Source organism: Hyla sarda, chromosome 3 (assembly GCF_029499605.1).
Source record: "Hyla sarda isolate aHylSar1 chromosome 3, aHylSar1.hap1, whole genome shotgun sequence".
Taxonomy (NCBI): Eukaryota; Metazoa; Chordata; class Amphibia; order Anura; family Hylidae; genus Hyla; species Hyla sarda.
Window position 1 is genome coordinate 246,513,473 of NC_079191.1, and position 130,692 is coordinate 246,644,164.

Below are 130,692 nucleotides of genomic sequence, written 5' to 3' on the forward strand. Positions count from 1 at the left end.
ACAGGCAATATCTTCTCTCATCAGCATCGTTCCTCTTGTATTTTATTTTCAATCTAGCTTCAACCACTGTGATGATTCCTTCCAGACGTTTATCGTTTCTGCAGAATTGGTAGGGAAACAATTTAGGAGCAGCAATCACCCAGCACTGCATTAAGTAGTACAGCTATAAGAATATATGTCATTCAGAAACAAGCAAAAGCTCTTCACATCTAGCTTTTCTGGGCTCCTGAATGGCATATCTGTTTATAATAGCTCAGCTATTATAGACAGATTTGCCAATAACATATAATCAAAACTGTCTATAATAGCTGAGCTATTATAAGCAGATATGCCATTTAGGAGCATGAAAAGGTGAGAAATTGTCATCTAACTTTTCTGGACTCCTGAATGGCATATCTGCTTATCATAGCTCAGCTATTCTAGACAGATTTGACTAAAAGTTATAGGAAAATCTATCTATAATAGTTGAGCTATGATAAGCAGATATGCCATTCAGGAGCCCAGAAAAGCTAGGTGACAATTTCTCACCTAGCTTTTTCATTCTCCTGACTGGCATATCTGCTTATAATAGCTCAGCTATTATAGACATATTTGCCTATAACATATAGTCAAAGCATTCTATAACAGCTGAGCTATTATAAGCAAATATGCCATTCAGGAGCATGAAAAAGCTAAGTGAGAAATTGTCATCTAACTTTTCTGGGCTCCTAAATGGCGTATTTGCTTATCATAGTTCAGCTATTATAGACAGCTTTGACTATAAGTTATAGGCAAATCTGTCTATAATAGCTGAGCTATTATAAGCAGATATGCCATTCACGAACACAGAAAAGCTAGGTGACAATGTTTCACCTAGCTTTTTAATACTCCTGAGTGGCATATGTTCTTATAATAGCTCAGCTACTATAAGCAGACATGCCATTCAGGAGCATGGAAAAGCTAGGTGACACATTGTCACCTAGCTTTTCTGTGCACCTGAATAGAAAGTCAGTTCATGCCTTGTGTACTAGTGATACCTTTGGGAGAAATTCCTGAGGCAGAGGCAGAGAGTAATGTGCGCCGGCAGCAGGACCTCAGGCAGGTGGCAGCTACAGCACACACAGTAGTTTTTTAAACTTGGCGGGCGCTGGCCGAATGGGGGGGAGGAGTCTCATACACTACCCTGATGTCATGTGGGGCACACAGGTCAGCAGGTTACGCAGCCACATCACAACCAGGACCGTAGGTAAGCCTGTGGTTCGGCCTGGGACATCTCAGGGCCAGCCCTCTTTTACTGTTAACCAGAGGCGGCTCTAGAATTTGTGAGGCCTCAGGCGTAACTGGAACATGAGGCCCCGGCATTATTTTCTGCAGACTTCACATAGTGATCCGATCGGCTGTGAGATGGCAAATTCTGTCCAGTACATCGAGACCACAATCACCAATAATATCAGTATACAAGGATGGCAAAATTGAAAAATACCATTTAGCAACTTTTGGGGTGCATCCGTTTCTATGCAGTGCACTTTTCGATAAAAAGACTCAATTTTTATTCTGTAGGTCCATACGATTAAAATGATACCATTTTATATATGTTATTTCTATTTACGGTAACTACTTAAAAAAAATTATTGGACAAAAATGAGTATGCTTTATAGTGTCTCTTCTCACCCCTATCACCCTTTAATTTTTCCGCATACAGGGCTATATGAGGGCTCATTTTTTTGTGCTGTGATCTGAACTTTTTATCAGGACCATTTTTTTTGATGACACCTTTTGACCGTGTTTTATTTTCCGACCAAAAATATGCACTTTTGGACTTTGATATTTTTTCACGCTTTTGCCTTTCACTGTGTAACTTAAATAACATTATATTATATTAGTTCAGACATTTGCACACGTGGCGATACCACATATGTTCATAGTGTTTTTTCTTTTTTTACATTATTTCATTTGAAAAATGACAAAAGGGGGCGATTCAAACTTTTATTATGGAAGGGGTTAAATCACATGAATTTATATATATATATATATATATATATATATATATATATATATATTTTTTTTTTACACTCTTTTAGTCCCCATGTATAGGACAGCGAGAACAGGGACATAATACTGCGGGGCTATATACATCGACTGTGCTGTACCCACTGCCCTGGTTACTATATATATATATATATATATATATATATATATATAGTAACCAGGGCAGTGGGTACAGCACAGTCGATGTATATAGCCCCGCAGTATTATATATACTTTATCAAGCATGATATGCTTGATAAAGGATTCACGCCGAAACGTTGCACTTTTATTCTGTGGAATAAATTCAGAAGCCATTATTTAATATCCCGGATCTCTGACGCCTCATTTTGCTGTGTCTCATTGATGCTATGGATTTCTTTCCAGCCATGACAGGCTGGTATTGACACGTGCAATGGTCAGATAGTGCCGAGTGCTGAACCTTAATTGTTTTTGGATTTTATATTTATATATATATATATATATATATATATATATATATATATATAGCAGCCAGGGCAGTGGGTACAGTACAGGGCAGCTGATGTATATAGCCCCGCAGTTTTATGTCCCTGTATATCAATGACTGTGCTGTGTCATCTGAACTGGCCAATACTACATCTATTATATACGTAATATGGGCCAGACAGGGCAGAGAACAAAGCACAGTCATTGATATACAGTGACATAATAATGCGGGTCTATATACATTAATCGTGCTGTACCCACTGCCCTGGCTACTATATATATATATATATATATATATATATATATATATATATTTATATATATATATATATATATATATATATAGTAAAATTTAGTAGCCGTATTAGTCCAGTGATGCAGATGCAAATCATAAAATGTTGCAGTATCTTGTAATACCTTTTTTATTGGACTAACAGCATTTTGTAGAAACGAGCTTTCAGGATCCCTCCCTTTATCAAGTCCAAAGCACTTGATGTGATTTGCTTTGGACTTGATAAAGGGAGGAATCCCGAAAGCTCGTCTCTACAAAATGCTGTTAGTCCAATAAAAAAAGGTATTACAAGATACTGTAACATTTTATGATTTGCATCTATGTATATATATATATATATATATATATATATATATATATATAAATCTATAGCAGCCAGGGCAGTTGTATATAGCCCAGCAGTATTATGTCACTGTATTTCAGTGTTACCCAACCAGGGTGCCTCCAGCTGTTGCAAAACTACAACTACAGCATGCTGGTAGTTGTAGTTTTGCAACAGCTGGATGAACCCTGGTTGGGAAACACTGCTATATATCAAGGAATGTGCTGAGTTCTCTGGCTGGCCCATACAGCATATACTACTGTTTTTGGCCGCAGATGGCCATTAATGAATGCAGCCTGAGCCAGGCCCGGCCACTGGGACTTAACTACAGAGCTGTCACCTTCTGACTTTCTTTTTCGCACTGATGGCTGCCTCTGCAGGTCGGAGACTGGACGGAGCTCCTCACATGGAGTGGCGATACAGACCGCAGAGGCTGTACAGCTGTGAGGCAGTGTCTCTCTCTCTCTCTGCCGTCTCTCTTCAGCTCTGCGGTGAGCAGCCGGAGGAGGGGCCGGGCGGGCAGGGACTAATAAGCTGCAATGTCTGTGGCACATGACCAGCCCCATCAGCCCCCTCTCTTAAAAGGGCAGCAGGGGCTGGTCGGAAGCAGCGCTGGGGCCCATAGGAAATGTTTTATTATTAAACTTCACTCCCAGCAGTCGGGGCCAGAGAGTAGGGAGTTACGGTGGTCTGTGTGGGCCGTTTGTGTGGCCCGTGGGCCTATTTTAACGCAGGGGCCTGGAGCTGCCGCTCCATCTGCCCGTACGTTAATCCGGCCCTGTGTACAGGGCCTGCTTGTCCTCAGTGTACATGGCCCCGCTTGTCCTCAGTGTACAGGGCCCCGCTTGTCCTCAGTATACAGGGCCCGCTTGTCCTCAGTATACAGGGCCCCGCTTGTCCTCAGTGTACAGGGCCCCGCTTGTCCTCAGTGTACAGAGCCCTGCTTGTCCTCAGTGTACAGGGCCCCGCTTGTCCTCAGTGTACAGGGCACCGCTTGTCCTCAATGTACAGAGCCCTGCTTGTCCTCAGTGTACAGGGCCCGTGTGTCCTCAGTGTACAGGGCCTGCTTGTCCTCCGAGGACAAGCGGGGCTCTGTACACTGAGGACAAGCGGGGCTCTGTACACTGAGGATAAGCGGAACTCTGTACACTGTGTACAGAGCCCCGCCTGTCCTCGGTGTACAGGGCCCCGCCGGTCCTCGGTGTACAGGGCCCCACTTGTCCTCAGTGTACAGGGCCCCACTTGTCCTCAGTGTACAGGGCCCCACTTGTCCTCAGTGTACAGGGCCTGCTTGTCCTCCGAGGACAAGCGGTGCTCTGTACCCTGAGGACAAGCGGGGCTCTGTACACTGAGGATAAGCGGAACTCTGTACACTGTGTACAGAGCCCCGCCTGTCCTCGGTGTACAGGGCCCCGCCTGTCCTCGGTGTACAGGGCCCCGCCTGTCCTCGGTGTACAGGGCCCCGCCTATCCTCGGTGTACAGGGCACCGCCTGTCCTCGGTGTACAGTGCCCCACCTGTCCTCAGTGCACAGAGCCCACTTTGTCGTCGGTGCACAGAGCCCCACTTGTCCTCGGTGTACAGATCCCTGCCTGTCCTCGGTGTACAGAACCCCGCTTGTACTCCGTGTACAGATCCCCGCTTGTCCTCAGTGTACAGAACCCTGCTTGTTGTCAGTGTATGGAGCCCTCTCATTGTACAGAGCCCTGCATGTCCTCAGTGTACAGAGCCCTGCCGAAGAAGTGCCCTGATCTCTCTGCCAGCTTTCTCAGTCAGCATCTGCATGGACACAAACAGGGTAGCCTGGCCAGGTGGGGGGCTTATGAATTGTATAGTTGTATGTACCTTCTACCTGCCTTTTACCGCCCCTTACATGATGGAACAGTCTAACTTAGTTATATGTGAAATATAACTTATATCTATGACTGTGCCATCATGTAGGGGGTGGTAAAAGGCAGATAGAAGATGGAGTAGGCTTCCCAGCAGCACAGAGTATTTCAGACAGTCTGCCTCACTACAGTTCCCTCCAGAAATACTCTGTGCTGCTGTGCTATTTCTGTAATAAATCTGAGGCCTCAGCCAAGCAGGAGGCAAAAAAGGTAAAGTGTGTGGCTTATGAATGGACTAGTTGCTATTTTCTACCTGCCTTTCACCGCTCACTATATGATGGCACAGTCAGAGATGAGTTATATATCTGACTGTGCCATTATGTAATGAGCAGTGAAAGGCAGGTACTCCTGTGGAAAACTTTTTTTTTTTTTTTTTTAAATCAACTGATACCAGAAAGTTAAACAGATATTTAAATTATTTCTATTAAAATGTTATAATCCTTTCAGTACTTATTAGCAGCTGTATACTACAGAACAATTTATTTTCTATTTAAGGGATTTCTTTTCTGCCATGACCCCAGTGCTCTCTACTGACACCTCTGTCCATTTTAGGAACTGTCCAGAGCAGAAGAAAATTTCCCAAAATGGACAGAGGTGTCAGCAGAGAGCACTGTGGTTGTGACAGAAAAGAAATCCCAAATAGAAGAGAATTTCCTCTGTAGTATACAGCAGCTAATAGGTACTGGAAGGATTAAGAATTTTTTATGGAAGTAATTTACAAATCTGTTTAACTTTCTGGCACCAGTTGATTAAAAAAAAGTTTTCCACCGGAGTACCCCTTTAAAGGTGAGTGGAGGCTGGAGCCAAGTTGGACTGGGTATCACAGACAGAGATCCCAAGTTGGCACAAAAAGGAGGAGTTCAGTGTTTTAAGGCACTTGGGGGGAGATTCATCAAAACCTGTCCAGAAGAAAAGTTGCTGAGTTGCCCATAGCAACCAATCAGATCATTTCTTTCATTTTGGAAAAGGCCTCCGAAAAATGAGAGAATCAATTTGACCGGTTGCTATGGGCAACTGGACAACTTTTCCTATGCACAAGTTTTGATAAATCTCCCCCTCGGTGTAGTTATGATGATTGGCATTGCCATCCCTCAAAGTACCCCATAGCCTCAAGGGCACTGCACCCCCTATTCTATGGCAAATATTCATATACATACTGGGCGGGAATAGGGGCGGGGCAGAGGTGGGGCCAGGGGTGGAGTCTTGCTGGGGGCCCTTGCTTTATTTGGTCCGGGGGCCCTGGGTGGTGTCAGTCCGCCCCTGAATGCATGCAATTGTTCTACCGCAGTTCAAAAATCAGTGATATTTATATAAATATATATATATATATGCCACTGGATTTACAGTGTTTATATTCTAACAATAAAACATTATAAAGGCATATTTGTTCAATCGCCCTGTGTTTAATGCCCACTGTAATCACTTTCATTAGATTATCTAGCAAGAAGTAAAGACTGCATCATTGACTCAGTCATGCGGGCTTAGATATAGAGTCACATAATAAACAAACATCACTTTGACTCACACGATCAGACAGGATTGTTCCAACTTGTTAATCATTAATGTCGCTACTCGCTGACCTGATCACTACCATTTTTTTCTATCTTTTTAAGACGAGAGATAACCTAATTCACTGCTGCTACGTCACATCCACAGCAATTATCTCTGCCCCTACTTGAGTTTTTGTCAATATAAAAGCACCTGGAATTGTAGGCACCAACCTGTTGATGAACAACTACCTTTCATTTGATAGGAGATTTATGCCAACAAAAGGGCGTGTTTATAGAAACACCTTTAAAATAGCAAGTGATGTCAAAGCATTCTGTATGGTCTTTGTCAGACCTGAAAAGCGAATAGCCCATGAAACTGGTGGAGGATTATACAAAGAGAATGCAGAGTCCCAGATAAATTTACGGGATCTTCTAGGAAACTATTTGCTTGCATTTATCACATGAAATCCAATATATTGATGCTTTCTTGGGATGATCTTTGAGCTCTATTCAGACTGATTTTTTGCTGTGGACTGTATTTATACATTTAATGACTGGGAAGCACTTGTAGCTCATAGAATGCCTATTGAACAGTTTTCTGAGTCTCATGAGGGAGAGTGTCCTTTCCAGAACAGCGAATCCCACACAAAAAATAACAACCCAAGGATAGACGACTGCTATGGAACAATGGTGGGGAAAGAGCTGCCATTCTCTCAGGGATTATGCACTGAAGACGGAGAAGATCACATAATGCTGACTCCAGAAGAAGAAGGGACATCAATTTGCATTGGAATAAAAACAGGTACTTACATTATTTATACATGTATTATATATTTTATTATCATTATAGGTTTTATGTGTATTATTATTAGTATTCGGTCACATGGCCAGATTACAACTCCATTTTTGACAGAGCCATAATCGGGTTTTCATAGAGGTGTTTGGACCTTCCACTGCACCTTTTCATGTCTTCAATTTCATGGTGACACATGGTTTATTTTGTCAGATTCTGTAAAAAATAAAAATAAAAAAAAAAGCATGGCATGTTCCATTGCATGATACATGTTTGGAGATATTCTTCCCCAAAAAGAACCTCTATGTATGGCTCTGTACTAAAGGAGCCGTACAGGAACCAGGCCAGTCTGCATGAGCACTATGAGAAATAATGTTCTTCTGAATAACAGCATATAAATCAACAAATGCTGAATAAATATGTTGACTTGGTGCTTTGGTTACTGTCTGTATGTAGAACTGCACGTGGCAAATGAAACGTTTTCATCAGAGGATGAAGATCTGGATATAATTTATAGGACAACCAGTACAATGTGCAACAAGGCATCTCAGAAGAAATCAATCACACAAATTATTAAGGATAAAAAGAAGCAGACGCAGCTTACTTTACAGTGGTAAGTCATATATACTGTTTACTTACGTGTGAACATCATTTAACAACTACTTTTTGGGGGGAAAATGAAACAAATCTGTAGAACTGTATAGTGATGTCTATGCTGATTTGTTGAGTTACAGGGTTGGACTGAGACTTACAGATGTATTAGCCCCATGTCCCTAAATGCCTTAATGATTATTGTGTTGTAAAATCTAAAGTTTAGTTGGAGGAATTTGTATCAGTTTATGATGTTTTAGCTCCCCGTGTATATTTGTAATGCAGATAATAATGTAGTATAAAATAGAAAGTGAAATGAAGTTAGAGATATCACTTACAGAAAGTTTGGTAATGTAATCAAATTGTTAGGGCCCATACACTCAGCTGGATTAACATGGAATATGATCCCTTTACTGTACTTGTATATGTCTTTAATGTCTTACAGATTTATTTTCCTGTCATAGAGACATCTTCCTCTAAAAGCACAATTCTATGGGATAATGGGGGAGATTCATCAAAACTTGTGCAGGGAAAAAAAGTTGACCAGTTGCCCATAGCAACCAACCAGCTTGTTTCTTTCAATTTTGAAAAGAGCTGTGAAAAATAAAAGAAACATTGTGAATGGTTGCTATTGGCAACTGGTCAAATTTTCCTCAGCATGAATCTTCCCCAATATGCCTGTACATATGGCATGCAACTGCTCCGGTATAAAAGCACATAGGGGAAATTTATTAAAACCTGTCTAGAGGAAAAATTGCTGAGTTGCCCATAGCAACCAATCAGATTGATTCTTTTATTTTGGAAAGTCCTCTGAAAACTGAAATAAGCAATCTGATTGGTTGCTATGGGCGACTCAGTGACTTAAATTAAATCTATACCATAGAGGCTATACAGAATATTTGCACTAGTGTACAGGCCCTATGTTATTGGCTCTGCCATGTGCAGGAGCCTTTCAGACAAAACATTTAAACAGTATAGAATATGGAACTACTGGTACTTAGAAAATTAATGATAGGAGCAAAATACTTACAGTATCTATCTATCTATCTAATATGGAGAATGATTCTGCAGCACTCCAAAGCATACGGTGAAAAAAATGTTTATTCCATCAAACAAGTGCAATGTTTCGGTCGCCAGTTGCAGCCATTTTCAAGCATGCTTGAAAATTCTTGAAATGCTTGCTTGAAACTGTTTGAAATGGTTGAAAATGGCCACAACTGGCGACCGAAACGTTGCACTTGTTTGATGGAATAAACCACATTTTTTCACCGCATGTTTTGGAGTGCTGTAGAATAAGTCTCCATATTGTCTTGAGTACCTGGGACCGAGTTTTTTGTCTTCTTGCACCCTCTTGCTTTTTCATTACTTCAGGAGAGCTGCTCCGCTACAATTTTGCATCTATCTATCTATCTATATCTCTATAGGTCAAAACCAGTAGTTATTTATATGGTTTTACCTACACATGCAGCAACCTATTACTGTCAGGGCTCCTCATGGATCAGTCCTGAGCCCTCTCCTCTTTACTCTCTACTATTTGACTTCTTTCACACTGCTGTTAGCACACGGCAGTGTGACGGCCGTCGAAGAAGCCCGGGGGAAATAGCGGGAGAAAATTTACTGCTTGTGCCATCTTTTTCTCCTGCTATTCCCTTCAAAAAATAACCGCGCCCAGCGGCCCCCATTATAGTAAATGGGAGCCACCGGGAACCGTTGTTGCCCGTTGCTTCCCGTCACGAAAACGGCCATTAAAGTCACCAAAAAAAGAAAGAGAGGCTATAAAATCCATTCTCGACGGGGCGCAATGGCAGTGTGAAAGTGGCCTTAGACAAACATTCACACTTATGACACCCAGCTATATACTGCTTCCCATGACATCACCCCTGCACTGCTATAAAACACCAGAGACTGTCTGCACTACTATAACTCCAGAGCAGATAGCCTGCTATCTTGGAGTTATGCTAAACTTAGATCTGTCCTTTACTTCCTATTTTCCTGTTTGTATTCTTGTCATTTGCACCTTAAAAAACATTTCCAGGATCCACCCTTTTCTTACTGTTTAAAGATTCTCACTGTTACCTTGATTTATTCTCACCTTAACTATTGTAACTAATTGGCCTTCCCTTCTCTAAACTCTCCCTCTCCAGTCCATCCTCAATGCCACAGCCAGACTCATCTTCCTCTCCAGCCGTTACACTAATGCCTCCCCCCTGTGCCAGTCACTACACAGGATACCCATTCAGTCCAGAATGGAGTACAAAATCCTAACTCTCACCCACAAAGCTCTCCACAATGCTGCACCTCCCTACATCTCCTCTCTCATCTCTATCTACCATCCTACACCTGCCACCCACTCTAATAATGATCTAAAAATAACATCTTCTATAATCTGCACCTTTCACTTTGCTTGTGCTGCACCGGTCCTTTGGAAAACAATATCTAAAACTCTCAGACTCATACCCAACATCTACAGTTTTTAACATGCCCCGAAGACACATCTTTTCTGGCAGGCTTATGACCTTTTCTTATTAGTCTTCCCTACAATTAGAATGCTTCTCCACTATGACCTGGCGGTGTCCCTCTACACTCTATGCACTTTAGACATTCAGAGATTGGTTGGTGACTGGTTCACTCGCCTTAAAATCTACAATATTTATTAAAACATGGCTGCACAATTGTATATACAAAGCTCCTGCTGCCTCTTGTCTCAATCCCATTCCTCATTGATTTTAAAGACCGTCACCAAACAAAACTTTATATATATATATATATATATATATATATATATATATATATGTTGTTCCTTGTGTAATTATAAGACCCTTTTCTATTTACTTGCTGTAAAAATTCTCAACCTTTATATGTTTTTAATATGACTGAAAAAATGGCCACTAGGTGGCTCTGTTCGGTTCCCTGCGCAAGTCAAACAGTTAGTTTGGTCTCCTTCCGGCCTGGCAGGAGATCAAACACAGGTGCGTGCAGGGAATGGTGAGGCACAACTCTCGCAGGCGTCAGTGACATCACGCCTGCTGGGGAACACCCACTTTCTCCTGCCGGGAGCTCACACAATGTGAGCAAGGAAAAGGTATAATACAAAGCTTTTTAAAGCTTGGAAAAAAACATTTAAGGGCAGGAGTGGTGTTAGGAATATAATTTGAGTAAGTTTAGAAAATATGATTTGATGACATCTTACTCTTGCTTAAAATTCTGTTTGACAATTGTCTCTATTTATACCCTCATAATTTTAACATGCTGCAGAATCTATTGGCACAATATAAATAAATAGTATTATTATAATTTAGTCTTTGAGCTGCATTGTTCAAATCATATGTCATAATAGAGCTCTGAATAATTGTTTGGATTTACATAATGTCTTACCAAGAAGTCTCTGTCCGAACCATATGTATACGGACAAACCTTTGTGCCTGGATAAACAGGGCTGGTACCATGAAATGTATAATTTTTTCTGAAAACCATTACGCAAAAGTCAAAAACATTGCAACTTAGAGACCTGCTATGTCTTTACAGGCTGGAAGAGAATTATATAGTATGTGAAGGAGTTTGCCTGCCTCGATGCATATTGTATGCACACTATTTAGACTTCTGTAGGAAGGAAAAATTGGAGCCAGCATGTGCAGCAACATTTGGAAAGGTACGTAAGGAGCTGTTTACTGTATAATCTCTGGACATATTCACAGGCTACAAAAATACTCTTGTGGAGATTCTTTGTTGCCCATAATAAGCAATAAGGGCACAGCTTTCCTTTCTCATATTCTTCTGGTAAAAGGAAAGTTGACGTCTGATTGGTTGTAATTTTGAGGAAACAAGGAGAATCTTACTTTAAGACAGCACAATAAATGTCCCCTATTGTTAGAATCCTATGTGTAAATTTAATAGATACCAAATGTTGACACAATTTGAGTATTAAATCACAGATAAACAGAATTTTTTGAATAGCCTTTTTTACTTTTAATTTAATCTAATAAATAATATTGACATGCTGTAGACCTACAGTGCTGTATATTTTACTAATTATTGATGGTGCATATGTGGTGTCACCATATTCCACTGTGCTGGAAAATGTCCCTTATTGTTTTTTCTCTTTGCACCGGAAATCAAAAAGGGAATCTGTCAGCTGCAAGTCACGTTCCAAATTGCTGATACAGATAAACAGCTGTTAGGACAAAGAGTCAGATAGTACCTTTCATGTATCTGTATGTGCTTCCAAAAGATAGAAAATGTTTTTTGTTTTTTTTGTAGTACTGAGTGTCAGAGGCATTCCCAGGCCCTTGAAGTGCTGAGAACTGGAACGCCTCCTTGCTTCCAGTCCCATCCCTGTCCTTATCAATATCTTGTTCCTGCATAAAATTTGTATGCACAACACAGGGACAAGATTTGGAAACCTGGCTTGGCTTCCAGATGGCTGTCAATCAAGCAGGAACAGGGAGGGGAGGAGAAGTGAGGAAGTGTTCAGTACTTAGCACTTCATGGGCTTGGAAAGCCTATTTTGACACTTTACTCCAGAGAATAAAAACATTTTTATATGTTACGGAAGCACAAAAAGATATTTTATGTCTTCCTGTCCTAGCAGCTATCCAACAGTGTCAGCCATTTAGAACATAAATTGCAGCTGAGAGGTTTTCTTTAACTTCTAATGAACAAACATGCATATCCTGTCAACATGGTACTTTGCACATCAGAATGTACATGGATATTATACACCCTTGTTAGTAGCCTCAATATAGCATCTGCACTGTTTTGCCAATCCAGACATAATACTGACAAAAAATGTTAAAATAGCATTGTATCTGTAAAAGAGAAGACGTCTCTCTTTTCTGTGGCCTATATTTACAAATGTGGCAAAAACGGTCCAGCCCAGGATTGCAGATAAAAGCAGTTTCTTTCTTTATTGGGTTGTAATCAGACAGAACAACAGCCGACGTGTTTCGGACCTGCACCAGGTCCTTAGTCATGGCATGACTTAGATTTACAAATCTAGGCAGGAGCAACTTATATTAACAACTTTTATATCATATGGAAAGGGAGTTACTGGTCAACGACTATGTTAAGACAGGAGTGTAATTCCTTTTCGTGACAGATTTTACTCATAATAAAACTTGGAAGGGTAATTCCATTTGAGACATTGACAGCATGCCTAACGTATATGTCATGAAAGCCTGATAGGTGTTGGCTTCATTTTTGGGCACCATGGAGCAGAAGACACAAAATGAGAGTTTCTGGGACAGGGAATGCCACTCTTATTTTGCCAATATATGGGACTCCCAGGGTTCAAACCCCCACCTTTAAAGGGGTACCCCCATGGAAAACTTTTTTTTTAAATCAACTGGTGCCAGAAAGCTAAACAGATTTGTAAATTACTTCTATTAAAAAAAACTTAATCCTTCCAGTACTTTTTAGGGGCTATATACTACAGAGAAAATGCTTTACTTTTTAGATTTCTCTGATGTCATGACCACAGTGCTCTCTGCTGACCTCTGCTGTCCATTTTAGGAACTGTCCAGAGGAGCATATGTTTGCTATGGGGATTTTCTCCTGCTCTGGATAGTTCCTAAAATGGACACCAGAGGTCAGCAGAGAGCACTGTGGTCATGACATCAGAGAAATTTAAAAAGTAAAGCCTTTCCTCTGTAGTATATAGTAGAATTATAGAAAACCTGAATCAAGGTTAGCAATAATATGAAAAACGTTTAATAGTATTAATACATTTTACACCTCACATCTGGGCAGGGCCCTTGCACCAGATGTTAGCATATAAAAACATATGAATGTAAGAATATATGAATACAACAACCACCTAAAAGATGAGTATATAAAGATGGCCTGAAAATGTCCGTATATATAGAAAAAAATTGTGAATATCTGTATATAAGAAAGTTCAATGATATGATATCACGGTAAATTGCAGTGTGATAAGTTCAGGGAGCGGTAGTTTACAATACGCTTGGTATATTCAATAGTATACTATTAAACATTGGTCATATTATTCCTAACCTTGATTCAGGTTTTCTATAATTCTACTGTCTGGTTAACTACATTATATTGAGTAAGTTTATTTTTTCTATCTTTTTCTCTTTTTCCCTTCCTTTTTTCTTTTTCTTCTATTTCTCTCCATCTCGATTCTCTTTACTATGCTTTGAGGACTGTTCATAAAATATATATTATATACGTATTTTCCATGTTACAAGGTCTTTCTGGGATTAAGACCAATCCAGTTAACTTCAGGATAGCTTACCCGAGTGAGCTACACATACCCCCATAGATTTCTACATATATAGATTTCTATTAAGCATGTTGTACTATAAAGCTTGTAGTACTGCAAAATCTTCCATTTGGGCTACACTGGCTCCAGTTGGCAACACTCCGAGCAGTTGATGCACCACTCATCCGCAGAATAATGGCGACATTTATGCCAGTGTGTTTTCTGTGAATGGCCCATCAACAAAGCCAAACAACCTCTATAAGCATCGGAATGACAAAACACCACTTACCATCTGATCTTGACTTTTCCAGGGCAGGTTGTAGATTATTTAAGAATATTAAAAGTGAAATAAATCCAATAATAATGCAAATGCTAATAATATGTCCTACTGTAATAAATCACGTGGATCAAATCCAGAACTTTAAATCCCACCATAAAGAGCCATGTGACAAACCAATAGCAAAATATTTTATTCAAGCTCTATAAGCATCTTTGAAATATCCTACTACTAAATTTTCAGAATCTGATTTTTAACATTTTATTTCAAAAAATCCTTTCTGCAGGGCATAAGCTGCTGATAAAGGTATTTGGTAGCAGCTTATTCCCCTCTCACCACTGACCGCACATGTTTAGCAATAATAGATGAAGGATATTGAGCGCTGCCAAGGACTTTAGGTGAAGATAGTCTGAATATGTCTGGGCCGTACTGGCCCCTTCACCGGCCTGATGAGGGTTCGGGACTATCCAGAAACACTTTGCATTTATAGTAAGAATAAAAATATTTCTGGATAGTGTTCAGATGCTGGGAGAAGCACAGAGAGAAGCAGCAACTGCAAGGAACTACTACTATCCCTACCAAATTGTGATACGCTTGATGAGCATTGTGCCTCAGATTACACAATATTCTCCAGTGGATTTTATCCGATTCATCAGGGCTTGATATACTCTATTTATATAAACTTGCTTGTTTGTCATGGATTCTGGAGAAATAACTGATGGTCGACCAACTGCTATCTCATAAGTACGGCTGCATTTATTTCCATTTGGGTATGATATCAGCTTTCTTATCATTACTGATATCCTTTATTAATGAAATTGAAAGAATTCCTTAGCTATCAGGGCAAATAGTCCTCATGTAATCACCTGGAGTGTATGTAGTCTGGACCATTGTTGTGCAAAATGTTTACTTGGAACGTTTGACTATTTAGATAATGATAGTCACTTAAAGTTATCTTTAGATAACATCGCTTGACATTATTGACTAGTCAAACTTAAAAGGAATAACAATTCAGAGTTTGTCACTTTGTAACACTGATTCCACAAGATGTTTCTATCATTCTAGGCCTGAACAGAATTTATCACACCCCAAATTATCACTTAATTACTGAATATTCACCATATTTTATGTATACAGGCTGCCATCAAGTAATTGTAGAGTGAGGCTGCGTTTCCATTTTTTTTTTTTTTTTAAAAACCGCCACTGAAGTTTTTGAGTCAAACCCAAAAGTGGGTCCAGTAGGAAGGAGAAGTATAAGTCCTTCCATTATATTCCCCGATCCTTTTGAATAAACTTCTGGCTTTGGCTCAAAGTGGCAGTTTAAAAAAGAAAAAAGAAAAAAAAACTGCCTAAGGGTCATAAACGCAGCCTAAGGGTCATAAATAAAACAGCTGAAAAATAGTAATTAGATTATTCTTTATTTTGCAGAACAAGATTTGTGATTTATTTATTTTCTCCTATACTTTAATGTGACACTAAGGCTGTTCACACCCTGTTTTTTAACCTAATTTTGAACCATAAATGTATTTTTCACTACATCAGTCAATTGAGTGAAAGAGTTGGATCGGCGGTCTACCACTGCTGCACACTTGCAATCGGACTTGCAGCTGGACTGAGACCGGGTGTAATCTAAACTTTTGACTTGTTGGGACAACATGTCAAAGTTTATATAAGTAACACTAATGCTTTAAAGTAACAACTGGTTGCAGAGTTTTTTTTTTCTTTCTAAAAAGCCGGAAAAAAAACAGCAAAAAAAGAAAAAACGGAAAAATGCAGCATTTGTTTAGTTTTTTGCAGAGATTGTAAATTAGAAAAAATGGCTGCTTTCTTGTGGGGTATTGCCGCTTATCCCCATTTACTTTAATGGAGACTAATACTATGTTCTCACTTTGTTTCTTCTTATATGTCTTGGCGCCTATTACACGTTAAAAATACAAGTCAAAATTCATGTCAATGCACAATCATTATTTTCAATGGTAATAAGTGCCCTAAGTCACACTGTAAATTGCAGTGCATATTGTGTTAGCATGCATTTCTAATAAACCAGAGCATGCTCATTGGATGTGCCGGAAACAGATTAGCTCAATTGAAATGAGACTAATCTGCATCCAGAAATATAGTAGTATACAAATATTCTGCAGAAATCCCGGGCCACCCTTGGCATTTCTGCTGTATATTTGGTGAGCATACCCTTACTGCAATGCCAAACGCAACCCATAGAAAGGAGGGGTGCTGTCTCTGGAAGACAAACCTTTTTTTTTTTTTTTTTTTCAACCTGTATAATCCAAGCTCTGATCATAATAACAATCTTACTATGATATCAAGTTTGCATCATGTTTGAAGATTTCCACTTTTGTGAATACATTTTTTTTCCAGACAATCCGTCAAAAGTTCCCACTTCTGACCACAAGAAGATTAGGCACCAGAGGACATTCAAAGTAAGACCAGTAGTATATGTGCCCTGTGTAAATTGTCTACCAGTCATTGTGTATAAATCCCTGCAATAAAGCCAAATCCTGTTGGGCAATAAAATGCAAAGATCTATTTTATGCAAGGAAGTGAGCGTGAACTTATCAACCACACAAAAAAGCAATGTTACAATCTCATAAAAAATACATCATCTTTACAGAGATGAAGACAGAAATTTTACATCAACCTTATTTATTAGTTGTGATTTAGCTGGGAGAAAAAAAAAAGAAACCTAATGACAGCTGGCCTCGTGATAACATGTTATTGCAGGCTTGAGATAGCTTCCTTATATCAATCTTCTTATCAGTCATTGTTTGTGGCGCTGCATGATAACACGAGGTCTTATGGGTGCACACACAAAAAGTGAACATATGTTGCAGGAAATGTATAGTATCTTGCAAATAAGGGAACCAAAAATCTGAAACATAAAATATCAGCCTCCTTTCAAGACCAATCAGTGGACAAATTAAAATAATATGTTACAAAAATGTTGCGGGAATTAGAAGAACCAGTAGACAGTAATAAACAATTAGAGTAATTGTTATTATTAACTACATTATGTATATTATTTGTATTAATAATGTCATCTACTTTTTGATTATCACGTAAATATACATTCTGTTTATTCTCTGTACTTATATGTTGAAATTCAAAAAGAGGTGTAATTTAAGGAATCTGGGACCCAAAAGGAAAATCGGAAACAGAGCGTCCCCCTCCTAACCTACCATCTGCCATGTACAGTCATGACCGTAAATATTGGTACCCCTGAATTTTTTCAAGAAAATTAAGTACTTCTCACAGAAAAGGATTGCAGTAACACATGTTTTGCTATACACATATTTATTCCCTTTGTGTGTATTGGAACTAAATTATAGCCACATTACCTCTTGATAACGCTGTCTCAACAGCGAAACATGTCGGGGGTGGCTGTGCTTATATTTTAAGTCGCACGTCATAGTGTTGCCATTGCGGCAGGCTGCAGCGCCGCTAAAACAGTTATACTATCAGATAGGGGCTCCCCCACTGGTTATTTCTCACTGTTCAAGCAACACTCTGACATTCATTTTTAATCAATTGAGTGGGAATATTTTATTATACTATTAAAAGTTATATTTTAGGGGACTTATCAAGAGGGGAGTTAGTGACTCCTGGGCTTCGGCCCTGGGGTTTGTAGTTATTGTGTCTTAGGACCCCTCATTCCCCCGTTGGGATTTTTTGAGTTTGATTAAATCAAAAAAAGGGAGGAAAAAAAGCAAATTGGACATAATGTCACACTAAACTCCAAAAATGGGCTGGACAAAATTTTTGGCACCCTTAAATGGGCACTGTCAGATACAAAAACTTTTGTTATGTTGTAAAACATGCAAAACCAATAGGTTTTGCAATTGCTTTCATTAGAAAATTTTCAGTATTTCATACTGAAAAAGCCAGTCAGACAACTGCCCCCCCTGCCTGCTTGGACACATACTAGTTCTGTTGTGTCCATACATCATCACCTATGTCATGGACACACTTCCTTGATTGACAGCTATGAGCGCAGGGCTCACAGCTGGAGGAAAAATCCTCCCACTGTCAGCTTGTGCCCCGCTACTGTCAGTGAGGACAAGCTGGGAGTTGCAGTTTTGCTAATGCTAGGGGACATGTGAGCAGACAGTATACTGAGGAGGGGGTGGAGACCTGCACAGTGAGGCCACGCCCCCTCCCTTTGAGAGGATTTCAGACTAGTGAGCTGAATTAAGTGTAATAAAAAAATAAATAAAGGTGCTTAGACACATAAAAATTATATGTACATGGCCAGGATTAGGTACTGAGTGATATATTTATAAAAAAAAAATTTTGTTGTTGAATCTGACGGGTACGCTTTAACTGAATATTTGGTTGCACACCCTTTAGAAAAAAAACTGAAATCAGTTGCTTCCTATAACCATCAATAAACTTCTTACACCTCTAAGCTGGAATTTTGAACCACTCTTCCATTGCAAACTGCTCCTGGTCTCTCTTAATGGAAGGGTTTTCCCATCCTTTTCCCATCAGCAATTTTAAGATCTCTCCACAGGTGTTCAATGGGATTTAGATCTGGACTCTTTGCTGGCCACTTCAGAACTCTCCAGCGCTTTGTTGCCATCCATTTCTGCTTTTTGACATATGTTTGGGGTCATTGTCCTTCTGGAAGACCCAAGACCTTGGACCCATACTCAGATTTCTGACACTGGGCTGACAGTGCGACCCAAAATCTGTTCTTAATCCTCAGATTTCATAATGCCTTGTACACATTCAGGGCACCCAGTGCCAGAGGCAGCAAAACAACCACAAAACATCATTGAACCTCTACCATATTTCACTGTAGGTACTGTGTACTTTTCTTTGTAGGTCTCATTCTGTTTTCGGTAAACAGTAGAATGATGTGCTTTATCAAAAAGCTCTATCTTGGTCTCATCTGTCCACAAGACATTTTCCCAGAAGGATATTTGGCTTACTCAAGTTCATTTTGGCAAAATGTAGCCTTGCTTTTTAATGTCTCTGTGTCAGCAGTGGGGTCCTCCTGGATCTCCTGCCATAGTGTTTCATTTCTGTCAGGATCCAGGTACTGTGAGGATACTGGTGGTGGATCCTCTGTGTCAGTGGGGTGATGACGTGGGCCGTACCAGGGGAACGGAGTCTAAAGGGTTACTGGTTTTCACCAGAGCCCTCCGGAAAGCGGGATGGACTTGCTGCGGCAGGTAACCCCAGGTCGTTCCACCCGATAGCGACTCAACCCCAACTGACGGCTGAGATAGGCGCGGTACAAGGGATTAGGCAAGAGCAAGGTCGGACGTAGCAGAAGGTCAGGGCAGGCAGCAAGGATCATAGTCAGGGGCAACGGCAGAAGGTCTGGAACACTGGCTTGGGACATACAAGGAAAAGTTTTCACTGGCACAAGGGCAACAAGATCCGGAGATGCTGGGAAGGGGAAGTGAGGTAATATAGGCTAGGGCACAGGTGAAAGCACTAATTGGGCCAGGCACCAATCAGCGGCGCACTGGCCCTTTAAATCGCAGAGAGCCGGCGCGCGCGCCCTAGGGAGCAGCGTCGCGCGCGCCGGGACTGAACAGACGGGGAACAGGTCGGGAGACTGGGATGCGAACCGTGTTTGGGGCTGCTTATCCACCATCCGGACTATCCTGCGATGACACCTTTCATTAAGTTTTCTCTTCCGTCCACGCCCAGGGAGATTAGCTACAGTACCATGGGTTGCAAACTTCTTGATAATGTTGCGTACTGTGGACAAAGACAAATCTAGATCTCTGGAGATGGACTTGTAACCTTGAGATTATTGATATTTTTCCACAATTTTGGCCCTCAAGTCCTCTAAGTGAAGTAAAGTGAACTTCTCTCCTTATTATCTGCTTTCAGGTGTGGTTTTTATATTGCCCACACCTGTTACTTGCCCCCGGGTGAGTTTGAAGGAGCATCAAATGCTTGAAAAAATCTTATTTTTCCACAATGTTGAAAGGGTGCCAATCATTTTGTCCAGCCCATTTTTGGACTTTGGTGTGGGATTATGTCCAATTTGCTTTTTTTCTCCCCTTTTTTTGGTTTAGTTCCAATACACACAAAGGGAATAAACATGTGTATAGCAATCCTTTTCTGTGAGAAATACTTTGTTTTCTTCACAATACAGGTATAACAAACAGTGATGTGTCTGCTCAGGACAAAACAAAAGCAGTGGTGTCACTGTGGAGATTAATGAAGAAAAACACCATTAATCATGACAAATTGCCAAAAAATCGATAACAAATAAATAAAAAAACAAATAAAAAAAAAACACCTCCAATTAATGAAAATATGCCAAAATATGCCAAAATTTTATTGAACACATAAAAGAGACAGACATATGAAACATTTAAAAATGACATGTAAATCAGAGTGGAGGAAATAAATGTTGTGCCTACTAAACTTAACCTATGGGTGTACACAATAATACCGACAGTGTCCTAAATGGCCCTGTACAAAAAAAATACTTGAAGCAAAGAACATGCAGGGATCAAAATAAATATCAAATATAAAGTGCCAGAAAAACAATACAAATATATATAGAAACTAAGTGCCAGAAAATGTGCTCAATCTGTAACCCTTTACAAGTAGCCCTGCATGGACAGCCCCTGGACAAGGTGTATAGAAAACATAAAGAGGGCACTGTCTGTCACCCACAGGGAAGGAACCCCACGCGTTCCGCTGCCTAACTGGGTGGCTTCCTCCGGAGTAATGACATTACAGGTGACATGGATTGTGCACATTTTCTGGCTCTTTGGCATATGGTATACATATATTTGGATTGGTTTTTCTGGCACTTTGACACTTTATTTATGTATTGATTTAGCTACTAGATAATGTGAGATGACACTTTGTGTTGGATATTTTGTGAGACAGCACTTTATATTTGATAATTTTTGACACTGTCTGTATTATTGCGTAGACCCATAGGCTTAGTGTTGTAGGTACAACGTTATTTTCTTCCTCTCTGATTTCCATGTCATTTTAAAAATGGTTTTATATGTCTGTCTCTTTTATTGTTAAATAAAATGTTGTCATATCTTCATTAATTGGAGGTGTGCAGGCTGCATAATTGCCAGCTTATCTCTGTGGTTAGGCTAGGTTCATACTACAGAATTTCCACCTCCAATTCCACTTTGAAATTGCAGGCAGAAATTCCACTTGCTAAAATGTATAGTGTAGTGAATGGGTTTCCGTTCACAAATTCACACTTTGGAATTTGTGAAGCGGAATTTGTGAACGGAAAATCTGCTTGGAAATTTCCGCCTGAAGAATGGTGTTGCTCATTCTTCAGGCGAAAATACTCGTGGAACACATTGCAGTCTATTGGAGACTGCAGTGTCCGCACAGTCCTAGCGCCGACTGAATCAGTCGGCGCTGGCCGCACTCGCAATCTCCGGGTGGAAAATTTCTGTCCGGAAATTCTGTAGTCTGAACCTAGCCTTATTGTTCAGATTAAGTCACAATATGAGACACACAGTGATGTCACAATGCAGAAAAATAAATACAATGATGTCACAATAAAAAAGTAAAAAAATAGTGATGCCACCATGATGTCACAATACAGTAGTAATAAACACTGATATTTCTACACAAGGATAATAAAGATGTGTCACAGTGATTTCTTAGTATACTGAAAGTAAACAGATAGGACTAGATAGAAAAGATAAAGACTAGATAAGGAATTGTGAGAGTGATATCATCATAGCACAATGTATGGACAAAGTACTCATAAATAAAGTACATAAATAAATAAATAAATTAAGTAAATGAAATACACATTTATGTCCCAGAACAGGGTGTCAGGGACAATAGACATACTATCATTAAATAAAGATATTTCACACAGTGATGTCACAGTACAGAGGAAATATAGCAACACTGAATGCTTGGTGCCCTACAGTCCTTGCCTGAGTAAAACCATTCTTATGAGCCACAGTTGTTTCTATGAGATAGTCCTCTCATTATCCAAAATGAACTCCTGTGCTATCTCACAATGTCATTCCCAATGACAGTAATGAAATACATATAAAGAAAACTAAAAATATATACTGTATATTTTACATCCCTCTCTTCATAATGATAAGTGCTGTTGTCTCTAATACCAGTACTTTCTTTTCTCTAGGTACCATTATTATGGCATTGGAATAAAGGAAAGCAGTGCCTATTACCATTCAGTGTACTCTGGAAAAGGGCTGACAAGGTAGACAATCTTTTATTAATTTGCTTACACTGATGGGGGGAGATTCATTAAAACGTGTGCGGAGGAATGGTTGACCAATTGACCAATCAGATCACTTCTTTTATTTTTGAAAAGACCTCTGAAAATTAAAAGAAGCAATCTGATTGGTTGCTATGGGCAACTGGTCAACTTTTCCTCAGCACAAGTTTTGAAGAATCTCCCCCATGGTCTCTTTACTGGCAGCCACATTTTAGGAAATTTACAATATCTAGGGAGTCACAAGTTGGAGACAGCTGATTTAAAATAAAGGCTACAAATACCACTGAAAAGCAATTTTTTATTCTTGCTTTATACTTATGATGGTAGAAAAAAATTCTCTTGATGTTGCACTTAAAAATGTGCTTACTTACACTTTTACAGCATCTGCAGTGTGCTGTGTGAGCTATAAATGCCTATATGACTCTCTGTAGCAGACTGCTGTGCATCTGCTCTCCTCTCTCTCTCCAGTCTGTGAGCTGTCCTTGAAGGGTTTAATTTCCCTGTCTACTATATGAGCTGCAGTGTAACACCCCAATCCCCCTCCCAGCCCGCTTTTATCTCTTAACACTGAGAGTGAGCAGAAAGTCCTTGAAACTCTGACAGATTTCTCTTTTTTTGAGTAGCAGCTAAATGCTAAAACATTTTCTAATGTATTGTATTCAGAAAACAAATCAACAATAAACAAATGATTGACAAATAGTTGTAGATAGTATGTTCAAAATAATGTAGATCTGTAAGAACCCTAAGGGTTCATCTGCACTCAGAGCTTTTGTTCATTCTGGTTACTGTGGTTACACCTAGCTCTCTGGGCTGGTCAGCTGACCTTGCTAGCTTTCACCTGTGTACTCCCTATTTAAACCTGCAGTTTACATCCAGGCTTTGCCTGCGAAAGAGTTTTCTCTAGTAGCTAGCATTGTTTCTTGTATTCCTGATCTTCTGGCATTTCCGACTTATTGGCTTGGCATTCTGACATTTCTCCTGTTTTTGAGACTTGACACTTCTGATAACTCCTGGTATTGACTCGGCTAGTGGACTGTGACTTATTTTGTGTGCTTGTCTGGATATTATTTCTGTTGGTCTGTGTGCTCCCTTACTGTATCCTGACCTGTGCCTGTATTGTAGTTTATTTTGTTGACAGTGACTTCCTTCACATATTTAGGGAGGGACTGTCACCGTGGTTGTCAATCAGCTATTTAGGATGGATAAGCAAGTAGGCAGGGATAGAGGGAGTGGGTGAGATTAGTACTGCACTCCTTCCCTGCCCATACATGATAAGATCGTATTATTTTATATGCTATTATATTATTATATTACTGGTTTATAGACCCTATTTTTTGTTTTGTATAAAAGGTTTTCTGGAAGCAAGCTGAAGAGTGAGGTAAGTCTTGGAACCTATATGTTGTAAGTGCATTTTTATTAGTATAAATATGGTCATCAGTATTTGGCCAATCAATCGTAAAAGGCATACATAGATTTGCATTTCACTTTTAGTTCATTTGCTTCTTATTGTAAATTATAATAAAATGGAAATCATAATAAAACTATATGTCTAGGTGACCCTAGCAGTGTTATACAGGGCTTTAGAGCGCTTAGGCAGTGTTATACACGTGGTTTCAGGCTTATTGCATTGCCGGTTCATGTAGAACCCGTTTGCCGCAAACCAAACTTTTTCGAAAAGTCTGGCGTTCCCAGCAAGCCGAACTTTTGAAAAACTCAGTCATCTCTGTTTAGAATAAGTTATCAACAGACTTTTAGTGTTTCCCATATGTTCCCCTAAAGTATAGCGATTGTAACAATAATAAAGTTGTAGCAGTCATCAGTCATATTAGTTTTATAGCATTTCCTTTTTGTACACATGCATAAAGTTCAAAAGGGGTAATAACAGGCAACCACACTCTGCTTCACTTGCCCTTAGTTCTGCTAACTGTTCTCACTAACATTGTTTTAATGGTGTGGTAGTAGTGGAAGCTGCTTGAATGCATGGTTTTATTTTGAGATAATGTATTGTTTTAAAAAAATATATTCATTGGGCAGCATGGTGGCTCAGTGGTTAGCAACCAAGGACAATATCTCCTTATGTTCTCTCCTTATTTGCATGGGTTTCCTCCGGTTTCCTCCCACACTTCATAAAAACATACTGATAGATTTAGATTGTGAGCCCCAATGGGGACAGGGACCAATTTGAGTGGACAGCGCTGCGGAATCTATGTGCGCTATATGTAAATAAAGAGTTATTATCATCTGGGTGCAACACTAAGCCACAATTATCTCTGACCTGTGGGCAAAGTTGCCGAGTCCTGTCATGAAGCTCCCATTGATTTCAAAGGGACCTTTAAAGCAGGAAAGCGTAGAGAAAAAGGGACAATTTTGTTCTGCCCAGTTCTACGTTCCCTTTTGGAATCAATGAGGGATATTTTTTTTTTGGGTAACACTGTAACACAGTTTATGCATCAAACACCGTATAGATTATAGCTTTATGAACACATCATTATGCTATTGGCTATTGCCTTCTTAATCCAAAAATAGTAAACATTATTTATGTTCGTGTAAAACCTAAAAGTATATTCTGGAAGCAGAAAATTGTATTTAAATAAACAGCTCTAAGAAAGTAACTTACTTAGTGTTATCACAAATTGAACTGGCTTCAGCATGTGTTTGCTTGATTTACTCCTGACAGGAAGTTGTGTAGTTCCTTAATTTTCAGTGTGGTATTGTCTCCAGCTTCCTGGCTCCCTCTCCCAGCACAAAACATAATCATCTGCTGTCTCAGAAGGCTTATCTGGATGTTGTCTCTGATCTTAACACTCACCCGAGTGATGCCATTACCTCTGATCAGCTTCCTCCCATCTGCTTTACCATTTCCCTGTCATATACACATAAACATGTCTCTTTTTATTGGGACAGAATGAGATGTGTTTACAGCATTCTTGTGTTGAACAATGCCACAGGCAGGGGAGCAGACAGGGAATGAATGAACAGCTTTTGTGGACTTGCTTTGTGGAGAGTCTGCTGTGTAGAGCAATGTTTTTCTGCAGCTCTGGGTGAGTAACTGGCAGGAGTGCCGTGGCAAAGGCGTAGGCAGGGTGGGACGGTTTTGACAGAGAATTAAAGAAAAGCATTGCATTCTGGGAATTTTAGTACTAAATAACTTCTCAACCAGGAAGCACAGTGCTTATCTGACATAGAAAGAGGGCTACAGACACACAAAACAAACAGATTTTTGCTGTTTTTAGAACTGAACAGACAGGTAAGTAATGCTTTATGCTTTTGCAACATTAGCGCACGCCATAGCAGGACCCATGGCTAATGCTGGAGATCACCAATCACAGTGATCCCCGGCATTAACCTCTTAGATACTGCAATCAATGTTGATCGCGACATCTAAAGTTTAAAGGAAAACAGTCGCCTGTTTACCCGCACTATAACCCGATAGACCGGGTTATAGTGCGGGTGAACAGGAGACCGATGCGGGGTCTCGGACTGCTATACCTACCTACAGTCCGGAGCCCTGACCCTCCAAATGTCCCCCTCTTCCAGCACTGACTGGCGATTTGAGGCGGGCCCTGCGGCTGGATTTAAATATTCATAAGCACTGGTCAAGTGAGTGCTCGTGCCTACTGAGCACTCACGAGACTGGCGCTTATGAATATTTAAATCTAGCCAACGGGCCCGTCTCAAAGCACAAGTTGGCGCTGGAAGAGGGGGAGTGCAGGAACCGGACTGCAGGTAGGTAAAGCAGTCCAAGAATAGTCTCCTATGGGGACTAACAAATGGTGTAAAAAAAAATGCTAATAAATCCTATTTAACCCCTTTTCTAATAAAAGTTTGAATTATCCTCCTTTTCTCTTAAAAAAAAAAAAAAAAAAAAATATATATATATATATATATATATATATTGTGACAAGGTGGCAAGGAAAGGGTGTATTTCCTTGCTCACATTGAAGAATCTCACCTGCTTCTTAAGTAATGAGGCAGCGGGGAAGGGAGGTGTATATAAGATGGAGACTCAGTCTAATCTGTGCTCTCCCTGGGAAACAGCATGTTGCTGTAGGGAGGAGAGACACTCGGACCCTGTTGAGGAAGCACACAGCTGGAATCTGTGAGTGGTCCAAGAAGTGATGTGAACTGTGATTAACAGGTTGCAGGAGTCACATGTTTAACTGGCTGAGGGTAGCTCAACAGTTAATAGTCAGGGCTTGCTGATATGTGTAGTCAGTGACCAGACGGTCTAGGATTTTATTTTGTTCCTGCGTTATGTTTGTTTTTCCCCTGCAACCTGTCTAAATAAAGCTGGCAAGGTGCCTGGCGTGCATGAATAACCGTTGTCTGCGGGTTTATTGAGTGGAAATGTGTCCCGTGGCAATGTCCAGGATGATTCCGGAGCTATCCCCAAGGAGGAATCCTTACAATATATATATATATATATATATATATATATATATATATAAACTGTCACGATTCGGCTGGCTGGAGGTGGATCTTCTGTGCCAGAGAGGGATTGGCGTGGACCGTGCTGGTGGACCGGTTCTAAGTTGCTACTGGTATTCACCAGAGCCCGCCGCAAAGCGGGATGGTCTTGCAGCGGCGGTAGCAACCAGGTCGTATCCACCAGCAACGGCTCAACCTCTCTGACTGCTGAAGATAGGCGCGGTACAAGGGAGTAGACAAGAGCAAGGTCGGACGTAGCAGAAGGTCAGGGCAGGCAGCAAGGATCGTAGTCAGGGGCAACGGCAGGAGGTCTGGAACACAGGCTAGGAACACACAAGGAAACGCTTTCACTGGCACAATGGCAACAAGATCCGGCGAGGGAGTGCAGGGGAAGTGAGGTATAAGTAGGGAGTGCACAGGTGAACACACTAATTAAGCCTGCTGCGCCAATCAGTGGCGCAGTGGCCCTTTAAATTGCAGAGACCCGGCGCGCGCGCGCCCTAAGGAGCGGGGCCGCGCGCGCCGGGACAAGACCGACGGGGAACGGGTCAGGTACGGGAGCCGGGATGCGCATCGCGAGCGGGCGCCTCCCGCACCGCGAATCGCATCCCGGCTGAGAGAGATACTGCAGCGCACCCGGTCAGCAGGTCTGACCGGGGCGCTGCAATTGCGAGGATGTTGCGAGCTCTCCGGGGAGGAGCGGGGACCTGGAGCGCTCGGCGTAACAGTACCCCCCCCCCTTGGGTCTCCCCCTCTTCTTGGAGCCTGAGAACCTGAGGATAAGACTTTTGTCTAGGATGTTGTCCTCAGGTTCCCAGGATCTCTCTTCTGGGCCACAGCCTCCCAATCCACCCCAAAAATTTTTTTTCCTCTGACCGTCTTGGAGGCCAGGATCTCCTTCACGGAGAAGACGTCAGAAGAACCGGAAACAGGAGTGGAAGAAACAAATTTGGGAGAGAAGGTCCTAGAAAAAAAACCACAAGTAACAGCATGCCCGGAAGAATTTTTTTGTAGAAGGACAGCTCCAGCTCCCACTGAGGAGGCATCTACCTCCAATAGGAAGGGTTTAGATGGGTCAGGTCTGGAGAGCACGGGAGCAGAAGAAAAGGCAGACTTGAGATGTTTAAATGCGTCTTCCGCTTGGGGAGACCAGGACTTGCGATTGGCATTTTTCTTGGTTAAAGCCACGATAGGAGCCACAATAGTGGAAAAGTGTGGAATAAATTGTCTGTAATAATTGGCGAACCCCAAAAAACGTTGGATAGCACGGAGTCCGGAGGGGCGTGGCCAATCTAATACAGCAGCTAGCTTATCTGGATCCATTTGTAGTCCCTGGCCAGAAACCAAGTATCCTAGGAAAGGAAGAGATTGACATTCAAAGAGACATTTCTCCATTTTGGCATAAAGTTGATTGTCTCGAAGTCTCTGAAGAACCATGCAGACATGCTGGCGTTGTTCTTCTAAGTTGGCAGAAAAAATCAGAATATCGTCCAGATAAACCACAACACAGGAATATAAGAGATCACTAAAAATTCATTAACAAAGTCTTGGAAGACGGCAGGGGCGTTGCACAGGCCAAAGGGCATGACCAGATACTCAAAGTGTCCATCTCTGGTGTTAAATGAAGTCTTCCATTCGTCCCCCTCCCTGATGCGGATGAGATTATAAGCACCTCTTAAGTCCAGTTTGGTAAAGATGTGGGCACCTTGTAGGCGATCAAAGAGTTCCGAGATAAGAGGTAAGGGGTAGCGGTTCTTTACCGTGATTTTATTAAGTCCGCGGTAATCAATGCAGGGACGTAGGGAGCCATCTTTTTTGGACACAAAAAAAAAATCCAGCTCCGGCAGGAGAGGAGGATTTGCGGATAAACCCCTTTTTTAAATTTTCCTGGATGTACTCAGACATGGCAAGAGTCTCTGGAGCAGACAGAGGATAGATTCTGCCCCAGGGTGGAGTAGTACCCGGGAGGAGGTCAATAGGACAGTCATAAGGCCTGTGAGGAGGTAAAGTCTCGGCTTGCTTTTTGCAAAACACGTCAGCATAGTCCATATAAGCCTTAGGAAGGCCGGGTACAGGGGGAACCACAGGGTCACGGCAGGGAGTACTGGGAACCGGTTTAAGACAGTCCTTGAGACAAGAAGTACCCCAGTTCTTGATTTCTCCTGTGGACCAATCAAGGGTTGGGGAATGGCGTTGAAGCCACGGTAATCCAAGAAGAATTTCGGAAGTGCAGTTGGAGAGGACCAAAAATTCAATTTTTTCGTGATGAGGTCCGATGCACATTAGGAGAGGTTCCGTGCGGTAACGCACGGTACAGTCCAATCTTTCATTGTTAACAGAATTGATGTAGAGGGGTCTGGCGAGACTGGTCACCGGGATGTTGAATCTGTTGATGAGAGAGGCCAAAATAAAATTTCCTGCAGATCCGGAATCCAAGAAGGCCATAGTAGAGAAGGAGAAGGTAGAGGAAGATATCCACACAGGCACAGTAAGGCGTGGAGAAGCAGAGTTGACATCAAGAACTGTCTCACCTTTGTGCGGAGTCAGCGAACGTCTTTCCAGGCGGGGAGGACGGATAGGACAATCCTTCAAGAAGTGTTCGGTACCGGCACAGTACAGGCACAGATTCTCCATGCGGCGTCGTGTCCTCTCTTGAGGTGTCAAGCGAGACCGGTCAACTTGCATAGCCTCCACGGCGGGAGGCACAGGAACGGATTGCAGAGGACCAGAGGAGAGAGGAGCCGGGGAGAAAAAACGCCTCGTGCGAACAAAGTCCATATCCTGGCGGAGCTCCTGACGCCTTTCGGAAAAACGCATGTCAATGCGGGTGGCCAGATGAATAAGTTCATGCAGGTTAGCAGGAATTTCTCGTGCGGCCAGCACATCTTTAATGTCGCTGGATAGGCCTTTTTTAAAGGTCGCTCAGAGGGCCTCATTATTCCAGGATAATTCGGAGGCAAGAGTACGGAATTGGATGGCGTACTCGCCAACGGAAGAATTACCCTGGACCAGGTTCAGCAGGGCAGTCTCAGCAAAAGAGGCTCGGGCAGGTTCCTCAAAGACACTTCGAATCTCCGTGAAGAAGGAGTGTACAGAGGCAGTGACAGGGTCATTGCGGTCCCAGAGCGGTGTGGCCCATGACAGAGCTTTCCCAGACAGAAGGCTGACTACGAAAGCCTCCTTAGACCTTTCAGTAGGAAACTGGTCCAACATCATCTCCAAGTGCAGGGAACATTGCGAAAGAAAGCCAGGGCAAAACTTAGAGTCCCCATCAAATTTATCCGGCAAGGATAATCGTAGGCCGGAAGCGGCCACTCGCTGCGGAGGAGGTGCAGGAGCTGGCGAAGGAGATTCTTGCTGGAGTTGTGGTAGTAGCTGCTGTAGCATCACGGTCAGTTGAGACAGCTGGTGGCCTTGTTGCGCTATCTGTTGCGACTGCTGGGCGACCACCGTGGTGAGGTCGGCGACAACTGGCAGTGGGACTTCAGCGGGATCCATGGCCGGATCTACTGTCACGATTCGGCTGGCTGGAGGTGGATCCTCTGTGCCAGAGAGGGATTGGCGTGGACCGTGCTGGTGGACCGGTTCTAAGTTGCTACTGGTATTCACCAGAGCCCGCCGCAAAGCGGGATGGTCTTGCAGCGGCGGTAGCAACCAAGTCGTATCCACCAGCAACGGCTCAACCTCTCTGACTGCTGAAGATAGGCGCGGTACAAGGGAGTAGACAAGAGCAAGGTCGGACGTAGCAGAAGGTCAGGGCAGGCAGCAAGGATCGTAGTCAGGGGCAACGGCAGGAGGTCTGGAACACAGGCTAGGAACACACAAGGAAACGCTTTCACTGGCACAATGGCAACAAGATCCGGCGAGGGAGTGCAGGGGAAGTGAGGTATAAGTAGGGAGTGCACAGGTGAACACACTAATTAAGCCTGCTGCGCCAATCAGTGGTGCAGTGGCCCTTTAAATTGCAGAGACCCGGCGCGCGCGCGCCCTAAGGAGCGGGGCCGCGCGCGCCGGGACAAGACCGACGGGGAACGGGTCAGGTACGGGAGCCGGGATGCGCATCGCGAGCGGGCGTCTCCCGCACCGCGAATCGCATCCCGGCTGAGAGAGATACTGCAGCGCACCCGGTCAGCAGGTCTGACCGGGGCGCTGCAATTGCGAGGATGTTGCGAGCGCTCCGGGGAGGAGCGGGGACCCGGAGCGCTCGGCGTAACATAAACAAACATAAACATATGTGGTATCGCCACATGCGTAAATGTGTGAACTATAAAAACATTAAAACCACACGTACAATGGCGTTTATGTAAAAAAAAAATTCAAAAGTTCAGAATTGCGTATTTTTATTCACTTTGTATACCCTGAAAAAGATTATAAAAAGCGATCAAAAAGTCATATAAAAAATGAGCCCTCACTTATTCCTGTATACAAAAAAAATTACATGATCATTTTTGTACAAAAAGTTATAATTTTTTTAAAGAATTAAAACAAAATAAAATGTATATAATTTGGGTATTGTTGAAACTGGATGGACCTGCAGAATAAAGAGAACATGTAATTTTTACTGAGAAGTGCACTGTGGGGAAGCGGAAGCCCCAAATGGCATTTTTTTCCCAGTTTTTCAGCCCTACAAGTAATTGTTTTGGAGTTTTGCCGTAGATTTTGTGATGTATTGATTGATGTAATTGCAAAATAAAAATCATGGCGCAAAAAAAAAAAGCCCTCATATGTATCTGTAGGTGGAAAATTGAAAGTGGTATGATTTTTAGAAGGAGGAAATAACAAAAGTGCAAAAATAAAAAAAACAGAGTCCTTAAGGGGTTTAAGAAGAGATCTCATGCTTAAAAACATATCCCCTATCCAAAGTATAGGGGATAAAGTTTAGATAGCAGGGGGTCCAACCGCTGGGACCACCTGCGATCTCCTGCAAGAAGCGGCGGCCGACACACTCCCTCCATATATCTCTATGGGAGAGGGGGCGTGTTGGCCACTTATTGACATAAGACGCAAATATTGTCATAAAACCATCCTAAACAATAGGGAAGCCATCTATATAATAACATTTGTACCAGCACATTTTCCTTAAGAATGGATTATGGATTGAATAAACATGGGTCCCCTACCAGCAATGCTCAGAATTTCTTAAAAACTTTTTGATCAAAAGAAATAATAGCTATTTTGTTAAACTCAATACAAATTCATATGATTTTTGTGTATATAAACTATACTTGTCATACTGTATATATTATACATGTAAATTTTATTAACATTTACAAACTTTACTAACTAAAGTGATATATATATATATATATATATATATATATATATATATATATATACACACAGTATATGCTTCAATACTGGCAAACTATAGGGTAAAACGATGGGTATAGGAGGGTGTTTCACCGGATGATCCCATGCCCATAGCAATCTTTATTACTACTGTATTAATCTAACAATATATTAAATAATAATCTTATCTCCCTGCACTTAAGTGAATTAACACATATAAGCAGATGGCATGTGACTTGCAGAAATCTAAGACAAGCTTTACATCAGATAAGAATTCAAAATGAATCCATTAGTTTTAGGAAATGATGTAAAAGTTTCCTTTTCATTAGGAAGACCATTACTACTGAGAGTTTTTTCTTCAGCTTTAATAGACTTAATGGGCAATAAAATAGTTTAATTGTACTTGCTATCAATAGAGTGAAAACACAATATTTACAGTCAATTGATCTGTTATAAACTATTGATCTAATATACAGATTTTGTTTGTTAACTGTAGTGTTAGTGCGATATGTGGCGGTGGTAGGACATAGTACATTTATTTAACGTTAGGCTACTAACTTTTCTTATCTCAAAGAATAATAACACATATGTATAAAGTAATCTAATGTGTATGTAAACATCCAGGAAGATATTGAAAGCATTGTGTAAGCTGAATGCTGCTGATATGTTTTGCATTTATGTTTTATATATGGCATACCATTATTATTAATAACACTTTGGTTGAGATGTTTACGTTTTATAAAATCACTTTTTTATTATGCTTTTAACTAGGGCTCAATAGGAAAATAGGAAAGTTCTGTTTCTGTAGTGTTTGCAGTTAGTTACATAATGGTGATGTCTGGAGATGTGATGCCTTGTGATATCATATGGGTAGTGTCCCAATATGGAGGGCCTAATAGAACCTGTATAGTAAATAGTCAGAGCTGGATTCACACCCACATATGGCTTACTTATGGGGTATTTGATAGGTAGAGTGTAAGGAACTAGACAATCCAGTACTGTATATAGTGCATATTCCTAGTACATAGAGTAATTCATGATACTAGATAATTCAAAGAATATTTACAAAGAGAATACAGTTGGCCAGATTTACTCATATCATCTGGTTTTCACAATGACACCACATTAGAATTTTGGGTTATCATCCTGCTAGATGTAGTATCTGTGTGCTGTTTCTTCTCCTATATATCTGTGCATCATTTTGTGTCATCACGTCACCAATGTGAAAACTGGCCACTTTAAAGTTTGTTAGCAAAGTAACTGATTAAAGGTTACTGGTACAAGGGCAGGCTAGTCTCCTATTCCCATTATGCAGGTTAGCCACAATGCTATATAAGGGAAGGTTGCACAGGTGCAAAATACTGATGAACAACCACACACGCCTACTATTCATGAGGGGGTAGTTGCCTAGTATTAACAATTTGCACACAGATAAGGCATATACAGGGGTGGGAGGGACATGATAACGTGTAATGCACCATGCAAGCTTATGACTCCCCGGGCTCCTCCAGCACCACAAGGCCAGACCACATCACAAAAAAATATATACACACACATATATATATATATATATATATATATAAATATATATATATATATATATATATATATATATACATACTCATATGCTAAACATGAGGTATAAGTTGTTATTTTGACCAAATTATGCAAGCTCGCAACCCACATCAAGGGTCCTCAGTCTCTTGCGAGTCTAAAACTAACATTATAGAAAAAAAAGGGACATAAATCATTCAAAAAAAATCACAAAAAAAGCCACACTTAGGCGGGGTTCACATATGTCCGGCTTCCGGCATAGTTTCTTTCTGGTGTGCAACGGAGGGAAACTGATGCTAGAACTGATCCCATTTGAATGGAACAGTTCACAATTATCCAGTTTTGATGCCGGATGGTTGAACATGCCAGACAATAAAAACTAACTTTAACTTACCTTCCTACGTTCCTCATTGCGTAGATATCGGCATCCCGTTCCTACGATGCTGCTGTCCTTCCTGCTTCTTGGGCTCGGATCATCATGCTGCAGTCAGCATATCGCCAGCCGCAGCGATGTCCCACCTCGGCCGGTGATAGGCTAAGCGCACTGTAATGTAAGGAGCCCGGGCCCCGCCTGCCCAGGCTCCTTACATAACGGTGCGCTCAGCCTATCACTGCCGATATCTACGCAATGAGGAACGTAGGAAGGTGAGTTAAAGTTAGCAGGAAGCAGAGCCGCACCAGAGGAATGGGACGCCAATATTGTCACAATGGGAGAACAAAGGAAGGTGAGCTAAAGTTAGTTTTTTTAGTTAGCCCAGGCACAAGGTAAGGGAAAAGTGTTGCACCACAGTTCTCCTTAAGGGTCTATTCACACGTACAGTATTCTGCACAGATTTGATGGGCAGATTTGATGCGCAGGATTTGAAGCTGTCTTCAATCATTTTGTTTACATTGAAATCTGCAGCAGAAAATCATGTGCAGCAAATCTGCACAGAATACTATATGTGTGAATAGACCATTAAAGGAGTACTTCTATTTAAAAATCTTAATCCTTCCAGCACTTATCAGATGCTGTATGCTCCACAATAAATTATTCTCTTTTTAAATTTATTTTTTGTCTGACCACAGTACTCTCTGCTGACACCTCTGTCCATGCCAGGAACTGTCCAGAGCAGAAAAAAAATCCCCATAGCAAACCTATCCAGCTCCGGACAGTTCCTGACATGGACAAAGGTGTCAGCAGAGAGCACTGTGGTCAGACAGAAAAGAACTATACAACTTCCTGTGGAGCATACAGCAACTGATACATGCTGGAAGATTTTAAATAAGATTTTTAAATAGCAGTAATTTAAGACGTTAAGATTTTTAAATAGCGGTAATTTACAAATCTGTTTAACTTTCTGGCATCAGTTGATAAAAAAAAATGTCACCCCATTAAAAGTTACTGATACAAGGGCAAGCTAGGTTCCTATTTCCATTATGATGCAGATCAGCCACAATGCTATTTTGTGTGCAATTTTTATACTAGATAACTACCTCCCTCATAAATAGTTGGTGTGTGTGGTCGTTCATCAGTATTTTGCACCAGTGTGACCTCCCTTATAAAGCTTTGTGACTGATCTGCATCATAATGGGAATAGGAGCCTACCCTTCCCTTGTATCAGTAGGCCTTGTGTTTTTTTTTTTTGGTTAGCAAAAGCACAAACAACAATCGCCAAAATCTGTAGGGAACTTAAACGAAATATGATGAATACACTGCAAAAACTTGAACCTTACTTGTGAACCTTACCCAGATGAAACATGCGAGTCCAGTCTATTGTATAAAACATGGATGGTTTATTCAGGCAATTCTAATACAATGAAACACATTTCAGGGAGCATTTATTCATAACTGTAATATCCTATTTGTACTGTGGTTTCACATTATAACTAGAGTCTAACAGTTATTATATTTATATCAGATCATTTAAGATTTCTATCACCTCCCTTGGCCCTTTAATGCCTTAGAACTGTTCTTTTTACTACTCTTCTGTTTCATATTGTTACCACTTACATTGAAGCAGGCCAGCTTAGCCCTTATATCCAGGTTGCCACTCGTATAATATTTTAACTCATTATATACTTAGCCATGATATTCTGTCTTCTGCTAATCCTTTTTCTTTATGAGCGAGCTATGTAACATGGGTCCAAAGAACAGTCACTTTCTCTGTACACCCTGGTTTCTTTCTACTATTGTTATGCTATTTATGCTAACCCAGGCTCTGTTCTTTGCTCAGCTCACAAGGGTAACCATAGTTACAGACACCGTTCAGGTGCTGTCATGTACCTGAGTGACGTCATGAAGCTCTGGTTATCATTAGTATTTCCAGTAGGAAGGCTGTGGGGTTATCCCCATCAATTTTTTATTGTCACTGAATAGGTTAAAATTTTTGCTGTGATACATTTTATTTTATTATGCTCTTTTGTGTATTTTTATGTTCTTTGGTGAATTTTCCCTGCTTTGAGTGCCACATTTATATTTCTTTTTAGCACTCATACATTATAATTAAGGTACACTGTACAGGTGCATTTACCAGCTATCGGTTTTATTACCAAAATGTATCACCAGAAATTTTACATTACCAATAATTTGTATGACGCAGCTTGTTGTTTACACCTTTTTATTTGTATTTATGATTTTTTTATTCGAATTAATCATGTGACCCAATGACCCGGAATTACTTCCACTTTTATTTCCTATTTCTATGCCATTGTGCAATGTTTCTAATGCCTGAGGAAGCGCCCACTCTGGGCAAGAAATGTGTTGTATTAATTTCCTTAATAAATGTTCTATGTTTTAAACAATACATCGGACTCCAATGTTTAATATGGGGACAAGTAAAGTTCTGTATGCCCCACAAATGTGGACCCACTGTGCCACAAGTGGCAGCAAGCCAGGCAGGCATAATGGGGAAAAAGATAGCACCAGATGCAGCAGAGCTGATTAAGGTGTTTATTAACAGATCAGGTACTGTGACAACAGCTAGCCAAGATGGCTACAGGTGCAGACTAAAACAAGCTTAAAACAGACAGGAATCGTGGTAGACAGTCCAAGTTCATAACAGGAGAGACAGGCCAGGTTCCAGGTAATAAGGCAAAGGCAAAGTCCAGTATACAGCCAAGGATCAGCAGGCAGCATAAGCAGGCAGACAGAGACCTTGCTGAGCCATCAGGCAACAGGTGTGGCTTCTTTATATAGGGAGTGCTTTGTAAGGATTGGAGGGGGAACTACTAGGGAGTGCATGCTAGCTCTATAAAACCCAACCAGTGCTCGTGTGCGGTCTCTAGTGGCCAGAGTGGAAAATGCAGCATAAGACACATCAGAGCAGGAAGTCAGCAGACACATGGCACATGTCGCCCAACGCTGGTAAGAACCCACGAAACATGGTACACTGGTGGTTGCCAGTAGCGTTACAGGTTCCAGTTTTTGTTGTGTATTCATCACTCTTCAAGTTCCTGATAACTGGTTCGGCTACTGTAGACACCTGTGGGACTACAAGACTGCTGACCACTGCTCTTTGCTATATGCTAGAAGGAGTTCCCATGGGCTTGACTAGGCTTGATTTTTTTGTGTCTCTTATACTTCTATAACTCATCTGTAGGTAAACGCATAATGAATGTGTTGGGAAAAATACATAGGCCATGCCCCCTTTTAGTGATTCTAAGTTGATGGTTAATGTAGGCGCACGGTCAGGAAAAAAACTGATGGAAACATGATAAGTCTGTGGGCAAAGGTGTGCGCATGCCTCAAAAAGAAACTAATGGTTTTGACATAAATCTGATACAGTAAATAGTCTTTTTAAAGGGGTTATACAACAAAATGTTGTTAATAAATTATATGAAGTCCGCTTGCTTCTTTTAAATAAGTTTTATAGACTTTTTTTTTGTTAAAATTAGAGATGGACCTGTCACTGGATGCTTTGTGTTGGTTGTTATCACTGTCTTTGACATGTTACCCTAGCTAATCCTTTAAAGAGTAGCTCCCACCATCTTTTTTTTTTCTGTCCCTGCCTAATGCTCATCTATCCCTAACCCCCTCCCTGCCTTAATTTTTTTTGTTAACATATTATAAATGCCTTTTTGTCTGCCTGGTAGTGTGCTCACTACCAGGCAGACTTCCCCAGCAGACACGACGTCACTGATGCCTGCTGGGGGGGGTACTTCTGCCCTTAGTTCACCTATACAGGGTGCCTCCAGCTGTTTCACAACTACAACTCCCAGCTTGCCCTGACATCTATTGGCTGTCAGGGCATACTGGGAGTTGTAGTGGTGAAACAGCTGGAGGCACCCTGTGGTGAAAACAATAACTTTGTTATGGCTGCGGCGCTACCCCCGCAAAGCAATAAATTTCATGGCCACGGCGCTGTATGCTCCAGAGGAAGTTTTTTTTTCTTTTTAAATTTATTTTCTGTCTGATCACAGTGCTCTCTGCTGACACCTCTGTCCATGTCAGGAACTTTCCAGAGCAGGAGCAAATCCCCATAGCAAACCACTCCTGCTCTGGACAGTTCCTGAGACAGACATAGGTGTCAGCCGAGAGCACTGTGGTTAGACAGAAAAGAAATTCAAAAAGAAAAGAACTTCCTGTGGAGCATACAGCAGCTGTTAAGTACTGGAAGGATTAAGATTTTGTAATAGAAGTAATTTACAAATCTGTTTAACTTTCTGGCACCAGGAGATTTAAAAAAAAAATGTTTTTCACCGGAGTACCCCTTTGAAATGTTGTGCCTTGTAAATAAAAAAAAAGACAGTACTTAACATGTTTTAATGTGTTTTTAACTAAAAATTCCACTGTATCATCTCTTTACCTTTTGGTACATGGATTGGATTATGTAATCACACACTGATATTTTGTACTGGCTATAAAATCTTGTACACATAATTGTACATGATGTATGTTAATGATCAATTAGTTCTGATTGATTGATTGATATGTCATTGCTTCATATGCTGGTCACTTTCTATGACTCGCTATTGATAAGGTGGAGAGTCCTTTTTATGGAGCGCGTGCCACCTAGAGGTAGACAACACATGCTTCTGACTGGGCGGGACAGGGTCCCGTTCAGGAGATTACGGGGGGCAGCGATCAGACCCATTTTGGTCAGCTACTTATTTTCTATCCTGTGGATAGGGGATAAGTTAATTTTGGCCACAGTACTCCTTTATTTTCCTTAATGCAGAAACACTAGTGCATGCCCTGCATAAGACTCGTATGGTTGTTGAGGGTGCATCTAGCCACTCTGCTGCCCGAGGCAAACAAAAATAACTACAATAATTCAACCTCTTCCACATATGTGAGTGCCACCTGATTTTTCTTACAAGGAGCAAGGATCAAAGTGCCCTTATATATATGGGTTACCTATACTGTCAGAGGTCACGACTTAGTACTTGAAACGACTGTTGTTGCATCTAGACCTGACTGCTTGTATAATAAATCAATTTCTTCCACACGTGAGTGCCACCTGATTTTTCTTATTCTTGACTATACACCTTAGCTCATCTTTATTCCGGGTTGAGTACAACCAGAGGCGTAGCTTGTAGCTTCTGGGCCCAGATGCTAAATCTGCAACAGGGCCCCATGTGCCAATTATAATACAGGTCTATTATGGGGAAGATGTGCTCTGGGGCCCCCTTAGGCACAAGGGCCACAATGCGACTGCTTCCTCTGCACCCTCTATAGCTATGCCTCTGAGTACAACTATGAGTGGAATACTTATGGGAGATCAAAGTTTCTAGCTGCATGTGCACAGTCTCCATCAAGCATATTAATAGCAGTGCAGGTTTCACGTTCTTCTATTTGCATGTCCAGATACTGTGTTGAACTGGTTTCATTAGAAACTGCAGTCCTCTACCAGGTTAGAGATAAGGTAAAAGTTGACAAATCTGTATGGCCAAATGTATCAAATGCTTAATGTGAAAAGAAAAAAGGGACAGGCACCTGCGCACCCTGTGCCTTTACCTCGTGATAGTGTGAGTATAAATAAAAAACTGCTCACCTTTGGGTGTTATGCTCCGAGCACAACAGCGCAAAACGCTTGTAGGGAGTAACGGCAGCAGTCTGTGTCGGTCCGCACCCAGGATTCTGGGGTGGTATGTAGATAGGTAGAAGACCACACAATAAGGGAGGTAGCAAAAGATAGACACTTGCCCGGCGTTTGCTGTTTGCAGAATACAGTTGTACAGATGTCAGACTCCAAGGTAGTTGCAGAATACAGTAGAGTTCTCTTTCAGATGTGACAACGCGTTTCGAGGGGACCTGCTCCCCTCTTCCTCAGGTCAGACCAAATGTATCATTTAACAAAGTAATTCCATTTTATGGCAAGACACCAACCATCTAAAACACATGAAAGGCTATTGAGAGACTTTGAGCTGATGCCCACCTAAGAAAATGTGCTCACCTTTCCTTTTTTTATAAATTTTTTTATTTTATTTTGCTTTATATGTAGTATGGTTGATTTTATCCATAGGTCATTATTTAAAATAAAAAATATCTTGATTCTTATGTTTTATTTTGCTCCATATAGTAATTGTATTCAAAAATATATATGTTTTTGTGTCTACAGGGTTGTTTCACTAGAAAATATTCTCTTAATTCGAAAACCGGGACGCTTCTTCCAGAATTTCCTAGTGCCCAACATCTGGTTTTACAAGGATCATTGTCCAAGGAGAAGGTAGAATTTCCAAGCTTATTTTTATAGCATATGATTTAAAAAGAGAAAAATTAGAAAAGTTCTAGGTAAGCGTCCAACCTTGGGCACTCCTGATGAGCCTGAGCGGATGGAAGCGCTGCTGTTAAAAAATAAATAAATAAAGCTGCATTTATGAAAGAGAACTAGCCAGCAGATTTTACCCTATATAACTGTTAACAATAGGGCAAAATAATCTTGCTTACCATATAGCCATGTCCTTAGGGTTGGCAGCGATAGTGACAAAATAGGTTTTAGAGTTGTCCGTTGCCGTATGCTAATTATCTCTAAGGAGTTTTTGGGAGCTGTGTGGTAGAGCCCTGTGTCCGCTCCCACTACATTTTTGACCATTATCGCCCGCTCCCACAAGGTGTGTGTTCCACTCCCACAACATATGTGTCCAATCCCCCCCCTTCCCCCTCCCTCTGTTCCCCTTGCTGTTTCTTACCTGTTCTGTGTTCTCCGGTGCAGGGTTACGACAGGTCCGATGTCCTCTGCACTGATGAGTGACACCCTGACGTTATGTGACAGAGCAGGAGGATGTCACTAGCCAGTGCAGTGCAGAAGACATTGGACCCGCCAAGACCCAGCACCTGAGCCTGTAGGAGCCCACCCTAGGACACAGGACAGGTAAGAAGCAGCAAGGGGATCAGAGGGAGGGGGAAGAGGAGGTGGGGAGGGGAAAAATATGATGGGGAGGGGGATTAAAATGTCAGTGCCTGCAGCCATGGCTTACTGCTTTAAAGTGGCTGCGGCCCATGCTGCAGATCCTGAACAGGCTGCTGACGCCCCAGCCACTTTAAATCACTGTCAGCACCAAATTTGCAGCCTGTCATAGAGGCTGTCTGAGTCATGGGATTGTGCCGTATTTGCAGGGCCCACAGGTATAGAGCCTGACTGCCCGCTCCTGCCTGCAGTAGCCTCCTCATTGCCCACAGCCGCATGATTTTTATTGGGTCGCACAGGATTCCAATCCCAATGCAGGCTTGGCATGCTCATGTAGTCACTGTGCTCCAAGCTGTATTCATACCTACTCTGCTGTGATTGACAGCCCGGGCACCCCTGAAATCACCTCTCGAGATTTCAGAGCAGTGACATGGGAGGTGATCTGGAATTGGTGTGAATACAGTCCAGAGCACAGTGATTATGCCCCACTGCCCCGGGGACTATGTATAGCTTATTAGCATATGTAGCTGCTTTCTTCCAAAAACAGTGCCTCACCTGACCTTAGGATATGTCTGTTATGACAGCCCAGCTTTATTCACTTCAATGAAACTAAGCTGCAGTACCATACTGTGGTGAGCTGGGCTGTTGCAATAGTGTAGCAGGGTCTGGTGGTACTATTAACCCTGTGGGGTAAGGTGTTATTAACCCCTGATTATTAGTGACGCCAGGATGTGTTTCTTCCGGTATGGTAACCGCCGTCAACCAACCCAATAACGGTCTTCAATAAAGGTATGTCCACAGCAGGAATTATGCAAGAACTGGAACTTTTACTTGTAATTCTTAAGAAACAGTCTTTACAGTTATGCAGTTTCTCTAGAGGCAACCGGGACACAGGATACCTCGCAGGCTTGCTGGGACTTGTAGTATTGAGAATATCTATGCAGGCCACTGTGCTACTAATATTATTCTTGAGTTGAGTAGTAGTCACTAGAATTGTAGATAGAGCTTGATAACTCACGTTTTGAAATGGCTGCAGGTACTTTAGGCTTTGGCCTAGCTGAGATAAATTTAGATAGTACAGGTATTGTGCTTGGCTGAAATCCAGGAGATAAGAGAGCGAGCTTAGAGACTACAGCCCCTTATATACTTAAGAGGCTGGACTAAAGCCCATTGGTTGCAAAGCCTGTGGGTCCTGTACCCAAGGAACTCTGGGTATGTCACACGACAATGTTTCACATGGCTAACACTTCTGTACACATTTGTACAAACTTTATACATATTGACAATGCATACACAATATATACAATGCATTTATATGAGACAATAGAAGGTGAGCAAAGGGGTGAACCCTGCAGGAGAGCCCTATGGACTGCAGGGACTCTTCCTGAGGAGACTTAGGGAGGGTACAGGACCATGTCCTGTACCGGGATACCACAATACAAAATCTAAGGACAAGTCTGGTGCTGGAGTGGTTTCTGGAAAAAAGCAGCATGTTTTTGTAATCCTGGATAAACATTTAAAGCGGAGAGAATTGTGCAGTTTCTTGTCATTGTATTTGGTATCTTTTCAGGTCTTTAGGTCACTACTGTTAGTTAAACACTGTTGATGTTTTCACATCAGTATTTAAGCTTTAAACATAGAGTATATTATTATATTCATTTTGGGATTACCAGTTTGTCCATAAAAGTTTCATCTATGCTTTACTCAAATTTACTTAAATTGTATGTTGAGCTGTAAACTTTTTTTGTATAAATACTTCCTCTTACAGGTGGATACTCTCATCATGATGTACAAAACCCACTGCCAGTGTATACTTGATAATGCTATCAATGGGAATTTTGAGGAGGTATTAATGAATTGTGATACATTTGTTTTTTACTTAGTATATATATGCATTCTATTACATCATTACATTTATGTATTTTTATATTCTATTTAGATCCAACACTTTTTATTGCACTTTTGGCAAGGAATGCCTGACCATTTGCTACCCCTGCTTGAAAATCCTGTAATCATTGATGTATTTTGTGTTTGTGACTCAATTCTTTATAAGGTATTTTTTGTTTGTTTGTTTACCTACCGTATATTTTTTTAAACTCCACATTTTTTTTCTTTTTTTTGTAAATTATGTTATTCTTCTTACTTTAGGTTCTCACAGATGTCCTTATACCAGCAACAATGCAGGAAATGCCTGAAAGGTGAAATTCTATAAGACCTTTGCATTAAGCTAACTACTTTTTTTGTTTTCTATATTTGTCATTTAACCCAATTTGTTTTAAGTTATCCAATTTGGAATTTATAAACCGTAAAAGAAGGGTAAAGAGCAGTAAGGTGTACAAATCAAATATAAAGCAAGATAACTACTTTTAATAAGTCTGACTCACACAAGGCAGATTTTTCGGCAAAAGTTTCTGCAATTGAAAATCAGTACTTTTCATTTAAAGGGTACCTCTCATCAAAAAAACTTTTGATATATTATAGATTAATGTATGCAGAATAACTTTACAATTGCATGTTATTAAAAAATATGCTTCTTTCTATTTAATTTTCCTCTTTGAAGAAATGACCACTAGGGGTCTCCCTACCAGTCCTGGCAGCAAGCATTTCAGACTCATGCTGGAGTCCTAAACACTACGAGCTGCCAGTCTGCTTTGTTCGCAAAGGATAACACTCAGAGCTGCCAGCCTGCTTTGTTCACAGCCTGTTTGGCTGTGAACAAAGCAGGCTGGCAGCTCTGAGTGTTTAGGACTCCAGCATGAGTCAGAAATGCTTGCTGACAGGACTGATCGAGAAAAATACAATAGAAAGAAGCATATTTTTCATTAACATGCTATTGGAAAGTTATTCAACATTCATTAATCTATAATATATCAAAAGTTTCTTTGATGAGAGGTACCCTTTAAATGTGGTTATTTCTGCAGCAAGCATGTGGATTCATGCAAGTTACATTCAGCTGAATAGAATAGTGGCCACGAGAGAATAGTCCAGATATTGCAAATTAGCAAAACTGTAGCAGTTTATAGTACAATACATGTGGATGCAATTTTCAAAAAGTCATTACATTGACCTCAATGGGGTCTTCTGTGGATTTTCAACAATTTTTGTAAAAATTTCCTCTGCAGAAATTCTGCTGCGCTCAAACATGAAGTGGGAAACACATGGGTAACCCACCCATTTAAACATACCCTGAGGGTCCACTCATATTTTGCAGCACATTTTCTGCAGCTCATTTTTTGCTGTTTAATTTTTGCTGCAAATTTTTGCTGATGTTATCATAAACTTATCAGAAAATAAGCATTGGAAAATAAGCAATGGAAAATATGCAGAAAAATCCACAACAATATCCCCAGCAAAAGGCTATAAAAAATGTTAACTCTACTGTTTCTTCAGGGGCTCTGCAACATGATTTTGTGAACTACATTTTTTACCATTCTCCATGACATAATGGCATACCAACACAGATACAGCTATTCCAGATTCACTTTATACACACACAGCACCGCTGCATATACCTATATACACACACAGCTATGCTACACTTACATATACACACTCTGCTGTGCTACACACATAAACACCACTCTACTATACCCACATACACATAGGTCTGCTATACCAACACACAATCTCGCTAAAAAATGTGTCTTGTAGTCTGAAAAATCTGATATTTTTCTAAAAAAAAACTAGTTTTTCATTTTCAAGGCCCATCTCTAAGAAATTCATCAAAAAAGAAGTTTGGATAAAAATGCTTATAGCACCTGTTGATTAATTCTATGAGGCAGTAATTTCTAAAATTAGGTCTGTTGTTGGGTGTTTCATCTGTATGTCATTTGTTCATATGTATAATAAAACCTGTGCAAACCTGCTGTTGTGCCTAAAAACAACAAAATGAAGTGATTTCTAGGGGGGCTTATAGTGGTATTCCAGGAATTTTTTTTTTATTTTTTTACTTCAACTGGCTCCAGAAAGTTAAACAGATCTGTAAATTACTTCTATTAAAAAAATCTTAATCCTTCCAATAATTATCAGCTGCTGAAGTTGAGTTGTTGTTTTCTGTCTGGCAACAGTGCTCTCTGCTGACATCTCTGCTTGTCTCGGGAACTGCACAGAGTAGAAGAGGTTTTCTATGGGGATTTGCTTCTAAACTGTGCGGTTCCCAAGACACGTGTCATCAGAGAGCACTTAGACAGAAAAGAACAACTCAACTTCATCAGCTCATAATTACTGAAAGGATTAATATGTTTTAATAGAAGTAATTTACAAATCTGTTTAACTTTCTGGAGCCAGTTGATATATATATATATATAAAAAAAAAATAGTTTTTCCTGGATAACTCCTTTAATATATAGGCTTCTTAATGCCACTTTAAACTGAATATTTTGGAAATGTTCTTGAAAATGTGTAAATTACTGATACACTAAAAAGCTTATATTCCCCAAAATTTCAAGGACTTTGAAAAAACATGTCTACATGCTATTTTGTGTGCTTGTGTTTATAACAGAACTGATACATACTCATATATACAATAGACAACTAATGACCTACAAAGTTGTGACAAGTGCTACATTATTTTAGTAATCTAATTTGATTTGTTAGTTTACTAGCAGACATAAGAAACTTTGCTAAACATTGGGAACAGTGGGTGATTTCATCATTGGAAAACCTTCCAGAATGTCTCTCAGAAAAGAAATTGCCTATTGTCCGAAGATTTGTGTCATCATTGAAAAGACAGACTTCATTCTTGCATTTGGCTCAAGTAAGTTCATCAACTTCATGAAAGTAAAGTGAGACCAGTGACCAATGCAAAGGGTGGAATCACACTTGCAAGTTTGATGCAGTTTTTGTACACTTTTTATGTAATTTTTCTAGTCAGACACAGGGTATTGTGGACGTAAGGTTTCCTTCAGTCTGGGCTTCCACTACAGTTTTTAAAGCCAAAGCCAGAAGTGGATTAGAAAGGAATGGGAAACATAAAGGAAGGACTTATACTTCGACATCCTACAGGATCCACTTCTGGCTTTAGCTCAAACTGCAATGTCAGTGTTCAAAAAAAAAAAAACTGCCATTCGAAAACCCTAAGACTAGGTTTCCAAGTTTTTTTCCCTGCCACTGATTTTCCCTGCATTTTTTTTTCTGCCATTTTTGCCTTTGAGTGAAAATTGCGTTTTTGTCCCCTTTGGCGTTTTTTATTAAATTTGTTGGGTACCAAAAAAAAATAAAAAATAAAAAAAAGGATGAAGGAGGGATGAAAAAAGATCAATTTATGTGGGTGGGCAGGGCACTAAAAATTTAACTGACAATAATAAAAATGTAGAAAGGGGCCATTTAAAGTGTTTAACAAAGTGTGTGTGTGTGTGTGTTTAACTTTTTTCTTTATTTTTAAATTTTTTGAGATAGTACTACTACTCCCAGCATGGAACACATTGTCACTCCTGACACCCGATGCGATCGTCCTATTGCAGAGATGTGGAGTGGCTCTATATGGCGCTCGCATCTCTGCTCTGAACTTCGAGCCAGCCAGTGATGTGAATAGAATTCATATTTCCCGCCCAGAGTGGTGATTGGCCGGATGGTGGCAGCCAATCCCAGCTCTGGAAATATGAATCAGTGATGTGAATTTGTATTCACATCACTGTCCAGCCAAAGTACAGAGCAGAGATGTGGAGCACAGGAAAAAGCCGCTCCGCATCTCAGGGATGAAGGATGAAGGACGATCGCAGCGGGTGTAAGGAGTGACACCTGCTGTGATCTGTCCTTAACTGCAGGTACTACTGCTCCCAACATGGAGCACACTCAGCTCTATGCTGGGAGCTGTAGTACCTGCATTAATAGACAGATTGCAGCAAGTGTCACTTGGATGTGCTCCATGTTGGGAGCAGTAATACCTGCAGTTAAGGAAAGATCACAGTGGCTGTCACTTCTGACACCCGCTGTGATCCTCCTGTATAATGTATAGATCCAGGCGCATGGCTGGCCGCTCTTCTATGGTTGCCTGCACTGACGTATATATTATACACATATTCATATTTCCCACAGAGAGTTGTGATTGGCTGGAACCATCTGGCCAATCACATATCTCTGTGGGAAATATGAATAGGTGTGCATATGTGGCAGTATAGGGGACCATAGAACAGCAGCCGGCTTCCCGCTCGCATCTATACATTATACAGAAGGATTGCAGTGGGTGTCAGAAGTGACACCAAGGGCGATGTGTCAATTAGTACATGTACTACTATTCCCATCATGGAACAGTGTTTTCCATGCTGGGAGTAGTAGTACAACCTAAAAAATGTAGAAAATAAAGGAAAAAAAAGTGAAAAAAGTTTAAAACACACACACACTTTATTTAACACTTTAATAAAATACATTATAAATAAAACATTTAACAAAATTAATTATAACAAATATATTATTTTTACATTTAAATGTCCTTTCTAAATTTTTATTATTGTCGGCTACATTTTTAGTTCCCTACCTGCCCACATAAATTGATCCCAGTTTAAAAATTTATAAAAATTTCATTTAAAAAAGCTAAATTTCCTTAAATACAATTTTTTCCACCACTACTGTATCTTTTTAGTATGTTTTTTTTAATGGTACCCTATGAAATTTTATTAAAGAAAAGTCCAAAAAAGAATAAAAACCACCTGCAAAACCCACATGTGTTTTTCTGAAAAACTGCCACAAAACTCTGTGTATGACACACTCCAATGAATGTTGTTTTATTCAGTGTTATCTGGTACAGTATGTGTCTTTTTCCTTGTAACTTTCATGTCTTAGAAGGAAAAAATGCAATTAAAAACTCCATACGCACAGCATGCTGTGTTTGGTAAAACCCTTTGGAGGGCTGACCCTCCTCAGGGACTAATACCCTTCTCTAGGGTCTCATTAAAACCACTCTTTTATTGGTATGCTTTAAAACCATATACTGTATTCATAAATGGATTGACAATATTTAAAACTTTCTGAGACTCTCTATGGTATACAATATGGAGATTGCAGTACTGAACTACTGGATATTACTCCTGAGCCATTACCAACCGTTAGAGGGTAGAGCCGAAACATGGCTCCTTAAACCACCTGAAGGATCCTATCCATGCGGACATTGTTCCGTATGTAAAGTGATGTCTAAAACTAAGACGTTTGACAATCCTTCGGACAAACGGCAGTATACATTTAGACTGTTTATCAACTGTAGTAGTCGTGATGTCATTTACATAGCACAGTGTTCTTGCCCAAAGTTATATGTCGGGAAAACTACTCAACAATCACGAAAAGGATTGGGAAACATTTAAGCACAATACGAACTAAAGCAGAAACGCCTTTGGCGAGACATATAAATTTGATTCATGGAGGCAATTTAGACAGGAAAAATTTTTGGGGGCTATGCCAATTAAAACTGGGCCCAAGGAAAGGAGATATTAACTCAAAAACTCTGGGCAATATGATATAAGTTAATGGGGAAGGATTATTTAATAGGGATAATACGGAGGACAAGTTAGACCCCCGAAGTTAAGAAGGAGGGAGAGGCCTTCAAATCCCATTATCCCTAACCCCTAATAAACCAGCAGTAACTGGTATAAAGATCAGGAGTAATACCCAGTAGTTCAGTACTACAATCTCCATATTGTATACCATAGAGAGTCTCTGAAAGTTTTAAATATTGTCAATCCATTGATGAATATACGGTTTTAAAGCATACCAATAAAAGAGGGGTTTTAATGAGACCCTATAGAAGGGTATTAGTCCCTGAGGAGGGTCAGCCCTCCAAAGGGTTTTGGAATTTATGTTTAGTCCACCCTGGGACTCATGAGGGATTAGTTGATAGTGTTTGGTAAAAAACACGACTATTGCATAAAAAACACCACCAAGCACCACAAACTGAAATGTAATGTAGTTTTTTGAGCCAAAGCCAGAATTAGATTTAAACAGAAAATATAGGGGAATGACTAGGGTTAGGAACACATGTTAAATATATACTGATGTATAACATCCTTTATTTCTCTATCGGCTCCATTGGGGGACACAGACTGTGGGCGTATGCTGCTGTCTCTAGGAGGTGTGACACTATGGTAATAAAAAAGTCAGCTCCTCCCAGCAGGATATACCCGCCTTCAGGCTCTGAGCTAGTCAGTTTAAGCTTAGTGTCTGAAGGAGGTGAACATGGTCTTGATTTATCCAGACCAGGTCTTCTGATTTTTTATTTTCCTAGTATAGGGAAGTGTTAGTTTTTTATTCCTTTTCTTTTCTGTTTTCAGGTGGGGGCTCAGGAACTCTGGTTCCCTGTTTCCCCATTGCGAGTAAGGGGGCACAGACATTGCGTATATGCGCTGTTCACCCCCCCTCGCCAACGGTCAGCGTCTGGGTTGGTACCTCATGGGTCCAGGTCCCCCTTTTTCTCTGCTCGCCTCGCTCGCGCATAGCAGCTAGGCGTGACACAGGGACAAAAAGCTGACTGAAGACTTCACTGAAGACTCCATTAGGTAAGTTCTTCTGACTGAGGTAAGTACTTCCCCACTTTTTTCTCCATAGGTATGGACTTGCAACCTCTGAAGACCCCCTGTTTTTGGCCCACCTTCAGTTTATGGGGCTGGATTATGCAGGGGCTGCACTTTATTCTGGGGGAGCAGTGGCACCTGAGGGGGCATATATTATAGGGCACTTTACTTTATGGGGCATGTATTATGGGGCACTTTACTATGTTGTGTGTGTGTTTGGTGCAACTACTCCAGCGCCTTATATGCGGCTGTCAGCCGAGGCGCTGTTTTTCTGGCCGGGCGCTCGTTTTGCCTGCAGCGCCTTATACGCGGCTGACAGTGGCGGCGCTGCTATGAGCCGGGCGCTTCAGCGCCGGCTTACTTTCACTTTCGCCGGCAGTTTCTGCTGGCGTTTAGGCCGCCCGCTCTATTCCCCCGAGCGCATATGTGGCTAGGCATGTGTGCTCGGGACAAGGAGCGGGTGCCATGACAGTTCTTCTTCGGCCGGTCTGTAGCTCGGCCCACTGGGCGGGAGCTCTGAGGCGCGAAGCAGCGTCCAATCAGCACCGTGGGCTCGATTTTCAATGTGAAGGGGTCTGTTATAGTGTGCCTTGCTTCAGGCACGCCCCTCCCTTCCTATTGGCTGGCCTGTTCACTCTCTCTGGCTGCACGGAGCGAGTTCTCCTCACTGCAGCTGACAGGGGACACAGACTAGGGTGAGAAAGTTCCTGTCTCCCTTTTTCCCACATTATGTCCGTACCCAGGGCTGTTCCTCCCTCTAAACAGAAACCTGGAAATTCAGTGACTTATTATATCTGTAAGCACTGTAATGCCAAAAAATGCCTGGCTCTGCTGAGCCCACTTGCCCTGCCTGCTCCACTGCTCCCCCAGACCCCCTGATGCCCCTTTGGTCCCGGTGGGTTCAGCCGTTCCTCCAGCCTGGGTTTCTTCCCTGACCCAGTATATGGCTGACTTGACCCAAGTCTCCCGTTCAGTGGCTGAGGCCTCCCGAGAAGTGGTGTCTGCCTTGAAGGGGTCTTCCCTGCGCAGGACCTCTGAGAGGGCCCGCTCCTCGTACTTCACGCTCTCACAAGCGTGCTAGGGGTGCCTCGTCTGACTCTTCCATTGAGTCTTCTGATAGACATGAGCGTTCCACTCGCGGGTCCCGCCCCCCTATCATCTGGCCACAAACGTCGCTCCTCCAGAGGACGTTCTCGGAGTCACCGCTCTGCCACGCCAGAGCCGTGTACCCGGTCTGGGTCGCCCTCCTCCAGGACTGCCTCTACTCATTCACATTCCCCTGGTGAACTGGTGGACGAGGCTTCCGAGCCGGCATCTGACTCAGAGGACCGCTGAGACTCAATTGCAATGGTGAACTCGTTGGTGACAGCCATAAGAGACACTTTTCACTTGGAGGACCCAGGATCTTCGGATGTCAATCCAGGAGTATCCTTTCATCGTGCTAAGCCAGCACTCAAAGGTTCAGCTCTCACGCTGACTTTAACGACATTCTGGAATCCGCATGGAAACATCCAGACAAGAGGTTCCCGGGAATCAAGACAATTCAAGAACGTTATCCATTTGACAAGGACCTTGTCGCTAAGGTGGTTTCCCCTCCCTCAGTGGATCCACCAACCTCCCGGATCTCTAAGGCAACTACACTGCCTCTGGCAGATGCCGCTGCCTTCAAGGATCCCATGGACAAGAAGGTAGAATCTTTAGCGAAGTTCGCTTCTGAAGCAGCTAGCTCTTCTCTTCTTCCCATCTTCGCCTCGACATGGGTGTCCAAGGCCCTGTCGGAGTGGTGCCAAAAGCTCCATCAGGATATCTTAGCGGGATCCCCCCCAGAGGATCTCTCTGATATGGCTCTCCAATGCGCTAAAGCTGGGGACTTTCTGTGCACAGCTGCCATGCAGTCAGCCCGTTGTTCTGCCTTTGCTGTGGGTCACCTAGCGGCTCTTCGCCGCTCTATGTGGCTTAAAGCTTGTAATGTGGATGCCGCTTCCAAAAGGTCTCTCACTGAGCTTCCCTTTACGGGCGGCCGTCTTTTTGGCAAATGCCTGTATGAGATTATCTCTGAGGCAACGGGGGATACGAGTTCCTTGTTACCCTCTTTCCGGGCACGTCCGTCTTGGAAGTCGATCTCCAACTGGTCCGGCCGTTTTGCGCCAAAATCGGGCAACCACAAACCCACTTCTGCATGAAGTGAGGCCCCCACCCGCGGTTTCTTTTCGGGTGGGAGGTCGTCTCTTGTTTTTCCGAGACATCTGGACTTCACACATTCAGGACTCTTGGGTCAGGGATGTTGTGTCCAACGGATACCGGATCGAATTCACCTCCCTTCCGAGGGATCGCTTTTTTCGATCACGGGCCCCCCGGTCTCCTCCTTTGGCGAAGCAATTTCGAGTGGCTCTCCAATCTCTGCTTCTCCAGGGGGTTATCGTCCCCGTTCCTCCAGGGGAACATTTTCGGGGTTTCTATTCAAATCTTTTTGTGGTCCCCAAGAAGGACGGTTCTGTGCTACCAATCCTAGACCTCAAGCGTCTCAACCGTCACCTTCTCATCCGCCACTTCAGAATGGAATCTTTCCGTTCGGTGGTGGTGGTCCCTGGAGCAAGGGGAGTTTGTTTCATCGGTGGACATCAAGGATGCCTACCTGCATGTGCCAATATTTCCGGGCCATCATCGGTACCTCCGCTTTGCGGTTCCGGAGGGGCACTTCGTAGCCCTCCCCTTTGGTCTAGCCACGGCTCCTCGGGTCTTTACAAAAATCCTTGCGCCAGTGATGGGCCTGTTACGGTCGAGGGGAATCTCGGTGATACCATATCTGGACGACCTTCTCATCAAGGCTCCAACCAGAGCCCAGACTCTGGAGAATCTGGACACCACTCTCCACACTCTGACTCGCTTCGGGTGAATGGTCAACCGGGACAAGTCAGTCCTCTGTCCTACCCAGTCTCATACCTTCCTGGGACTTCGATTCGACACGGCCTCTGCCCGAATTTGTCTTCCGCCGGACAAACGTCTGGCGCTCCGGTCGGGGGTCCGCTCCCTTCAGACCCAGGTATCAGTCTCCATCCAAACTTGTATGGAAGTCCTGGGTCGGATGGTGGCAACTATGGAGGCCGTACCCTTTGCCCAGTTTCATTACCGCCCCCTTCAACTGGCGATTCTCTCTCGATGGAACAGGTCTCCTCTGTCCCTCGATCGTCAGATTGTTCTCCCTCGCAGGGTCCGTCAGTCTCTGCTCTGGTAGCGTTGTCTGGTGGCTCCGCTCCCCCCTTCTTCCCCAAGGGCGGTCATTTCTTCCCCTTCACTGGCAGGTTGTTACAACGGATGCCAGCCTGTCGGGCTGGGGCAGCGTGTTCAGGGATTGGACGGTTCAGGGACTCTGGTCTCCCCTGGAGACCCTTCTTCCGATAAACATATTGGAATTACGGGCGATTCTTCTTTGTCTTCTTCATTGGGAGTCCCGTCTTCAGTCCCGTCCTGTCCGCGTTCAGTCAGACAACGCCACGGCCGGAGCGTACATAAATCAACAGGGCGGCACTCGCAGCTCGGCAGCCATGGCCGAGGTGACCAAGATTCTCACCTGGGTTGAGAGCAAGGTTCCGGCCATTTCGGCGATTCACATTCCAGGAGTGCTCAACTGGGAAGCGGACTTCCTCAGTCGGTCCTCACCCGACCCCGGCGAGTGGCCTCTTCATCCGGAGGTCTTTGCGCAGCTTTGCGACCTCTGGGGTATTCCGGATGTGGACCTCTTCGCGTCCCGGCACAATCGGAAGATCCTTCCGTTTGTGTCCAAGTCCCGGGACCCTCAGGCTCTGGCCGTGGACGCCCTAGTGATTTCTTGGGTGGGGTTCGCCCTACCTTATCTGTTCCCTCCTCTTCCGCTCCTTCCCAGGGTGCTGAGAAAGCTCAAGGCAGAGTACGTCCCCGCCATTCTGGTAGCTCCAGATTGGCCCCGAAGGTCGTGGTACGCTGACGTAGTCAGGCTCCTGGACGACGCTCCTCTGCGCCTTCCGCTCCGCCCGGACCTACTCCCTCTTTGCTACCCCAATTTACAGTCGCTGCATTTGACGGTGTGGTGGTTGAGACCGCGGTTTTGAGGGCCCGCGGGTTCACTTCCCAAGTCATTCACACCATGCTCAAGGCTCGTAAGCCCTCCTCCGCGAGAATTTACCACCGTACTTAGTGGTCTTTTTTCGTTGGTGTGAAGCTCAGGACTTCTCCCCGGGGACCTTCTCGGTTCCCTGTCTTCTCTCCTTTTTGCAGTCGGGGTTGGAACTGGGGTTGTCCCTCAGTTCCCTTAAAGGTCAGGTTTCGGCCCTTACTGTTCTTTTCCAGTGGCCCCTGGCTTCTAATTCTCATGTCCGGACCTTCCTGCAAGGAGTGGCGCACGCTGCTCCTCCTTATCGGTCACCTTCTCCCCCTTGGGACTTGAATTTGGTTCTGAGTGCCCTCCAGGGTGCACCCTTTGAGCCCCTTAGAGAGGTGTCTCTCCGCCTCCTTTCTTGGAAAGTGGCATTTCTTGTTGCTATCACCTCCATCCGGAGGGTGTCTGAACTGGCAGCTCTTTCCTGCCGTTCTCCGTTTCTGGTGATCCACCAGGACAAGGTCGTTTTCCGGCCAGATCCTTCCTTTTTGCCTAAGGTGGTCTCGGCCTTTCATCTCAATGAGGACATTGTCCTCCCGTCCTTTTGTCCGGCTTCTCATCCTAAGGAGCGCTTACTCCACAAGCTAGATGTAGTTCGGGCTTTTCGGTCCTATCTCTCCATCACTTCTTCGTTTCGTCAGTGTGATTCCTTTTTCATCCTTACGGAAGGTCGTCGCAAGGGACAACCTACTTCCAAGGCCACCATTTCTCGGTGCATTCGGTCCGCCATTTCGGAAGCCTATCGCTGTAAGGGGAAGATTCCTCCTTTCAGGGTTGTGGCTCATTCCACATGTTCTGTTGGGGCATCCTGGGCTCTCCAGAATAGAGCCTCGGCCTCGCAGATTTGCAAGGCGGCTACCTGGTCTTCTTTGCACACTTTCTCGAGGTTTTACCGAGTTCATACTTTCGCATCGGCTGATGTTAGTCTGGGTCGTAAAGTGTTGCAGGCGGCAGTGCATCGGCCGTCTGCCTGATTACTTATCTGCCCACCCAAGGGACGGCTTTGGTACGTCCCACGGTCTGTGTCCCCCAATGGAGCTGATAGAGAAAAGGAGATTTTTGTTTACTTACCGTAAAATCTCTTTCTCAAAGGATCCATTGGGGGGCACAGCTCCCGCCCTTTTTGGGATTTTCCTTTGGTTCTCTGTCCGAGGGTGTGTTCAGTTATGTTTTTTCTTCTGGTTCTCGGACAGTTTTGGGTTTTTCTTTGACCTATTGGTCTCCTCCTATTGCTCTGGAACTTGAACTGACTAGCTCAGAGCCTGAAGGCGGGTATATCCTGCTGGGAGGAGCTGACTTTTTTTTATTACCATAGTGTAACACCTCCTAGAGACAGCAGCATACACCCACGGTCTGTGTCCCCCAATGGATCCTTTGAGAAAGAGATTTTACGGTAAGTAAACAAAAATCTCCTTATTTCCCCTTTCTAACTGGATCACCTGTTCTTTTGCTCATTTTCTGCAGTGTGTGTTCTTAACTGTATCCTTCACCTTTTTGCAGAATGCACTTCTGGCTTAGACTCAAAAACTTCAGTGGCAGTTTTAAAAAAAGCAAAAAACTGTTGCATTTGACAGCAGCCTTAGATGGGTATTCCTGCCTCTTTTGCAAAACAATATGCTGATGGGGAGTGACAATAAAAAAAGCAATACTTACCTGACCCTGGTCCCCTGCAGTTCCCATTTACCTATATCCGGGCCCCCAATCTTCTCTCTTTTTTCTGCTTCCGAGATGAGCACTTGAAGCAGGAACTGCCCATTCAGCCAATCACTGTTTGCAGAATTGTTTCTGTCTCGGCCAGTGAATAGTGAGAAGTCCTGCTTCAAGCCCTCGTCTCAGAAGCAGGAAGAAGAGAGAAGATCGTGGGACGGACAGAGGTGAATGGGAGCTGTTGGGGACCGGGGCCAGGTAAGTTTGGCTTATTTTATTTAATTTACCATTACCCTTCCACCTAACCTGAACATCATATTTTTAAAAGAGGCTAGAATACAAATTTAAGGTAACATCTGATCACAAAAATACCATTAAAAATGGCATGAAAAACACAATATTGTGCACTTTGAATATTCTGCCTTAAATCCGTCTCATGTAAGAGCACTCTAAGTATATTGGCTTTGAATCTCATGGTCACAGGCTCTTTGCAATGGAGCAAGAACATGGTTGGACTATTATAGTTATCCATCTGATTTTATTGGTAAATCACATAATTTGCTTTTAATTTTTTTTACTTGGAAAATAATGAATTAAATGTAAGGAAAGTGACAATTATTAACCTTGTGACCAGATGATCTGTATTTGTTAAAATAACACCAGCTAAAGTTGTTGTGGAACTTAGTTATTGCATATTCCAGTGGTAATGTGAAACTGTTTTGAGACAAAAATGGTCTGATTGTCCATAACAACCAATCACAGCTCAGGCTTCATGTTACCAGAGCAGTATGACTGATTGCTATGGGCGAATCAGACAGTTTTTGTTTCAGACAGATTGATAAGTCTAGGCCAATATTGTTATAGTGCCGCTTTCCATATTTCTGCTCTTTACCACATACCATGGAAATAAGATTAGAATAAAAAAAAAAATAAGATAAATTATCTTTTTTTAGCGTACATAATGAAAAAGTTAATTAACTTTCTTTATATTTTCATCTCCAGATTGCTCGACCTGCATTGTTTGATCAGAACATAGTGAACGCCATGACAGTAGACATTGAAAAAGTAGACTTGTATAGTATTGGTTCTCAGGCTCTTCTTAGCAGCAGTAATGGGACTGACTCAGATATTGATGTCTACACTGAGCGTGAGTTCATGTTCTTTCTAAAAGTGGATATATTTTTATTAAAATGTCGCCTTAACACATCAAAATATATCTGTTTATAAAAGGAGAAGGATTGTCTGTACATTTTTATAATGTTAGTGTTGTCCTATGAAGCAAAGTTGGTAAAATCAGATTTGTTCCACATACATACTGCATGTATGAGGACATATTTGCTGTTTTTAAGTAAAGTAACTCACATCCCTGTAAGGTTCTTCTCCATCATGGATCTGATCACTTTCTGTTTCCTCTGTGAACTGTGACCCTGTGCACAACAGTATCTTTACAACTGCTAATCTTATGAAAAATTATTATTTTTTAAAGGTTGAATTTAAAGGGGTACTCCGGTGGAAAACAATGCTTTTAAAATCAACTGGTGCCATAAAGTTAAACAGATTTGTAAATTAATTAAATTCAAAAATCTTAATTCCTCCATTACTTATCAGCTGCTGTATACTAAAGAGGAAGTTCTTTTCTTTTTGAATTTCTTTTCTGTCTGACCACAGTGCTCTCTTTTGACACCTCTGTCCATGTCATGTCCAGAGCAGGAGCAAATCCCCATAGCAAACATATCCTGCTCTGGACAGTTACTGACATGGACAGAGTTGTCAAAAGAGAGCACTGTGGTCAGACAGAAAAGAAATTCAAAACTTCCTCTAGGGCATAGAGCAGCTGATAAGTATTGGAAGGATTAAGATTTTTTTTTGGTAGTAATTTACAAATCTGTTTAACTTTCTGCCACGAGTTAGTTAAATAAAATCTACCCCTTTTTCAACCTTATAAACTATGTAAAAAGAGATGTAAGTATTGTAAGAAATGCGGAGCACTCACCAGGTATGTTCAATCAGAGGTTTCTTTATTGTCATTTTGTACAAACGGGATAAATGCAGGGTAGGATGGTAAAGACGCGGGGGTATTCAAGACGGTGATGGTCCGTTTATGCGCCGAAGCACTTCGTCAGCAACGGCCTGACGAAGCGCTTCGGCGCGTAAACGGTCCGTCGTGTCTTTAACGTCCTCCCCTGCATGTATCCCGTTTGTACGAAGTGACAATAAAGAAGCCTCTGATTGAACATACCTGGTGAGTGCTCCGCATTTCTTACAATACTTACATCAATTGCTATTCTCACTTTGCGTGTGAGCACCGAAGAGGTTATCAGGATTGGCTTCCAGGGACTGTGTGGATCAGGTGTACGTCTACCCAATCTAGTGCAACATAGGGACGGTGTTGAGACCAGTACTTTGCTTGTGTATGTAAAAAGAGAGCCCTCTTTGTTGTCGAGTCCCTGTGCATTTGCACAGGTCATGCATATTGTGTATTCACCTCTGGAACCTTTAATACTTACTATTGCTTAACAGTGAATGTGTAGTCACTAGAGATGAGCAAACTTTTCAAGTTCTGTTTTGCTGGTTTGCCGAACTGTGACAAATTATTCTGGAACTAGTTCTGTCTGAACTTGTACTTCACCAAAACATATATATAACACTGTCTAAGAGCCTTAAAAATCTTGTTTAAAAAAAGCATAGAAAGGTATACAGGCTTTATGACTAGCTGTATAACATTTTTATAATTACTTTTTTAATTTAGTGTTTCAAGAACTGAAAGATCTTTTAAAGAAAAATGCAACAGTGGAATCCTTTATTGAATGGCTTGATAATGTTGTTGAGCAAAGAGTTATCAAGGTAATTTATAAATAATAATGATCATAATCTCTCTATATATATATATATATATATATATATATATATATATATATATAAAAAGAGAAGGACTGACTCACTGACTCATCAACACCCAGCCTAAACCCTTGGACCTAGAAATTCAACCGTCAAGGAGGTAAAAAAGGGGTTGAAAGTTTGTATGGAAGCTAGAAGCATGAAACTTTGTCTTTAGGCTAACAATTAGAGATAAAGAAACATGTGTTTTAACATTTTCTAAAATTCCTCCCCTGAAGGGGTGAAACGGGGGTTCAAAGTTTGTATAAATTAACCCCTTGCCGCAGAACACCGGGTATACCCGGCGCTGCGGCTCAGGAGCTGAGCTCGCATCATACCCGCATGGTCCCTGGCTGCTACCAGCAGCCAAGACCCGTGGCTAATGCCGGACATTGCTGTTCTGGCACATGTCCGGCATTAACTCTTTAGACGCGGCAATCAAAGTTGAAAAAATTTGGGTTGTTTGGATGCCCATAGACTTTACCCAGAGCTATGTTACCCCAAATTTAATGCGAGCGAAGCCGGGGCAAAAGCTAGTAATTTATATAGCACCAATAAATTCAAAGCACTTTATAATTACGATATATGCATTTAACACATTGGTTCAATATTGAATATGGTACGTGTATTGTTCTTTTTCACATATAACATACTATATGAGTGAATAAGCTACACTCCTTAGACACAGAAATAGTTATGTATTGCTAAAAATAAATGGACAAACAGTATAAGTGAGATCAAGCATTTTGGCTAGAAAACACCAAAACCTGATGGTAGAATTGAGTTTTCTTCGGCAAGTCACATTTACTAGAAATTACTTGGTCAACTTGTTGTTTTTTAAGGTTTAGATGTGAGTACAGCTCCTTTCACAAGAAACATATGATTTACAATTTTTGGAATTAGTCCGTAGGAATATACAGTATATTATAAAGAACACATAAAAAAATTCTCCACCCGATTTCAGTCTATGTGAGGAGTTTCTCCTCAACCCGCTTAACATCCATCTCCATGCTCACAGTCCCTCTTTAGCTGTGGCACTGTTTACCCTTGGCTTCCTCTAAACTCCTGCCTTCCTACAAGCCATTATCCTGAGGAACCTGTTATTACTTGGTCACAGCACTTGAACAGACAAATGTCAGCATTGCTATTGTCTCCCTTACTCCACACTGCACATTACCATCAAAACGCAGAAACCTGCAATTGTATTGATGTTGGACTCCTCCTCATTTAGTGCCAAGAATATAAAGATGTGTCCACATGTACCCTATTTCGTATCTGGTTAAATATACCAATTTCTCATGAAAGCAGATCAACACATTGGCATATAATTATTAACCTACCTGAAACAAAAACTGCCTGGTTTTGCCCACAGCAACCATTCACAGCTTAGCTTTTTTAACCAGAGCGTTGAGTACAGTCAAAAAACATAATTTACATAACAGTTAGTGTATGTCCACTTAGAGACAGACACGGCATATACATCTCATAATAGTGTCACCAAGTTATCATGTAATGAGAAGCTGGTCATTTTCTACCATACATGTCACCATATAGAAATAAGTTAAGAAAAGCAACACCTATAGCAGTGCCTATTCACACAATTTCCACCCCATATACAATTTCTGTCATGACTTTATTTAGGCAATGTAGAAACATTTTCATCACCTTTCCCATTTCTTCATAGTAGTATTTGTTGTGAGACAACAGATTATATTCTTTTCCTCTATGAGACTCCCAGCCCAAATAAGGCTACCGAAAACTTCTGTGGCTTTTTAGCCTCCATGTGCTCCAAGTACATTTTTCTTTTGTTTTCCACAATATATTTATGCTGGGTTCACACTATGGAATTTACGTTTGAAACTTTGATTAAAAATTTCAGTTGAAAAAAAAAGAAATTTCAGTGCTGGCAATGGGATTCCACTGCACTGTGCACACTATGGAAATTCAGCTTTGGGTATTCCGCTGCTGAAATTCCTCTACCAAAAGAATGAGCTAGTTCATTTTTAAGCAGGATCCAAGCAGCAGTATGCACAGTCCAAGCACAGATTTAGTTGCTGTGGCCGCACTCGGTACCTCTGGACTAAACCTAGCCTTATAGTGCTTGGCTACGTCTAAATGTACTCTTTCAATATGTACCTTTGAGAAGCTGAAAGTACTAGCCTAGAAAAGTGTTTTCTGTTAAAGGAATACTGCAGCCTAATAAAAATTATCTCCTATCCGCAGGATAGGGGATAAGTGTCTGATCGTGTCCTTACGAGGACCCTGCATTGCCGCGATTCTGCGTGGCTAATGCTTGTGTCGTCAACCTCACTAAGAGGTTGACAGACACGCCTCCTCCATTCAGCTCTGTGGGAGAGGTGGGGATGCACGAACGCTGCATCTCCGCCTCTCCCATAGAGATACATGGAAGGGCGGCTGACACACCTCCTACATGGGGAGATTTGTGGCAGAGCTGGGTCCCAGTACAGCAGATCGCAGGGGCACCCAGTGGTTGGACCCCTCGCAAACAGACACGTATCCCCTATCCTGGGGATAGATGATAAGTTTTATTGGGCTGCAGTAGTCCTTTAAATGTTGTTAATAAAGATGTACATTTTCTTTTTCATTTCCAGGCAAGCAAGCAAAATGGAAAGTCACTGAAGAAGAGAGCTCAGGATTTTTTGTTAAAGTGGAGTTTCTTTGGAGCAAGAGTTATGCACAATCTGACATTAAACAATGCAGCAAGTTTTGGTAAATAATAATAATTGAAGAATACTGTAGAAGTCACAGTTATTGATAAGTTTGCATACAATGAACAGGGAGGTCTTCTTTCTTTAACTATTTCCTACTGAACAGTTTTGATGTTAAGGGTAGGGTCACACATAGCGTATCTGCAGCATATTTGATGCTGTGGATGCCCTACTGCCTGTCCCTAGAGTGTGCCTCCAGCTGTGCCTGTGTGTCCATCAAGTTCAAGCTATATCGCTATTGAGTCCCTGCTGAGTTGATCCAGAGGAAGGCAAAAAACCCTCATACTAGAGGTAAAAATTTCTTCCCGACTCCAAATATGGCATCAGAATAAATACCTGGATCAACATTCTGTACCTATAAATCTGATATTTATAACCTGTAATGTTTTGACCCTCCAGAAATGCATCCAGGCCCCTTTTGAACTATCTTACTGAGTTCACCATGACCACCTCCTCCAGGAGAGAATTCCACAGTCTCACTGCTCTTACAGTAAAGAATCCCCATCTGTGCTGGTGTAGAAACCTTCTTTCCTCCAGACGTAGAGGATGCCCCCTTGTTATAGGTACATTTTTGAGTATAAATAGGTCACGGGAGAGATCTTTGTACTGTCCCCTGATATATTTATACATAGTTATTAGGTCACCCCTAAGCCTTCTTTTTTCTAAACTAAATAACTCTAATTCTGATAATCTTTCTGGGTACTGTAATCCTCCCATTCCCTGTATTACTCTGGTTGCCCATCTTTGAACCCTCTCCAGCTCCACTATATCTTTCTTGTACACTGGTGCCCAGTACTGTACAGAGTATTCTATGTGAGGTCTGACTAGTGATTTGTACAGCGGTAGAATTATTTCCTTGTTGTAGACATCTATGCCCCTATTGATGCACCCCATGATTTTATTTGCCTTGGCAGCAGCTGCCCGACACTGGTCACTACAGCTAAGTTTATTATTAAAGGGGTACTCCGGTGAAAACCTTTTTTCTTTTAAATCAACTGGTGCCAGAAAGTTAAACATATTTGTAAATTACGTCTATTAAAAAATCTTAATCCTTCCAGTACTTATTAGCTGCTGAATGCTACAGAGGAAATTCCTTTCTTTTTGGAACACTGATGACATCACGAGCACAGTGCTCTCTGCTGACATCTCTGTCCATTTTAGCAACCATGCATAGCAGATGTAGGCTAAGGGCAGCATGGTGGCTTAGTGGTTAGCACTGCTGCCTTGCAGTGCTGGTGCCTTGGGTTCAAATCCCACTAAGGACAACAATAAATAAATAGTTGTTATTATTATTATTATAACGACGTCAGCAAAGAGCACTGTGCTCGTGATGTCATCAGAGAGAATTCCAAAAAGAAAAGAATTTCCTCTGTAGTATTCAGCAGCTAATAAGTACAGGAAGGATTAAGATTTTTTAATAGAATTAATTTACAAATCTGTTTAACTTTCTGGCACCAGTTGATTTAAAAGAAAAAAGGTTTTCACCGGAATACCCCTTTAACTAAGACTCCTAAGTCCTTTTCCATGTCAGCCGTCCCAAGTGTTCTCCCATTTAATACATAATCCCAGCCCGGATTTTTCCTCCCCATGTACAAAACACAATTCCTCTTCTAGTTTATATGTTCTTTGGTTTTGCTTTAAAAAAAAAAAAAAACAAGTAAGGTGTTAATGTGTTTCTAAATGCCTGTCTACTTGTAGTTGACATAGGAAAGTTTGTGTTTACTTTTATATTTAGAGAGAGTTAAAGTAAACTGAAAGAGAAGAGTGAAGCTCATTGAGGATGAAGTCATATTTGCTTTTCATTATTAAAGGATATCTTACTTTCATCTGTGTACCCTTTCATCTGATTTGTGTAAGCAGATGTATTGAACCATGTCTTATTTGACCACAGGTCCCACAAACTGCCCCTTGTTGTTTAAAATAAGTCCTTTAAAGTCAAACAATTATTTATTTAATCCATTGTCTTGCTGTACTCCTTCTAGAGAGTGTTGAGATGGTCACGGAGATAATAATAATATCAAACTCTTCCTTATGTTTGAAAACAGGCTCTTTCCATCTAATACGCATGCTGCTTGATGAATATATACTCCTAGCAGTGGAGACACAGTTTAACAATGATAAGGAACAAGAACTCCAGAATTTGCTGGATAAGTACATGAAGAATGCAGGTAGGTTTTTCAATGTGCCTTTTAACCTGTAGATATCATATACCTGCAAAATATCATCAAAATATAAAAGAATTCTGGTTAGTTAAAGAGTTTGTAAAAAAAAAAAAATTTTAAGGGATTGGGCTGAGTTTTTTTTTTGTAAGGCAAAAGTATACCAAACTGTCAAGAGTATAAAGGCTATGGGCCACTTTTGAAAAAAAAAAAAGAATATATATATTTTGTTCATTAGCTTTATTAGGCTGGGTTCACAAATGTCTGTCATCCGACATAGGTGAACTCAGCCTAAATCTGGACCCAACTGGTGCCACAACTGATGACAACTTGTAATCAGTTGTATAGCATCCGGTGTCCATTGTTTCTGGGCAACGGACAGGGGAATATAGCAAGCTGCGTTCCCCTGTCCGGTGTCCTCCGACGTGTCCAACCATCCAGCGTCAAAACAGAGATGCTTGATTATTGTGAACTGTCCAATTCAAATGAATGGGATCAGTTCTGGCATCAGTTTACCTCCGGTGCACGCCAGAGGGAAACTATGCCGGACACCTGATATATGTGAACCCAGCCTTATAGGGGCAAAATGTAGCTACAGAGAAGCTTATTTCCCCAAAACCTGTAAGAGAAGTCTCTGATGGAATGTGCATGGGTGACACTGATATGAGAGCTGCTTCACCTTTTGTTTACTAAGCAGAACACACCTATAGTGCACTATAGTGCACAGGAAATGGGAAGCTATCATTTTGGCAAGGCTGCAGCACAGACACTCTTCATGCAATGTACATGTGTCCTGTATATTGCATACAGAAGGCCAAACAGCAGCCATGCAGATAATGGACAGTGCAGTAGTGCTTTCTTGTATACTGTCCTGCACCCCCCAGCCACGTATGTCTGCAGCTTAGATCCCTGTTGTGACACATAACCCACACTGTGCTTGCTGCCTGTCATTATACCTGTCCCCAGGTGCCCATCTTGCAGAAAATCTGCCCAAGGAGATGGACTAAAAAGCCGCTGTGACAACTTTAGAGCATTCTTAGACTGTCTACTTTAGTTTACCACAATATATATTATAAGATATATTATGATTCCAGAAGACATGGAGCACTCACCCGATATGTAGAAGATCCTGAGTAGCGTATTCGGTCTCTTCAGACTTGAGCGGGGGAGATGGTAGGTTGGAACCGGGGAAGTTTCACACGCTGGCCAGTGTCTGAAACTTCCCCGGTTCCAACCTACCATTTCCCCCGCTCAAGTCTGAAGAGACCGAATACGTTACTCAGGATCTTCTACATATCGGGTGAGTACTCCGTGTCTTCTGTAATTGCACACCATTTGGACTGTACACTATTCATACGTGAGCACCACCTGCCATATCCTGAATTTTTTCATTGCTCCCTCCTCCATTCCCCTCATTGTCAGATTCATATTGTCAGATCCACATTATATGCATAGCTACAGTGCCGGCACTTTCTTTCCTTTTCTTGGCTTGTTTATATTATGATTCCATTTCAGGAATAATGTTTAGCATGTTTGCACTACTTAAAATCTATAGTATTTTTGGTTTATCTTTCTAGATGCTAGCAAAGCAACCTTTACTGCATCACCAAGCTCCTGCTTTCTTGCAAGCCGAAGTAAATCTGGTGGACTTTCAAATGACCCTACAGTGAAGAACGAATGCCTACAAGAACAGACATATTCCACTTTGTCACCAGACCAGCATGCTCGTGGTTTACACTCTTTCTCAAATGAAGATAATGAAACTATTTCACTCACAGGTAGCATGTGAAAATGTTACTGTTTTGAAGATTTTCCTTCTATATAGCAGATATTGATTGTATTGTAGTGGACAATATAGCCAAAGCAAAAGGTCGCCTTTTGGAACACTTGCACAGAGGATCTTCAGTGCTGGCACCCCTGCCATACTTCTAGTATAGTGGACAGTATAGTAATATTTACTCAATGCCATATTTGTATGCATTAATTGGAAAGTTCAAATATTTAACAATAAAACAATATTTAAAATGTATTTAAAATATTGTTGTATCTACAATTTGGATACATAGTATTCCCTCTAAATAGATAGTTATTGGAGATAGTGACCTTGTCCCACATGTGTCTTTCTTCTTCAACCCAAGTTCAAATATAATTTCTTGAAACATTATGTTACATTTTAATGTCAAATTTTCATTTTTTAGATCAGATGGATGTATCGCAAAGCACATCTCATCTTATGACTCCACCTATGTCACCTGCCATACTCAATCGAGGAAGTGTTATAAACCAAGGACCAATGGTTTTGAGGCCCTCCAGTGTGGGTCCTGGATTAACAACTCATTCTCAAGTTTCTTCTTTTTCTGAGCCACTTTACCACAATCTTTCTGAACCCAACCAGAACTATTTTGGAAATGGTTCAAGCTATCAAGCCATGTTCAGAACTCATACTCCATCTGGGAACATTCAGCATAGGCTGGATCAGAGTAGATATGCACAGCTAAATGACCAACAAGTATCACAGGATTATTTTGCCAGCAGTTGTGCAGGGACTCCATTTACCACCCGTCCATCATCAAACTACAGGCCGTCAAACCCACAGGAAATACAAGGAATGCAATTCTATAATTCAAGTGGATTCAATTTCATAAACGGCACTACTTCTGGAAGCTGCCAAGGAGGAACATATTCTTCAAACACATCTAATGGTATTGTAAATAATGTTTAATACTATCTCTCTTACTGGTAATTTCTTTGCACTGACAAAGTAGCATTTTGCACTTGAAGTTTTCAGTGTCTTGGGCTAAGTAATGGTTAAAGGGTTACTCCGCTACCCAGCGTCCAGTACATTGAGTTCCGAACTCTGTGTGCATGCTTTCGTGTTCACGCCCGCCCCCTCGTGACCTCACGTCCCATCATGTGATGTCACATCCCGCCCCCTCAATGCAAGTCTTTGGGAGGGGGGCGCGACGGCCGTCACATGATGGGACGTGAGTTCACGAGGGGGCGGGCTTGAACACGGAAGCACGCACACAGAGTCCGGAACTCAATGTTCCGGACTTTGGGGGAGCAGAGTAACCCTTTAAATAATTGTTATATAACCTCGGTAAACATATTTTATAGTGTTGGTTAGGTGAGAATGTAGACTACAAGGGAAATGACAGTACTTTTTTTTCCCATGAACTGTTCAGAAGGATGTGGTGAAGTTTTGTGATGGTTACAGGAACTGAAAAACACTTTACAGCAATTAATAAATAATAAGGATAAGATGTCTGATCGGGGAGGGGGCGTGACGGCTGTGGTCGCTCATCACTCCCCTCCCTTAGACATGAATGGAGGGGGCGTGACGTCATCATGACCATGGCTGCTCAAACCCGGCATTCTGAACATGAATGTTAAGAACAACGGGGTGCTGGCCCGGAGATCGCGGGGAGTCCCAAAGGCCAGACGCCCCACGAGCAGACATCTTATCCCCTATCCTATGGATAGGGGATGAGATGTCCAGGGGTGGAGTACCTCTTTAAGGACACAGCTCATTTTGGCCTTTAAGGAGAACTGTCAGTACATCGTGTGCAGGGGGCGGGGCTATGCCCACTCAATTAACATATTTATGTAACTCCACATCCTATAGAAATAAATATGTAAAGTGAGCAGAGGATCTTCTGGGGCCAACCAAACTCAAAAACAGGGAGGCTCGACCTCTATATCAGAGTACATATCAGGATACAAAGCAGTATATCCAGGGCTCGAGTCCTGCAGGAATGCACAGGAACTGCGTTCCTTTCCTTTTTCCAGAGGAGGAATGCCGTTCCTGTTGCATTAGTCCTGCAGGACCGACCTCTGAATTATTCGGAGATGTAGGATCTGTGATGATGTCACCATAACATGTTGGGGGCGGAGCTTAGCTGTGGAGGAGAGGAAAGTCCGTGGCTGAAGAACCTGTGTGATGCTGTGGAGGAGGTGGGGCTGAGCTGGAGGAGAGGTCACATGTTACTCCAGTAAGGTAATTACATGGAGAAAGATTTGTTACAGTAAGGAGATTACATGAGGAGGTTTGTTACAGTGTGTCACCCCAGTAGTAAGGAGATTACATGAGGAGGAGGTTTGCTACAGTGTGTCGCCACAGTAGTAAGAAGATTACATGAGGAGGAGGTTTGTTACAATGTGTTACCCGAGTAGCAAGGAGATTACATGAGGAGGAGGTTTGTTACAGTGTGTCACCCCAGTAGTAAGGAGATTACATGAGGGGTAAGTTTGTTGCAGTGGGTCACCCCAGTAGTGAGAAGTTTACAAGAGGAGATTTTTTACAGTGTGTTCTCATGATCATAGGGACATTAGGAGTTTTTTTTGTTAAAGTGTATTATCAAAATGATAGCCTCTTAAGAACATTGCAGAGGAAAAGTGGAGCAGTTGCCCATAGCAACCAATCAGATTGCTTTTTTTCATTTTTCAGAGGCCTTTTTAAAAATTAAAGAAGTGATCTGATCGGTTGCTGGTCAAATTATCCTGTGCACGGGTTTTGATAAATCTCCCCCATTGGACATAAATTTTTCATCTTGGTACCCTGGTACTTATTGCACCAGGAAGTATATTTACATCCTGAGCAGCAGACCGAGACATCAAGTGAGTGCAGGAGCTGTCAGCAGCCATGTACTTACAGTAAATGACAGAGAACGGCGTTCTTGCTGTTCTCTTTCAGTAACCATTAAGTGCCGTAATCATGACACTTCTGCGCCCCCTGTTTGCTCACTGTCCCCCTAAACCAATTGGCTACCCCACAACATGTAGGCGGAGGTCAAGTCAGTTTGCTCACCTGTCGGAGGTCCTCTCACCTGCTCCGTGTGGGTCCTGGCTCCAACCTGCTGATAGTTCCTGCTGAGCCAGGCTCTACTAGCAGTTCACCAATAACACTGAGTAATGCTATGCAACAGCGAAGCAGTACTCAGTGTGAGCAATCTGAAGATTGCATGTAAAATTCTATGAAGGATTTGTAACAGTTTGTTATCAGAAAGGTAATTTGTTACAGTGTGTGCTCTTGAGTGACCGGATTTGCGAATATTGGGAATATATGAGCTATATGTTCGAAATTATTAATATTTTTTTCAGCATATTCGCATATTCCTTCTTTTAACTTGTGGGCCAATTAGAATCATGCAAATACACTTGTCAGCGGTTATCAACAACATCCCTAGCAAACAATAGTAAAGTTGCCCACCCCCTCACTGTTTTCTTCCTCGAATACGCGAATATAATGAATACGCAAAATTCACGAATATGATGCCAACAGAGATTCCAACATGTACTGTGGTGTAGTGGTACTGTCCCCAATTACTTTAGTAGCCTAAATATAGTCAAGGGCTAGTATCTATGTTTAGTCCATTTTCTGCATGTATATGTTTATTTAGTGTGACTAAAAAGTGTGGTCTGCTGTGTTTTACAGTGCTGCAAAGCTTAAGTTTAAATGGCGATGTGAACAGGCCCCTAGAAGGATAACACAGAGGGTTAACCTGTTATTAAAAAAATGTGTATACAGTTAAAATCTGTGACTGAGCAATGAGTCTTGCCCTGTTACTAAACTCTTATAAACCTTAGGCAGCTGTATGCCTGCAACCTGTAAGAAGCCTGGAACCGTGCAGGATGTCAAGTTGTAACTTGGAGTTTTTTGTATTTTCTTTTTTTGCGGAGACTTGGAGGGGGTGGGGAGTATTCAGGACTTGAGTATATCCCAATAGCCATATACAAAACAAATGGAGAAAAAAGCGGATATACTAAAATGCAGTGCACACCTATCAATAACAACAATATTCTGTATAGAATATTAATCTTTATTACAAAAGATATATAAAAATACATGGATACAAAAAGACAGAGCAACCTCCTACAAAAACATGAAGGAAGAATATAACCACCCTCAAGAGGGAACATGTATATAAACGGTGGGCAAATAATACTGCCCAGCCCATCCAAAACCCCAACCTCATGTGTAAACCCCATATCATTTGTAGCAGATATACAGGAAGAAAAAATGGTCTTGGAGGTGCTGCTCAATTTTTGGACATAAACGAAGGACCCAGAGATCAGGTTGAGACCACGCCAGCACGCATACTCACAGGATTCATACCAGTACCCCGATCCATAACTACAACCACTGGGTGTACTTTGTTGTTGGATCAGAGGAAGGCATGAGATAGTGCCGAAATACGTCGCCCTTACTGTCAAAATAAAATATACATTGTCCTGTGCTGGTCTGGGTCCTTCGTTTATGTCCAAAAATTTGAGCAGCGCCTCCAAGAACGTTTATTCTTCTTGTATACTTGCTACTATCGGTTGGTCTCCCTTCGGGAGACCGATACCGGTCAGAGTGCAGCAGCCATAATTCTCCACCATCTTCTACAACCAAAGCTACACACCCAGGTGCTGCAACTCCTAGGAGCCACACACCACAGTGCAACTAGTTTACAGGTTGGTGTATCACTTAGGTGTGGTGGAGGGTGCACACCGAGCTGATATATGTTACAAGGGAGTACCCCCTATTTTTCTTTTTATCTCTCCTAAAATCCTGTATATGTGGCAGAGGATCTTCTGGGGGACATATATCAGGACGTACAGGACATATTTAAGTAAGTAACCCCTCATTTGATTCCTGTGTATCCACACTATAACCCAGTATATTGGGTTTAGTGTGGGTGAACAGGTTGACAGTTTTCCTTTAGGGACACAGACAGTTTTATTTTTGCATCTTCATTTTTTCCTTCACACCTTCTAAGAGCCATAACTCTTTAATATTTTCATCCACAGACCCATATAATGGCCTGTTCTTTGCTGGCTCAATTGTACTTTGTAATGACATCACTTATTTTACCACAAAATGTATGGCAAAAAAAATTAAAAAAATTATTTATGTGGGGAAATTGAAAAGAAAACTGTAATTTAGCAAATTTTAGAGGGTATTGTTTTTACGCTGTTCATTCTATGGTAAAAATGACATGTTTTCTTTATTCTCTGGGTCAATATGATTAAAATGATACCCATGTTTACACGCTTTTCTATTATTGTACTCCTTTTGTTTTACAAAATATGTTTAAAATTGCCATATTCTGACCCCATATAACTTTCAAATTTTTCCGTATATGGGGCTGTATGAGGGCTCATCTTTTTCTCTATTATCTGCAGATTTTTTTTTAAGTACCATTTTTGCATGTACCGTATATACTCGAGTATAAGCTGACCCGAGTATAAGCCGAGACCCCTAATTTCAACCCAAAATCCCAGGAAAAGTTATTGACTCGAGTATAAGCCTAGGGTGGGAAATACATCATCCCCCCCTGTCATCATCCAGACCTGTCATTAACATCCTCATCATCATCACCGCCTGTCATCATCCAGACCCTCATCATCATCACCTGTCATCATCCCCTTGTCATCATCCTACACACCCCCCCTTCATCATCCCCTTGTCATCATCCCCACCCCCCTTCATCATCCCCTTGTAATCATCCCACACCCCCCCTTCATCATCCCCTTGTAATCATCCCACACCCCCCCTTCATCATCCCCTTGTAATCATCCCACACCTCCCCCTTCATCATCCCCTTGTAATCATCCCACACACCCCCCTTCATCATCCCACACCCCCCCTTCATCATCCTCTTGTCATCATCCCACACCCCCCCTTCATCATCCGCCCTCAGTGGTCTTCAACCTGCGGACCTCCAGAGGTTTCAAAACTACAACTCCCAGCAAGCCCGGGCAGCCATCGGCTGTCCGGGCTTGCTGGGAGTTGTAGTTTTGAAACCTCCGGAGGTCCGCAGGTTGAAGACCACTGCGGCCTTCGACATCATCCAGGCCCCTCTCACCCCCCTTTAGTTCTGTACAGTACTCACCTCCGCTCGGCGCTGGTCCGGTGCTGCAGGGCTGTCCGGAGAGGAGGTGGTCCGGTGGGTTAGTGGTTACGGGCTGCTATCTTCACCGGGAGGCCTCTTCTCCGCGCTTCCGGCCTGGAATAGAGGCGTTGCCTTGACAATGACGCAGAAGTACGTTGGCAATGAACGTACCTCTGCGTCGTTGTCAAGGCAACGTGACTATTCTGGGGCCGGGCCCAAAGCGCTTAGAAGAGGCCTCCTGGTGAAGATAGCAGCCCGCCGGACCACCGGACCACCTCCTCTCCGGACAGTCCTGCAGCACCGGACCAGCGCCGAGCGGAGGTGAGTACTGTACAGAACTGAAGGGGGGTGAGAGGGGGCTGGATGATGTCGAAGGCCGCAGTGGTCTTCAACCTGCGGACCTCCGGAGGTTTCAAAACTACAACTCCCAGCAAGCCCGGACAGCCGATGGCTGTCCGGGCATGCTGGGAGTTGTAGTTTTGAAACCTCTGGAGGTCCGCAGGTTGAAGACCACTGCGGGTGGAGAGTTCACTCGAATATAAGCCGAGGGGGGTGTTTTCAGCACGAAAAATCGTGCTGAAAAACTCGGCTTATACTCGAGTATATACGGTATGTGACTTTTTAGTCGCTTTTTATTAATCTTTTTGGAATGTGATGTGACCAAAAAGCATAAATTAACTTTTTTTTTAAGATTTACACGGAGGATCATTAACATTATGTTTTGATAGTTCAGACATTTATGCACACGCTGATAACAAATATGTTTATAATTTTTTTCTTCCACTTTTTTGGGTAATATGGGAAAAAGGGACAATTTACATTTTTATTGGGGGAGGGGCTTTTTCACTTTTTTTCTACGTTTTTTAAACCTTTTATTTTACGCTTTTATGTCCCCATAGAGGACTATTTATAGCAAACCAACAACATAAAATCATGAAAAATGTATTTCAAATAAGTTATTAACCCCTTAAGAACCAGGGGTTTTTCCGTTTTTGCACTTTCATTTATTCCTCCTTACCTTTAAAAAATCATAACTCTTTCAATTTTGCACCTAAAAATGCACATGATGGCTTATTTTTTGCGCCAACAATTCTACTTTATAATGACATCAGTCATTTTACCCAAAAATCTACGACAATGAGAAAAAAATCATTGTGCGACAAAACACCATTTTGTAAATTTTGGGAGCGTCCATTACTACGCAGTACATTTTTCGGTAAAAATGACATCCTCCCTTTATTCTGCAGGTCCATACGATTAAAATGATACCTTACTTATATAGGTTTGATTTTGTCGTACGTCTGGAAAAAATCATAACTACATGCAGGAAAATTTATACTGTTACAGTTGCGCTCCAGTCGGACTCGCCGGCCGTGTGTGCTTTCTGTCCCCGCTGTCGGCGGGGCTGTGATTCGCAGTTAGGGACGCACCCACATGCGAGTCTCAGCCCATCGTGTACCGCCCTGTGTTCTTGCTCCCTGATGTCCCGCAGCTCGGGGGTGTGTGCCTCTGGCCCTTTTGGGCACAAGTGCGCCGGAGCTCTGTTTCTAAAATGACCAGTACCCAATTAGTCTAAGTGGTTGCACCTGTCCCCTGGTCTTAAGTTTCTGCTCCTCCCTGCTCTCTGGGCTGGATCTTGGTTGTCTGTCTTAGTCTTTGTTTGCCCTAGGCTGAGTTAAGTCTTATTTTAGAGTCTAGTCCTGCTCCAGAGTCTAGTCCTGCTCCAGAGTCTAGTCCTGCTCCAGAGTCTAGTCCTGTTCCAGAGTCTAGTCCTGTTCCAGAGTCAAGTCCTGTTCCAGAGTCAAGTCCTGTTCCAGAGTCTGTGTACCTGTCCCTGGTTTTGGCCTGTCCTGTACCTGTGTTCCTGCCTTGCCCTTCGGCCCTGCCAGCCACTTCCTGCTAGTCACGTCCTGCCTGTCTCTGTCTGTGCCACGTCACCCCCCAGCTACCTATGTGGACGAGTCATGTCAGAGGTAGCGACCTGGGTGCCACCTGCCGCAGCAAGACCATCCCGCTTTGCGACAGGCCGTGGTGAAAACCAGTGGTACCTTAGACCCCACTCCCTGGCACGGCTCCTTCCACACAGGCCCAGAGAATCCACCACCTGCTGTCCCCCTGCCGTGATTCCTAACAGTAAGATCCGGCCATGGATTCCGTTGGGGTGCTGTTGTCTGATTTTCAATCTGGCCTTGGGTTCTGCTGTAGTACCTCTGCCTTTAGTCCTTTCCACTGTCATGGTCTGTCAAGCACAACAACTGAAGTTACTTTCAGTGATGATGCAACAGCTTTTGGCCTTACAACAGCAGCAGGTACCACAATCTGGCCCACTACCAGTTCTTGCAGTGTCTCCTGGTTCCCAGTCATGTCTGTCTGAACCTCGTCTGAAGTCCCAACATCCTTCCTTGCTACCAACTTTGCCTCTTGGTGAAGAGGTCTTGGATGTGGACCATTTGCCCCTCCAAGCTCCTGCAGTGTCTTCTGAACATCCTTCCTTGCTACCAACTTTGCCTCTTGCCAAAGAGGCTATGGATGTGATCCGTTTGCACCTTCCAGTTCCTGCAGTGTCTTCTGGTGCCCAGCTACGCCTGCCTGTACCTCTTCTGGTGTCCCAACATCCTTCCTTGTTACTAACTTTGCCTCTTGCCAAAGAGGCTATGAATGCGGACTGTCTTGAATATTGTCAAGTTCTTTGTCTTGTTACTTTTTTCTCTCCAGGTGTTCATCTCAGAAGATGAAAGACTCGCAGCCTGAAGCCTGTTAGTTTTTGTCTGCCTTTGCCCAGTTCAGTCTCATGTAGTGGGTCCCAAAGAAGAGGGGAGACCAAAAGGGGGGGTACTGGTACAGTTGCGCTCCGGTCGGACTCGCCCGCATGCGAGTCTCAGCTTGTTGCTTACCGTCCTGTGTCCTTGCTCCATGATGTTCCGCAGCTCCAGAGTGTGTGTACCTGTCCCTAGTTCCGGCCTGTCCTGTTCCTGTGTTCCTGCCTTGTCCTTCTGCTCTGCCAGCCACTTCCTGCCTGTCTCTGTCTGTGCCACATCGCCCCCAGCTACCTGTGTGGACGAGTCATGCCAGGGGTAGTGATGTGGGTGCCACCTGCCGCAGCAAGACCATCCCACTTTGCGGCGGGCTCTGGTGAAAACCAGTGGCACCTTAGACTCCCTGGCATGGCTCCTTCCACCTGCCGTGACTCCTAACAGTAAGATCCGGCCTGTCCTAACTTATACGTTTATACCCCTATAATTTTTTTTATTTTTCTGCTTACAGGCAGTATGAGGGCTAATTTTTTTTGCAGCGTGATCTGAAGCTTTTAGCGGAACCATTTTTGTATTGATTGGACTTTTTGATCGCTTTTTATTCATTTTTTCATGATGTAAAAAGTGACCAAAAATATGCTATCTTGGACTTTTGAATTTTTTTGCGCATACGCCATTGACTTTGCGGTTTATTTAATTATATATTTTTATAATTTGGACATTTCCGCACGGGGCGATACCACATATGTTTATTTTTATTTACACAGTTTTTTTTTTATGGAAAAAGGGGGATAATTCTTGCTTTTATTTGGGAAGGGGTTAAATGATCTTTATTAACTTGTTTTCACTTTTTTATTTGTAATGTTATAGCTCCCATAGGATAACATTGATCAATGATTCTGCCGCTTGACTGCTCATGCCTGGATCTCAGGAGGAATTTTGTCCCCCTCCACGGCAGATCCTCTCCAAGACAGTAAATGTATAGTATCAAGGCTGATGTTTGGCAATGTTTAGCTCCCTCTAAAGATGTTCTATGGGAGTAAAGGGATTACCCAGCAAGAGAAAAACTAAGCTAATTTCTTCCATAAACAGCACCACACCTGGCTGCAGGTTTTGTGTGGAATTACAACTTGGCTCAATTCACTTCAATAAATCTGAGCTGCAAAACCACACCCAAGCTGTAGACAAATGTGGTGCAGTTTAAAAAAAAAAAAAAAACAGTTTTTCTAATTGTTTTTCTAATGCAATGCTGAAATACCCATCCAGAACCTATTTCCAATGCCCTGGCTAAGGGATTGAGGTTCTCCCCCAAGATTTGACGGTACATGGCCCAGTCTATCATCCCTTTGAAGCAGGGAAGTTGTATTGTTCCCTTGGTGAAACAAAATCCCTTAAAGTATAATGTTTCCACCTTCTCCTCCAAACAAAGCGAGTTGAGTTGAGGTTGACCTTGATGTTCAGCTTTATTTTGATCTCATATAACCACAACACTTTCACCTAGGTCTCCTTATCAAATGTTTATTGGCAAACTTCAGACAGGTGAGTATATATATATATATATATATATATATATATATCCACAAAGAAGCAGAAGCGGCACTCCAAAGTCACAACAAATCGTGGTTTATTCACTCATCTGTGAAAGCGACGTTTCGGCTTATCAATAAAGCCTTTCTCAAGCATAAATCAACAGTGCAAAATGGTGTATATATATCCAGCCCCCAATTGCACATGCAAACGGAGGGGGCGTGTACTCAGAAACCAATCACAATAATAACACAAAACATGTCAGAGACCACAATCGGTCATATATATCAATGTGAAAAATAAAGGGTAGTGAACCCATATACAATATCAAGTCCAAAATCGTGCAATCATGTGCAATATACTTAAATAGTGTACATAATATCTCATAATTAGTGTCTGGTTCCGGCATCAAGGGCGGCGCTCACCTGTTGACGTGAACATCTTCAGCCAATGGAAACTCCACTGTTCTCCTCGTTGAGGAGTTTCGGGTAGAAAACAGACATGGTGCACATCTACAATCTTGTATAATGATCTGATTGCTTCTCAGCATAATATCAAAAACTAACAGGTTGTTAGTATACATTTTTGATCAAAAAGTACAAGCCCACTCGCCACGTCAAGGCCACCTATTTAGAGTGGGTCCCTAACGTCCCTAGCATAAAATGGCGCAGCACTGGGCGGCGACCACCTCCGCCGCGACACCAGTGCCCACGTGGGGGAAACGACCCACTGGCAGAGCGGCCCCAATGCCACCCAAACCAGTCTATGGGTCGCACCTCCCGCAGACACGGCGCCATGGCAGCAACGGACGCCGCACAGCACCACACCAGCAACGGACGCCGCACAGCACCACACCAGTGTGAACAAGGTGCAATGGCTCACTTACCATGCTCTCCCAGTCAGACTGGGAGGCTGCTAGGAAAGAAATGGCCCATGTGTAGCTAACTACTACTTATATAGGGTTGGGCTGAGGGGGTGGGGAAGAGTGCAACACATGTTCAAACAAAAAAAAAAGGAGGGGATAGAAAACTCGGGTAGAAAACAGACATGGTGCACATCTACAATATTGTATAATGATCTGATTGCTTCTCAGCATAATATCAAAAACTAACAGGTTGTTAGTATACATTTTTGATCAAAAAGTACAAGCCCACTCGCCACGTCAAGGCCACCTATTTAGAGTGGGTTCCTAACGTCCCTAGCATGGTAAGTGAGCTATTACACCTTGTTCACACTGGTGTTGTGCTGTGCGGCGTCCGTTGCTGCCATGGCGCCGTGTCTGTGGGGAGGTGCGACCCATAGACTGGTTTGAGTGGCATTGGGGCCGCTCTGCCAGTGGGTGGTTCCCCCCGTGGGCACTGGTGTCGCGGCAGTGGTGGTCGCCGCCCAGTGCTACGCCATTTTATGCTAGGGACGTTAGGTGCCCACTCTCAATAGGTGGCCTTGACGTGGCGAGTGGGCATGTACTTTTTGATCAAAAATGTATACTAACAACCTGTTAGTTTTTGATATTATGCTGAGAAGCAATCAGATCATTATACAAGATTGTAGATGTGCGACCATGCCTGTTTCTTCTACCCAAATTCATATATATATATATATATATATATATATATATATATATATATATATATACTTTCTTGGGCAGGGGGACCTTGCAGGCTTTGCCAGAATTCAGTCCTTTACGGTGTAGTGTGTCACCATTAGTTTTTTTTTTTTTTTGGTGACTATGGTCCCAGCTGTCTTGAGATCACTGACAAGAACCTTCTGTGTAGTTCTGGGCTGATTTCTCACTGTTAATGTATAGCCTGTTTAGTTACATACCCTTTTCTGTGCTAACAATGACTGCAGTTGTAATTGAACACTGGTATCAGCGAGAAAGGTTTCAGACAGCTTCCTTATTCAACTTGGGCTTCTGTAGAAACTAATGTACCTAGTAACCTAGTATAATTACTCTGTGAAAAGAAAGGTAAGACTTGAGCTTTTACCCTTAACCATTTTTATTTTCTTAAAGGGATACTCTGGCCAAACACATATTTTAAAATTACTTTAGGGGATGGCCAATTGTCTAAATACAAGTTAGTATATGTTTTCCATAGTCTCTTTGTAATCTTGCCCTGCTCTCTTGACGTTCTGTAGATCTTTTGATTAGTGCAGCATCACGTACCCATTATCCCTACGGGCTCCATTTTGTGACATGACGTCACATGTGTTTGCTTGCTCTCCTGCTCTCTGCTCTCTTCTCTCTCCGTCTCCGTGACAGTGAGAACAAGGGATGGGTCTGCGCTGCCAGGTTTATTGACATTTTTATTATTCTGTTTGCACAGGACAGAGGAGGCGGCTACTGACTGCTCTTCTCTGCATTTTAAAGGGGTACTCCGCTGGAAAACATTTTTTTAATCAACTGGTGCCAGAAAGTTACACAGATTTGTAAATGATCTATTTCTATTTAAAATCTTACTCTTCCAGAAAGTTTTACAGATTTGTAAATGATCTATTTCTATTTAAAATCTTACTTTTTCAGTACTTATCAGCTGCTGTATACTGCAGAGGAAGTTCTTTTTTTTTTACCTTCCTTTCTGTTTGACCACAGTGCTCTCCGCTTACACCTCTGTCCATGTCAGGAACTGTCCAGAGCAGGAGCAAATCCCCATAGCAAACCTATTCTGCTCTGGACAGTACCCCTGCCGAACAGCTGAAGGACACAAGGAGGGTCCCTACCTTCCTCCTGTGTGTCCGAGCACCGAATGACTGCTCCGTGCCTGAGATCCAGGCATGAGTAGTTAAGCTGCAGAATCATTGATCAATGTTATCCTATGGGATAACAATGATCAAGGTAAAAGATCAGTGTATGCAGTGTTATAGCACCCTATGGGGGCTATAACATTGTAAAAAAAAAGTGAAAAAAAAGTTCATAAAGATCATTTAACCCCTTCCCTAATAAAAGTAAGAATCACCCCCCTTTTCCCATAAAAAAAAAAACTGTGTAAATAAAAATAAACATATGTGGTATCACCATGTGTGGAAATGTCCAAATTATAAAAATATATTGTTAAATAAACCCCACGGTCAATGGATTCCAAAGTCCAAAATAGCGTATTTTTGGTCACTTTTTATATCATGAAATAATGAATAAAAAGCGATCAAAAGTCCAATCAATACAAAAATGGTACCACTAAAAACTTCAGGTGCAAAAAACGGCACAAAAAATTAGCCCTCATACCGCCCCGTATGCGGAAAAATAAAAAAGTTATAAGGGTAAGAAGATGACAATTTTAAACGTATACATTTTCCTGCATGTAGTTATGATTTTTTCCAGAAGTACAAAAAATCAAACCTATATAAGTAGGGTATCATTTTAATCGTATGGACCTACAGAATAAAGAGAAGGTGTAATTTTTACCGAAGAATTTACTGCATAGAAACGGAAGCCCCCAAAAGTTACAAAATGGTGTTTTTTCTTTCAATTTTGTTGCCCAATGATTTTTTCTCCATTTCGTCGTACATTTTTTGGTAAAATTACTGACGTCATTACAAAGTAGAATTGGTGGCACAAAAAAAAAGCCATCATATGGATTTTTAGGTGCAAAATTTTAAAGCGTTATGATTTTTTATAGGTAAGGAGGAAAAAATGAAAGTGCAAAAAAGGAAAAAAACCCTGGTCCTTAAAGGGGTACTCCGGTACCACAGTTTTATGGTTATCTAGCGTGTTTGTAGTCAGTTTAGCACTTTTGTAATTCACATGTTATACATCTGTACACATCATATATGTTTTTTACTGACCTCTTTTCTGTGAAGGAAGTTCAGTAGTATTTCTGGTTGCTTTTGACTGTCGTCCACACTCACGGCCATGTTTGTTCACTGTTGTGGACAAGAAATCAGAGCTGCAGGCGTTGCTATTTTTTTCTCCTGCAATGGTTTCGCCCCTTTTCCACACCCCTGTAATGAATATTCATTGAATTGTTGAGGGAGGATGGATGTCTCCTCCCGCTGTCAGCCTGCCCTGCTTGAATACCCTGTATCAGTGCTGTGGCTGACATGTAACCCCTTCCCCACCATGGGGACCATGTGCCTGCGTGGAGAATCGACTATCATGATTCCCCCCACGGGCGCACGATCCCCATGGCGGGGGAATTAGTAACATGTCAGCCACAGCGCTATCATGATTCCCCCCGCGGCAGTCCCCACATCTGGGAATGAATGAATTGCCAGCGACAGCGCTGTCCCAACATCAGGGAACTAGTCATTAGTGATGTCGCGAATATAAAATTTTCGGTTCGCGGAAGGCGAACGCGAACTTCCGCAAATGTTCGCACAAATGTTTGCACAAGTGTCACACCAAATGTGATTTGCACTAGGGGGACACAATTTGCCCTGCAGGCAAAAAAACTGGTAACTTTGACGTCAACTGACAGTGACGACTGGTTTTATTTAACAGCCAAAAAAGGTTGTTTTTTTTTTAATTTGCACAACTGTCACACCTAATGTGATTTGCACTAGGGTGACACAATTTGCCCTGCAGGCAAAAAAAAACTGGCAACTGTGACGTGAACTGACAGTGACGACTGGTTTTATTTAACAGCCAAAAAAGGTTGTTTTTTTTTTAATTTGCACAACTGTCACACCTAATGTGATTTGCACTAGGGTGACACAATTTGCCCTGCAGGCAAAAAAACTGGCAACTGTGAAGTGAACTGACAGTGACGACTGGTTTTATTTAACAGCCAAAAAGGGTATTTTTTTTTATTTGCACAACTGTCACACCTAATGTGATTTGCACTAGGGTGACACAATTTACCCAGCAGGCAAAAAAACTGGCAACTGTGACGTGAACTGACAGTGACGACTGGTTTTATTTAACAGCCAAAAATTATTATTATTTTTTTTTAATTTGCACAACTGTCACACCTAATGTTATTTGCACTAGGGTGACACAATTTGCCCTGCAGGCAAAAAAAACTGGCAACTGTGAAGTGAACTGACAGTGACGACTGGTTTTATTTAACAGCCAAAAAAGATATTTTTTTTAAAATTTGCACAACTGTCACACCTAATGTGATTTGCACTAGGGTGACACAATTTGCCCTGCAGGCAAAAAAAAACCTGGCAACTGTGACGTGAACTGACAGTGACGACTGGTTTTATTTAACAGCCAAAAAAGGTTTTTTTTTTTAAATTTGCACAACTGTCACACCAAATGTGATTTGCACTAGTGTGACAATGAGCGAAAAAGCTTGCCAGCGGAGTTCCCCTTTTAAGCAGTGGTCCCCAACCAGGGTGCCTCCAGCTGTTGCAAAACACACGGACTGATATATTTCAGCCCTTTGAATACTGCAGTAGTTAGTTGCTTTAAAGAAAAAAAGCTTGCCAGCATAGTTCCCCTTTTATGCAGTGGTCCCCAACCAGGGTGCCTCCAGCTGTTGCAAAACACATGGACTGATATATTTCAGCCCTTTGAATACTGTAGTAGTTAGTTGCTTTAAAGAAAAAAAGCTTGCCAGCGGAGTTCCCCTTTTAAGCAGTGGTCCCTAACCAGGGTGCCTCCAGCTGTTGCAAAACACACGGACTGATATATTTCAGCCCTTTGAATACTGCAGTAGTTAGTTGCTTTAAAGAAAAAAAGCTTGCCAGCAGACTTCCCTTTTATGCAGTGGTCCCCAACCAGGGTGCCTTCAGCTGTTACAAAACACACGGACTGATATCTTTCAGCCCTTTGAATACTGTAGTAGTTAGTTGCTTGAAGGAACTTAAGTTTTATACTGGAGTACCCCTTTTAACCAGCGGTTCCCTCCCAACCAGGGTGCCTCCAGCTGTTGCAAGACACACGGACTGATATCTTTCAGCCCTTTGAATACTGTAGTAGTTAGTTGCTTGAAGGAACTTAAGTTTTATACTTGAGTACCCCTTTTAATCAGCGGTTCCCTCCCAACCAGGGTGCCTCCAGCTGTTGCAAGACACACGGACTGATATCTTTCAGCCCTAAAAAGGGCTTTTTTGGGTGCTGTCCTTAAAGCAGATGTTACACTAGTGCTTTAGAAGTAAACTGGACCCTGAATACACCACCTAGCAGCAACCTAGCTATCGCTTTCCCTATACAGTAGGAGCAGCTTCTCTGACCCTCCACTTCCTAAGCCTGCAGCATGCTGAATGAGGCTAAAATGGCGTCCGTGCAAGAGGTAGGAGGGTCTGGAAGGGAGGGACTGCTGCTGATTGGCTGTAATGTGTCTGCTGACTCTGACTCACAGGGTCAAAGTTTACTGCAATGTTAAAGTATAGGGGGCGGATCGAACTTCACATATGTTCGCCCGGCGATGCGAACGTGAACGATGCGGCGAACAATTCGCAACATCTCTACTAGTCATATGTGACCCGCAGGCGCTTCTCTGCTTCCTGATAACCCAGTGCGCTCAGCCTATCACCGGCAGAGGCGGGACATCGCTGCGGCCGGTGATTCGCTGACGGCTCTCAGCAGAGGACCACAGCAGAGGACTGCGAAGCCATTATCTGTAGCAACGGGGGAACGTAGAAAGGTAAGTCAAAGTTTATTTTGTTTATTTTTGCAGCCCCGGGCACAGAAATATGTCCCATTCATTATTACAGGTCAGAAGCCCTGTGCCCATGCTCACAATTCATTCATTCCCCGACGTGGGGAGAATATAAAGGGCTGCTGCACCTCACAGTTAACCCATGCAGGGACATTGCTTGGGGGGGGGGGGGGCGGGGGGTATCAGGAAACAAAGGAGCACCCACGGGTCACATATGACTAGTTCCCTGATGTGGGGACAGCGCTGCGGCTGGCAATTCATTCATTTTCAGTTATCCCTTGTGGGAACTTTGCTTGGGGGGGTTATCAGGAAGGAAAGGAGCGCCCGCAGGTCACATATGACTAGTTCCCTTATGTGGGGACAGCGCTGCAGCTGGCAATTCATTCATTCCCTGATGTGGGGACTGTGGGGTGAGGAGCTGACAGTGAGGGTGGGAGGACTATACTAATGAGCAGGACGGGGAAAGGAAGTGCTAAAGGGGGAAAAAACGCCCACAATCAGGGCTGGGCAGCAACACAAAACAAGTTGGGCAGGGCACTGAAAGAGGAGACAGGCTACAAGGCATGCTGGTATCTGTAGTTTCTGAAGCAAAGGCAAAAAGGAAATAGATGCTACACTACATGGACACACTTGTGCAAAGAAAGGAAAAGAAAGACAAACAAAGAGCAAGCACGAGACCAGAGATAAGAAGAAAACTCACCTGTAAGGGTAAATAGAAACTGAAAAAACACATTGGCCACTGGAGTACCCCTTTAAGGGGTTGCAGGGGGGCAGCCATCTTGCCTGAGAAGCTTTAGTGCAAGACCCATGGCTTGATAAAAACCAGCCCTGGAAATAATTGCATACCAGCCCCACAGCATTGCCTTAGCCACCAGCAGCTACACTTCATTTATTTATTTATTGAAATTCAAATATAGATATATTGATAAAGATGATATATATATATATATATATATATATATATATATATATAAAACACAGTCCACGGTTTCAAAAAAGAAAACGGCAGAGCCTGACATTACAGTAAAAAATTGAGGCAATGCTTGAAAAAGGATATGTGGAGGTACTGAAGCATTGCATGTGGATATAAGGGAAATAATTTGCCACTGTATTTCACTATATGAACCCATTTTTCTTTTCTTTTTTTTTTCCCAAATAAATTTTATTAAGTTTTTTTAAGATCGATACATAACAGTAACATAAAATTAGGTAAATAACATAGATAAGAGCATGTTAAAATAACAATACAGTAAAGTATTAAATAAGGAAAATAATAAAAAATGTACAGATGTTTATAAAAAATAAGGTTTCAAGAACAGCTATTCCAACATGTTTCAGATCTTTGGCAATATTAGGAACTATATTATGTATGCTACTGATGAGAAAAAATAAATAGATAAATAAAAAAAATAAAATAAAACCAACAAAACAAATGTAGCTTAGAAAAGAATACCTAAATATCATCATGAAAAGAACAAGCATACAACCACTGCATGAGAGATTATTAAACCGGAGTGTCTAAAATAAGTAACATGAAATAAAATTATTGGAATATGATGTTATAAAAGTCCAAGAAAATTAAATGATCACCTTTAGGTAACAGACAATATAAGGGATTAAAAATAATTTAAGAGATATGTCATGAGACCTTTAATGAGCCTAGGGAACCAGATAGTTAAAGTATACCATTAAGTATTCATAAAAGGGTGTATTATAGAAGCATACTTCAGTGGGATCATAAAAAAAGGGTGAGGAATAATTGTCACTTTCGGAAAAAAATTCCCCCATCGATTCTTTGTTGTGTAGAATCTCATTACTATCAAGGGTAAAGAGATTTTTCAATGCTTCAATGAAATATACTTAAGACAAAGGAGAAGGGGACAACCATTCACATAATGAACATTGTTTAGCTAAAGCAATTACTGAATGAGCAATTGCTGGGAGATGGTTATATGATACAGGAGAATCAGATATGTTGACTTTTACATAAAATAATAGTGAACTAATAGAATTGAGAAGGGACGACACCGTATTCCAATAAACCTGAACATGGGGGCATTGCCATAGACAATGATATAAATCAACTTTTATCAAGTTGCATTTAGGACAAGAATTGGATCTATATAGATTAGACTGAAGGAGGTAAGGTAAGGTGAAAGCATATTTAGCTGAATGAATAAGTTTGGATTGAGATACCCTTCATTTCTCGTTATGTATATTCTTACGAAAATCCTACGAAGATCTATTAAAATATGTTCTTGAATCATGTCATCTTGAAATATAGTTGCCCATTTTCTCCCCACTGAACTCAAAGTAGGTGATATAAACCATTTCATGAATTTACCATATAGTGATGTTATAGATCTGTCAGTAGTGGAGGCAATAAAAGTGTCAAACTCATTAGGAAGTATCTCTATAGAGACATTGACTAGTTCAGATAAACAATATTTTTCCGGTTGACCATATTGTAAAAAGTGAGAAGGAGGAATATGATATTTAGATACAATATCTGTCATGGAACTCCAGCATCTATCAGAAGATTTCATTATATCACCTAGACTAATAATCCCTCTCAATCTCCACAGACGAAATCAAGTATTATCCTTTCCCATCAGAAAATGTGGAGTGTACCAAGGTGATAAGCCAAAGCCAAAACGTTTTTGTAAATTTTCTTCCAAGTGGCTATTGTGTCTCGGAAAATGAGAGAGCGTTTGATGACTGGTGGCAAAACAGATAAAGAACAGTGTAATAAGGCAATGGGTTACCAAGGGGCTGCTAATTGAGATTCTAAGTCAGTATTAGAATATAAAGAAGTTATTTGAAACCAATCCATAATGTGTCTAGTCAGGCAAGCAATGTTATATCTTCTAACGTCAGGAAAAGTAATCCTTCCTTCTCGAGTAGGTAGCATAAGTGTACGTAAGACGATTGTTTTTTTTTCCTGCCCATATAAATTTAGTAAACATAGAATTGAGCATTTGGACATCAGAATGTTTTAATAAAAGTGGAATAGTTTGTAGTGGATATAGTAGTTTAGCAAAACTAAACACTTTAAGGTGATGACATCTGCCTAAAATAGAAAGCGACAATTTATGCCAGCGGTGTATATCTGATTGAATACAAGTGAAGAGGGGAGGGTAGATAAGCGTATAAAGGGAATTTGGCATTTTTCCAATTTTAATACCTAAATATGTTATGGTTTGTGTAGCTATAGGAACTTTTAAGGTTAGAAGATTAGATAAGTATAATGAAAAGGGACTTCTGGGTAATAGTTCAGATTTGGTAATATTGATTTTGTGGCCTGAATATTGACCAAATTGTTTTAAAGTTTCTAAAATGAAGGGCAATGTTTTAATGGGATCTTGAAGAAATAAAATTATGTTATCTGCAAATTAGGATATCCGCACCTCCCTATCGCCAATGAGAATGCCTGAAAAGGATAAAGTAGATAATAAATACCTGTCTAAGGGTTTGAGAGCTATATCAAAAAATGAAGGTAGAAAGTGGGCATCCCTGATGTGTACCTTTTAATAATGGAAATGTATAAGATAAGAATCCAGGTAGGTTAATTCTAGATTTGAGAGAATTATACATAGTTTGGAGAAGTATACGAAAAGCCCCTGTTATACCCATAGCATCAAGCACCTGACCCAACCATGACCAGCTAACATTATCGAATGCCTTTTCGGCATCTAAAGTAAGTATAGAAGAAATACCTTTATGGTTGGGTCGGTGATGAACAGCGCCTAGAACAGTAAGAACTGTACGAATATTCATAACTGCATAGCAGCCTTTAAAGGGGTACTCCGTTGCTCAGTGTTTGAAACAAACTGTTCCAAACTATGGAGCCGGCGCCAGGAGCTTGTGATGCCATAGCCCCGCCCCATCATGACATCACGGCCCGACCCCTCAATGCAAGTCTATGGGAGGGGCGTGATGGCTGTCACGGCCCCTCCCATAGACTTGTATTGAGGGGGCGAAGCATGACATCATGAGGGGGTGAGGCTATGATGTCACGAGCTCCGGGCACCAGCTTCAGCTTTCGGAACAGTTTGTTCCAAACGCTGAGCAGCGGAGTACCCCTTTAATAAAGCCTTATTGCATAGATGAGATTAGAGATGGGAGAATGAATGAAAGTCGATCAGCCATAATTAAAGATAACATTTTGGAATCTACATTTTTATTAAGGATATAGGTCTGTATGATCCTGGATCTAAAGGGTCTTTGTTAGGTTTTAAAAGTAATCCAATATAGGAAGTATTTGCTGACTCAGAAAGGCCCTTATTTCCCAGAGCACCATTAAAAAGATCTGATAATGGATCAGATACCTGATCACATAAGAGCTTATAAAATTCTCCTGTTAGTCCATTAGGACCCAAAGCCTTATAATTCTTCAATTGGTTAATGACTATTTTAATCATGTCTAAGGTAATCGGTGTGTTTAAGGATGCGAATTGTTCTTGAGTAATTTGGGGAAGAACAACTTTGTGTAGGAGGGTATTTACAGTGGAAGTTTGAGGAGGCGGATTAGCGTAAATATGTGAATAATATCTACCTTAATAATCAGTAATAAGTCATGGATTAGTAAGTAAGTTATTGTTAGAGTCTTTAAGAGATAGTATAGAAGGAGGGGGATGTTGCCCTTTAGCTAAATTAGCAAGAAGTCTCCCCGATTTGTTACAAAAATGATGAAGTAAAGCTAAGAAATCAGTATGGTAAAATTATTCACGCTCTGCCAACCAATCATCAAAATCACTTTTAGCTTAAATCTAGGCCCCTATTAGATTAGGTGTTGGATTATTTAAAAAAGCTGTATGTGCCCCTCGTAATGTGTTACTGGCTGATACATATTTGGAAGATAGCTCCCTTTTTTACCAGCTATGTACGAGATCCCATGGGATACGAGGACAACTTTAGCAGTATCCCAAAAGAAGATAGGATCATCCCTGTGTGTTATATTGTTAGTACAATAATCTAACCACCATCCCTGAAGAAGTTGTGCGAATGAATCATCATTGGATAAAGCAATCAGGAAATGCCACATGATATCTGTACCTCTGGGATGACGGTATTTTAAAGGAAAGCTGTCAGAAAGTTCACCCACACTAAACCCAATATACTGGGTGATAGTGGGGGTGAACTTGAGTCCAATAAGGGGTCACTTAATTTTGTGTGTGTCCTGGCTGCTTAGTTCTCCCCCGATAAAGTTATGTTTGTCCTCTCCGTACTCGCGCTTTGGAGGCAGTCCCCCGGCGTCCATGTTTCCTTGGGTCCCGGAGGAAGGGGCCTAAGCCTGCCCCCCCCCCCCCCCCCGTGGTTTGCATATTCATTTTCTGCACATTCCCCCGGAGCACAAGACTCTGTCTGCAGAGCGCATGCTCTTGAAGATTTTACGCAGCTCTCACGTCCTGATGACGTGAGAGCTGTGCGTCCCCGAAGAGTGCTCTGCGGAGCAGTCATCCGTAGCGAGGGCCGGGCGCATGCACAGTTACATTGCAAAGAGCACTCTCTGGGGACGCACAGCTCTCATGTCATCAGGATGAGAGATCTGCGTAAAATCTTCAAGCACATGCGCTCTGCAGACAGAACATTGTGCTTCAGGGGCATGTGAAGAAAATTTATATGCAAACCATGGGGGCGGGCTTAGGCCCCTTCCTCCGGAACCCAAAGAAGCATGGACACCATGGGAATGCCTTCAAAGCGCAAGTACAGAGAGGACAAACAGAACTTCATCGGGGAGAACTCAGTGGCCAGGGCACACACTAAAGTAAGTGACCCCTCGTTGGACTCCAGTTCGCCCACAGTATATTGGGTTTAGTGTAGGTGAACTGGCTGACAGTTTTCCTTTAACTGAATATAAAGGGGTGAACGATCTGAAATGACCATATCCTCAATCTGTGTTGTCTGAACTGAATTATGTATAAATATACAGTCAATAGATGACCATGAGGACTGGGCATGATAGTTAAATGAGAATTGTCATTCAGATGGATTATGTAATCTCCAAGGATGTACTAATGAAGTATTCTCTAAAAGTAGAGATAACACCTTGTCTTGTTTTGCACATCTCCCAGGGACAGAGAAAGACTGCTGTGTAGATGAACGACCTTCTCTAGAGTCTAGTACAGAATTAAAATCACCACCAACTATCTTGAAAGAAATAGGATCTATCAAAAGGGTGGCTTCTAGGGATGACAAAAAAATTAGAATTAGCTGCAGTAGGCCCATAGACATTATAAATGCTTAACTGACCACTTAAGTAATCCAACAAGACAGAATTAAAACATCCCTCAGAGTCATGTTCTGAATTGAGTATTGTATGTGTAAGAAGTTTGGTAATTAAAGTAATAACACCAGCTTTACGATTTACTGAAGGCAAGCCTAGGACTGTACCCACCCATTTCAACTTTTTCATCATAGAAAATCAACCTTCAGAAAGATCCGTCTCCTGTAACAATGCAATATCAGCATGTAATTTACGGAAGTGACATAAAATCATCATCCGCTTATGAGGGGAGCGGAGCCCCTTGATATTCCTACTATATAATAATAGTATAGTTATGAGATTTAGACTAAATTTTGAACTGAGAAAAAAAGAAATACCCATGCAGTGGGTGTATGATAGAGAATCTGGGCAAAAAAGAAACAAACAAAAAAAAAACTATAAAACACTAACAATAAATACCTATATAACAATAATGAAAACAAAGCACTATTAACTCCCGTCCACAAATACAATAAGAAATAATTATGAAAGGGGTTATCCACCATATTGTGATTTTAGTACATACCTGGCAGACATTAATGGACATGCTTAGGAAGTGAGATCTTGTAAGATTACCATAATAATGTGGCTAGCTTTTTGTGAACTGGTATTTCCTGTTTTAGTTTTCTTCTTTTGCCTACAAATCCTATAATTCCATTTTCCTGCCTCCCACACATCAGCCACCCCACCTATTGAAACATAAATGAGCTGCATTCATTCAATCCAATAGTGTATAATTGTTGCAGAGTAAACTATGAAAAAGCTCATACTTGTATCTTAAAATCGAGCTGGCGGTCGGCCGGGAGGCGAGCTACCACCTGTTCCAGCCCCGCCTCTCAGCGCCCTCCCAGATGCTCATGATTGAGTGTCCCGGGTGCCTGAAGTGTGGGAGGCACAAAATCAATATAACAAGGAGATGACATGATGGCACAATGACAGAGCCTGGAGGTGGCAGGAGCATGACGAGACCATAGGGCGGCACTATGATAGAGCCTGGATGTGGCAGCAGTATAAGGGAGACCCTATGACAGCACAATGACACAGTCTGGAGGTGGCGGTAGCCTATGTAGGCCGTAGAGCAGAACAATGACAGAGTATCAGTAGCAATACCTATTATTGTACTTAACACTGTATTATCACAAAATCAACATATCAAGGAGATCACATGGCGGCACAATGAAAGAGCCAGGAAATTAGAAAGAGCAAACGTTAAATCCTTTTTTGAGGACCCATTGGAGGACAAGTCTGGTGACAGCCATCGTAATTCCAGCTCCAATAGTGTATAATTTCAGCAGTGTATAAGTTGCTGCAGTGAAAAAGCTCATACTTGTATCTTAAAATCGAGCTGGCAATCCGCCGCAAGGTGAACTACCACCTGTCCCAGCCCCTGCCTCTCAGCGCCCCCCTGATGCTCATGACTGAGTGTCCCGGGTGCTTTAAGCGTTTACTTTGAAAAAATACTGGATTACCACACAATCAATATAACAAAGGGATCACATGGCGGCACAATGACAGAGCCTGGAGGTGGCAGCAGCATGATGAGACCATAGGGAGGCACAATGACAGAGCCTGGAGGTGGCAGCAGCATGAGGAGACCATATGGCGGCAGAATGACACAGCCGGGAGGTGGCAGCAGCATGAGCAGACCATATGGCGGCAGAATGACAGAGCCTGGAGGTGGAAGCAGCCTATGTAGACCGCAGAGCGGCACAATGAAAGAGCCTGGAGACAGCAAGCGCATCAGGAGTCCTGAAAGTGACCTGGTGACAGAGTGGGGCGGTGGGTGGCAATACCAGTACCCGCTGACAAAGGTGGGTGAAAGAAGCAGCATTTGGCTTCAGATGTGTGGCATCAGGCGGGTGGCAGGATCAGAATAGTAGCTGAGGCAGGTAGGCAGAAGAAACCGGTTTCTTTTGTCAAAGTGTTGGTGTGGCAACATGGATAATCTACTCTGATGCATCAGGCATTTGTGGGTCGAAATCCTGGCTGATCCAAGCCTGATTCATCTTGACAAAGGTCAGTCTTTCCACATTTTTGGTGGACAGGCGAGTTCTCCTTGGGGTTACTATTGCCCCCACCGCACTAAACACCCATTCTGATGCCACACTAATGGCAAACTCTGCTAGTTGTGGCCACAAATCCAGTTCAGCTGCCCAAAAGTCCAGCGGCTCTTCAATGTGGGTCGGCAGGGTCATGTCCAAGTATGCCACCACCTGCTGGTTCAGTTCCTGCTTAAGGTCTACCTGCTGCTGCTAATTAGTTGCTTCACGATGTGTGTGAAGAAAGCTACTCATCAGCGACTGTAGACTCAGGCTGCTGCTGATGGAGCTGGTATTGCTCCTGCCACTCCACCCCTCCCCAGAAGCCATGGCAGTGGAAGGTGAGTGCAGATGGCCCTCCAGTCAGACCTGCGAGAGGATGGACAATGGCGCAGATAGGCATCGGCCAACTGACTAAGTAGTATGTTTCTGTAGTAGGTCAATTTGTCCTCCCTCTCAGTGTGTGTAAAAAAGGCCCCCATTTTGTGCCGGTAGCGAGGGTCCAATGAGGTGGAGAGCCAGAAGTCATACCGCTGCCGAATGGTGACAATTCGGCAGTCACTACGCAAGCAAGTGAGCATGCATCCTGCCATTTGTGCAAGTGACTCAGAGGGACTTCCTGCCTCCATCTCCACTGCATACTGTCACGGTATGTCTTGGTCCTCTGTCTCGTCTTCCTCATCGCCTTGTAGCTCCTCTGGCTGCTCCTGCTCCTCCTCTCCTGTCAGCTGAGTATAAGAACCACCCATTTTGCTACACATTGCCTATGCTCCACTGCCCCCTCACCCTCCTCTTCCAGTTCAGCCCCAACAGGGCTCATGTGGCCATGAGATGTAGGAGCCACATCTCCAGTGCCCTGACCAGCCATTGTTTCCACCATCTGTTGTAAGAAATGAAGCAGTGGAATGACATCATTCATCCCGTAATATTAGCGACTGACAAATAATGCGGCTTCCTCAAAGGGCCTGAGCAAACGGCAGGTGTCATGTATAAGCTGCCACTGGTTGACATCGAAGTTACACAGGGAAGGACCCCTATGCGCTTGGATCATCAAGTAATCATTGATGGCCCTTCTCTGTTCGTATAGTCGGTCAAACATATGGAGGGTGGAATTTCAACAGGTAGAAACGTTGCATATGACACTATATTGGGGGATGCCGTTCTGACGCTGCAGCTCAAGGAGGGTGTGCTTTGCGGTGTACGAGTGGCTGAAGTGCATGCAAAGTTTCCTTGCCATTCTTAGGATGTCTTGCAGATTGGTGGAACACTTTAGGAACCGCTTGACAGCCAGATTGAACACGTGTGCCATGCAGGGCACATGGCTCAATCTTCCTTGACACAGCGCAGACAAGATGTTCTTCCTGTTGTCGGTCACCATGGTTCCTATTTTCCGTTTGTCGCGGAGAAAGCCATGATTCAATTTCTAGAGGAATAATTTTCAGCAGTTTCTCCCCTGTGTGACTCTGTTCGCTAAGGCAAACCATGTAAAGAACAGCGTGACACCGCCGTGCCCTGCACACTTGGTACGCTGGAGGAGCTCTGTGACTTGTCCGTGCAGTGGAGGCTGAGGACATGGTGGAGGATGAGGAGACAAAGTGAGACACTGTTGCAGGACTAGCGGCATGAGAGCGTGGAGGCGGAAGTGGCGTGACCTGGCCAAGTTGCTGGTATGGCTGTGCAGGAACCACATTCACGCAGTGGGCCATAAAGGACATGTATTGTCACTAATTGTAGTTATAGCTCCACACATTGGTTCTGCCATGCACTTTGGTACACACCGACAGGCTAAAGGACTGGCCCACCTTCTGTTCTACATGTTTGTGCAGGGCTGGTACTGCCTTCTTCGCAAATAAATGACGGCTTGGGACTCTCCACCTCAGTTCCACATAAGCCATCAGTTCTCTGAAAGGTGCAGAGTTCACCACTTGAAAAGGGAGGGACTGCTACACCAGCAACTTGGAGGAGCACATTCAGCTTCTGCACTGTTGGATGAGTGGGCGCATACTGCTGTCTCTTGGAAATCGCTTCTACGAGAAGTAGGACGAGCAGGAGCATCTGGACCAACAGAAGATGGGAATGACCGACAGCTCCCTTTGGCTGAAGTGGTGAAGCCTTGGCTTGCTGAAACAGGGAGCAGCATGCCAGTGGGTGATGCAGCAGGCTGAACCACCACATTGGAGTCATGGTTCTCCCAGGCCGCTTTATGGTGATGCTGCATATGTTGAGGCAGGGCCGTGGTGCCAACATTGGTACCCTGGCCATGCTTCACCTTCTGCCGACATTTCTTACATGTGGCCATTTTAACCTCCTCCGGATGCTTGACAAAAAACTGCCACACTGCCGAGGAGCTGATTTTCCACCCAACAGTCCGCACTGACTGACTGCTACTGCCGCGGACTCCGGGAACCCCTGCTCCACTACCTCCTGGGCAGGTAGGCTGCTGCGTAGCAGGTGGTCTACCCTGGGCATGTTTGGTTCCAGACTTCCCACTGTTACCACCCTGCAGACTGCCAACCATGCTACCACCTTGCTGGCTCAGCTGCTGCCTCATGGGCAACCTGCCATCCTCTTCTCCTGATGATGATGATGAAGCCCCTTCTGCACCCGGCTCCCAAGTGCGATTGGCTTCATCATCATCGAGTTGTGTCTGCAGGTCAGTTATGTCATCCTCAAGTTTGTTTCAGGAGCCTGAATGCTCGCAACAGCACATCCCACACCACTCTCCTCATCACTACTTTCCCGCCTAGCAGAGGACGTGGCAGATGTCTCCTCCACATCTTGGGTGGGCAGTAGCTGCTGACTGTCCTCTATGTTTGACTCCATATCAGCATGGCTTTATGAGGGATCGGTCCTGTCAAACTAACCTGATGAGCTTTTATGAGGAGGTGAGCTTCAGACTGGACCAAGGGCAATCGCTGGATGTCGTATATCTTGATTTTTCTAAAGCATTTGATACGGTGCCACATAAAAGATTGGTGCATAAAATATGAAGGATTGGGCTGGGGGAGAATGTGTGTAAGTGGGTAAGTAACTGGCTCAGCGATAGGAAACAGAGGGTGGTTATTAATGGTACTTATTCTGATTGGGTGACTTTTACTAGTGGGATACCACAGGGGTCAGTCTTGGGTCCTGTTCGATTTAATATATTTATTAATGACCTTGCAGAGGGGTTGAATAGTAAAGTAGCAATCTTTGCAGATGATACTAAACTCTGTAAAGCGGTAAACACAATAGAGGACAGTGCACTGTTACAAATGGATCTGGATAGGTTGGGGGTTTGGACTGAGAAGTGGCAGATGAGGTTCAACACAAAAAAATGTAAGGTAATGCACATGGGGAGGAAAAATCTGAGACAGGGTTATATATTAAATGGGAGCACACTTGGGACGACTGACGTGGAAAAGGACTTAGAGGTCTTAGTTAATAGTAAACTTAGCTGTAGTGACCAGTGTCGGGCAGCTGCTGCCAAGGCAAATAAAATTATGGGGTGCATCAATAGGGGCAAAGATGCCCAAGACAAGGAAATAATGCTACCGCTGTACAAATCACTAGTCAGACCACACATAGAATACTGTGTACAGTACTGGGCACCAGTGTACAAGAAAGATATAGCGGAGCTGGAGAGGGCTCAAAGACAGGCAACCAGAGTAATATGGGGAATGGGAGGACTACAGTACCCAGAAAGATTATCAGAATTGGGGTTATTTAGTTTAGAAAAAAGAAGGCTTAGGAGATACCTAATAACTATGTATAAATATATCAGGGGGCCGTACAGAGATCTCTCCCATGATCTATTTATACCCAGGACTGTATCTATAACAAGGGGGCATCCTCTACGTTTAGAGGAAAGAAGGTTTCTACACCACCACAGACGGGGTTTCTTTACTGTAAGAGCAGTGAGACTGTGGAATTCTCTCCTGGAAGAGGTGGTCATGTTGAACTCTGTAAAAGAGTTCAAAAGGGGTCTGGATGCTTTTTTTTTTGGGAGAGTAAGAACATTGCTGGTTATGTATACATGACATTTAGGGCCAGCATGTTGATCCAGAGATTTATTCTGACTGCCATATTGGAGTCGGAAAGGAATTTTTACCTCTAGTATGAGGTTTTTTGCCTTCCCCTGGGTCAACTCAGTAGGGACTCATTAGGGATATAGGTTGAACTAGATGGACTCTGGTCTTTTTTCAACCTTACGAACTATGTTACTATGTTAATATGCTAGTTGATCATTCTCGCTGTATAGTGGATCTGAGCCCACAGCATACAATACTTCACTGCGTGTGGGACCAGCATAGGACAGAGGCACTGGGAGGACAGGGACTGCTCGCGGGCCATGCTAACTGAAGGTTGTATCTGAGGAACACACCAACTGTTGACTGTGGGTGTCGGATGTCGGACGGCACCCCGCCATCATTACTGCACAGAGCGAGTTCGCTCTGTGCGTAATGATGGGCGATACAGGGGCCGGAGCAGTGTGACATCATGGCTCCGCCCCTCATGACATCACGGCCCGTCCCCTTAATGCAAGTCTATGGCAGGGGGCGTGATGACCGCCACGCCCCCTCCCATAGACTTGTATTGACGGGGGCGGGCCGTGACATCACGAGGGGCAGAACCGTGACGTAATGATGCTCCGGCCCCTGTTTTGCCCGTCATTACGCACAGAGCTATCTCGCTCTGCGCAGTAATGATAGCGGGGTGCTGCAGCAGCGATCCCCTGGGTCCCCAGCAGCGGAACCCCGGTGATCTGACATCTTATCCCCTATCCTTTGGATAGGGGATAACATGTCTAGGGGCGGATTACCCCTTTAAGGGGTTAATTTTTATCAGGAGTAACTCTATTTGATTGTGATGGATCAATTTGTATTTCTTCCACTTCCTTTGTCAATAAAGTATCTGAAGAAACTTTAAAAAAAAACTAGAAGAAGGAGAACTGAATAATTTAGTGGATCCATCAGGTAGGAGAACTCTAAACGTAGCTGGATATTATAGTCGGAATTTAAGTCCTTTTTTGAATAAGTGTGTACAAATGTACTAAAAGCACATATCTTCTTAGTAACTTCAGCTGAGTAATCAGCAAATAAAGCTATTTTGAAACCTCTGTTTAGTAAAGGTGTAGTACGAGCTCTATAGGCACGGATGACCTCTTCCTTGTCATTAAAATCTAAAAAATCTCTTAATGACCTGCCTAGGTCTAGTGTCAGTCTTTGTCCTGGAATCAGATGGTTTTGGAGGGCCTATTCTATGTGCTCTTTCATTCCGCATAGGAGAGCGAAGTCCCAGCGATTCTGGAAGCTCAGTTTCACATAGTTGCTGTAATTGCTGGGGTTTAGTAGCTTCAGGTAAGCCTACTAGACGCAAATTATTTCATCTAGAACGATTTTCTAAATCTTCTATACAATCTTTTAAAGCTGTTTGAGTAGAGAGAAATGTTTGAATAGCAGAGGAAGAGTTTGCAGAAAAATCTTCATTAGCCTGGACTCTCTGTTCTAAGTTAGATACTCTGTGGATAACATTGTTCATTTCAATATGTAGATTCTGAAAGGAAGCTGACATAGTTGTAATTAAAGCCTCCTGTAAGTTAGGGAAAAGTTGTTCAGCCACTGTTACTGCAAGCATTTTAACCCCTTAAAGACAAAGGGCGTAAAGGTATGCCTTTGCTCCCTGGTACCTGTACGCCCGTGGGGATTTCGGTCCCCGCCGCGCTAGGCTGGGACCAAACCGGGGCGGCTGCTGATATCTATCAGCAGGCACCCCATGCAAACCCATGGAGGGGGTCCTGACTCCCCTCCCCCCCCATGTAATCAATTCAGACCAGCGATTTGCGGTGATTCCGGGTCAATCGGGTCTCTGGTGACCCCAGAAAAATAAGGATGACCCTTACCCGCCTCATGATCACGTTATTGATCAGTTGGAACGACCGAACAATCACGACCCTCCTGGACGGTGATCGGGGCGGCAATCATGGCGGTGATTGAGGCCGGCGGGGTCTCTTATCTCTCCCTGGTCCGGCAGGGGTCCCTTACCTCTCCCTGGTCTTTCGGGGGTCCCCTCTGGTGCGGTGGCGGCGACAGGAACTGCAGGTTCAGTGGCAGCAGCGATGGCGATCCTGGCGGCAGGATAAAGCAGGAGGTGAGGCCTTTTCACCTCCTGCTGTTGCTTAGCAACAACTCTCAGCATGCAAAGCCAAAGGGCATGCTGGGAGTTGTAGTTTTGCAACAGCTGAAGTTCCAACTATAACTCCCAGCATGCCCTTTGGTAGTCTGTGCATGCTGGGGTTGTAGTTATGCAACAGCTGGAGGCACATTTTTCTATGAAAAAGTGTGCATCCAGCTGTTGCATAACTACAACTCCCAGCATGCACAGACTACCTAGGGGCATGCTGGGAGTTGTAGCAGTGTACCTCCAGCTGTTGCAAAACTACAACTCTCAGCATGCTCTTCGACTGTCAATGCATGCTGATTGTTGCAGTTTTGCGACAGCTGGAGATTGGTTGTGAAACAAAGTTTGTATCCTAACTCAGTGTTTCGCAACCAGTGTGCCTCCAGCTGTTGCAAAAATACAACTCTCAGCATGTACTGAGAGACTGTACATGCTGGGAGTTCTAGATTTTGCAACAGCTGGAGGCACACTGGTTGCGAAACGCTTAGTTTAGTAACAAACTCTCAGTGTTTTGCAACCAATGTGCCTCTAGCTGTTGCATAACTACAACTCCCAGAATGTATGGTCTGTCAGTGCATGCTGGGAGTTGTAGTTTTGCAACAGCTGGAGCTTTGCCCCCCCTCCCCCCATGTGAATGTACAGGGACATTCACACGGGCAGGTTTACAGTGAGTTTTCTGCTGCAAGTTTGAGATGCGGCAAATTTTCCGCTGCAGCTCAAACTGCCAGCGAGAAACTCATTGTAAACCCGCCCGTGTGAATGTACCCTTAAAACACTACACTACACCCCCCCAATGAAAAAAATAAAAAATGTCTTGTACGGCACTGTTTCCAGAGCGGAGCCTCCAGTTGTTGGAAAACAATAAATACCAGTATAGCCGGACAGCCACTGACTGTCCAGGTATGCTAGGAGTTTTGCAACAGCTGGAGACACCCTGTTTGGGAAACCCTGCCGTAGGGTATTTTTGTGGCGGATTCAAATCCCCAATTTAGGTCTCAAATGCACATGGCACTCTCTCGCTATGGAGCCCTGTCGTATTTCAAGGAAACAGTTTAGGGCCATATACGGGGTATCTCCGTACTCGGGAGAAATTGCATTACAAATTTTGGGGGGCTTTTTCTCCTTTTACCCCTTATGAAAAGGAACAGTTGGGGTCTACACCAGCATGTTAGTGTAAAAAAAAACTACACTACACTAACATGCCGGTGTTGCCCCCATACTTTAAATTTTCACGAGCGGTAATAGGAAAAAAAGACCCCCAAGTACAGAACTACCCCATATGTGGGTGTAAAGTGCTCTGTGGTTGCACAACATGGCTCAGAGAGAGAGAGCTCAGGGAAGACAGAAACCTCCCGTGGAGCAGAAGGGCAAGAGCGCCATGTACATTTGAGGTCTAAATTGGTGATTTGCACAGGGGTGGCTGATTTTACAGCGGTTCTGACATAAACGCAAAACAATAAATACCCATATGTGACCCCATTTTGGAAACTACACCCCTCACAGAATGTAACAAGGGGTATAGTGAGTCTTAACATCCCACAAGTGTTTAACGAATTTTCGTTAAAGTTGGATGTGAAAAGGGAAAAAAAAATTTGCACTAAAATGCTGGTGTTACCCCAAATTTTTCATTTTCACAAGGGAGAATAGGAAAAAAGCGCCCCAATTTTTTTAGCCCCATTTCTTCTGAGTAAGAACATACCCCATATGTGGATGTAAAGGGCTCTAATGGCGCACTACAATGCTCAGAAGGAGCGCCATTGGGCTTTTGGAGAGAGAATGTGTCAGAAATTGAAGGCCATGTGTGTTTACAAAGCCCCCATAGTGCCAGAACAGTAGACCCCCCCAACATGTGACCCCATTTTGGAAACTACACCCCTCACTGTAATAAGGGGTACAGTGAGCATTTACACCCCACAGGTGTCTGACAGATTTTCGGAACAGTAGTCCATGAAAATGAAAAATTTAATTTTTAATTTTCACAGCCCACTGTTCCAAAGATCTGTCAAATGCCAGTGGGGTGTAAATGCTCACTGCACCCCTTATTAAATTCTTTGTTGTTGTCGTGTAGCTTCCAAAATGGGGTCACATGTGGGGGGGTCCACTGTTCTGGCATCAAGGGGGCTTTGTAAACGCACATTGCCCCCGACTTCTATTCCAACCAAAATCTCTCACCAAATGCTCAATGACGCTCCTTCTCTTCTGAGCATTGTAGTTTGCCCACAGAACACTTTACATCCACATATGGGGTTACAAATTTTGGATGGCTTTTTGTCCAATTATTACTTGTGAAAATGAAAAATTTGGGATAACACCAGCATTTTAGTGAAAAAAATTAAATTTTTCATTTTCACATCCAACTTTAGCGGAAATTTGTCAAGCACCTGTAGGGTGTTAAGGCTCACTGTACCCCTTGTTACCTTCCTTGAGGGGTGTAGTTTCCAAAATAGTATGCCATGTGTTTTTTTTTTTTTTTTTTTGCTGTTCTGGCACCATAAGGGCTTCCAAAATGCGACATGCCTCCCAAAAACCATTTCAGCAAAATTTGCTTTTCAAAAGCCAAATGTGACTCCTCTTCTGTGCACTTGACATCCACACATGGGGTATTTCCATACTCAGAAGAGATGGGGTTACACATTTTGGGGGCATTTTCTTCTATAACCCCTTGTAAAAATGTAAAATTTGGGGGAAAACCAGCATTTTAGTAGAAAAAAAAATTCATTTACACATCCGACTTTAATGAAAAGTCATCAAACACCTGTGGGGTGTTAAGGCTCACTGGACCCCTTGTTACGTTCCTTGAGGGGTGTTGTTTCCAAAATAGTATGTCATGCTGGTTTTTTTTGTTGTTGTTTTTTTTTTTTTTTGCTGTTCTGGCACCATATGGGGCTTCCTATATGCAACATGCCCCCCAAAAACCATTAGAAAAAAACTCACTCTCCAAAATCCCATTGTCGCTCCTTCCCTTCTGAGCCTTGTAGTGCACCCACAGAGCACTTGACATCCACATATGAGGTATTTCCTTACTCGAGAGACATTGGGTTACAAATTTTGGGGGGCTTTTTCTCCTTTTACCCCTTGTAAAACTTCAAAAACTGGGTCTACAAGAACATGGGAGTGTAAAAAAATGAAGATTTAGAATTTTCTCCTTCACTTTGCTCCTATTCCTGTGAAACACCTAAAGGGTTAACACACTTTCTGAATGTCATTTTGAATACTTTGAGGGGTTCAGTTTTTTTATAATGGGGTCATTTATGGGGTATTTCTAATATGAAGACCCCTCAAATCCACTTCAGAACTGAACTGGTCGCTGAAAAATTCTGATTTTGAAACTTTTTTGAAAAATTGGAAAATTGCTGCTAAACTTCCAAAAGTAAAAACATGAAAACTTTATGATGCAAATATAAAGTAGACATATTGTATATGTGAATCAATATATAATTTATTTGGTATGTCTAATTTCTTTATAAGCAGAGAGTTTCAAAGTTAAAAATTTTAAAATTTTTCATAAAATTTTGGGATTTTTCACCAATATTTTTTTACCACTATGTTAAAGTAGAATTTGTCATGAAAGAGCATTCTCGGAATCAGAATGAAAAGTAAAAGCATTCCAGAGTTATTAATGGTTAAAGTAACAGTGATCAGATTTGCAAAATACGCTCTGGTCCTTAAGGTGAAAATGGGCTTGTTCCTTAAGGGGTTAAAGTCTATGGACACTACATGTTGATGACAAAACCCCCTGTACATGAAGATGGGATAGCAATGAAGGGATCCTGTGAAAGGAGGAGAATCTCTATAGTATTTGGTCTATGAAGCGCTATGTTATCTCCTGAAGCATCTGTCACAGGTAAAGGAGGTGCTGGTAAAATAATGGGTGAGAAGAGACTTTTTTCTGATCCGTATATTAGAGAAGAAAGTACAGGCAACTCACCACGTTGTTGTAACTTCGTGTTTATTACTGGGACATGCAGGCAAAGCGGCTCCACGCCACACCGGGATGCCGAACACTAGTGCGTTTACCGATCGATAAACGTACTAGTGTTCGGCATCCCGGTGTGGCGTGGAGCCGCTTTGCCTGCATGTCCCAGTAATAAACACGAAGTTACAACAACGTGGTGAGTTGCCTGTACTTTCTTCTCTAATATACGGATTTAAATTCACCTTGTTACTACTATAGTACATGAGCACCACCACATGAAGATACGCTGCTAGCTAGAGTGTGAACATAGACCATTCAAGGGAGAGCATAGAGGGAGAGCAGTGCCAGCACTTCACTTTCTGTCTGGAAGCCTTGTGAGACTTTTTTCTGAGTTTGCTCTGGGGCTGTTGCGCAGTTTGAATTTTCAGTTGTGTCAGCCATGTTAACTGTACAGTAAAAGATCGTGGCAGGGGAGGGCTGAAGAAGAAATAGCTGAATCTACACGTCTAGAGGATCGAGTGATGCAGTGTTCTATAACTCGGTTTCCTGAGGGTGTAAGGAAGAGAATAAAGAGGGTATGGTAAGTGTGAACCTCTGTTAACCGCTTAAGGACCAAGGACGTACAGGTACGTCCTTGGTCCTGCTCCCGTGATATAACGCGGGGTTACACGATAACCCCGCATCATATCACGGCGGGCCCGGCGTCATAGTGAAGCCGCGCGCTATTAACTCTTTGGCCGCGCACTCAGAGCTGATCCACGCGGCTAAAGGTGAAAGTAAAAACTGCCGGTTAACTCAGTGGGCTGTTCGGGATAGCCGCGGCGAAATCGCGGCATCCCGAACAGCTTACAGGACAGCGGGAGGGCCCCTACCTGCCTCCTCGCTGTCCAATCGCCGAATGACTGCTCAGTGCCTGAGATCCAGGCATGAGCAGTCAAGCAGCAGAATCATCGATCACTGGTTTCCTATGAGAAACCAGTGATCAATGATAAAGATCGGTGTGTGCAGTGTTATAGGTCCCTATGGGAGCTATAACACTGCAAAAAAAAAAGTGAAAAAAAAGTGAATAAAAATCATTTAACCCCTCCCCTATTAAAAGTTTTAATCACCCCCCTTTTCCCATAAAAAAACACAGTGTAAATAAAAAGTTACAAAACGGCAGGTTTTTTCTAATTTTGTTGCACAATGATTTTTTTTCCCATTTCACCGTAGATTTTTGTTCAAAATGACTGACGTCATTACAAAGCAGCATTGGTGGTGCAAAAAATAAGCCCTCATATGGATTTTTAGGTGCAAAATTTAAAGAGTTATAATTTTTTAAAGGCAAGGAGCAAAAAATGAAAATGCAAAAACGGAAAAACCCTCGGTCCTTAAGGGGTTAATGATCGTGGACGGGAGCTTTCAAAAATGCTTCCTCACATCCCCGTGGGAGACCAGAAAGTCCTAATTTTTCTTATAAATACAGTAAATATAAACTCTTAATAAGTCTAAATAAGTCATACAGTTACCAAGTACCACTAGTATATAATGAGGAAAGGAAATATCACCATACTGTTATTGACCAAATCTTGTATATCGTTGTCCAATATTAGTGCACAGTTAGTCCAATATTAGTCCAATATTAGTGCAAAGGTCATTCTTCAGGGGAGGTAAAGGGAAGCTGAGCTGCCATTGTCTCCTCTATCTACTGGTGTCACCTTTCACTTTATTTCTGTACAGATCACTTTCAAGCAACCTTCTCCTTATTATCACGAGTAAGAAGAATTAAAGTGGTAACTAATGAATATCTTTGCTTTCACTTTAATCCATAAATCCTCTCTTTTATTAGCTTAATAAAAAACACACATCTATAAAATATATGGACTTCATACATCATACGTCTTTTAATAAACAGTATTAACATTATAATGCATAATGTTTATGAAATATAATATAGGATATTAAAAAGGTTTTAAGGTGGACACAAATCTTGGGGAATAAATGTATCAATATGTGGTAGGAAAGTGACTTTCCTGGCTAAGACATCTCTTTTATTGACTTAATCACAGATAAGCAACAATTCAATCATTGTCTAAAGACAGAAACATGTCCTTCAGTGGTTGAGCAGCACTTCTGCCTGTGTAAAAACAGTCTTTTATATGAAAGATATTTCATAAAATGGCATAAAGATATTTTTTGCCCAAATTAGCTAATATTTGTACAAAGCTAACAACGTCTTTTCTGCATTAATAGAATACAAAGCAACTTTTCAAATAGTTTTACTATTTTTCGAGTTTCCATAAACTGCAACAAAACTGTAGGGATGTAAAGTAAACAGCTAGACACATCTAGTAAACACGCTATGATTGTTAACTCTACTGTTAACTCTACTGTATGACTGTTAAATCTACTGTATGTCTCTATGAAAACAAACTACAAGTAAACCCTATATAATCTGGTCCTGCAGTTCTTCTACTTCTGTCCTGTCCCCTACTTCTTATTCTTCTCTACCTTGCATAGGCTCATGTCCCACTCCAGAGGCATCATTCCTTCTTTCTAAGTTATCACGACCACCTGACACCCATCTATTTATTTCAGATCTGGGGTTTTCCCAATTTAAAGTTGTCTCTGGGACCCCCACTGATCAACAAACCAAGGGAGAAATATCCCCTGCATACGTTGCTAGTGATCCACTCATTGGGGAAGTTTTATCAAAACCTGCGTAGAGGAAGAGTGGTGCAGTTGCCCAAGGCAACCAATCAGATTGCTTCTTTCATTTTTCACAGGTCTCTTTAAAAATGAAAGAAGCGATCTGATAGGTTGCTATAGGAAACTGCTCCACTCTTCCTCTACACAGGTTTTGATAAATCTCCCCCATTGTATATAGAGTGGTGCTCGGCAATGTTCATCAGCTGCTACATATTCATTGAACAGTGCTAGCTTCGCATGCGAGGTCTCCCCTAATCTAGTGATCAGCGGGTGTTTCAGTGGTCAGAGCCTTACTGATCACCTGGATGTTCTCTATACTATGGGTCAGGGATAACTTTAAATTGTCAGAATCCTCCTTTAAATGGGCACTGACATTAAAATTATTTTTTGCAGGTGATAAAGAGTAGGTAAAATAAATAAGATTTGTAATTTACTTCCCGTAAAAATGTTTTATTTTTATGTCCCTTTCATGGACTTATAAACCTGTACATAGTCTTTTTTCTTAGCAAATTGTAAAATAAAAATTGCCTATATGTCATATTTCATGCAAACACTAATACATATATTATTTTTCTGTTTTCTCACAGGTTACTTTGGAAACCATTTAAACTATTCAGAATCCAATCGGCTGGGTTCAATGATTGATCAGCATGTATCAGTTATTAGTAGCATTAGTTCCATTCGACCTTTGCATTCCTTTAATGATATCCAAGATCCACTTAACATATTAGACGACAGTGGAAGAAAACAGACGGGAACCTACTATGGCGATACATCCCTGCCCATTCTTTGTCGCAGTTCAGTGGGTAAGGCAAAGTCATATTTTATAGAACAATAAGAAATCAATAATTTCCTTGAAAAAGTTGACTCTGTCTCCCCTTAAAGTGGTACTCCACTGGAAAAAAAAATTTGTAATCATCTGAGGCCAGAAAGTTAAACAGATTTGTAAATTACTTCTATTTAAAAATGTCAATCATTCCAGTACTTATCAGCTGCTGTTTACTCTAGAGGAAGTTCTTTTCTTTTTGAATTTCCTTTCTGTCTGACCACAGTGCTCTCTGCTGACACCTCTGTCCATTTTAGGAACTGTCAAGAGTAAGAGCAAATCCCCATAGCAAACCTATCCTGCTCTGGACAGTTCCTGATATGGACAGAGGTGTTAGCAGAGAGCACAGTGGTCACATAGAAAGGAAATTCAAATAGAAAAGAACTTACCGTGGAGCATACAGCAGCTGATAAGTACCGGAAGGATTAAGATTTTTAAATAGAAATCATTTACAAATCTGTTTAACTTTTAAACTTTGATTAAAACATTTTTCCAGCAGAGTACCCCTTTAAAGCTTCACAATGCAGTTAACAAAGTGACTGAAAATCCGCAGAATATCAAAAAAAAATCTTTGTGAATAAAACCCTAAAATATTTAAAAAATGTGATCAATGGGTCTAATAAATGCCTGTTTCCATGATTATATGAAAATAGACAAAAAACACACAGGCAGAGCACCAAATAGGGTGATATCGTATAAGACAACCAGATGAGTATCAACCAATCAATAAACTGCTCACCTGAGTGAGTTGTGGGAAAGCCACAACTTCATGTAGGGCGTATCTATACCACTCTGGGGAGAAAAGCTGGAATCCGTCAGGAAGGTGGATTCAATGCAGCTCAGAGTCACTATATTACGCTTCACTACCAGTAGGAGGGTCTATATGCAACCCAAAAATTCCCCCAAAAAAGCAGCGTCTCATAGGAGGCACAAAATGAACCAGGTATGGTCTCAAAAATGAGATACACTTTTTTTTAAGTCCTCTATTGAACACGTTTTTGGAGGATAACCTCCTTCTTCAGAAAACAGGACAGAGTGAATCGCGATTGCAGAAGGAGGAGGTTATCCTAGAAAAATGTGTTCAATAGAGGACTTAACCCCTTAACGACCACGGACATAAATGTACATCCTGGTGCGGCGATACTTAGCGCACCAGGACGTACATTTACGTCCTGTGTACAACCGCGAGCATTGGAGCGGTGCTCGCATCATACACTGCAGGTCCCATCTGCTTTCAGCAGCTGGGGACACGCCGGTAATGGCTGTGATCGCGCGGATGTCTGCCATTAACTCTTTAAGTGCCGTGATCAATACAGATCATGGCATCTGCGGTAATGCGCATGTAAAATTAGATGATCGGACCTCCCGCAGCGCTGCCGCGGGGATCAGATCATTTGTAATGGCGGCCGGAGTTCCTCTCACCTGACTCCAGCCATCTCCTGGCATCTTCTTCTCTGGGCTGAGATCGAGCAGAACAGATCTGTGCATAGCACGGAACAGTATTAGCAATCAACTGATTGTTCTTGATAGTCAACTATGTGGACATAAAAAGTGTAAAAAAAAAAAAAAAAAAAGTTGAAAGATGTAAAAATAAAAAGTTTAAAAAAAGTGAAAAATCCCCTCCCCCAATAAAAACGAAAATTGTCCCTTATTCCCATTTTACCCCAAAAAGCGTATATTTTTTTTATGAACATATTTGTTAACCCTGCATGCGTAAATGTCCAAACTATCAAAATATATTGTTAATGATCCTGTACGGTGAACGGCGTAAATGTAAAAATTTTTAAAAAAAGTCAAAAATGCTGCTTTTTTGTCACATTTTATAAAAATTTTTCTTTTATCAAAAGTAATCTAAAAGTTTTCTATATGAAAATGTGGTATCAATAAAAAGTACAGATGACGGCACAAAAAAGGAGCCCTCATACCGCCCTATATATGGAAAAATGAAAAAGTTATAGGTGGTCAAAATAGGGCAATTTTATATTAGTGATTTTGTACAAAAAGTTAGAGATTTTTTTAAGCGGTACAAAAATTTGAAAAGTATGTAACCAGTATGTATGTATTGACCCAGAGAATAAAAAACACGTCATTTTTAATGTAAATTGTACAGTGTGAAAATGAAACCCTCCAAAGTGTGGTTTTCATTTTAATGTCCTCCCTAAAAAAATAATTATTTGGGTTCGCCGTACATTTTTGGTAAAAATTAGAAGTTTCATTACAAAGTTCAGTTGGTCACACAAAAAACAAGCCCTTATATGGGTCTGTAGATGGAAATATAAAAGAGTTATGGATTTTAGAAGGCGAGGAGGAAAAACTACAAATGCAAAAATAAAATTGGCCTGGTCCTTAAGGTCAAAATGGGCTTGGTCCTTAAGCGGTTAAATAAAAGTGTCTCTCATTTTTGAGACCAGACCTGGTTATTTTTGTTCCTTCTATGAGACACTGCTTTTTTGGGGGAATTTTTTGTTTCCATGATTGAAATGGTTTTAAATGAAGGTATGGCCCATTCACACGGCAGAATTTGTGACTAGACACTGTGAAATTTCCGCGGGGGAGAACTCTGCTGTGAAAATTCTAATTCCTGACTCGCAGAAAGAATAAACTTGTTTGTTCCTTTAGTGGAATCCTTTTGGATATGCATTGCCGTCTACAGAGGTGGCGCATTTTAGAGCCATCCTACTGCCTACTGATTTGTCGACGTGTGCCACACACAGAATGCCGGCCTGCAGTTTTCCCAAGCAGATATTCTGCCGTGTGAATGGGCCCTGTAATGACAGCACACATCCAACTAAAAATAGAAATCCAGTCAGGATCCTTTATATTCATTATCTTTGCTGTGTTTGTCCTGGCTCTGCAGTTTGGGCTCCATAAGTTTTCTGTCTGCAGTTTATTTGACAGGAAGTATCTACCTAATGACTGAAAGTGTTGTCCATATTTATTGTCAAAAAACTAATTATAAGTAGACAGTCCAGCACTAAATAAAAACATGAATCCAACAGTCATGGCCTTTAGTCATGAACAGACTATTCTCATGTATGTGATTTTAGTATAACCCATCTTTTTCTTGCCAGGCTTTTTTTTAACACTGTGCTTCAGATGAGTATTTAGTAATATGATATATTGTATATTTGTATGCACTCTGTGTGCTCTTCTTAATTTCAGTTTGGCTTAGGCTAAATTCACATTGTTGTTGTCCTTTGTTTTGTTAAGGATCCATTCGCCTTTTATTTTATTTTTTTGCGCTATATGGCCTTAAAACAGGTCAGAGCACATTGAACTCCACCAGGTCACTACTACATGCACTCATTTTGTTCTCCGATAAAATCAACAAAATTGCCGACAGAGCTTCACATAGACCTGGAACCACTTGGACTGATTTGCTTTTATTGTCTGACTATTGTATACTATGCTTGTTGAAGACCAGCCTGGTTTGGGCTGGAAATGCTGTTTTGTGTTGCTTTGTACCAATAAAGCTGTCAGTTCTATTGTCTTTTTGGAGCCCCGAGGGAAGTCCCATTTTGTGTGCCCCAGTACATTCTTTGCAGTTCAAGGGAAATATTAGGGAAAGTTACTTAGGGTCTAAACCGATTTTTGTCTTTGTTTTGTTCTCTATTGTTTTATTTCTGACTGGCATCATTGTTATTTATTTGTATAATCATGTAATCCATATTCCAGTGATAAAATGCTGAGTTATCATCTTGTTTTTGTTACCTATGGATATTGTGACTGCCCGCTGGTCATTCTGTTCTACTGTACAGTAAAACCTGAGGATATCTGAATACGGAGAACTACAGTTAGGGCCGAGAAAAGGTGACTGCTAAAAAAAGAAGCCCAATTCTGCAGTCTAGCAACCAGCTAGGGTTGTGACAGTTCCTTCCTCTGGATCAGCAGGGGAAAATTAGTTATTAAAGATACTTTTTTTTGCTAAGTTGCTTATTTTATCATTGTAGATGCCAGCTCCATGTTGTAATGTCTCAAAATGCACTGAAATTAACCTCATTAAATCTTTTTTCCCTTAATACACAGCTTCTAACATGCAGAGTGGAATATCAGGTTCCACTTCTCAGTGCATGTATGGAACATCTGGACAATATACTGGACAAGGATCTGTAGATTCCAATGAAGCTGGAGACATGGTGTCGTCTCTGCCTCCAATCAACACAGTGTTCATGGGAGCTGCTTCAGGAGGCACATGATGCCCGTGACTGTAATAACGTTAAGAATTTGATGCTAAACAAGATAAAAATAAGGCAACATAACATTGGGCCCATGACCGTCCCATTGTAAGGAACAGAATTCTGAAAACAGCATGTCTGTTCTTATGTATGCAGCCCTTTGTGATGGCAACATAACCTTAGTGACAGATTCCCTTTAAGACAAAGCATGCTTAGCAGTTTTCCATATACCTTAATTCCACTGCATTTTCAGCCTATTAATGACCAGAAACTGAAATTTTACATTTGTTTATTTGGGAGATTTTTTTTGCCAGCAACTATTATTTATGTTCGGTTACTATCCTGTCTTCCAGTCTTCTTTGAGCTTACAGGATATATTTTATTGATTTTAGTAATATATCTGTCACTGTAGATACAGCAATTAAATATAACATACAAATGTCAAAAAGCTGTTGGTTCAATGAATAATATAGGTAACGGAGTTCTCCAATGGGAAATTTGACTGTAGAAAATAGTAAAATTGTTTCATGGAGGTTTCATAATCCTAAATTGACTTCTTATGTCCAAAACAGTTTAACTCATTATTGTGACTATTCTGAGTGACATCCAAAATAAATTCTACCAACGTTAATTCAGTCACTGCTACTATTGGATGTATTTACAAAGTCATATGACTTCCTATTTGAGAGGTACTGAGATAACCCAACATAGAGTATCTTCATGACCCTAGGGCAAGTTGGACTTTTTCTACACTTTTTCTATGTATTTGTTACCTTGTTCTACACTCCATTGTATTGTCTGTTGGAAACCTGTCCACAAGATTCCTAACATAATAAACCATGAACCTTAAATTACAACTGTCACATGAAATCAGCATATATAACTGTCTACACTAAGAAAGCATTTAAAGCTGTTTCCATGTATTATGTAACCATACCTTTGGCTATTTATTCTGTGGCTTTATCTCCATAAAAAATACTTTATTTAGTGGTCATGAATGGTCGGAGAGGCGTGGCCAGTGGTCCGCAATGCCCCGGGTCTGCCATGCCCCTATGTCACTCCATTGCTGCTGTGTAATTGACATACAGGTCCACTACACATGCGCGGTCAAGATTACGAGGCTCGCTCCCTGCCTCTAGTCTCAGGACTTCTCTGCGCACCACCGGCTATTGTATTCCTGCTGGAGCTGCACAGGTCCACCATGCAGAGAAGTCCTGACACAAAGGGCAGGAAGCGAGTGCAGTAATAATGAGCGACAGCTCACGGCATGGGCATTGGACCAATGTGTCAATCACACAGCGGTCATGTAGTAAAATGTGGGAAAAGAAGTGTGGCAGAGCTGGGGCAGTACAAACACCTGGCCACACATCTGACTGTTCCTGGCTGCATTATACATGGAAATGTGTGGACAGCTATATATGCCGATTTCATCCAACAGTTGCACTTTGAATGTTTAATTTTAAATGTGTATCAAATCATAGTGAATATTTACAAGTGTACATTTCACTAAATGAAATGTGATCTAATCAGATCTTATCTTGAGATCTCATTGACTTATTTGGTGTACATATACTTGTAAATAAATGTCTATTTGTAAATATATACATATTTAAATGTCTGTATAATATTATTTTTATTTATTATACCTAAAGGGTATCCATTTGCTAGGATTTGCCTGACACACAGTCAGGGTGTGTTTTATTCTACCTCCTATGGAACTGTTTACATGAAAGATACTAGCTACCAATGTATGTCTATCTGCTGTTTATTAAATTCTTCTGCTCAAAAATTGCTGTTTATTTGATTTAACTTACTTTCTAAATTTGATTTAAAAAAAACTATGACTCCTAGATTAACACATAGATTAATAAATAAAACACAATGCAGAAGAAATAATATATCAACTCTGTAGATTTATCTTGAATTGCACATTTATCCGTTAACCCCTTAACGACCAAGGACGTAAATTTACATCCTGGTGCTGCAGTACTTAACGCACCAGGACGTACATTTACGTCCTGTACATAACCGCGAGCATCAGAGCCATGCTCGGATCATGCGCAGCTGGTCCCGGCTGCTGATCGCAGCCAGGAACCCACCGGTAATGGCCGACAACCACCATCGTGTGGATGTCTGCCATTGACCCCTCGGATGCTGTAAACCATACAGATCACGGCATCTGAGGGAGTGCGGTCAGAAATATGGATGATCGGATTGCCTGCAATGCTGCCACGGTGATCCGATCATCCAAAATGGCGCATGGAGGTCCTCTCACCTGCCTCTGCTGACTTCCACGGGTCTTCTGCTCTGGTCTGAGATCGAGCAGACCAGAGCAGAAGATGACCGATAACACTGATCAGTGCTATGCCCTATCCCCTCCCCCAATAAAAATCTAAAATGTCCTTTTTCCCATTTTACTCCCATAAAGTGTAAAAAGAAATAATGAATACGCATATTTGGCATCGCCGCGTGTGTAAATGTCCAAACTATTAAAATATAATGTTATTGATCCTGTATGGTGAACGGCGTGAACGTAAAAAATAAAATGCTAAATTGCTGCCTTTTGTCTCATTTTATTGAAAAAAATAATAAAAAATTAAATACAAGTTTTATATACAAATGTGGTATCAATAAAAAGTACAGATCATGGCACAAAAAATTTGCCCTTATAATGAAAAAGTTATAAGTCGTCAAAATAGAAGGATTTTAAACATACAAATTTGGTTAAAAAGTTTGCGATTTTTTTTTAAGTGCAACAATAATAGAAAAGTATGTAATCATGGGTATCATTTTAATCGTATTGACCCACAGAATAAAGAACACGTCATTTTTTACCGTAAATTGTATGGAGTGAAAAGGAAACCTTCCAAAATTTGCTAAATTGCGGTTTTCTTTTTAATTTCCCCACAAAAATAGTATTTTTTTGGTTGCACCATACATTTTATGGTAAAATGAGGGATGCCATTATGCAGTACAACTGGTTGCGCAAAAAACAAGCCCCATAATAATCTTTGGATGAAAATATAAAAGCGTTACGATTTTTAGAAGACGAGGAGGAAAAAACAAAAATGTAGAAATAAAATTGGCCTGGTCCTTAACCCCTTAAGGACTCAGCCCATTTTGGCCTTAAGGACTCAGACAATTTAATTTTTACGTTTTCATTTTTTCCTCCTCGCCTTCTAAAAATCACAACTCTTTTATATTTTCATCCACAGACTAGTATGAGGGCTTGTTTTTTGCGCGACCAGTTGTCCTTTGTAATGACATAACTCATTATATCATAAAATGTATGGCGCAACCAAAAAACACTATTTTTGTGGGGAAATTAAAACGAAAAACGCAATTTTGCTAATTTTGGAAGGTTTCGTTTTCACGCCGTACAATTTATGGTAAAAATGATGTGTGTTCTTTATTCTGAGGGTCAATACGATTAAAATGATACCCATTATTACATACTTTTATATTATTGTTGCGCTTAAAATTTTTTAACCAAATTAGTACGTTTATAATCCCTTTATTTTGATGACCTATAACTTTTTTATTTTTCCGTATAAGCGGCGGTATGGGGGCTCATTTTTTGCGCCATGATCTGTACTTTCTTTTGATACCACATTTGCATATAAAAAACTTTTAATACATTTTTTATAATTTTTTTTTAAATAAAATGTATTAAAAAAGTAGGAATTTTGGACTTTTTTTTTTTTTTTCGTTCACGCCGTTAACCGTACGGGATCATTAACATTTTATTTTAATAGTTCGGACATTTACGCACGCGCCGATACCAAATATGTCTATAAAAAAATATTTTTGCGCTTTTTGGGGGTAAAATAGGAAAAAACGGACGTTTTACTTTTTTATTGGGGGAGGGGATTTTTTTTTTACTTTTACTTTTAAATTTTTTAACTTTTTTTTTTACACTTGAATAGTCCCCATAGGGGACTATTCATAGCAATACCATGATTGCTAATACTGATCTGTTCTATGTATAGGACATAGAACAGATCAGTATTATCGGTCATCTCCTGCTCTGGTCTGCTCGATCACAGACCAGAGCAGGAGACGCCGGGAGCCGCACGGAGGAAGGAGAGGGGACCTCCGTGCGGCGTTATGAATGATCGGATCCCCGCAGCAGCGCTGCGGGCGATCCGATCATTCATTCAAATCGCGCACTGCCGCAGATGCTGGGATCTGTATTGATCCCGGCACCTGAGGGGTTATTGGCGGACGCCCGCGAGATCGCGGGCGTCGGCCATTGCCGGCGGGTCCCTGGCTGCGATCAGCAGCCGGGATCAGCCGCGCATGACACGGGCATCGCTCCGATGCCCGCGGTTATGCTTAGGACGTAAATGTATGTCCTGGTGCGTTAAGTACCACCGCACCAGGACGTACATTTACGTCCTGCGTCCTTAAGGGGTTAAAGGGTTTATCCAGCATAAGGTGATTTTAGTATTTACCTGGCAGACAGTAATGGACATGCTTAGGAAGGATCTGCGCTTGTCTTGGGGCTAAATGGCTATGTCATGAGATTACCATAACACTGTGGCTAGCTGTTTGTGAAATAGTATTCCCTGTTTTACTTTTCTTTTTTTGACTGCAAATCCCACAATTCCATCTTCCTGTCATCCACACATCAGCCATCCCACCCATTGAAACATAAATGAGCTGCATCCATTCAAATCAGTGTGGTTTTCAATCAGGGTGCCTATTTAGTTGCAGATTGATCCCTCCACCCATTGAAGCAGACAGGCTCCCTGTCATCAGCTGACTAGTGAGTCATGTCTTGGCCGCATTGCAAGCTGGGAAAAATCTGAGACAACAGTCATTTTGTATGCTGGTAAAAATAAATATTGGAGTGAAAATCACAGAAGAATTGTGAGAAAACCATCACACACAGGTACAGACACTATATTATGAAGTACACTAACTTTACAGCCCGTGTAGCATAGCCAAATAAAAAAAAATCCTGGAATACACCTTTAAAGAGTACCTGTCATGATCATGTTAAATTTTATAATCCTCCCAATTCACTGCCCCCATCATGATAAACCCCCCTGCCTTTGTTTTTATTATTATTAGTTTTCTACCTTGATATTGCTCTGTATTTTCTGCTAAGTCTCAGTGAGATTCACAGACTGGGAAGGGGTGTTACACAGCAGGCTGTTACATCATCTGAGGCCATACAGGGGAGAACTTCCTCCCTCACTCTGCTACACACAGCCCAGAGCAGTTCAGTGTGTGAGATGAGCTATGATTGGCTAAGGCACTCCAGCACTCCAGACTGCATTTCCTGATTTTGGACTTCTGCCAGGCTAGCAGGAGTCCAAAGTCTGTGCAAGAGATAGTGAGAAATGTGCTCTGGACAAGTAGGGAGACACCTAGTGGCAGCTTTTTTAAACACAAATAAAACATAGAAAACTTCATTATTTTTTTTTAAACAAAGTACATTACAAAGATTTCTTATTTACCATAAGGAGAGCAATAGCAAAACATTTACCCTTTAACTGGGAACTTTGCAAGACTGAGACTGAATAAAGCATGTTTATATCTGTAAGTGATCCATATTGTATTAGTATTTCATCAGTATTTAATTTACATTGTCATACATTTTTGTAAGAGTGTAATTTAATTTCCTGTCTAGAAGACAGCTCATCAGAGTTTATTGTACAAAATATGTATGGAATATTGATGGCAAACTGACCAGCAGTTTCCAATGCAGTTCAAGTCCTCAGAGCAGCTAAGTTTTAAACTGTCTCTCCGAATATTGGTGACCTATAGTGTAAATGACTGCCCATACATGTCTTTACTAAGGGGTCTTAGGCCAGGCTCCTACCTTTTTACAGTGGAAGACTAGCTGTCTGTGCAGGGATTGCAGAACTGCCAGGAATGCTAACTGCCAAGATCAGAGAAACCTCAGATCCTGGCAGTTTTACCCATTACATCCCACAGTCAAATCAAAAACTGCAGCATGTAAAGCATCTGTTGGGCTCTATTACACCATTGGCAAGCTGATGACACGATTGTTGGGTGCCTTATGAAGGCCCTCGGGCCTGCATGTACTGGCGATATACAGCTGTGATGGCTGGCACAATAGTAGTGCAGTGTTATATTAGAGATAAGCAGATAGCATGTAAAAGTCCCCTAGTGGGACTAATTGCGCAAGTGGCTGCCCCCTGAATGACTTGCAGCCAATTTGCATATGGCAGAGGACAATTATTAGTCTTTTTTTTTTTGGTACATTTATACATGGGACTGCTGAGATACATATATGGTATGACATATTACAGTATATTAAGGCTTTTTACGTTTTGCTGATTGCATTCATAGCATTAAAGGGGTTATCCAGGAAAATGACTTTTTTTATATATCAACTGCCTCCAGAAAGTTAAACGGTTTTGTAAAATACATCTATTAAAAAAAATCTTAGTCCTTTCAGTACTGAGCTGCTGAAGTTGAGTTGCTCTTTTCTGTCTAAGTGCTCTCTGATGACACCTGTCTTGGGAACTGTCCAGAGTAGAAGCAAATCTATAATAATTATTAGGAGGATTAAGATTTTTTAATAGAAGTAACTTACAAATCTGTTTATTTTTCTGGAGCCAGTTGATATATAAAAATAATCTTTTTTCCTGGAATACCCCTTTAATCTAAGTGACAGATTCCCTTTGATGGTCAAACCAACATTGATGGTTTATCCTTAAAATACAAGTAAACAACTTAAATATGAATGTCTTTTATTTTCTAAGACCGTCTCTACCCATTTGTGACACTAGACTGTTCTGTTATGTTTCCTCATAAAATTATGGTTCCTGGCAATATTTTCGCTTCTCCTTTCAAGGCACAGATGGATATACAATTTTAAAACGCATAAAAGATTATAATAAACAAATGAAATAGAAAAGCCGACTTGCTTTCCTGTTGGCTTGGTTGATTATTATCCTTGTTCAAATAACGGACCACATGTTCCATTTACCCTTCACTCGTAGTTGCTACAACAAAGATTGACAGAACAATAAATGTAACATCTCGAAAGACTCATGGCAATGGATTTTATTTAACACAAAAAAAAATGCATAAAATCAATGCACGGCCAAGAATTAGTAACAGCTTTACATGTTTTAAAACAGGAATAGTATCCTTTTAGAAATATATGTTGTTTGTGTACTGCTTTTGCACTTACTGTAAGTATTCCAACATTTCTGGATGAATACTCATTTGTAGCATATGGAAAATATTCCAGTCTGCAAATTGAAAGATTTAATTTATTCCAAATTTATTATCACGTTGCAAGGTTGACTGCAGTTGGCTACAGAAGGAGTACTCCGGTGGTAAACTATTTTTGGTGGCAGAAAGTTAAAAAAAAATGTCATTTACTTCTATTTAACAATCTTAATCCTTCCAGGACTTATCAGCTGCTGTATGCTACTAAAGAAGTTGTAACGTTCTTTTTGTCTGACCACAGTACTCTCCATGTCAGGAACTGTCCAGAGCAGGAGAAATTTGCTATGGGGATTTATACCTGCTCTGGACAGTTCCTGAGACAGGCAGAGGTGTCAGCAGAGAGAGCACTGTGGTCAGACAGAAAAGAACTAAACAACTTCCTCTGTAGCAGCTGATAAGTACTGGAAGGATTAAGATATTTTAATTAAATTTTCAAATCTCTTTAACTTTTTGGCACCAGTTTTCCACTGGAGTACCCCTTTAAACTTCTGAATAATATGTGCAATTGTAGTCACAGGAACATTGAGCTGCTCGGGGATGGTCTTATATCCTTTACCTTTAACATGCTTGTCTATAATTTCCTTTCTAATCTCCTGAGACAACTCTCTCCTTGGCTTTCTGTGGTCCATGTTTAATGTGGTACACACCATGATACCAAACAACACAGTGACTATTTTGAACCTACAAATGTCAGACGGACTGATTAGATATTTGGGCATACCTATGACCCTTTTTGCATAACACACCTAAGTTTAATATGTCCCTATTGTCAAAATTTTTCCTGTCTTTTCTGTTTACCAACATTTTTGTCCAGTACAGTTTCATTATTTTGTATTTTATAATGATTCACTTGAACCACAATACAAAAGCAATGTATTTTGTTTCATCAGTAAATTTTTTAGTACATTTTCTTTATTATCACTTTTGTCAGTTTTAACTATCTCAGGGAACATTGTATGCTTTTCTGTTCTTAATAGAAGGCACCAACAATTTTATACACTTTTGTAAGTGGATCTGTGCTTGATCTAATACAGGTTAAGAGACACTTACTGCCACACAAATAAATAAATAAGGTTGAGCATAATAAAGGACTAGATGCTATGGCTTTGGTGGGGACCGAAAGGGCTAATGACGCAATGTGGCATTTAGACCAATTGATATGCAAAGTGATAAATTCAGTCAAATAACTGAGAAATGAATTAGGGTCTGCTAGGTGTTAAATGATATCATCTTAATGTAAACTTTTTTTTCATAGGCAGGGGAGATACAAAAGCCGACATTACCAGAGTTTTGTTCATTTCCAATAGATTCCCCAAAGAGAAATCCAATAAGACTCTAATTTCCCATATTCTTCTTTTCATTTGCTGTTAAAACTCCCATAAGCTTTATTATTTTCTACACAATTTTAAAACCAAATAGCGCTGTATGCTTTTATTTTTACAATCATTAGATCATAAGATCATTTCCTTGCACAGATATCTCTGCTGCTTAAAGCTGAATTGGTTATGGTGGAGAAACCGTGTGTGGCCAGAGTTGAAAACAGAAACCTCCACTTGGTGGAATCAAACGCATTTGTGATGCAATGGTGTAGCAGGGTCTGGTGGTATTAACCCTGTGGGGTAAGGTGTTATTAACCCATGATTAGTCGTGATGCCAGGATGTGGTTGTTTCGGTATAAGGCCCTGCCGACAACCAACCCAGAAACGGCAGGTAATAAAGGAATGCCCACAGCAGGAATTGTTAAAATAACTGGAACTTTTACTTAAAATTGTTATTAAACAGTCTTTACAAAGATGCAGTTTCTCTAGAGGCAACCAGGATGCAGGATACCTCACAGGCTTGCTGGGACTTGTAGTATTGAGAATATCTATGCAGACCACTGTGCTACTAATATTATTCTTGAGTTCAGTAGTAGTCACTAGAAATTGTAGATAGAGCTTGATAACTCACATTTTGATAACTCACACTCAAGTGGCTGCAGGTTCTTTAGGCTTTGGCCTAGCGGAGATAAATTTAGATTTATGAATCCAGGAATCAAGAGAGAGAGTTTAGAGACTACAGCCCCTTATATACTAGGGGGGCTGGACTAAAGCCCATTGGTTGCTAAGCCTGTGGTTCCTGTGTCCATGGCTCTCTGGGTAGTGTCACATGACAGTGGTTCACATGACTAACCTCTATACATTTGTACATCTTTATGTATAATGAACAATATGTACACAACACATTTACAATGCATTAAAAGAAGGTGAGCAAGGGGTGAGCCCTGCAGGAGAGCCCTACGGACTGCAGGCACTCTTCCGGAGGGGGCCTAGAGATGGTACAGGACCATGTCCTGTACCGGGACACTACACATTAGGGGCATCAAGAGAAAGGAGGGCTTTTGTTTTAACCTCTGAGTGTTTTTACAAAGTCTGTGGAGATTTAATACAATAAAATTGCCAGGTATATAGCTCAGTCAGAGGTATAAGAAGGACAAATTGACAAAACCTCATTGATATTTTAATAAACTTTTTATATGTTGCCAGACATATCAAAGTTTAAGATCTGTCAGTGCTGAGACCTTCTTTTGATCGTCAATTATAGCCAGGTGAAGCCTGCAGCAGCACAATTCACTCCCCAGCACAGCACACAATCCTACTGATTACTGGAGACAGGTTCTAGTATTGTCTATAACTATGGGTACTGAAAGTATACTAAATAAATAGTCGATTATAGATAGTACTGGGGATTTATAGGAGTCATTGGCAGTGAATGCAAAAAAAAAAAAAAAATGCTTCATTTATTTCTCTGCTTGTAAAAAGATTGTCACTCCAAATGGCAAGGCAGCTACCTATCTAGCCCACTCATTTAGTGGCTGGGAATATTTCCCTGTAATGCCAGTGTCTGACATCCACCAATGTCTGGCATGACCCTGCACTTACTAATGCCATAAATCCTGCCCTGCTTCCTATTGGACTAGGCTTATTCCGCTGGCTTCCTTCTTTCTCCTTCCTGTCTGCAATTCTTGGTTTGCCCCATAGGGGCTATGCCCATGCATTGGCTGTAATTGTTCCTGATCTGCTATACTGTAACTGACCTGTGTCTGTTTTCCTGACGTTGCTAGAAATGACCTGTACTGTTAATGCTGAACTTGTGCTGTATTTAGCCAGCTGCTGCTATCAGAACATATTCAGCTCTACTACATTTACGCCTTGTGGCTGCAAAACACTCCCTGGGTTGACCAGCCGTTTCGTTTACCAGGACCAATCTTGGGACAGTAATGTTGGCCTAGAGGATACTTGGACTCCGCTATAATTTGGTTTTAAGTCACACTTGTAAGGTACAGTATAACAATGGATCTACACTCATTGGGGCATTACACTTTCTTTCAAACACTATATAAGATTAGCCTCAATATCATGAGGTGGGATTATTTTGCAAGGCATTGAGTCACTAAAGTCTCTTTCAGCATAATAATTTGTTCAACTGATAGATAATTGGTTCCTTACTCCTGAACATTTGCTTGTAGCTGGACCTCTGAAGACTTCAGGGAACATTTATCATCAGTGATCCTGGTGACATTCAAAACTGCATCATGTATGTGCAAGAACCTGTTTTGCGCAAAAAAAAAAAATTACATTTTTCACATTCTCTGCCATGCTCGCTGAGTGGACAGGGCTTGTGGCTGAGGGTTGTGGTTTTGAGGGTTGTGGTTTATGCCTACTACAAGTTTAAACAGTAATTAAATTCTCCACCAGCTTAGAGTTTGCAAACATTTCAGCCAGGATGCACTGGCAAAGGGAGGGATCCATTTTGAGCTGCATATAAGAAGCTGGTCTTGATAAATTCACACCATGTGTTAACTTTTTCATGAATTTGGCCTGCAGAAGCAGACTTTAACCAGCATTTCCACAGTGCTTGACTCACTTTGTATGGCAGACAGGGCCGACCCTACCATGGGGCCCAGAGGGCCATGGTCCCAGGTGGCACTTTTCAGGGGCGGCACTTTGCTGCTCGAGATATATATATATTTTTTAATTACCACATCATGGTCCGGGACCATAAGGTGGTAATAATTGTACAGCCACATGGTACAGCCAGTCCGGCATTGGGCCGGCCCTGAGCACAAGAAATGGCACAGGGGGAGGAAGGTGGAAGGGGGTCAATAAAGTGGCACAGGTTGGTGGGGGGGGGTTAATGAAATGGCACCAGGGGGAGGAGGGGGTGGGAGGTTAATGAAATGGCATGGGGGAGGGAGGTGGGGGTTAATGAAATGGCACAGGGGGGTGGTTAATAAAATGGCACAGGGAAGAGGGGACGAGGTTAATGAAATGGCACAGGGGGGAGGGGTGTGTGGGGGTTAATGAAATGGCACAAGGGGGTGGGGGTTAATGAAATGGCACAAGGGTAGGAGGGGTTGGGGGTTAATGAAATGGCACAGGGGGGAGGAGGGGTAGGGGGTTAATGAAATGGCACAGGAGAATGAGGGGTTAATGAAATGGCACAGGTGGAGGAGGGGGTGGGTTAATGCAATGCCACAAGGGTAGGTGGGGGGACAATTAAAATGGCACAGAGGGGAGTGGGGGATTAATGAAATGGCACAAGGGGAGGAGGGGGGTTAATGAAATGGTACAGGGGAGGAGGGGCAGGTTAATAAAATGGCACAAGGGGGGAGGGGGGGTAATGAAATGGCACAGGGGGGAGGAGGGGGGATAATTAAAATGGCACAGGGGGATCAGAGGGGCCACCTCAATTCCCAATCCCCCCTATGCCATTTCAATTACCAGTTCCCTTCCCTCCCCTCTGATCCCCTGTGCTATTTCATCTCCTCTCCCTATCAGAAGGGGGGATTAAAATGGCACAGAGGGGATAAGAGGGGGGAATTGAAATGGTTCCGAAGGGGTAAGAGTTGGGAATTGAAATGGCAAAGGGGGGTTGGCAATGAAGAGCACTGGAAAAATGCAGAGTCTAACATGTTTGTCCAACAGATGCTGAAGAGATGAAGTTTGGCTGAAAGGAGACATCATGGCGGTCTGAGCTGGATGGAGAAGAAAAGGAAAGAGGACAACGCTGATCGGAAAATATATAATTGTGAGTCCTTAAATGTAGTTGTAATCACTTATATGGTATACAAATCGTTATACAGCTGGTATATACCTCTATATGGTCCTGCATATAATCCCTTATATGGTAGACAGATTCTGTGTACAGCTGGTATCTACCTCTACATGATCCTGTATATAATCACTTATATGGTATACAGAACCTGTGTACAGCTGGTATATAGCAATATATGGTCCTGTATATGATCACTTATATGGTACACAGATCTTTATACAGCTGGTATATACCTCTATATGGTCCTGTATATAATCACTTACATAGGTGTATATATCCTGTGTACAGCTGGTATATACCAATATATGGTCCTGTGTGTAATCACTGAGGTAGTTGAGGAATCCTGGTTTGTATATAGTGAATTTTATTTAATAACAGTATAGTGGAATTATTCAGTCTCTAGTCTTTTTGTGGTCTAATGGTCCTTGTGAGGCAGTATTATGGGGAGAGGGCAGCATTTCATTCTTGGACCCAGCAGCACAATGTCTTGGGCCAGCCCTGATGGCAGAGGCAGACTTTAACCAGCACATCAGCAGTTTTCAATTCTCAGTGTGAACACGCTGTTATGCTGTTGCTCCTACAACTTGCTGAAAGCATTTTCCAACATTTTCTGAGATCTGTGCATGTCCGGTTGTTTGAGCACAGGCAGTAAATGTTGCTGTTACTTGCAGCTGTTAGTGGCTGAGTGGGCTTTTCCTTGTGTTTAGACAAAGACCAGGAATAGGAGATCAGGATCATGGGGCGTCAGGTCACTGTTGGGATGACGGTGAGTACTGTCTTGTGCATTTTTTTTTTAACCCAGTCTATTTACTATTGTAAACCCGACATATGCGCCAGAACTTCTGTCTATGCCAGAATTTACACCAGAATTGAAAAAACCCAACCAATTCTCCACTTCACTTGGAAAATGTTGTGGATTTGAGCTGAGGAAAACCCCACAGATGAGAGCAAAAAAAAAAAAAAAAAAACGCTAAATGTAGGGAAAAGTGCACAATGTAGGGAAAGATTAGTAAATACCATGGAAAAGAATTGTAGGGAATTAAAACCCACAATGAATACTACACCCCACTCTTTGTAAATCAGGGCCTATATGTTTTTAACCCCTTAAAAATGCATGACGTAAAATTTATGTCCTGGGGCGGTGGTACTTAATGCACCAGGACGTACATTTATGTCCTCTACATAACTGCGAGCATCGGACATCAGCCTCCAGGGACCCGCTAGCAATGGTGCACATCAGCAATCGCGCTGATGTGTGCCCTTAACCCCTCAGATGCCGCGATCAATGCAGATCATGGCATCTGCGGCAGTGCGGGCACTAAAATGGCTGATCGGATTGCACACAGCACTGCCTCGGGGATCCCATCATCCATAATGGCAGACGGATATATATATATATATATATATATATATATATAATCATGTTTTTTTCTATAGTGTAAGGTATTGCTTTAGAATGAATATTATATTCTTAGATGTATCCCTTTCCCATGTAGAAGCAGTAAAAGGCATATACTTATATATACTCCTTTAGGGTGCGTTCCCACAGGGCGTATACGCAGCGTATTTGACGCTGCGCAAAATTTACGGCAGCAGCGGGAAATACGCTGCGTATTCCTTGCTCACTATACACACAGTGCTTTCCGGCGGCAGCCCTATGTGTGCAGTGAATTTTGGTGGCGGAGCCGCGCGTCACAGACACGCCGGCACACGGCTCCGCCTCTAAAACTCACTACACACATAGGGCTGCAGCCGGAAAGCCCTGTGTGTATAGTGAGCAAGGAATACGCAGCGTATTTCCTGCTGCTGCCGTAAATTTTGCGCAGCATCAAATACACTGCGCATATGCCCTGTGGGAACGCACCCTTAGTTATCCTCACCACAGAGCTGGGGAGCTTAGTAAACAACACTTTATGACCATTTCCTTATCTAGGTATGGGAGTGCAGAGGTACCAGTCATCCTCAAATTTGGTTCAAAAGGGGGGCAAAGACCTTTTTCACGCAAAAGAAAACATAAGTGTTCTAAGTTAAGTACGATAGGCAGATTTTGCATTAGGGCCCAGGAGCTTTAAGTTCAGCTTCTGGATTAATAATAACAATGGCACGCTTAGGTTCTTGGGGAACATTTTCATATAGATTTCTTTTTTGCATATGCACAACGTTTATATAACATATTTAAAGTGAACTGAAGAAACCATGCTGTAAAAGGAAATGACAATAGCGAATCGATATAAGCAAAGTATACTAGGCTATATTTTTCTGTTCCATCTGGCAAAAATGACCCTTATAACATAACAGATGGTGCTAAATGCAGTGATTACAAAAAATCCTGAAGCTAAAATAGTTTAATTACTAAGTCAATACCACCTCCAACCTTTGCTGAGGCTTTAGTGTAAAAACAACAGACGGTATAAGGCACATGGCAAGGCAATGTTTAACTAGAACTTTGCATTAGCAGCTTTCCTGCAGACATTGAATGTTAAAGATCACCGGTTTGTAGTTGATTTTGTTAACCAACTAAGCTTACACAGAATGCATATTTCCTCTGATACTTATCATTTACTAATCCTGTTCATTAATATCATTTACAGCCATACGGGATCATCATTTCCCTTTCCTATTAAGACCAAGAATCACACCTTTTGGGGATTTTTTTTTTTCACGCACTGGAGCATTCGTGTAACTACCTTGGCAGCAGTAATAACAGCTTCTATAGGGTGCAGCAATTAAAGGGGTCCACCTCCAAAAGAGGGATGAGTTGCAGCTACTGGTACTGTGGATAATAGAAGGGAAGAGAAAAAGAGGGTAGGGGCCCACTAGGGATACAAGGATGGAGGAAACACACAGAGGACAAAGCGCAGAGCCTTAAATGGGCACTGTCAGATACAAAAACTTTTTATATGTTGTACATCTTAGCAAAACCTTAAAGGGGTACTCCGGTGGAAAACTTTTTTTTTTTTTTTTTTTTTTAAATCAACTGGTGCAGATTTGTAAATTATGCAACACAAAAAGAGAAACACAGCCGCACATCCACCATTTGTAATTTGATCTACTTGCTTCTCAACATAATTTCAAAAACAGGTTGTTAGTATACATTTTGATCAAAAAGTACAAGCCCACTCGCCACGTCAAGGCCACCTCGTTAGAGTGGGTCCCTAACCTGACACTGGCGTAGCCCCTGGCGGCGACCACTGCCTCCGAGACCCCATGCCCAAGGGGGGGAGCGACCCAGTGGCCAGGCAGACTCACTACTGCCCGACCAAGCCCCTGGCTCTGGGCCACTCCACCCCACAGACAAAGCATCACAGAAACAATGGCCGCCACAGAGAAGAAGCAAGTAGATCAAATTACATATGGTGGATGTGCGGCTGTGTTTCTCAATTTGTGTTGCACATTTGTAGTCTTTCCCTTCTTCCATGGCCAGCACTCCACTCCACCTATTTGGCCCAGGCGTTTTTAATTAGCAGAAAACTGCATAAGGGTTTCCTGCTACCATTCTCCCAGCCCTCTGGCAGTGAGCACATGGTAGGTTTCATGCTGGTGTGGTTCTCTGTGGTGGCCGTTGTTTCTGTGATGCTTTGTCTGTGGGGTGGAGTGGCCCAGAGCTGGGGGCTTGGTTGGGCAGTAGTGGGGCTGTCTGGCCACTGGGTCGCTCCCCCCCTTGGGCATGGGGTCTCGGAGGCAGTGATCGCCACCTGGGGCTACCCCAGTGTCAGGTTAGGGACTCACTCTAACGAGGTGGCCTTGACGTGGCGAGTGGGCATGTACTTTTTGATCAAAATGTATACTAACAACCTGTTAGTTTTTGAAATTATGCTGAGAAGCAAGTAGCTCAAATTACATATGGTGGAATCTTAATCCTTCCAGTACTTATTAGCTGCTGAATACCACAGAGGAAATTATTTTCTTTTTGGAACACAGAGCTCTCTGCTGACATCACAAGCACAGTGCTCTCTGCTGACATCTCTGTCCATTTTAAGAACTGTCCAGAGTAGGAGAAAATCCCCATAGCAAACATGTGCTGCTCAGGACAGTTCCTAAAATGGACAGAGATGTCAGCAGAGAGCACTATGCTCATGATGTCAGCAGAGAGCACTGTGTTCTAAAAAAAGAAAATAATTTCCTCTGTAGTATTAAGCAGCCAATAAGTACTGGAAGTATTAAGATTTTTTAATAGAAGTTATTTACAAAGCTGCTTAACTTTCTGGCACCAGTTGATAAAAAAAAAAAAAAGTTTTCCACCGGAGTACCCCTTTAACCTTTTTAATATATTTTAGAAGAAAATGTTATTTTCCCTTTTATTGAAATAATGGCTTATAAAATCATGGCTTTGTCCAAGCTGAAGCACAGGCATGGATAACGTCCTGTAAGTGAGGGTGGGCTAGCACTCCTTTGCGCTCTCTCCTGTCTGATAGGACTCCTCTCTGCTCTCTCCTGTCTGATAGCACTCCTCTGTGCACTCTCCTGTCTGATGGGACTCCTCTGTGCTCTCTCCTGTCTGATAGCACTCCTCTGTGCTCTCTCCTGTCTGATAGCACTCCTCTGTGCTATCTCCTGTCTGATAGCACTCCTCTGTGCTGTTTCCTGTCTGATAGTATTCCTCTGTGCTCTCTCCTGTCTGATAGTACTCCTCTGTGCTCTCTCCTGTCTGATAGTACTCCTCTGTGCTCTCTCCTGTCTGATAGTACTCCTCTGTGCTCTCTCCTGTCTGATAGTACTCCTCTGTGCTCTCTCCTGTCTGATAGTACTCCTCTGAGCTTTCTCCTGTCTGATAGGACTCCACTGTGTTCTCTCCTGTCTAGTGGACTCCTCTGTGCTCTCTCCTGTCTGATAGTACTCCTCTGTGCTCTCTCCTGCCTGATAGGACACCTCTGTGCTCTCTCCTGTCTTATAGTACTCATCTGTGCACTCTCCTGTCTGATAGGACTCCTCTGTGCTCTCTCCTGTCTGATAGCACTCCTCTGTGCACTCTCCTGTCTGATGGGACTCCTCTGTGCTATCTCCTTTCTTATGGAACTCCTCTGTGTTTTCTCCTGTCTTATAGTACTCCTCTGTGCTCTCATCTGTCTGATAGCACTCCTCTGTGCTGTTTCCTGTCTGATAGTATTCCTCTGTGCTCTCTCCTGTCTGATAGTACTCCTCTGTGCTCTCTCCTGTCTGATAGTACTCCTCTGGGCTTTCTCCTGTCTGATAGGACTCCACTGTGTTCTCTCCTGTCTAGTGGACTCATCTGTGCTCTCTCCTGTCTGATAGTACTCCTCTGTGCTCTATCCTGCCTGATAGGACACCTCTGTGCTCTCTCCTGTCTTATAGTACTCATCTGTGCACTCTCCTGTCTGATAGGACTCCTCTGTGCTCTCCCCTGTCTGATAGTACTTGTTTGTGCTCACTCCTGTCTGATACTACTCCTCTGTGCTCTCTCCTGTCTGATAGCACTCCTCTGTGCTATCTCCTGTCTGATAGCACTCCTCTGTGCTGTTTCCTGTCTGATAGTATTCCTCTGTGCTCTCTCCTGTCTGATAGTACTCCTCTGTGCTCTCTCCTGTCTGATAGTACTCCTCTGTGCTCTCTCCTGTCTGATAGTACTCCTCTGTGCTCTCTCCTGTCTGATAGTACTCCTCTGTGCTCTCTCCTGTCTGATAGTACTCCTCTGAGCTTTCTCCTGTCTGATAGGACTCCACTGTGTTCTCTCCTGTCTAGTGGACTCCTCTGTGCTCTCTCCTGTCTGATAGTACTCCTCTGTGCTCTCTCCTGCCTGATAGGACACCTCTGTGCTCTCTCCTGTCTTATAGTACTCATCTGTGCACTCTCCTGTCTGATAGGACTCCTCTGTGCTCTCTCCTGTCTGATAGTACTCCTCTGTGCTCTCTCCTGTCTGATAGTACTCCTCTGTGCTCTCTCCTGTCTGATAGTACTCCTCTGAGCTTTCTCCTGTCTGATAGGACTCCACTGTGTTCTCTCCTGTCTAGTGGACTCATCTGTGCTCTCTCCTGTCTGATAGTACTCCTCTGTGCTCTCTCCTGCCTGATAGGACACCTCTGTGCTCTCTCCTGTCTTATAGTACTCATCTGTGCACTCTCCTGTCTGATAGGACTCCTCTGTGCTCTCCCCTGTCTGATAGTACTTGTTTGTGCTCACTCCTGTCTGATACTACTCCTCTGTGCTCTCTCCTGTCTGATAGCACTCCTCTGTGCTATCTCCTGTCTGATAGCACTCCTCTGTGCTGTTTCCTGTCTGATAGTATTCCTCTGTGCTCTCTCCTGTCTGATAGTACTCCTCTGTGCTCTCTCCTGTCTGATAGTACTCCTCTGTGCTCTCTCCTGTCTGATAGTACTCCTCTGTGCTCTCTCCTGTCTGATAGTACTCCTCTGTGCTCTCTCCTGTCTGATAGTACTCCTCTGAGCTTTCTCCTGTCTGATAGGACTCCACTGTGTTCTCTCCTGTCTAGTGGACTCCTCTGTGCTCTCTCCTGTCTGATAGTACTCCTCTGTGCTCTCTCCTGCCTGATAGGACACCTCTGTGCTCTCTCCTGTCTTATAGTACTCATCTGTGCACTCTCCTGTCTGATAGGACTCCTCTGTGCTCTCTCCTGTCTGATAGCACTCCTCTGTGCACTCTCCTGTCTGATGGGACTCCTCTGTGCTATCTCCTTTCTTATGGAACTCCTCTGTGTTTTCTCCTGTCTTATAGTACTCCTCTGTGCTCTCATCTGTCTGATAGCACTCCTCTGTGCTGTTTCCTGTCTGATAGTATTCCTCTGTGCTCTCTCCTGTCTGATAGTACTCCTCTGTGCTCTCTCCTGTCTGATAGTACTCCTCTGGGCTTTCTCCTGTCTGATAGGACTCCACTGTGTTCTCTCCTGTCTAGTGGACTCATCTGTGCTCTCTCCTGTCTGATAGTACTCCTCTGTGCTCTCTCCTGCCTGATAGGACACCTCTGTGCTCTCTCCTGTCTTATAGTACTCATCTGTGCACTCTCCTGTCTGATAGGACTCCTCTGTGCTCTCCCCTGTCTGATAGTACTTGTTTGTGCTCACTCCTGTCTGATACTACTCCTCTGTGCTCTCTCCTGTCTGATAGTACTCCTCTGTGCTCTCTCCTGTCTGATAGTACTCCTCTGTGCTCTCTCCTGTCTGATAGTACTCCTCTGAGCTTTCTCCTGTCTGATAGGACTCCACTGTGTTCTCTCCTGTCTAGTGGACTCCTCTGTGCTCTCTCCTGTCTGATAGTACTCCTCTGTGCTCTCTCCTGCCTGATAGGACACCTCTGTGCTCTCTCCTGTCTTATAGTACTCATCTGTGCACTCTCCTGTCTGATAGGACTCCTCTGTGCTCTCTCCTGTCTGATAGCACTCCTCTGTGCACTCTCCTGTCTGATGGGACTCCTCTGTGCTATCTCCTTTCTTATGGAACTCCTCTGTGTTTTCTCCTGTCTTATAGTACTCCTCTGTGCTCTCATCTGTCTGATAGCACTCCTCTGTGCTGTTTCCTGTCTGATAGTATTCCTCTGTGCTCTCTCCTATCTGATAGTACTCCTCTGTGCTCTCTCCTGTCTGATAGTACTCCTCTGGGCTTTCTCCTGTCTGATAGGACTCCACTGTGTTCTCTCCTGTCTAGTGGACTCATCTGTGCTCTCTCCTGTCTGATAGTACTCCTCTGTGCTCTCTCCTGCCTGATAGGACACCTCTGTGCTCTCTCCTGTCTTATAGTACTCATCTGTGCACTCTCCTGTCTGATAGGACTCCTCTGTGCTCTCCCCTGTCTGATAGTACTTGTTTGTGCTCACTCCTGTCTGATACTACTCCTCTGTGCTCTCTCCTGTCTGATAGCACTCCTCTGTGCTATCTCCTGTCTGATAGCACTCCTCTGTGCTGTTTCCTGTCTGATAGTATTCCTCTGTGCTCTCTCCTGTCTGATAGTACTCCTCTGTGCTCTCTCCTGTCTGATAGTACTCCTCTGTGCTCTCTCCTGTCTGATAGTACTCCACCGTGCTCTCTCCTGTCTGATAGTACTCCTCTGTGCTCTCTCCTGTCTGATAGTACTCCTCTGAGCTTTCTCCTGTCTGATAGGACTCCACTGTGTTCTCTCCTGTCTAGTGGACTCCTCTGTGCTCTCTCCTGTCTGATAGTACTCCTCTGTGCTCTCTCCTGCCTGATAGGACACCTCTGTGCTCTCTCCTGTCTTATAGTACTCATCTGTGCACTCTCCTGTCTGATAGGACTCCTCTGTGCTCTCTCCTGTCTGATAGTACTCCTCTGTGCTCTCTCCTGTCTGATAGTACTCCTCTGTGCTCTCTCCTGTCTGATAGTACTCCTCTGAGCTTTCTCCTGTCTGATAGGACTCCACTGTGTTCTCTCCTGTCTAGTGGACTCATCTGTGCTCTCTCCTGTCTGATAGTACTCCTCTGTGCTCTCTCCTGCCTGATAGGACACCTCTGTGCTCTCTCCTGTCTTATAGTACTCATCTGTGCACTCTCCTGTCTGATAGGACTCCTCTGTGCTCTCCCCTGTCTGATAGTACTTGTTTGTGCTCACTCCTGTCTGATACTACTCCTCTGTGCTCTCTCCTGTCTGATAGCACTCCTCTGTGCTATCTCCTGTCTGATAGCACTCCTCTGTGCTGTTTCCTGTCTGATAGTATTCCTCTGTGCTCTCTCCTGTCTGATAGTACTCCTCTGTGCTCTCTCCTGTCTGATAGTACTCCTCTGTGCTCTCTCCTGTCTGATAGTACTCCTCTGTGCTCTCTCCTGTCTGATAGTACTCCTCTGTGCTCTCTCCTGTCTGATAGTACTCCTCTGAGCTTTCTCCTGTCTGATAGGACTCCACTGTGTTCTCTCCTGTCTAGTGGACTCCTCTGTGCTCTCTCCTGTCTGATAGTACTCCTCTGTGCTCTCTCCTGCCTGATAGGACACCTCTGTGCTCTCTCCTGTCTTATAGTACTCATCTGTGCACTCTCCTGTCTGATAGGACTCCTCTGTGCTCTCTCCTGTCTGATAGCACTCCTCTGTGCACTCTCCTGTCTGATGGGACTCCTCTGTGCTATCTCCTTTCTTATGGAACTCCTCTGTGTTTTCTCCTGTCTTATAGTACTCCTCTGTGCTCTCATCTGTCTGATAGCAGGCCTCTGTGCTGTTTCCTGTCTGATAGTATTCCTCTGTGCTCTCTCCTGTCTGATAGTACTCCTCTGTGCTCTCTCCTGTCTGATAGTACTCCTCTGGGCTTTCTCCTGTCTGATAGGACTCCACTGTGTTCTCTCCTGTCTAGTGGACTCATCTGTGCTCTCTCCTGTCTGATAGTACTCCTCTGGGCTCTCTCCTGCCTGATAGGACACCTCTGTGCTCTCTCCTGTCTTATAGTACTCATCTGTGCACTCTCCTGTCTGATAGGACTCCTCTGTGCTCTCCCCTGTCTGATAGTACTTGTTTGTGCTCACTCCTGTCTGATACTACTCCTCTGTGCTCTCTCCTGTCTGATAGCACTCCTCTGTGCTATCTCCTGTCTGATAGCACTCCTCTGTGCTGTTTCCTGTCTGATAGTATTCCTCTGTGCTCTCTCCTGTCTGATAGTACTCCTCTGTGCTCTCTCCTGTCTGATAGTACTCCTCTGTGCTCTCTCCTGTCTGATAGTACTCCTCTGTGCTCTCTCCTGTCTGATAGTACTCCTCTGTGCTCTCTCCTGTCTGATAGTACTCCTCTGAGCTTTCTCCTGTCTGATAGGACTCCACTGTGTTCTCTCCTGTCTAGTGGACTCCTCTGTGCTCTCTCCTGTCTGATAGTACTCCTCTGTGCTCTCTCCTGCCTGATAGGACACCTCTGTGCTCTCTCCTGTCTTATAGTACTCATCTGTGCACTCTCCTGTCTGATAGGACTCCTCTGTGCTCTCTCCTGTCTGATAGCACTCCTCTGTGCACTCTCCTGTCTGATGGGACTCCTCTGTGCTATCTCCTTTCTTATGGAACTCCTCTGTGTTTTCTCCTGTCTTATAGTACTCCTCTGTGCTCTCATCTGTCTGATAGCACTCCTCTGTGCTGTTTCCTGTCTGATAGTATTCCTCTGTGCTCTCTCCTGTCTGATAGTACTCCTCTGTGCTCTCTCCTGTCTGATAGTACTCCTCTGGGCTTTCTCCTGTCTGATAGGACTCCACTGTGTTCTCTCCTGTCTAGTGGACTCATCTGTGCTCTCTCCTGTCTGATAGTACTCCTCTGTGCTCTCTCCTGCCTGATAGGACACCTCTGTGCTCTCTCCTGTCTTATAGTACTCATCTGTGCACTCTCCTGTCTGATAGGACTCCTCTGTGCTCTCCCCTGTCTGATAGTACTTGTTTGTGCTCACTCCTGTCTGATACTACTCCTCTGTGCTGTCTCCTGTCTGATAGGACTCCACTGTGTTCTCTCCTGTCTA

General features: G+C 42.3%; 1 protein-coding gene across 1 annotated transcript; it reads left to right on the forward strand.

Moving 5' to 3' along the window:
• The first annotated feature begins 7,043 nt into the window (after positions 1-7,043).
• Positions 7,044-109,761, forward strand: RFX6 (regulatory factor X6). Its single transcript, XM_056563291.1, has 19 exons — positions 7,044-7,266; positions 7,714-7,870; positions 11,374-11,497; positions 16,719-16,780; positions 22,471-22,548; positions 23,917-23,944; positions 40,380-40,487; positions 42,937-43,014; positions 43,108-43,221; positions 43,317-43,366; positions 45,765-45,924; positions 56,451-56,595; positions 58,198-58,292; positions 60,938-61,055; positions 63,100-63,222; positions 64,791-64,991; positions 65,412-65,915; positions 103,570-103,788; positions 107,835-109,761. Exons 1-19 carry the CDS (start codon positions 7,044-7,046, stop codon positions 108,002-108,004), a joined length of 2,757 nt encoding a protein of 918 aa, XP_056419266.1. The 3' UTR covers positions 108,005-109,761.
• Positions 109,762-130,692: the final 20,931 nt, after the last annotated feature.

Excerpts from the sequence above, each read along its gene's own strand:
- RFX6 (XM_056563291.1), top strand. The coding sequence starts at position 7,044 with ATGCCTATTGAACAGTTTTCTGAGTCTCATGAGGGAGAGTGTCCTTTC. Across the intron at positions 16,781-22,470 it reads GGCACCAGAGGACATTCAAA|GTACCATTATTATGGCATTG; the intron begins GTAAGACCAGTA and ends TCTTTTCTCTAG. Across the intron at positions 43,222-43,316 it reads GTGACTCAATTCTTTATAAG|GTTCTCACAGATGTCCTTAT; the intron begins GTATTTTTTGTT and ends TTCTTACTTTAG.